General features: G+C 43.2%; 2 protein-coding genes, 1 long non-coding RNA gene and 1 other non-coding gene across 4 annotated transcripts; 2 read left to right on the top strand and 2 right to left on the bottom strand.

Annotated features, from left to right (window-relative positions):
- Positions 1–1,063: 1,063 nt before the first annotated feature.
- On the bottom strand, positions 1,064–39,896 carry Sacm1l (SAC1 like phosphatidylinositide phosphatase). Its single transcript, XM_038322372.1, has 18 exons — positions 39,843–39,896; positions 37,554–37,678; positions 32,857–33,009; positions 30,468–30,527; positions 28,892–28,925; positions 22,075–22,176; positions 19,802–19,887; positions 18,589–18,675; positions 17,751–17,819; positions 15,218–15,297; positions 12,453–12,551; positions 11,352–11,490; positions 7,843–7,912; positions 7,661–7,733; positions 6,637–6,730; positions 6,431–6,523; positions 5,764–5,821; positions 1,064–2,805 (listed from the first exon to the last, which is right to left on the bottom strand). Exons 2-18 carry the CDS (start codon positions 37,572–37,574, stop codon positions 2,669–2,671), a joined length of 1,455 nt encoding a protein of 484 aa, XP_038178300.1. The 5' UTR covers positions 37,575–37,678; positions 39,843–39,896; the 3' UTR covers positions 1,064–2,668.
- Positions 39,897–53,309: 13,413 nt separating this feature from the next.
- Positions 53,310–58,132, top strand: LOC119809119. The gene is made up of 3 exons (XR_005284625.1): positions 53,310–53,487; positions 56,475–56,607; positions 57,367–58,132. It is a non-coding gene; the product is annotated as an uncharacterized LOC119809119 (long non-coding RNA).
- On the top strand, positions 53,411–53,483 carry Trnar-acg. Its single transcript has one exon. It is a non-coding gene; the product is annotated as a tRNA-Arg (tRNA).
- Positions 56,988–109,475, bottom strand: Limd1 (LIM domain containing 1). Its single transcript, XM_038321895.1, has 8 exons — positions 107,580–109,475; positions 84,158–84,259; positions 69,675–69,742; positions 68,942–69,004; positions 62,023–62,153; positions 61,531–61,582; positions 60,821–60,889; positions 56,988–59,355 (listed from the first exon to the last, which is right to left on the bottom strand). Exons 1-8 carry the CDS (start codon positions 108,928–108,930, stop codon positions 59,218–59,220), a joined length of 1,974 nt encoding a protein of 657 aa, XP_038177823.1. The 5' UTR covers positions 108,931–109,475; the 3' UTR covers positions 56,988–59,217.
- Between the last annotated feature and the right edge of the window lie 12,421 nt (positions 109,476–121,896).

Raw genomic sequence — 121,896 nt, 5'->3', positions numbered from 1 at the left:
ATTTTAAATGCTTGGTCAATAACTCAGGCTTATTACTAACTAGCTCTTACATTTTAAGTTAACCCACATTCCTTATTTACACTCTGCCACGTGGCGGCACCTTTATGAGCATGGCATGTTCATCTCCCTGCTCCCTTTGCCTCTGGCTGACAACTCCTGACCCTGCCCTTCTCGTTCCCAGGATCCTTAGTTTGGTTGCCCCACCTATACTTCCTGCCTGGCTACTGGTCTATCAGTATTTTATTAAACCAATCTGAATGACATCTTTACAGTGTATTAGAAGATTATTCCACAGCATGAATGGCTTTCAGTCCAGAGTCAGTATGGATGTTCCATTCAACAAGCATGGGACAAATTCAATCTTGCCAACAGTGACAGTCATCTTGAAAGTGGATCCTGTCTGCTTTCAGTAGAATCTTAGTGGCTTTGTGGAATGCCCTGAAGCAGAGAAACTGAGACAATACAAGCGATCATGGCCTACTTCAAGCCAGAGTGTGAGAACAACTTGTTACAGTGACAGGTGAACTAACATGGTGAGGCCATCCAGAGCTGTCTATCTTCTCTCACAGTGAATACAGTCACTAACTAAATTACCTACCACATTTTGTTGAAGTGCTGGGATTACGGGTGTGGGTCGCCATGCCAGGTCTTTTAGAGTACTGGGATTGTGCCCAGAGTTCCATGCATACGTACTAGCTAGGTAAGTGCTCTACCAACAGAGCCACATACCCAGCCCTGAAAACACTTTTCCATATGTACTATTTTCCTGTGTATTGCTTATCCACCCGTACTTATCACCCTGCAACCTGTATCACCTTGAAACAAATTACAATTTGGAAGTAGAGATACTCTTATAGATATTAAACCCCAGTAAATGTTATATTACTAAATGTTTTCTTAAATAATGATAAAGATTAAAAATGTCTTAGGTGATCATCACTGGAAAACAGTTTAGAAGCTATTAGTTTCCTTGTTTACTTATAATGACCAGTATTTCTATAATGACCAAACATTGCTTTAAGATAAAAAAAAAAATACCACCTCTGATAAAACCCAACAGTAGTTAAGAAAGAATATGGCATTTTATTTTTGCATATGGATATACAGTACATGAATTAAACAAAATCATTGCAGGGCCCTAAAACATTGATCACTTGCAGCCTAACCCAATGACATCAGTCCTTGCAAAGTAGCCACATTAGTGGTTCAGATTTGGTGTTTGCTGTAGCTGTTGACATGAAGTGTTCACTGTGAAATGCCCAGTGACATTTGAATAATTATAGTAGACATGGGCTGGGCTTCAATATTCCATCTTTGGAACAAATATGCTTATTTACATGTCAGAACAGGTGGCTCTACTTACTTACCTTACTGTGAGTTTTAATGACTGATTTTAAGCTTACACAGGATTTTCCCAGAGTTTCTAAAAGCAAAATAACTCTTATTGTTTATAAAAGATAATGTTGAAAAAAGGTAATGTTAAAGGCGCTTTTAGAAATATTTAAGGACAACATAAGGTACTATTAGAAAAAAACTCTACATATTTTTAAGCAAAACACTGACATTCCACAGCAGTGTTTAACTGAATTGTTTTGAGATAGTGCAATGATACTACCTTATATACTGTTCTAATATCTAAACCTCATAATTACAATTTTAATATATAACCTGTCTTACAACTATGCACAGCTTCTGAAGCGCAGTTTTCAGTCTGTTTTATGCATAAATTAAAGTTGGTCCTTGATTTGGAGAACTATGGCTACCTGGAAGCACTAAATTTCAGACACTTATTGACAGCCAACAAAAACCTTGACAAAGTGAGAAAGCAAGAGTATCATGCATGGAAAAGCAGTTGCTACCCAGTATGAATCAAATCTAGCAGTAGACCCTCTCTGAGGCCTGCATGTCTCAAGGAGTAACCAAAAAAAAAGGTCCCCAGAGATATGGGAGGAAGCAGCCAGCCAGTCTAGTGTCCTTTCCGCAATAGAGCAGTTCCTAAAAAGAGGCAACTTTGGACCTTTAGCATAAGAGACAGACTTTACATTCTTTGATTTCATTTACACCTTCTAAAAAAGATAAAATACATCTGAACTTTTCATGCAGGGGCATGAGGGCAGCTCAAGCTGTTGAAGCCAAGAGGCTGCTACTAGAGACTTCAAATAGCTCTAGATCCCATTCTCCTCTTCCTTATCAAACTACTTGATACCTGTAAGAGACATTACATTCTATAAACATAGGATTAGCGTATTATTAAACGTTTAAGAAAAGTCCAAAGATATATGGAAAATATGCTTGCTAACAGTGGCTGCTTTACTTTACAACGACAATAATGAAACAGAGCTAGAAAAATAATTTTACTGTCTTAAATAATGAAAGAAGTTAAAATTTTAAAATATATTATCTGTGAACTTTTGATTAACTTGACAGTGAATAGATTTCTTCTGATCTGTGAGCTGAATTTAAGCTACATTTGAATTACAGTATAGCTTCAAATTATAAATATAACCATCCCAACAGTAAAGAGATCATCAAAGCAGTAATTACCCAGCCCAGACCACAAGAGGAGCTTTGAGAAGACCTTGGGACTGCTGTGGAAAGCAGGTCAGTAAAGACTCCAGTTCTGCGTCATGGAATCTTCCAAGCCAAGCCGCTTTCCACAAACACAAATTCAGTCTATCTTTTCTTTCTGGACCAATCTAGGAGCATCAACAAAATCTTTGCCATTGTAAAGAATAATAAAAAATGTTCCAATGCTTGCAACTCCCCAGAAGAGGACATACGCCAGAGTTTCTGTCCAAGTGTCACCTGTTGATATTAAAAAGAGATAATGCATCATTTGTTGATGCCAGATCTGTTAGTTGTATAGCACAATTTCACACTCAAGTTTACTAGCACATCCACAGGAAAAAATACAAGAACTTCTTAAGGTTTAAATCAGGGATTTCAACTCTTCAAGGCTTCATAAACCATCAGCTGTGAGACCCTAGGAACTTGTTGCCTCTGTGATAAGTTCTCAGCAATACTAAGGATACTGACTAGAGAAAAAAACAATTATCATTGAGATTAAATTCTTTACTAACACAAGAAACTAACAGCTTAATTAATCATAGTTCTATGACCAATGTGATATTATCAAAATACCTATAAAATACGTTACAGAATGAGTATTTTAAAGTTACATGTTTAACTGTATAAATCATAACATATTTTAACAGCATTTAACACAACTCTGCTGGGTGAGTTTATGAAGGTCAGCAGCATCCACGGAGCAAAGCCCTATTGTTTCCTCTTTAAGAGCGGACACTTCTCCTCTGCACCTGCTGGCCGAGTCAGATGGCCAGTAAGACTGTTCACTTCTGGACTTCTACCACATCAGAGGTTGTAGTGCATTGATGTCCCTTCTAGGAAACCACAGCATTCACTATCTTTGTATTCAAAAATACTTCTAAATTTGACATCAGTTTTCATAGCCAAGTCTGCAAAGTTGTGCAGAAGGCAAGTTAGTATTTGTTTGGGAATTTGTCCTGGTTTGATTTCTATTGCTGTGATAAATATCATAATCAAAAGAACCTGGAAAGGAAAGGCTTTACTTGGCCTACACTTTACAGTCCATCACTGAAGGAAGGTAGGAATTGAAACAGAGACCATGGAGGGATGCTTCTTATTAGACTACTCTCCATGGCTTGCTCAGTTTGCATTACTATATAACCCAGGACCACTCGCCCAGGGATGGCACGCCTACAGTGTACTAGGCCATCCCACGTCAATCATTAATCCAGAAACTGCCCCACAGACTTCCCTACAGGCCAATGTGGTGGTGAAGTTTTCTCAAGTGATGTTCCCTCTTCCCAGGTGACTCTAGCTTGTACCAAGTTGGAAAAAATAGAATGAAACAGAACAACAAAAACTAACCAGAACTTCAAGCGCTCTAAGAAGCGCTGTGCCCCTGTGCTTCTTCCCAGGCCAAGAACAGAGCTTCCTACAAGCACAAGCTGCTGGACACTTCCCAGAAGAACCCTCCACTTCACTTGGGCCAAGATCTTGGAGTTAACTTTTCTTAAAAGATAATATTTGAGATTTTATTCTTATCTGTGCATTCTTATGTGCCCACAGAAGCCAGAAGAGGGCATCAGATCCCCTGGGACTGGAATTTCAGAGGGTTTTAAGTGCCATGTGGTTGGGGACTTGAACCTGGTCCTCTGGAAGAGCCAGTGCTCTTAACCACTGAGCACCAAATTACTGAGTTTTGACATATGTGGGATTAACTTTTCTTATTCCTTCAGAAGTTCTTTAACTAGTGGTGAGCATAGAAAACAAAAAACTCATAAACGGGAGTGACTCCAGGAAACAGGCACCCACTGGGCAGTGTTTTCTAAGACAGAGGATCCAGTAAGTGGCTGAAACCAGTTGTTGGCCTGAGCAAGCAGCACATGCTGACTAGATTTGTCCCTGTTTACAGTGCTCAGCTCTGTTAGAAGTGCACACTAACGGTATTAGAGACCAAGGTGGTGAGAGTTTACTACAGCCCAGACAATGAACAGAATGGTCTCTCCCTCAGAAGTCTGATGATTGGGTGGTAAGACAGTGAGAAAATCATGCTGTGCAGAAAAACACACAGTGGCTCTACTAGGTGTACCACAAGGGTATTCCACCTCTAAAAAGCAAATTTCATATTCGTGACTTCAATGAGGAACAGGCCGGAAGACAAGTGCAGAGAATGCTGTGGAAGAGGCTGGGGAGCAGCATCTGCAGGGTGCCCTCAAGATAGTTGTCTACATAGAAGTTTCAGGATAGCCAGAGCTAAATAGAGAGAACCTGTCTCAAGAAACAAACATCAAAATATGACTAAGGGCCAGCAAAATCGCTCAGTGGGTAAAGGCTCTTGTCGTACAAACATGGATCTGAATCTGGTCCCCAGAGCCCACAGTGCAAGGATGACCTCTCTCATACATCACTGCACCACGGCCGTACATAAGCTGCATACTCTATTATCAAGAGTTAGCTTATCTCGAGAAGGCAGAATAACAACTTTAGCTTTCAGTTTTGCCTAATTATGTTCTCTATAATTATATGATGGTTTGGTAACAAGAAAAAATTATAAAAACCTTAAGTTAAACAGGGCCAGTCAAATAGCTTAGTAGGTAAAGGTACTTGTTTTGCAAACCTAGCAACCTGAGTTTGATCCCTGGATGTCAAAGTAGAAAGAGAATTCCACAAAGTTGTTCCCTGACTTCTACAAGTGCAACCCTCATGTGATAAGTGATTAAAGCAGAAGGGGATCAGGGGAGATAAGGGAGAAAGAGAATCGCTAAGATATTTTGTTTGAGAATGCCATAATGATATCAGGTAGCCTGTATACTAATTTAAAAGGAGATTTTAAACAAAATCACTACTACCACTAATAACAGAAAACTACTAGGAATTGAGATGTATCCTAGTGGCGGAGTGCTGCCCCGCACTACACATACAAAAATAAAACCCAATTATCAAACACTCATTAAACTTAATAAGTAAACATCAAGTACTGAGTGGACTCAACACCCAAGATAAACAACCAAGTTCAACATTCTAAAAGATAAACATAAGAAGGCAAATTTACGGCACACACCTTTAATCCCAACACTCAGGAGGCAGCGGTAGGCAAAATTTTTTTTTTTTTTTTTTAGTTTAAGGTCAGCATGGTTTATATAGGGCCATCAAGAGCTAAACAGTAAGACCCATCTCAAAAGTGATATAAAGAATATGAAACAAGAGTACACTTACCCGCCATAAGCAAACAGATAATACACATTGAAAAGGCAACAACCATGATGATGGGCAACTGAAAAATACAATTGAAAGACACAGATTTTTAGGAATAGAGGCTATAAAATCATCCATGTCCACCTAGACTGGAAAAGAGAAAAGCTTCTGCAAGCTTATACACACAAGATTTTTTTTTTTAATCAAACAGCACTATTTATGGGTTCAAGCACAGTTACCTAAATCTTTATACTGGTAAAGTTATGAGATCTAAGGAAGCATGGTTCTGCTCCAAATCCGGGAAACTATCTTTCAGGACAACAGACCTCCCTTCCGTCTAGGGAATTTTTTCATCTGGCATAAGACCCCAGAAAAGCTCTGAAGTCTTTTTTTCTCAAAAGAGAAAAGAAAAGCAAATATTCCAAACACACTTTGCCTTTCATTTACAAATTTATCTCTAGCAATTCCCTGATCATAAGAAGACCGAAGTCCTACTCCTCCACAGTTCCTTATGTGCTCTTACACAAAAGGATATACAGTAGAGTCACAAAAGAGAGCAAATACTCAGTTATTTTCTCTGTACTCTGGTCTCCTCCTTGGGGGAAACAGCATGCCATCTTTCAGCAGAGGTGTTTCCTACATCGTCAGATACAATTCTTCCAATCTTGAAAAATCATAAGTTACTTACTGCCAGGAATTTCCAATCCCTCGGAACACTTAAAGGACTATGAGATTCTAATTCATCCACTGAATAGTTTCCAAGAAATAAGTCTATGGAATCCTAGAAAAGAAATTGTCAACTTTCCAAATTTGATTTGACAACACTGAGCAATAATACAAAGATAAAACCATTCAGTACCTCCCACAAAAAACAACCATCAAATACAAACTTACTTGTCTAAATCCATCAGAAAAGTTGTTCTTGTAATATCGTAATAAAGAGTTGAAGCCATCCATTATAAGTCCCAACCGAGTTCTTTTTCCAGTTCTGGTTAAGAAAGGTCCAATTTTAAATTATATACATGCATACTAAATTCTAAGTTTTATGAACATTGACTGTTATAAAAAATACATGAGCAGTAAAGATATTAAAAATTATCCCTGAAAATAGACATTTCACAAAGAAGTCACTAGAAGGCTAAGAAACATATATAGTTGTCCCTTGTATCTATAAAGAACTCTACTAGATATTTTATACAGATGCTCAAGTCCCTCATATAAAAAAGGTACAGTATTTCCACATATCCTATTCATACCCCCTTATTCTTTCTAAGTTACTTATGATGTCTAATACAATGTAAGTGCAAGGCAAATAGCTATTAGCCTGTATTCAGTTAATAATGATATTGAAAAAACTCTGCATGTGCTCAGTACAGACACAAATACATCTTCTGAACACTTTGATTAGTGGCTGGCTCAATCCATAGATAAGAGGGTCACTTATATTTGTTCCCTAAAACATTACCAAGTAGACACAAGAAAGTGAAAGTTTTAGTTACAAAAACAAGAACTATGAAAAGAAGTACAGCCCATGTTAAGAGGTATTAAACAACACAACAACTAGGAACATTTACTCCCAGCAAATCTTTACAGTGTAACAGAGAAGACCCAAAGGCTCGAACAAATGAACACCTCGAGCAGGAACATGGTCTGGGAGCTTTGCCGAGGTGCAGCTCACAGGCTGTGCCTCAAACGGTGAGATCAGAATGGTGATTTGGATGCCCAGTGATGTTGGAGAGGCAACACAGAGCCTTCAAATCTCTCTGTGCATCAGGCTACCCCACGGAGGCTAAGAACCCACCAGTGAGGCCCAGAAGCTTGGTTTATAAAACTGTTTCCTGAAAGCTGACCACAGAACTCTGGAAACCATTAGTTACTCTAAGCCACTAGTGTGGAATACAAGTTAAAAGTGGCTTACCTTGTGAAGTCAGTCTTCAAGGCACCGGTTCCTGCATACTGTTTGGCACAAGCATTAGCATTATCAGCCCAAGCTTTGGGAAAAATAAAACAGCTGAAAGTGATTAAGGTGCCAACTAAAATTCTAACAAAATATTAATTTCAAAATTTGAACAACTTTGCTCCTATTAAGAAATTACCTACCATTTTTGTAAGTCTTCTCGAATTCATCTTGTTCTTCAAGCTTTTGTCCCACATGCAAAACTCCTAATCTCTAGAAAAAGAATCACACCCATATTTATGAGTGGTAAGACTTTAGCAGACTTGATTTAGGAAGAAAAGGGAACATTCCCCAAATCCTATCATGGGTTCTTCTCCTGCCGGTACAAAGCACAGGTGTGCTTCAGCTTTTAGAGCTCTGGCCCACCCACCACAGACTGTAGAAGGATCCTCTACACACTCCCTTAAGCCCCAGAACAACAGGAGGAGGAAAAGGTAACGTGAAACCTGCTAAGAGACTACGTTGTTACTCCTCCTTCCCTGCCATACCCTTTACCCTTCTGCCTTCCTCACCACTCAGCAGCCCAGGCTTCCACATCTAAGTCTCTGAAGTCTTACTCAACGCTACATATGCATCTTCACCAAAACTGCACTCACACATGAGTTTATATACATGTGTGTGTGCACACACAGCTCTTTTAATAAAATTTCCAGGGAAGCTGAGCCCCTGAATTCTTCCCTATGGACTACTCTTTGAAGTGTACCAGCCATATATTGAGAAGCCCTGCCATCTTTGGCAAGAGGCAGTGAGGTATTATCTGAAGTGGTTCAGAGAGTTGATGATTTAAAAACAAAATCTGAACACCCTCAACAGCTTTTAGCTGAGCAAAAGCTGCCCCTACTGGAGGGAAAAACACAATGCTCCCATTGTTACCATACCATTTGACAAGGCTACCTCAGAGACTCCTGCCCAAAGATACTCTGAAGTTCATTATGTTTCATCAAACTGTATTCAGCGTATAAAATAGATTAAATAACCTAATTCAATAGGCTCTGTTTAATCAGCATGAGTCCAAACCATTCCTAACCCTTTTCTACTGAACATGATAGCTGAAGTCTCTTCAATAGATTGACAGAGCACAAACTAGAGACTGCTCATCCCTCCTTTGACACAACTGCTTTACGACTCAAGAATAATTCTTTCTAAAGCAGACACCAAAATTTCCTTATTCAAAAAAAAATGTGAAAAAAAAGCTGAATACTTATAAATTATCTAGACATTTGGAACATACTTTTCCTTCACAACAAATGCCAATGTGATTTAGAAATCTAGGCTCTTTGTTCATATTTAAAATTGCATATACATACAGAAGTTGTTTGCACCTATTTTTCTCCTTACCACAATCTTAATGATAAAGAATTATACCAGAAAAGTTTAGCCAAGAAGCTAACGTCTCTTATCAGAACAATATATTCAAATAAAAACATTTTTTTTTTGAGACAGGGTTTCATAAAGCCCAGGGTGGCCTGGATCCTCCTGCTTCCACTTCCAAATGCTGTGATTATAGCTATGTGCTACCATATCCAGTTTCTGTGGGATCAAATAATGCTTCATTCACACTAAGAAAGCACTCTACCAACTGAGCTATACTCTTCAAAATAATCTTGATAAAAAATATAAACTTTGTAATTTACTACTAAATTTAAAAAAAAAAAAAGTTGGATGTAGTAGCACAGGTCTGTAGTCCCAGAATTCAGGAGGCTGAGGCAGGGGAATCAGGAGCTACAAGTCTACATGTGCCCGGCCTCAAACAAAAATCAAAACAAATGAAAAGGTATATCTTAAACAAAATATCTAATGCAGTTGGAGTTCAATGGAATGGATTCACTTGTTCATTGCTGACATCAACATAAATAAGGGCCCTCTTAAAAAGTAATATATTTATTCTCTTTAATTTTTAATTCCACTTCTACGAATTATCCCAACTATAGTTAGTTTAATTATCAACTCAACATAATCTAGAGTCTCCTGGGAAGAGTCTCAATGAGGGGTTGTCTAGATTAAGATGACCTGTGTGCTAACCTGTAGGGACTGTCCTGATTTCAGCTGGGAGGTGAGCAGCACCACCCCTTTGTGTCCAGTGGGAGTAGAAGTGTAACTGGCCCCATATGTTCACAGGGAATGGCATTATTGAGAGGTGTAGCTTTGTTGGACTAGACTAGGTATGGCCATGCTGGCAGAAATGTGTCACTGTGAAGGTGGGCTTTGAGGTCTCATATATGCTCAAGTCACACCCAGTATCTCAGTTCACTTCCTGTTGCCCTTGGATCAAGATGTAGACTCCTCGACGACTCCTTCAGCACCATGTCTGCCTTCATGCAGCCATACTGCACACTGCCACACTTAGCCTCCATGCTCTCTACCCTGACGATGGACTAAACCTCTAAAACCCTAAGCCTCCATCTCAACTAAATGTTTTCCTTCGTAAGAGTTGCTGTGGTCAGTGTCTCTTCACAGCATAGAACCACAAGCCATGTCCTGCTTTGTGAAAAGGGGAAAGTGAGCTGAGCACCAGCAAGAAGGGAGCTTGACTGTGGGTGTGACCGGCTGCTTCAGGGTCCTGACTCTGTGACATCTTCATGTTGTGTAACTATTTCCTCCGAGATAAAACATTCCATCTTACGGGGAAGCTCCTTATGACTATGGAAGTCAACAACTCAGAAGCTTAGCAAGTCCCCTGAAATGACCAGATAACACTAGGCCACACCCTCCCCAATTTATGAAAATGCTAAGGATTGCCAAGACTCTCTCAAAACCACCAAGATGCCTGCAAGTCATGCAGTACCTCCAGGTTTCCAGTTTCACGAGCCATCACCTGTTAGTGTAGGATTTAGGTAATAAGTTGTGTTTGAGTTATTTTTGCTCCTATGAGTAATCCCAATGAACTCACTGGTTCACTAGGTTGGACTTCAGTGGTCTTTTGTGGACTCCCCATCTGAAGTGAATACACATTTGTTCATGTCTCCCCAGTAATGCACTCACGTAACACTTCAGAGTGACGGACTGCACTGGAACGGTGAACTACAGTAAACCTTTGATCCCTAAATTGATTTTGTCAGTTTAATGAATCAAAGCAATTGGAAAGGAAACTAAAACCCAAAGGAAATAATTCAAGTTAATAATATTAAAAACAGATACAGTCTCTATAGTATTAAAGGCCCCAAAATATAGTAATGTACATGGCTTAAATTGTAGTTCAAAGTAAACTATTAAAATTATGATTACATAAATACTAAAGCCAAATGGCAAACTAGGGACCACATATGTGCTCTGATGGTAGTTAACTTGTCTATACCAATGATGGCAAGGTACAAAAGTAAAGAAGTCAGGTTAAGGTGTGGGCAATATGAGTACTTTTTGTTGCTGGTTTTCAAAGGTTCTTTTTTTTTTTTTTTTTAGTACATATATTTTTTTTTCAATAAAAGATTCAAGAAAGTTGCTGGCAGCGCGGGGGGGGGGGGGTTGTTAGGAGGGGATGGCGGCATATGCCTTTAATTCCAGCCCTCAGGAGGCAGAGGCAGGTGGATCTCTGGAAGTTCGAGGCCAGCCTGGTCTACAAGAGCTCGTTCCAGGACAGGCTCCAAAGCTACAGAGAAACTCTGCCTTGAAAAACCAAAAAATAAAAAAAAAATTTCAAGAAAGTAATATTCACCTGCAGCTGGGCCTGAAGGGAGCGTCGCGCTAATAAACTTTGGATCACGTTTGTTCTGTCTAGACAGTCCATGCAGTTGCTGCGGAAAGCTCCTTCTTGGTTCGTGACCACCTTGCCCGCAGAGTCTACTAAAAAATAACTGAAACACATTTGTGTGAGCACTCTCAGACCAAAGTACACTAAACATACCAGCAACACAGCTCTTAAAACACAGGTTTCATGGGGTGACCTTAGTAAAACCATAAATTACAAGGTCAGATGGAGTGCACAGTAGGCATATTTCATTTTTCTAGACCAACTGGGAATATGAATGGCTGAGGCAACACAGCTTTTTTTTTTTTTTTTTTTTTTTTTTTTTTTAATTTGTAACTCAGGAGATTCTGATAGGAATTTTGGAGAAACCATTAACCCCTGATATGTTGGGACATGGCTGAAGTAATCATGTTAAAGCATCTTAGGAAACATGGTTGGTTTCTATGGCAACAGTTTCCTTCACAGTTCTCCCTATGTGTTATGATTTCTGTGAGCACATCGAAACATGTAGCAAACACATTCAAAAAGCACCATAAAAATGTTCAAATCCTTTACTCCAATAATCCTACACTGAAGAATCTTTTTATAAGCAAAATTAGAACATATGTAAAAAGATACACTACTCATCTAAAGAGAACCACTTGTAGCACACTCTTTCCAAGGTAAGGAAAGGACCCAGACTCCACATGTGAGGAAGCATCTAGTTAAAGCTATGTTGTCATCTAAAACGCTGCAGAGAAGACACTGAAAGCTGTCATGACAAAGGCTCCCAACAGAAAGCTGCAATAAAATGACAGACCACTAAAACCAAAACAGTAACCAAGTGCAACTATGTAAAAGTCGGAAAACATTACGAGTATTCCTGACGTTGGCCCATACGTAAGAATTCAGTTATTCTTTAATCAACAACACTCACCAATACAAAAAATTAAAATATAAAACAGCATGCGTAAGCACTGATAGCCCAGTGAAACGGCTTCACAAATCTGCTAAATAACATATAATTAATAAGATCGGCATGCACAGCTCTCTTCCCCCTTACCTCTCTAAAGAAGTAATATGCCTTACCTTAATTCATCCTGTATTTCTGCTACTTGATCCAACAAAATACTCAGTCGATCCCATCTCATGTTTTTACATTCCTTATGGAAGTCAAAGGCAATGTATCTACAAAAAAATTTAAAAAAATTAAAAAAACCCACATACTCAGAAACTGATAAGACCATTCAATTTCCTTCTACTAATAAACCCTATTAAGGTGATTCTTTTTTATATGTGAACATGTATAATACTTATGAATACAGAGCCTCCTTCATTCTAGACTTATTAAAACTACTCCTGGGGCTGGAGAGATGGCTCAGGGGCTAGAGAGAAGTCTCAGAGGTTAAGAGCATTGCCTGCTCTTCCAAAGGTCCTGAGTTCAATTCCCAGCAACCACATGGTGGCTCACAACCATCTGTAATGGGTCTGGTGCCCTCTTCTGGCCTGCAGGCACACACACAGACAGAATGTTGTACACATAATAAATAAATAAATATTAAAAAAAAAAAACTACTCCTCCTCACACATGCACACCTCCCTACTACTACCACTATTCACACACGCAGACACGACTTCTACTCACACACACAACTACTACCATTATATACACACACAACAACTACTACTATTATAAACACACACAACTACTATTATATACACACAACTACTACTATTTTAAACACACACAACAACTACTCTATTCTATACACACACACTACTACTATTATATACACACACAACTACTACTATTATATACACACACAACTACTACTACTATTATATACACACACAACTACTACTATTATAAACACACACAACAACTACTCTATTATATACACACAACAACTACTACTATTATATACACACACAACTACTACTATTATATACACACACAACTACTACTATTATATACACACACAACTACATTATATACACACACAACTACTACTATTATATACACACACAACTACTCTATTATATACACACACAACTACTACTACTATTATATACACACACAACAACTACTACTATTATATACACACACAACAACTACTCTATTATATACACACACACTACTACTATTATATACACACACAACAACTACTACTACTATTAAACATACACACAACTACTACTATTTGAGGTGGGATGTCCTGTACACTATGAATATATATTGTTCCTATTGGTTGATAATTAAAGCTGCTTTGGCCTATAGCAAGACAGAATATAGCTAGGCAGGACACCCAAACAGATATACAGGAGAATAAGGGCAGAGTTGAGAGGAATGCGAGCCAGCCATCAAAGAAGAGAGACACCATGTAGCCACTAAAGGAGTAATATGCCAGAGCACAACCAGTAAGCCACAGCCATGCGGTGATACATAGATTCGTGGAAATGGATTAATTTAATTAAGAGAGCTAGTCAGCAATATGCCTAAGCCATTGGCCAAACAATTACAATTAATATTATGCCTCTTGAGAGGTTATAAGTAGCTGCGGGGACCAGCGGGCAGAGAGAAACCGATCCAGTAGGACTGGGTGAGACAGAGCAGTCTCTATTTACAACTACCACACACAACTCTCTACTACTCTACACACACACTTTCCATGCTCACATATAAATTAAAATTATTATAAGATAAATTTTATTTTCACGTTATTCTAGGGGCCTGCAGATAAAAGCAGAGGAGTGCAGCAAATGCTAATGAAGCAGATCAGACGTATGCACTTCAAGAGGTATAACTCAACTTATTACCTAGCATGTATCTATTTTCTATTCCTGTGTATAAAGAATGTGGTTTCTTCTTACCATTTTCCAGACCAATATGCTCAAAGCATTGAAACTCAGCTCAGTCTATAGTGGATTACTAGGGGTTGTAAGAAGTGCAGGGAGGCAGGACAGTCTCTATAGTGTTAGCTACTGTCCAGACTCCCCTCCACACCCCGGCCACTGTTGTCCTCCCCAATCGCTTTTCTTTACCAATATCTACATTATACAGATATATGCAGAGAAAATTCTGTCAATTTATAACGAACCCTTTATAATTACCTAATATTTAAGAAATACAACTCTACAGGGAGGGGAGCAGAGAAAAACGCAGAGCTCAGTAAAATCAATAAAATTAATAAAATAAAGGAAAAAAAATACAACTCTAAAGTTAGGTGGCATCTAAATGTGAAGATGTCCGACTAATCGTCGCCTTTCCCTTAGCCAAGCTCTGACATCACTGGAGAAGACTGGGGCGCAGACCCCACCTCCCTGCCTAGGAATCACAAGCAGGATGGCGGGAAGGGTGACAACGCAGACAGTGTGGGCTTCGAGCATGGAAGAGGCTCTACCACCTAATGGTTATCTCAAAAGAGAATGGTAACCCTAAAAAATTAGCACTAAAATACATGTGGCCAATAACAGGAAGCAAGTAAGGCATTTTAGAAGGCAACTGCTTTGCAAAACCTTGATGAGAAGATTTTAACCAGGAATTAAATTAAAAATCTGACCATAAAGTTACTCTGTAATATAAATTATATCAGAGAAAATTTAAACCCAGCCAAAAAGAAAATTATGCTTTGATCTGGTACTGAACACTTGCTGCTCTCCCAGAGAGTGAGACGTCTTCAGTAACCTGCATCCATATTGGGTTGCTTACATCTAGCCTCCATGGGCACTCCACATGCATACATACACATTTTTCAAAATTCAAGATGAAATATAAATAGCATATGACTTGTATTCATACACATTAAGTGCACATGAGACTTGAAAGGATCTACAACAGACATCTAGTAAGGTACCTGATCATCCCACTACCCAAGGATGATACCATTTTTGCAAACGCTTGCTCAAGTGGTTTCTCTGATCCCTTGTGGTTCACCTGTAAAAACATTAAAAGCCATGAATTTCTAATCATACAGTGAATGATACCAGGAGATTAACAAGGAAAGGTAAAGCTTTCATTCTGGCACAGAAACACTAAAAAGAAAAGGAGGTCATCTGAACCAACTTTGGAAAAGCAATCAAAGTTTACAGCAACCAACAAAATATCCATCAAGAAAAAGTCACCTTCTAAACTGTAGGAAGTCTCTGAAGCATTTTGTCCTTCCTCCTCCACCATACAGGGTGATGATTTGTGGTAAACAATAGGAATCTTATTTTTAGTTCCCTTCATCAAACCAGTATAATACCAGATCCTATGTTAAATGTAACTATACTCACCTGAAGAACTAAATTATCTCTCCGTTGTGTAACTGAATGAAGGTCCAACAACAATGGACTGATTGTAAAAGCTACACCTGAACTATTAGCCAATGGATACCTGGGGCAAGAGCTTCTTTCTGGATAGAAACATAAAATAGACCACCTAAAGTCTGAACAAACCAAGTGACGCTCTTTAGAAAATAGGGACATTCAAAAGCAGCAGTATATATGAAAGACTTGAGAAAACTATCTCCATACTCGGGTAAGAAACCTGTCTATAAAAATCCTAATACAACAAACATCACCTCCTGTCTTTGGCCTTCAAACATGTGAGTTGTGTCTTTAATCCCTCGCCTCCCCTCTGGTCTGGAGAAATAATTTAGGGTCCGGGCTGGCACCAGACACCGACAATGAAGTCTGCCAAAACATTAGCCAAACATTAAAAAAGAACCTTCAATGAGCATATACAGTGAGGAAAATCTTTGCAAGAGAGTCTGGAAAACTGCATTGCTATGATTTTTAACAATCAAAAAACCAAAACAACAAAACAGAGCACAACTGGCTCTGGCAGGAGAGTGACTGCAGTCACTACATTGTAACAAACCAAGACGCAAATCTTAAGGAAAGTCAGTCATACACAGAAACAGGAGAAAATGGCGTATCCAATATACCAGAATTTAAACAAACAGTGGTAAGAGGGAATTTCATTACCTCAAATGCATATATTAACAAAAAACGGCCGGGCAGTGGTGGCGCACGCCTTTAATCCCAGCACTCGGGAGGCAGAGGCAGGTGGATCTCTGTGAGTTTGAGGCCAGCCTGGTCTACAAGAGCTAGTTCAATGACAGGCTCCAAAACTACAGAGAAACCCTGTCTTGAAAAACAAACAAACAAAACTAGCTATTGGTGGTAGCAACATGTTTTTAATTCCAGCACTCAGTAGGCAGAGGCAGGCAGATCTTTAAGAGTTCAATTACCAGCACCCATACTGGCTTACAACCATCTCTAACTATAGACCCAGGGGGTATACACCTAAAAATAAATAAATATTAAAAATAAAGAAAGAAACAAAAAGCGTCAAATTAATAACCTAACTTTACACACTGAAGAGTTAGGAAAACAACATAAACCCAAACTTTTTAGGCAGAAGAAAAGGAACGATAGGGATTAAAGCAGAAATGAATCTAACAGAGGAGACAACCAAACACTGGTTCCTGAAAAACACTGACAAGCTTGGTTAGAACGAACAAGGAAAAAAGAGAAGATTCGAATTACTAAAACCAATTATGATAATGAGAACACTGCTAATAATTTTTAGAAAAATAATTATAAGAAAATATGACAGATATTCATACCAAAAAAGTGCAACTTAGAGTTGAACAAATTTCTAAAAAATGTAATCTACTAAAGCTCAACTGTGAAGAAACAGAGAACTGGAATAGACAACTGGATGTGGTGGTGGCTAAGACATGCAACACTAGCTACTCGGGAAGCGGGACAGAAGGAGTTCAAAGGTAGCCTAGGCTAAAAGTGAAACCTTGCCTCATCCTCACCATATTCTTCTTCCACAAAAGGAAAATCTAAACAGATCAGTAATTAGGAAGGGGACTGAATCAGTATTAAAGAAAGCCCTAGACCCAATAGCTTCACTAATCAATTTAACGAAAAGTTTAAGGATTTAATAAGACTTAATAAACTCCTTCAAAACCTAAGACAGTATATATGCTCTTTAATTCATTTGTAATAACCAAAGGTAAAAATAATCCAAATGTCTATTAACTTATAAATAAATGTCTTATATGCCTCCAATAAGTTATTATTTAGTCTTTAAATGTAATGCAATTCTAATAAACATAGATGAATCTTTAAAACATTATATTAAATGAAACAAGTAAAACAGAGGACAAATGCTGTGTGAGTCTACCTATATGAGGAACATAGTTCAGAAGAGTCAGAGAGTAAAACAGTCACTAGGAGCGAGGGGAAGGTGGTAAAAGAAAGACCATCTACTAGGATTAGAGCTTCTGTTTGTTTGGTCTGATGAAAAGTTGTAGAAACATTAATTTAAAAATTATTTTCCTGTTAATTATAATTATTTTTGTTATTCCCCCCAAAAACATTCAAACCTACCAGATTAATTATGACTTGCTTTCCATAAATAATTATTTGTGAATCAAAGTGCCTTTGGAAACCATCCATCTAGAAGAGAGATAAAGGTATATAGTTTATTAAACTACATTATATGATTATCATATTTCTTAAAGTACCTCTATAACTATCCCATTTTTTAAGACTTATTATTTATTTTATGTGAGTACTCTATCTGCATGTACAACTGCAAGCCAGAAGAGGGTATCTGATCCCCTAGAGATGGTTGTGAGCCACCATGTGGATGCTGGGAATTAAACTTAGGACCTGGAAGAACAAACAGTCAGTGCTCTTAACCGCTGTGCCATCTCTCCAGCCCCCAACTATCTATTTTTATACTTAAACAAAGCCAGGATGGGGACCATGCTTTCTGGATTATGGAAACACCATGAAGTAGGTGACTGTTATAGGCATTTTAGGCTGCACTACAGTATCGCTATTTGAATTCTGAATGCAACTTTTGACAGATACAGTACATTCCATAAACCTCACTGAGATCTCCTAAGTGGTCCTCTGACCTGTAACATGCTATTTGGGACAGATACACTACATTCCATAAGCCTCACTGAGATCTCCGCAGTGCTCCTCTGACCTGTAACATGTTATTTGAGGCAGTCTGTTCTACAGTCCAGGACACGGGCCTTGAAGATACTGAATTCTGACTTGTGGGGAACAAATATATATTCTATATGCAAATCAAAAAGCCACGTAGGCGCTGTGTGACCAGGGCCCCTCCCCAGGCAAGCTGGGCTCTCACATCACCTCTACCTATCACACAACTTAGGTTCTATTTTAACCAGAGAAAATTTCAGATACATACATGATTTGCTACTTTGTTGATCTGTGGTTTTGGTTTGTACTTTAGATTTGGTCTTTGGGACCAGAAAACAGGTATTGATCCTCGAGTCTAAAAGAAAAGAGAGAAATATGAAAAGAAAGATACACAAAGTAGTTTTCTCAACCTAATTATTGTATGCAGTACAGATATTAACAACTTTGCAAAGAAAACTAAAACAAAAACAATCTACCAGCTACAAAACTCTATATGTACCCTCTTAAATCACTTGTATTGCCAGGTGGGGTGGCATACACCTTTAATCCCCACACTGGGAGGCAGAAATAGGCAGGTCTGATTTCGAGGCCAGCATGGTCTACATAATGAACTCCAGGACAATCATGACTACAGAGACTCTGCCCGGGGGGGGGGGGGGGGGGGGGGGGGGGGAGGGAGAGAGGAGGGGGGGGAGGGGAAGAAGGGGAGGGGGGAGAGGAGACAGAGAGAGAGAGAAAGTTAATTCTTGTTTTATGGAAATATGCTTAAAAACCACTTTCCCTTCCCAGTGTTACACACATAGCACCTGAATAAAGGAAAGTTCTAAATATGTATATTATATAGCTTGGCAATATGAAAAAATAGGAAATTGCTTTACTCATTCTTAAAGGAAATGTATTTATGAACAGCAGAATTTGTTTAGCCACTGACACTCTAGGAAATACTGGGAGACAAGTGGTGAGCAGGACTGAGTAAGGCAGGTAAAGCCAAGTACACTCTATCAGCTCGTGCCTGCATCATCACCTGAGGTAGGATCTAAAGGCTTACACTGGTGAACTGCTGAACCTCCATAAACATCACGCTTCCATCTTCTTTTGGGGGGATTTCATTAAAAAGCAGGAAGTATCCATAGGCAGTGCCAGACTAACACCCCTTTTATTAGCTGCACTTTTTCCACATTGGACACAAAGATAGTATTTTAAAAAGAAGGAAATATTGACCTGGCAGTAAACACATGTAATCCTAGTATTGGGGATGTAAAGGTAGAAGGATCAGGAATTCAAACTCATGTAACCAATTATAAAGTAAGTCTAGGGTCAGCCAGTGCTACATGAGAACCTGTTTCAAAAAAGAGAAGGAAGAGGAAGAGAAAAACAAAGAAAAATAAAAAAGGAAGGGGAAGAAGGAAATTTCAACACGACAGAAAACGAAAATGAAGTAGAAAAGGCCAACTGGATGACCACCAGACACATGCACTTGCCTGCACAAATGAAGCCCTGTTCCCATTGTAGTGCACGATCTGTTCTGTTTCTACAAAGTTAGCTGCATGGCCTTCGGAATCAATTCCTAACATTTGGTATAAAAGACATGTATCAAAAAATCATTAACTCAAGATAACAAGAATTATCAACTTAGTTCACATTAGTGGATAAGTACTCACAAATTAAGTTCAAACAGGCTTAAAGAATAGTTAAAATTCATTTATATAAACATAAAGCTAGTTGATACTTTTCACACTATAATATCCTCAAAAAAACAGTTCCCTCTGGAGAAAAGAAAGTCAAGCATGCCTACAAATCCTATGTTGAAGTTAAAAGCTATCATTTTTTGTGATTACACTAGGTAATAATACTAAATAAAAACTCGGCTAACTGCATCAGTAGTGCTTAGTTGTAACGCAAAGAATCCCTAGAAGATATTTAGTTATCAAATAAAAAATTGTATATGATCCTAAACATCCATGATCGTGAACATGTCCTTGACACCTGGTTTGAGAGCACAGTTTAATGTACTTACCAGAGCCTCCACACTGGTTAGGTCTATCTAAAGTACTTCCTTACTAGCTTGTTTACATTATTTTGTTGTTACTAAGCAAAAAATAATTTCCAAGGTAGTCCTGACCCAGATTACCAGAGAGATTATCGGAAAGAAATCAATGGATTTTTAATTCACCAATATTTAAAACATTCTTTTTCTCTGACATATTTCTACAATAAAGTACTTTGAGTTATTGTGATCAGTATATCTGTAATTATGCATTAGTAGATCATCAGAAGGAAGCAAATTTACTGAGCTCACTAGCAATGGTATGACTTCTGAATGCCAAATGACTTTCAGAAGCACAGGCTACCTTTGTTTCTTTCTGTGGTGGTTTGAACATGAATGGCCCCCTAGACTCTTATTAGGGGGTGACACTACTTGAGAAGGAGTAGGTATGACCTTGTTGAAGTACCTATGGCCTTCTTGGAAGAATTGTGTCACTGGGAGGATGGGCTTTGGAGTTTCAAAAGCCCTAGCCAGTCCCAGTGTCTCTTCTCTTCCTTCTGCCTGCAAATCTGGATGTATACCTCTCAATTACTCTCCAGGACCATGTCTGCTTGAGTCCATGATGTAATGGACTAAACCTTTGAAACTGTAAGCCAGCCCCAACTAAATGTTTTCTTTTTATAAGAGTTGCTGTGGTCATAGTGTCTCTTCACAGCAAGAGAACACTGAGGAAGACATCTTACATAATCCCCAAAAGGAACAAGATACAGTATTTTAAAAAGAGGAAGATGTGACAGAAAGGAAAGCGGGAAGAAGGGAGATACATTATGAAAAGATTTCTAAAATGTATTAATTTCTTAAGAAACCAAGATGTAGGAGAACATGTATAAAATATAACCACTGTTTATAAAAGGAAGAAAACATACCTGAATTAATATAAAAAGTTACAGGGTAGAATAAATAAGAAACTGATATCTGGTTATCTGGCAGAGGAGTAAGAACCAAGCAGATTAGATGAGAAATTTCTATAATTTAAAAAATAAAATTCATAGTGAGGCAGTGGTGATGCATGCTGTTAGTCCCAGCACTCTGGAGGCAGAGGCAGGCAAACCTCTGTGAGTTCAAGGCCAGCCTGGTTTACAGAGTTAAGATCCAGGGCAGCCAGGCTACATAGAGAAACCCTGTCTTGAAAAACAAAACAAAACAAAAATATTTAAAATATGTATTCAATGCTTAATAATCCAAGGAGATGTTAACTATAATTTGGTTGAAGCCATTATTAGTAGCTTTTTCCCAATGCTATTATACCATCTGTAGTAAGGTTAGATATTCTCTATATAACTCTGAGCTCAAAATTACAATTTTTTTTAAACAGGATTTTATTCTGATATATTATGGTTGAAAGCAAAACAAATGCTGGGGAATCTTCATATTTACAATAACTATTTGGTTTGAGCAAATTAGCATATTTTTAGTGTAGTAGCCTACAGAATGTTAAAAATGTAAATAAACATTCTATAAACTGAAGTCATGAAATAAAATGGTTACATATATATATATATACATACACACACATATATATACACACACACACACACACACACACAAAGAGACCAAGAATACCTACTAATTATTATAATGAGGGCAAAAATCATTAGAAGAGGTATCAAATAACACAATATATAAAAGGTCACAGGTAAGTTAATTAAGGCAGACATTAAACAAAAGAAGATATGGCCCAGTCATGTGACAGGAAATGATTCTTACCTCTTACATAATATCGCACACCAGCTCTGAAACAACTCCTTCTGGAGATGAGAATCCAATCAAAATATTTTCCATTAATAGAACATGAGTGCATAGTAATAACTTAACTATATTAAGAAAAATGTAATGTAGGAATAGTTCTAGATTCAATACAACTCTATTTACTATAATAGGAATGAAAAGTCTTTAGGAGGAAAAAGACAGGATATACAAGTCTTTCTGGTTCTTCATGATTATTCCCAAATCATTAGTATCTTCATTTCCAACTGTGAAGTTTGTCAAGTCAGTTCTCCTACACTGACACACGTACAGAATATTTAAGAACTTTGCTAGTGTGTCTATTTAATTTTTTTCCTTTCCCTGATATCTTCAACTACTTTCTAAAAGTTTAGAACTAGGTAGGTGTCAATGATCACCAAAAACCCTATTCTGAATGAAAATCAGGAATCTGAAAGAAATTAACCTTCAAATTAAAAAATGGAAAACAGAGTAGGAATTAGGAACATAACTCAGCCCTGGGTTCAGTCCCTTGCACTGCAAAAAGTAATTACTTAAAAGTTAAATGAAGAAAAAAAGCTATTGCAGTTAAGGAAAAATATGAACTATAGCTGGGCAGTAGTGGTGCATGCCTTTCCCAGCACTTGGGAGACAGAAGCAGAGGCAGATCTCCCTCAGTTCAAGGGCAACCTGGTCTACAGAGTGAGTTCCAGGATAGTCAGGTCAGGGCTACACAGAAAACTGTGTCTCTAAAAACAAACAAAAATATAAAATATACCGTATGTATAATTATAGTTGGCATACGAAGATTTACAGATTGAAATAAACTTTTTAACTGCTTTGTCTCTGGAATGTAAAAAATAAGCATAAAATGGGAAAAAAATTAAAGCAAAAACATGTAAAGTGGTAGAGTGCTTTCTAGCAGGCATGCAGCCCTGGGAGTTGGTCCCCGGCATGATATAAAGTCAGATGTGCACGCGATTTCAGCACTCAGAGGTAGAAGTGCAGAGTCAAGGTCAGCCTGGGATTTCTCCAAACCTTTCCTTCAATACTAGTCACTGAACTGTACAATTAAAACTGACTAAAATGGTGGCTTAGCCAGGCGGTGGTGGTGGTGGTGTCCGCCTTTAATCCCAACACTCGGGAGGCAGAGACAAGCGAATCTCTGTGAGTTCGAGGCCAGCCTGGTCGACAGAGCAAGTTCCAGGACAAGCCCCAAAGCTACAGAGAAACCCTGTCTCAAAAAAACAAAACAAAACAAACAAAAAAACAAACAAACAAAAACAAAAAATAAATAAAATGGTGTCTTGGCTTTTAAGCCAAATCTATCTGATCAAAATAAAATCCACCTCTGAAGCATGCTGAGCTCACTCTGTCCGGCTCTATTACTGCCATTGAGAAAGGGACCTGCTGTGGAACAATCTTTGTACATTGTAAATATGTATTACTCTCACTGGTTAATAAAGAACTGACGGGGCTATAGCTGGGCATGAAGAGACTGAGCAGGAGAGCCAGACTAGGAGAACTCTGGGAAGATGAAGGGCAGGGTTAGAAAAGTCGCCAGGAGATGCTGGAGGACAGGTAAAGCCACAAGCCATGTGGCAGCATATAGACTAACAGAAAGAAATGGGTTAAGTTGTTTTAAGAGTTAGTTATTAGGGGGAAGGTGGAGGAAATAGAAGGAGGGGAGGGAGTAGGAACTGGGATTGGTATATAAAATGAAAACAGGTAGTTTTTTTAAAAAAAAAAAAAGAAAGAAAGAAAAGAGCTAGTTGTTACTAAGCCTGAACTATCACCTGAGCATTTATAATTAATATTATGCCTCCATGTCAGTTATCTGGGAGCTGGCAGATGGGAGAGGAAAGTGTGCCGACACAGACTACGCACTTCACTCCTTTGCTTGGTTTTCTAGTTTTGCCACTAAACAATATATTTATTCTGAACGGCTTTCTACTTTTTTGCATGAAAAGCATCACAGTGTTGCTGTGGGACAATGATCTGTTAGCCTGTCACTTGTATTATTTTTCATAAAATGCTGATTGGCCAGTAGCCAGGCAGGAAGTATAAGTGGGGTGACCAGGCAGGAAGTAAAGGCAGGGCAAGGAGAATTCTGGGAAGAAGATGCATTCTTCAGTCGTGACCTAGCCTCAGAGCTTCCTCTGATTGCCTCACCAAAAAAGGTACTAAGCCATGTGGCTAACTCAGACAAGAATTATAGGCTAATGTAAGATATCAGAATTAGTTAATAAGAAGCCCGAGCTCATGGGCCAACCAGTTTAAAACTAATGTAGACCTCTGTATGATTCTTTGGGAATTAAACCTCAGTCAACACAATGTAAGCATTCCTGTGGCCTTGCATTCTCTGTATGATTGAGGCTAATTCGCCTCTAGTTATTTAATTATCCTCTGTTAACCTTCCAGCCTCAGCTTACACAGGGCTGAGAGTACAGGCATGCACCACCAAAACAGAAAGGATAAACTAGTTCATTTGTCCATTCGACAGACATACAAGTTGTTTCTGGATTCTGCTCTCATAACCAGTTTCGACAAACATTTCTTTGTGTGAGCCTGTGGACATGGATCAAATCATACTCACCATCTGATACTATCAAGAAATGTCAATGGACTTGAGAATTATTTTAGCTATCCACTTTACCAACTCCTGATATTGTCAAGTTTATCCAACTCATGGAGGAATTACGAGGATAACAAGTTTTATTGTTACACTGGCCATATCATTTATTTTTGCTCATCTGTTTGGGTTTTCCCTGTTTGCTATATGTAACATCTTTTTCCTAATAAAATTTGATTCATTCATCATAAAGCATAATAAAATAATTCATGAGCCTATCTAACTTCAGAATATAACCAAGTCTCAATTTACCCATTTCTTCTCCTTTCTAGCCAGTTGAATTTATATCCAGAATTAACTTTTAACAAGTGTGTGGCAACCATTCTCGTCTTTCCAGTTTCTATACTTATAATCACCATTTACAAAATAAAAAAGCGGGGCTGGAGAGATGGCTCAGAGGTTAAGAGCATTGCCTGCTCTTCCAAAGGTCCTGAGTTTGATTCCCAGCAACCACATGGTGGCTCACAACCATCTGTAATGGGGTCTGGTGCCCTCTTCTGGCCTGCAGGCATACACACAGACAGAATATTGCATACATAATAAATAAATAAATAAATAAATAAATAAATAAATAAATAAATATTTTAAAAAATAAAAAAGCTTGCATTTGAGCTTTATGACACCACATCACAGCTTCTAAAGCTGTCATCCCCCCCCCGCCCCGAGCAATTTATTCTTTAGAGTTGTTTGTAATCTGTAAAGGACCAGACCATGAAAACCTAATTCCTCTACTCTGTGGGGCTCACTATTTTGTCATAAAGTGCTGTTATTAACATTCTCTTAAATAATTACTGGTATGAATACATTGGGAATTCCTACAGGAAGCACTGGCAAACGCGCAAAGATCAGCGGAAACCGCTGATCCATCGCTGCCACCTGTCACCACCACACTCATTGATGGTTCCCCAGCTCCCAAGTTACTTCCTTCAAAAATCACAGCAACAGAGAAGATTCCAAGGCAGTCTTATTTCACTTGCTTGCCCAAACTATTCTGAGGCAGGACACAAGGATAAAATACATAGCCTGCTGCTAGAGAGTTAAGTCTGGCAGAAAAGATGACTGACTTCATGACTCATTTCCCTCTGATTACAAAGAGTATGTATGTATGCATGCAAAAACACACCAACCATCAAAATGAGATAACTTTTGAAAAATGAATGATTTCACTACTCTTTATCCAGAGTTAGACCCAGATCCCAACCCCATACTCTGCAGGAGGCCCACTCCACACACTACTAGATTTCCACCACTCCATGGCAAACAACATTGTTTCATGTTTCACTGAAAAAGCAATACCTAGATGCTCCTATGACATTATTACCCACCCAACCCGCAGCCAGGCCAGAATTCCCTCTTTGCTCACACACTCAGATCCTCACTCCAGTAAACACCCTTGCCACCGCCAACTTCTCTAAAACCTTTCTTAGCAGAATTAGTTAATTTCCTCATTTGGAGAGGGAGGACAGGAGCAGGAAAATAACCTCCTTCCTGAAGTCATATTTAACCACTAGCATGTCTCAGTTGACACCTCTTAGAAACAGTCTTCACTTGGTCCCAGGGTATTACTTTCACTTGCTTTTCCTTCCCTAAAATCTGTCCTTCCAGTTCACTCACTGTGGTTCATTTTTAGAAGTTCTTTCTTCTAAGGCCTACAGTACATGGCTCTATCATTTTCTGATGATGCAGAAACTCTTTCCAATATTACATCTCTCCCTCTTTAGACTGAGTGTCTCCACTCCTCCCTTTAATAATCTCATCACATTTCATGCATTGAAATGCCATCTTGGCGCTGATGAGATGGCTCAGTGGACAAAGGCACATGTCGCCAAGTCTGAAGATTTAAATTCAATCAATACCTAGAAGCCACAAGGTGGAAGAAGAGAGCAGACTCCTGATAGTTGTCCTCTGCCCTCCACAAGTGTGCCCATGCACACACAAACTCAATAGATGCTGTAAGAAATAAAGAAATGCCATCTACCCTGAATCTGTAAGGCCAGAGAGATGACTCAAATGGGTTAAGGTACTTGCTATCAAGCCTACAAGGAGCTCAATCCTCAGGACCCAAAAGGCAAAAAAAAAAAAAGAACCTGGTCCCTGAAGTTGTCCTTTGAACTCTATACATGCATCGCAAGGAGTATGCCATCTCACATACATCTCTATTAATCTGGTTCCTCCCTCCTCCCTCACATCTTCAATGGCCTGTTAAGAAATGCTGAGCTTCTCAAATGAACGATACTTTTCTCCTTCCCTCCTAGCTTCAGGCTTTCCCATCTCAATGAATGGTTTTCTTCCACTTAACATGACAAGAACCTTACAGTTACACCAATCTTTCATATTCTGTATAGAATAAGAAAACCAAAGTTACCTACCTGACAATATAGAGAGCTTCCTGATTCTTGGAAAACTCACCTCTCACTGGCCATGACCTTGTCTCGCTCACACCTGGCCTACTGACAGAGTGGTACTATGTTATGCCAATCTTCTGCTCAACCTCTACTCTCCCAAAGCTTTTCATCACATGTGAAGTAAAAGTTGCAGCCATCTCCTGGATTAAGAGTCTCATGAACACATCTCCTCCGATCTATACTATACTCCACTCAGATGTACTTGATCTCTCTATAAATATAAGACCTAGAAATACATTCCTAGTTAACAAACTACATTAAACAAAAGTCCATTTTAAGCTTTAAATTCAACAGTAAATAGGTAAGTTAATTATAAAGCTGCCTAGAGAACAAGTCTATGATCTTAGTTGAATACTGCTGCATGATATTTTATCACACTGTGTGTACATGTGCCACTGTTTTATCTTGCCTGCCTAAGGCACCTGACTGGTTTAATAAAGAGCCGAATGGCCAACAGCTAGGCAGGAGAGGTTAGGCGGGACTTCCAGGCAGAGAATGGAAATCAGGATGAATCTAGGCATGTGGGAGACACCAGCAAGACACAGAGGCTGCTGGACATACAGAATGGAGGAAAGGTAAAAGGTCACAGGGCAGAACATAGATTAACAGAAGCAGGTTAATTAAGATATAAGAGCTGGTTGGGAACAAGCCTAAGTTAAAGGCCAGGCTTTCATCATTAATAGTAAGTCTCCATGTCATTTTTTGTGAGTTGGCGGCCCCAAAAAAAGTCTGTCTAAAGGAAAGGAAGACAGGAGAGGAAAGAGGAGCAAAGGAGGAGGGAAGGGAGAAGAGAGGGGAGTCAGACAGGGAATGAAGACAACAGACTAAACAAGAGCTTTATGCTGAGATTTTTCTGATTTATTTCCTCAATTACTTCTCTTAATAATATAAAAATTTTATAGTAGCTAATGAATCAAAAAATCCAAGTGCTAGGTCAATAAACTTCATTGCTGTGCTCGACACAAAGATGCCAGTTCATACACAGGGTCCTGACTGCACCTTCTTCAGGAGCCCCTTCACTGGGAGTTCCTGTTTTACAGTAGTATCTACAATTAGATAAACAACACTTGTTTTGTATTTATACTTTGACTCTCCCTAAGTGTTATTCTTTATATTTCTATTTTCATATTTCTATCATTCTTGAAATTATACTTAAAATTTATAATAATTTAAATAAGTAATTTAAAATAATTTACTTCTCTTCAAGTTGTTGATCACTGATGTTCTTAAATCTGATTTTTTTTAAACACTAAGGAAAAGCATCATTTAAATAGGCTCACTCTACTCTTCTGTAATTCACTGCTATAAGATACCTCTAAACTGGCAAGATGCAGTTACACACCTTCCTTTAAAAGCCACCAGCCCCAAATTCCTGAGCAAAAATAACTTACTCTGAGAGGAAATAACCTAAAAGGGGGAGGAGGTTTCAGACTATGCAAAGATTTTACATCTATACGTTAACAGCAATTTCTAATTCTGAAATACTCATCTCACATCACATTTGAGACTGCATCTGTCTTAAGATTTAAATGTTTTAGCTGGGCAGTGGTGGCGCACGCCTTTAATCCCATACTCAGGAGGCAGAGGCAAGCGGATCTCTGTGAGTTCGAGACCAGCCTGGCCTACAAGAGCTAGTTCCAGGACATGCTCCAAAGCTACAGAGAAACCCTGATTCGAAAAATAAAAAAAAAAATTAATGTTTTTAACATTTAAACATGTAAATAACTTGAAATTTAAACAAAAACTATAGAAAATAAGATGCAAAAATTTCAGATAAGGATACAGCCATGTAACACTGGAAGAGCAAACCGATGGACCTAAAAAGAAGATACGCAATGCACTTAGAATCACCACACCTTAAATAATAAGCCGTGTAAGACATATTTACACACAAGCAGTAACACACAAACATAACCATGCAGTGAGAGTACATGTAACTTCTAAGGTTAGGGAAATGTCTGTAATGTTGTAGGTAAGAAGGCACAGCAATCACTGGGTTTAAACGGTCACACATGAACACTAGTAAAACTATATGAAGTTGCAGACTCCTTCTTAGTCTTTGCCTATAACTCTTCTACTTCTAGAAAATAACCAACCAGGCTAATGATCTGCAATGCCAACTACTAAAAATAAATAAATAAAATATTCTGGAAATGGCAGAAAACAAATCACTTCTACAAATCTAAGTGCCTTGGCTCACACCTCATTTGTACAACACAGGATGAAGGTTGGTGGTGAGGTAGGGGAGTGTCCACCTGGCCTGGGGAGTGTGAGCAAGAACTCCTGGACAGAAGCCGTGCTTGCAGAGGTGACCAATGAGAACTGCAGTCCCATGGAGACTGGAAATGCTGCAGGTTCAGAAGTTGGTTACCTTGTCTTGGGCTAGTCCTAGTCTCTAGAACAGCCATCCTTGCCCACCTCTGTGTCAGAACTGACATTCTATGATTAATAGATTTAAAAAAAGAATCTTTTGGAATTCATTAACTTAGCAGATCATTAGATTCCACTAACTTAAAAGCTAAGAATGTCATCAGATAGCATCTTGGGCCTATAAAAAGCTTCCTTCCCATCTTGCTGTAACAGCCCCTTTGAGGTATACATCAATGTATTTTAAACTTGAGATTTGATTTATGACTTCCACTGTTCTGTAAAACTATAAAAACTTCAAACTTCTTCCACACTGAAACATGGAATTGGAGTTAACCTAAATCTGTGTTCCTACGCCATGGTCATTCAAAATGGCTCCAGAATAAATCTCGAACTTCCTTTAAGATGAGAGCTGTGGTTTTCGCAAGGACAGGACTATGGCCCTAGTCCTTCCTTCTACATTATTCAGTCAGTACAATTCATTCTAGCTGTCTCCGAGAAAGTAATTCATTCATAAATATTACAGTTTGTACCTTCAGTGCCCCTAATAGCTTGTGTTTTAAAAAGCTTGGCACCAGAGAAGTTCTTGAAATTTAGAAGGTACAGTCTAGTAGAAGGAATGAGGGTCATTAAAAACTGACCTTTATGAAGGTACTATACCTTAGCCTAGCTCTCTTTGTTGACTAGCTACCATAAAGTGAGCAGTTTGCTCCATCAATGTTCTCCTGACTAAAGACCAAAAGGCAAGGGAGTCGTCAGACAACGAACTGAAAATTCTGAAAGCCCTGAAGCCTAAACACGCTCGCTGTGTCAGGAAGCTAACACATAGATTAGACTTCTACATAGAGCAGTAAGAGAAGGCAAGAACAGCCAAGTGTGTGTGTTACAGTTGATTAGAATTATTTACCCACTCCCTAGAGAGTGGTTACTCATTTTAACACATGCAAATACGTATTACAATAAGAAAGCAAATTTGAATAGGAGTCCATTACCTCTGGCTGAGCAGACAATTCTCTGAGCAGATGCCCATTCCATACAAACCGCTGATCTGCCTGAAAGAAGTTTTGAAACTTATTGAAATACCTCCAGCCACAGTAAGTGTCCCCAGATGGAAAACTACACTCATCAATGTCTCCACCTGGTGACTAACACGACTTTCTCTGACATGTCCAAACAGGATACACCTCACTTCAAATCTGCTCCTCTTCTCCCCAGGAATCCTGTCTGCCTCATCACACAGGTATCTTCTTCCGCCTTTCTAGATAATCACTGGCCAAGAACTAAATCTCTTTCAGGTCTACACGAATTTCTCCATCTCCACTACCACCACCCAAGGACAATACCTGACCCAGCATAGCTTCTGCACGGCTACTTGCCCTCCATCTTGACCCCACTCATGCCTGACCTCCTCCAAGATAAAGGAGTTCTACACATGTCCTTTCTGCTGTCTTCTCAGTTAGTTCTTCAGTGACTGCCACCTCAGAGCCACCCCTTGCTTGGTCTCCCTGTAGATCTGGTAGCTGCTATTTAAAGGTCTGATCTCCCCTCTGACAAGCTGACAGTTCATCTCAAGTGCAGAGGAACCTAGGTTTACTCAGTTCAACACATGGACTAAGTAGATGGCACCTTGTTGAGCCATACTTCTCCCTCCTCACACCCAAGGCCATAGGAAATGAGCTATGGTGTCATGACCAGTGGAATATCACATCTTTTAGTTTGTTTCCAGTTGGTTTGTGCTACTCCTACTAAGTGGTTATCATTGCATAATGCACTCCAAAGCAACCTTCCTTGGAATAGCTGTCCCTGGCACTCCCAGGCAGAATTAGACTCTCCTTCTTAGAGGATCCCACTAAATTTTGATCCCTCTCTCCAGTGGAAGTCATCTCTGCTTGTGAATTCATGTACTATCTCTCTAAGTATATTGAAGGCTTTTCCCATAGTACAGGGGCTTCCAGTTTTCATTTTGGGCCCCCACTAAGTAGTACATGCCTGGCATACAACAGGCACAGGGAGAGAAGTTTGATAAACATGCAAGGAGTGTAGCAATCCATCTTAAAAGCAGTCTCTTTTGTTTAAATGCTAAATTCCTTGATTACTTACCTTATATCTAAATCAACATACAATTTTATTTGATTAGAATGTAAAATCTTAACCCCAAATAGCTAAAGAACTAAAATATTAAATTAGTGAAATTTATGACTTTCACTAGTCAAAATAGTCTATTAGTGGCAATGTCATACAGACAGCAACCTTTAAAATTCTGTATGCCCTTAAACATGCCCATGGCTTATTAATTAAAGAAAAATAATAAAGGCAGGAATAGGGATATGGCTCAGTGACAGAATATGTCCTAATATGCATGAAGTCCTTGGTTTAAGCTCTAGCACCACACACACAAAATAAAATAAAAACAGATCAATAAAATCAAGGCAGCAAAAAGCCATACCCCTTGCAACAGAAACACAGTTGAGGTCACTTAAAACCTAGTATTAAAAGTACACTCATATAAGTTAAACCTATGGCACAGGCCTAGCAATCCCACCAGAAGTCTGAAACAAAAGGATTCAAACATCAAGGCCTTCTTGGACTACATAATGAGTTCAAGGCCAACCTGGGCAACTCAGTAAGACCTGGTGCTAGAGTATGAAATGAGTGTAAGAGCACCCTTCTACCTTCATAACTGGCTCAAATACTTAAATTGCTGTCTCTTCTTTTTTTAAAAAAAAAATCACAATTGACTGGCCATTACCTATTAAAACACTGATCTTTTTTTATAAGCTTAATTATGTTGCTAATAGCACTGAACTAAGAGCAATGAAATCACAAATGAGTATGATACAAAACAAGCCTGAAGACTTGTCCCCCACATTTACACTGAATAGCCTGGTAATACTTACAAACTCTAGGTTAGGATGCAGTTCAGTGGTAGAGTGCGTGCCTGGCACATGCAAAGCCCTGGGTTCAAACTTAATCACTGTATTATGTGTACACACACATTCTGAAAGGTTCTCACCTGATCATCTATGTTTGTTTCTACTAGATTCTCGGGTATCTACCCCAATTTATCTCAATCTTGGCTGTGTATATATACAAAGCAGGGCCGTCAGCGAGCCCTATAACAGACATTTGGTATATGGTATGTTTTCAAAGCTTTACGTATGATTCTAATACAGTCAAGAGTAAGAGAAATCAAAACAGGATGGGAGATATGGTTTAATGGACGGGTGCTTGCCTAGTACATGAGGCCCTGAATTTATCACCAGAACTGGGAAGTGGGGGATAGGAAAAAAAAAATAAACCCATAAATTTTTATAGGTATAAGGGACATGCCTCTTTTAAAAACAACTAAAATAAATTAAGCTACCTGAAGATCCAGCTTACCCTTTCCAAGAGACTCATTTCTTGAAATTCTGGACTTGTGTTAGACAGCCGTTGCAAAGTATGGGTCAAGTCATATGTTGTTGAAAAGTAAAATCCATCCATACTCAACACATGGTTTAGCATTGCTAGGAAAGTTTTATTATCTTGTAACTGCAAAGATGAAAAGAAAGAGTTCAATACTGGTCACAGTTGAAAAGACAATCTGTCAGCATGAGAAGGCAGCAAAATTAAAAACATGTATTCCAGCTCCATTAAGTGTCACTGACATAAGCACCTGAACAGAGATGGGAATAGTCTATAAACACTATAGGTATTAAACTCACTTGGTATAGGTATAGCCTCCTCCCTTTGGTATCTCCACAACTATCACTCTAAAGCACAAGAGTTGGGGTTTTGTTTTTCAAGACAGGGTTTCTCTGTGTAGCCTGGGCTGTCCTGGAACGCATTCTGTATCCCAGACTGGCCTTGAATTCAGAGATCCTCCTATTGCTGCCTCTGGAGTGCTGGGGTTAAAAGTGTGTACACCGCCTGGCCAGAAGAGTTTTTTAAGAAAACACCACCACCAGATGTGAGGGCAATCTGGCTGTGTTATCTGTCACCCCACTGATCGCCAGAGTTGATTCAGCTAATCCTGCTGGCTAGGCAGGTGTCCCCTTCCTCCTTCACTATTCCATGTGCATCCCTCCTGAAGCTGCACACACACTCAGTTGAAGAGGTAGAATTTCCCCAATAGAGGAGGACCGGTGTTTGGTCAAGGGTATACGAGTAGCTGCGCTCCCCTGCTCTCAAGAAAACACTACCACCTTAGGATACAGCACTACTTCCCAGACTCTGTCCTTCACTGCCCACCCTGTTTGGGTCTACCATCATTATCCTCATTAGCAAATCAAACAAACAAATCAAGAGATGGGCATTATCCTCACTTTCAGAAAAACTCACTGATTTGGGCTGGATAGGAAATAGTCATTTTTCATTTAAACAAAGATTATAAAGCCTATTAAAAGGAGTATTTCCTTTATTTTAGAATAATAATTTTAGCTGGCTTTCCCAGTTAAAAACAATATTGACATTTTTAAAAAATAAATTTGTTCCAAAAACAAAAACATTGTCAAGGTTTGATAATGTTTAGTAGTTATTAAATGATTAACATGTAAACATATACATTACAAATGCATATATATTTTTTAATTTAAGCACAGACTAGCAAAAGCAAAATAAAAATGTAGTAAACAGCACAAAATTAGCTTTATGGCTTGATGAAAAATCCAAGAAAATATTCCTGAGTAGTTCTACTTTTATTTTATCTGTGTACATATATGTTGGTGTACGTGTGTGTGAGGGTGTACACATATGTTGGTGTACACGTGTGTGTGAGGGTGAGTATGGAAGCCAGTGAATGACCCTAGGTGTTATCACTCAGTACACTTTTTTATAACTTTTATTAATTTTAAGTGTATGAGTGTTTTGCCTATATATGTATGTGCACCACATGTGAGTCTAGTGCAGAAAAGGCATCAGATCCCCTGGAACTGAAGTTACATATGGTTGTAAGCCACCTCCCGCAAGAGCAACAAGTGCTCTTAACCACCGAGACGTCTCCAGATCCCATCATCTATCTTTGTTGAGCCCCAGAACTCAAAGACTGGCAGAGGCTGGCTGGTCAACAAGGGCTAAAATTCAGCTGTGTTTGTCTCCCCATCATCTGAGATTACAAGTGTGACCATGTCTGGATTTTTACTGAGGTTCTAGGGATCAAACTCAGGCCCTCATGTTGGTAAGGCAAGTGCATTAAAGACTGAGCTCTAAGCTTCATGCTTATTTATTTAAAATATGATTTCTCATGGAGAATGAACATACTAATATATTAGGAAAAAGGAAATTCTAAAGTATAAAAAAGCATATATTACAGTTTTAATCGGTAAAACAGGGTTATGATTTGGCATTTTTACAGATAATGCATATGTTTTGGAAAAACAAGTCTTGTAAAAACAAACAAGTCATACTCCTCCCTGAGGATAAGATGGCTGTTGGGGGTAGAAAAGACATTTTCTGGTAAACTGCCCATGTTCCTATATAAGTAACCATAATTAAACACATTGGTTCACACGCAAAAAGAAAACCAATACCCTTTTTAAAAAATGGAGCCAAGAACTTGGTACATGCCTTTAATCCTAGCACCCAGGAGGCAGAATAAGAGGGAGCTCTATGAGTTCCAGGACTGTTGGGGCTACATAGTAAGGCCCTTATCTCACCAGAAAAACAAACAAAACAAAAAACAAAATAAGCAAACACAAAAAAACAAAACAATAACTAAGGTATAAAATATTTTTAAAGGCATACGCCTTTAATCCCAGCACTAGGGGTGGCGGGCAGAGACAGGTAGATCTCTGTGAGGTTGAGGCCAGCCTGGTCTACAAAGTGAATTCCAGGACAGCCAGAGCTACACAGTAAAGGAGAGGGCACATTTTTAAAGAAAAACCCTTGTAAATTACTTTGGAAACAAGCATTCTGGAGAGGTCTAACTTTATAAACCCAATAATCAGTTCTAGAAAAGTAAGTTTCAAACCCTGAAAAGGGGATTGGTAGATATTCAGTGGGTACATGGCTTGTCATACAAGCATGGGGACCTGAGTTCAGACTCCCAAAACCAACCTAAGCCTGGGCAGGTGATGCCATCCATATCCCAGTACTCCTACAGTAAGATGGGAGTAGAAATGGAAGAATCCCTGGAAGCTCTGGGCCAGTATATGTGGAGACAAACAACTAGAAAACTGTCAGGATCAGTGCCTAAAATTGTCCTCTGACCACCACATGTGGACTATGCACAAGTCTACCAGTCTAAACACTCCGGGGGTGGGGGGAGAAAGCAAGAGAGATTACACATCAGAATCGCAATGCAATTTGTGAAAATGTTACCATATTTCAAGCAAAAAAAATACCTTTGGAAAATAAATATTGTCAATCTTCACTTTGTACAGTGTAAAAAACGACCATGTATATTAAACCTTAATAACATAACTACTTTATATAAGCCACTTGAAAAATTGATTGTTCTGAACCTTTAAGGATTTTGTGAAAATATTAAATAATGTGCTTGGGGATGAAGAGTTGGCTCAATGGTTAAGAGGACTCTGGCTGCTCTTCAAGAGGACGGGGATTCAGTTATCAGTACCTACGGTGGCTCACAATCATCCACGACTCTAGTTCCAAGGGATTCAATGCATTTTTTCTGACCTCTGCAGGCACCAGGAACACATGTGATACCATACATACATGCAGGCAAACATTCATACACATTATAAAAAAAAAGCCACCAAAAGATGTTCTTATTTTAAGTTATAAATGAATCAAAAGATGAACAATGAAACTAATATTAGCACTGTATTTAATGAATGACAGTATTCATGTCTCTGACAAGAGTCCCATACATAGCTCATTGATCCTCATGCTTCAGTCTCCGAGTGCTAGAATTACAAGCATGTGCCACTACACCAAGTAGTAGGTAAATTATAATCAAAACTATCAGAAATATAAAAACTGGAAATATTTTACTTTGTTAAAAATTTATCAAGAAACCTGAGCGGCACCTGCCCACTGCTCCTTATCATGTAATTTATGATCAGGAGTATCTATTCTGACACTGGTAAATGTTACAAACTGTTGAGTCTTACATGAGTTTTTATTATTTTATCCTTTGCACTTTGAATGCCACGTCATTCTCCTGGCAATTCCTTTAACAAAGTGTCTTCCTTTCAGTGACGGCCACTTCACTTTGCTGGTGACTTCATTAACCTGTCTTTGTACCCAGTCCCTGACTGGAGATCGCCTTAGGTTCCCACAGTCGTTACTACTCCATCCAATCTCAAATCACTCTCAGAGCTGCCATTTGTCTGTCTGCGCTTTCATCTCTGCGAAGTTAATCTAACATGGTCACTAACATTTACTCCGTGTTGTTTGGGTCTAAGTGTTAACTGACTAGGTAACTGAAATCTGTGGACAAAGAGCGGGGCAAGGGAGGACTATGAAAATATATGCACCACGTTCTGTATACACATTCGTGTGTGTGTATGTGTGTGTGTGTGTGTGTGTGTCCGTGTCCAAGTGATTAACAGTGAAGAAAACTTTCTTCTAGAAGAAAAAGGAATAAAAAAACAATTTCAAAAGTATCTATATTTTTCTTTAGAGAAGATAGTTAAGGCTAAGTACTAGAGTTCTGGTTATTTCTATTTGTGTCTTTTCTCCATAAAGAACTTCATAATTTAAATTTTTTCATTAAAAATAAAATCAACAGAATATATGAGCTTTAAAAAATATTTTTAAATGATTTTTTAACGTGTACTGTGTGTTTTGTCCTGCATATGTGTCTATGTAAAGTGTCAGAACTCCTGGACCTGGAATTATAGACAACTGTGAGCTGAGAATTGAGCTTAGGGTCCTCTGGTAAAACCAGCCAGTTGCTCTTAACCCTGAGGCCATCTCTCCAGCCCCCTTAGAAAAAGACAGTTTTCTTTAAAAAAAGAAAAGAAAAAGAACCAATGAAATAAAATTAGATAGTAGAAAGTTAGTAGAACAATTTCATATCTGTAAGTTTGTTTAATAACTAGGTTTATAAGAAATCCATCTACATTTTACAACCCCCTACCTCCATGGAACTTTTGAGTTTTGCAATTAATAACTGCTTCTGAATTCTTACACTGAATATCAGTCAAGTGCAACATTGTCTTCTTATAAGAAAGAACATCAAAATCTGTGGCTTTCCAGATTACATGATTAAAAAATTCACCTACTTTAATCTTTTTGGTAATGACAACAAGATAATTACCTGCAAAATAAATAAATAAATAAGTAAATAAATAAATAAATAAATAAGATGCTCAGTATGGGTGAGGTGGCCCTGGGTTAGAGTCTTAGCGGATCACAAAAACCGACAAACAGAAACCACAAAGGAATGGTCCTTATCTGTAAGCCTGGCAAAAATGAGACTGCATTTAGCTACTCAGATAAAAGGCCCATTTTTTAAAAGCATTCTTAAAATTTATGAATATAAAGAGTACTATATTATTTGAAATTTTCCTCTTAAAAGGCCATTTTTTTCTCAAAAAGAGAAAAGCAAACCTTTGAATTGAGCTTAAGCTATATAGAGTGTAGAGACAGAAAATATTTTTTTCCCAAGCTTGTGCTCCTAAAACACAGACGTCACAAGACCTAACGAGCGCAGGGCTCTCTGCACCGTTCCTTCGTTCTTCTGACCACTCTCAATGGTGGGACAGACGTGCTGGGGCAGTAGACACCTAACGCAGATACTGAACCCACAAATGACTGGACATCAACATCATGACAGCCTCTACGCACAATATGCCAGTCTTTAACCCTGGCAACCCCCGAGTTCCTTCCCTGATCCGTTAAGTCATAGTTCCCCTCCCTTGCCCTTTCTTTTTTAAAATGAGAACAGAAGCCTGTGATCTTAAACCGATAGTTACACACTACCACAACCTACATTCCCAGCTCTCATTATATGAATTCCTTTTTTTTTTGTCTTGGTTTTCGAGACAGGGTTTCCATGTAGTGTTCTAGAGCCTGTCCGGAAACTAGCTCTTGTAGGACCAGGCTGGCCTCGAAACTCAGAGATCCGCCTGTGCTCTGGGGGGGGGGCCTCCCGAGTGCTGGGATTAAAGGCGTGGTCAGCCACCACCGCCGACCGGCATTAATATGAATTCTTAAGATCTGTCAACGTTTTACCTCCAGCTGCCCTGCAGAAAGTTTTCCTGTATATAAATCTTTCCTAAGAGCTGGAACACTGCTACAATATCCTATTACGTGTATACCCTCTATCACTAGACTGTGAACTAATTGCAAGAAAATGGAACATTTGAAATCTTTATAACGTTCATCTAGCACAGTGACTAAGCAAAAACAAAGCGAAAATAAGAAGAGTTCAACAAATGGAATCCAGATGAAAACCTTCTCGCGCCCTATGACCCCAAAAGCTTGGGAGGCAGAGGGCAGGACAGTGAGTTGGAGGCCAGCCTTGAATACACAAAGAGTTCAAAGCCAGCTATATAGATTCAAACCACATGTCACATAAACAAATACTTTCTTAATAACTCAAACCAAGTATCACACTGTAACATTGCTGTCCTATCAGTATAAGGTTGAAGGCATAGAATATTCTGATTAATGCATTAAATTTTTTTAAATGGGCTGGGCATGGTGTGATACATGCTTTTAATCCCAGCCCCTGTAAGGCAGATTTCGGAGGATCTCTGTGAGTTCCAGATCAGCCTGATTTATATAGCAACTTCCAGGACAGTTAGCACTATACAGAGAAACCCTGTCTCAAACAAATGTTCTTAGAATTTATTAAAATTGTCAGGTGGTGTGGTACACACCTTTAATCCCAGTTCTTGGGAGGCAGAGGCAGGAAAATCACTGTGAGTTCAAGGCCAGCCTGGTCTATAAGAGCTAGGTTCCAGGACAGCTGGGACTGTTACACCAAGAAACCCTGTCTCAAAAAACCAAAATAAAATAAAAAAGGAATTTATGAAAATTTAGGAGATTTCAAATCCAGTTAATCAAACATGAAATTTTTCTTTTAAAAAGAGTGCTTCAGGCTGAGTAGTGGTGGTGCACGCCTTTAATCCCAGCGTTTGGGAGGTGGATCACTGTGAGTTTGAGACCAGCCTGTTTCTACAGAGTAATTCCAGGACAGCCAGGGCTACACAACAGAGAAACCCTGTCAGAAAAAACCAACCACCCCCCTACACCACACCACACACACAAAAAAAAAAAAAAAAAAAAAAAAAAAACAGAATATTTCAGGGTGATAAATAAAACTGTTTGGAGAATATTATTTTTAGAAACCGAGGACAAATACCTAACCTAGAGATTTAACCTAATGAATGATAGGAAGAACATTTTTTTTCTCATTATCTAATGTTATCAATTTAATTACCTTCTTTGCCCATCTTGGCTTAGCTTTCTCTTACCTGCTACCAGATGGATTGTGCCCAGTATCCCAAATATTGTCTTGAACAGCTGAAGGGGACATCTTTTTGACTTAAAAAGAAGAAAATAAGAAAAACTCATCACAAATAGAAATTTAGTTTGAAAACTAGCTTTTCATTAATATCATTAATATAGACCTCCAATTTTGCAAAGCATACGTGTGATATTAAGAAGATATGGCTTCAAAACAACATATTTCAGTTTCCTTCCTCGTTTGTAATGTCAGAGGACTAAGGTATCATCTACCCTTTAAGAGTAAGCAGAAATAAGGATTAGAGAAGAGTTATCTCAATACTACTAACAGAATATGAACTAGAACTGCCCATCCATGTCTGAATAGACCCAGACTTCCTGGTCACCCTAGGCTACATAATGAGCTCTAGAACAGCCTGAATTATACAGCAAACCCTTTCTCAAAAACAAACCTACCCCCTAATTAACTGAGGTAGCAAAAATTAAGTTTTCTATATAAGAAGGCACTCAAAGAGGCTCATAATGATGTGTCCCTGACAGTCTTAATTTACTGTAATCTCAATACTGAATCTTTCTGGGAATCTCTGAAAACTAAACATACCTGCAAGGGTGACCTCTGTGGACACTCGGTCAATGGTGAGCCACATCATCTGCTCCATCATCACAAGCTTCCCACATAAAACTTTTCAGGTGTGATATGCCTAAGAAGAAATTGACAAGCATAATAAGTTCAAATAAAGCCATGACGTAAAAAGTTATTACAGCCAGGGGGTGGTGGCGCATGCCTTTAATTCCAGCACTTGGAGGCAGAGGCAGATGGATCTTTGTGAGTCTGAGGCCAGCATGGTCTACAGAGCTAGTTCCCGGGACACCTATGACTGTTAAACAGAGAAACACTGTTTCTTGAAAAACAAAAACTAAAATTATTACAACCAGGTTCTCATGCAGTATAAATCACTACTTCTAAATAGATGGCACTGCTAAGTTCATTATCCTTATGAATTTACTGTAATTTTTTTCCATTTGTGTATTTAATGCTATAAGATTTTAATTTTCTATAAAGCCATCAATTTGAATCACTTGAGAAAAGAATAATCTTCTCTAATGTATTAATTCAGCACCATGGGAAAGGTAATATAGCATAATAACAGCACAATGTACAGAGCCAGACCATGTACTGTAGGACCATACACAAAAATTCATCTTTTTCTGTTCATAATTCCCTTACAATAAGGGAATCAACGCATGTACAGCATGAATTAAATGAGCCAGTTTTGGGGGACTTAGGGCTTGTTAAACACAAGTAAATTAAGATGTTGTGTTAAGGGCTGGGGATACAGTTCAGTGGACAAGTACTTGTATGTGCAAGGCCCCAAGTTTGATCACCAAGACTAAATTATTTAAATACGTAACTAAAACAGATTAGTGCTAGCTAAAAATGTTAAATTTTTTAAAATAAATTAACTTTTGCTTTATGTATACCTTCCTGAAAAAAAAAAACCCCTTCATTTTATAGACAACAATAAAATAATAGGGACAAAAATGAGAACCCATTATGATACACAATTTGTACTCAAAGTCTAACAAATGAATAAAACAAAACAAAACAAAAACAGTTGGTTCCTCAAAGAGATAAACTGATAGACCTGCCAACTCAGCATAGTTAAGGGCTAACTCAGTGGGCGAACTTTAACCTCACAAAGTCAGACTGGCGGCCACCATAGGCAGAGTCCCCGCCCCACCCAGTCTGTATTGTTGACTCACCAGACTTCAGGTTTGTTGTGATAGCAATCTCGGGCCTTTTCCTCCTCTTCCCTCCCACGACTCTGCCACACTTTGTGGATGAAAAATCTTACACAGCCATCTACTGACATTAATTTTCTATTTACCTAGTAAATTATCTAGTGTTACAGAGATGTGTCTCATAGCAGAATATACTGTATACTTACTATTTCTGACTGTCAGTTTTCTGAGAATAACCAATCCTTGATTATTCAAATACAACTAACATCTATTTTGTGGGTTATTAGTTACTAAACTGTTAATATTAGACTAGGTTCTTTCATTTTAGGGAATATTCTAAGAGAATGAATATCAAGCAAAATACTATACACGAAGAAAGCAAAATGTCAGTATTTAGTGCTTTGTTCCCTTGTACCACCAGATCTATTTCACTGAACGGGCACATCACCATTTCTTCATTCCCTTTTGATAGGTATCTGGCTGGTTTTTGGGCTTTGGGATATTAGTAATGAAGGTGCCATGAACAATCTTGAACATTCAGTCACTGTGTTTCTATCTACTGAGTAACTACCCAGAGTGGCATGGTCAGAGCCCAACCAGGACAGTACATGTCTGTTTAACTTGTGCTGAAGAAGGAGGAAAACGAAGACTGTGTGCACAAGAAAACTTCCTGGGATGGTGGGTGCGTTCTGTATCTTAACCCAAGCAGTGATGGTCTAAAAATCTCAACATTACCAACTGTGTATTTTAAATATGTGCCATTGGGTACATGAACTAGATGTCAATATTTAATGAATATTTTCAATAAAAAGAAATTTAAAAAAACAAAAAAGTACTAAAGCAAAAACAAGACTGTGGTAGTCTGAATGTAACAGGCCCCATAATCTCATAGGAGTGGTACATTAGGAGGTGTGGCCTAGTTTAAGTAAGTGTGGCCTTGTTGGAAGGGCTGTGCCATTTGTTGGGTAGGTTCTAAGGTCTCCTTTGCTCAACCTTCACTCTGTGTGACCCTCATGTCACCTTCCTGTTGCCTTCTCATCAAGATACAGCCAGCACCATGTCTGCCTGCAGGAATGCCATGTTCTTGCCATGATGATAATGGACTGCACCTCTGAAACTGTAGCCTCCACCTCAATTAAATGTTTTCCTTTGTAAGAGTTGCTGTGGTCATGTGTCCTCTTTCACAGCCATAGAAACCCTAAGACTGGACTGGCATGGTGTGAAGAAGATAGAATCACCTCTCAAAAGCTGTCCTTTGGCCTTCATAGGCTCACCATGGCATGCATGCACACTCATACAATCAATAAATGTTTTTTAAAAAATTAGCTGCTTAAAAATTCTTTTTATTTATAAAGCTATGAGTATATGAAAAGTAAAAGGCCCTAATCCTAATAACGCAGAATGGAGATGGCTTTAGAAGACAGGTGTATACAGACCGCACTTTAACTTCCCAGCCACCTAGACCAGTATAATTGCACAGAAACTATATTACTAACAACACTGTGTTTGGCCTATGACTCAGGTGTATTTCTAGCTAGCTCTTACATCTTAACCCATTCCTATTAGTCTATGTATTATCACATGGCCATGGCGTTACCTCATTTTCTACATGTCTTGTTTCCTCAGCAGCTGGCTGGCATATACTTGACTCCACCTACTCTCTCTCTCTCTCTCTCTCTCTCTCTATATATATATATATATATATATATATATATATATATATATGTGTGTGTGTGTGTGTGTGTGTGTGTTATATATATATCTGTAATATCTATATATATCTATATATATATAGATATAGATATATATCTATATCTATATATATATATCTGTTCGGATTTCCTGCCTGGCTTTACTCTGCTAAGTCACTAGCCAAACAGCTTTATTCATCAACCAATAAAGCAACACATATACAGAAGGAAATCAACATCATCTCCCTTTTCTGTCTAATTTAAAAGAATTTTTAACTTTAACATAATAAAATTACATATATAAAACAGTTATCAAGAATCATAGTTATAATATTTAGTCTATTTGCATTAGGCAAAAATTAAAGAAAATATTCTATCATCTATCTTATCTTTATGAGTTTAATGTTCCATATCTAATTTATCTTTTATCATAACTAAGTAACACTATAACTATCTAGACTTCAACTCTTCAACTCCATCAAAGACCCTAGAAGGATATAATAATACCTAAGTAAACAGGAAGTACACTGTAAGCAACTTCCAAAGTTTTAGAAATGACAGAGACATCTTGTTGCCTAGACAGTCACGAAAAGTTCTTTCGTAATGTTGGGACATCCATCTTCAGCCTACATGCCCATATGTGGCAGACTTTTCAGTGAAACAGGAAGTTTAAAGATCCATTCTGGGAAGTTGGGTGGTCAGTTGTGGCAGGAAGCCATGGGTGGCAGTAGCTCAAACATGTGGTAAGGCTGCACAGTAGGCAGGTAGTTAAACCAAGCCATGTGGGCACAGGCTGGCAGGAAGCTGCCAAGTCGTGGGGTTGCTGGAGCAGTAGCTCAGTTTCGTAGGACAGGAGGAGGGGGGCAGTGGTGTGGGTGCCAAATTGTAGTAGTATCAAAGAGGTCCACAATAGCCCAGAATGGAGTATGGCAAAGGTTTATTATTTGGGGATAAACTCACAGTAAGGGTAGCAATCCAGTCTTCTGTGTGCACTGGGCTGGAGTTGGGAACTAAATCCAGGAGGAAAAAGTGGCCATGCACGCTTTGCTTTTCCTCTGCACCTATAGTACATGAGACCACACCCAAAGTGGGCCGGTATCTTAATGGTTATTGGCTGAATGAGTTCTGCTACTTCTGGCAGCCATATTTACAACTAGAAGTTGGAACAGTTAATCCACAGACAACAATGTGATGAACAAATAATAGCTTTATGGGAAAATTATTTATAGAGGTAACTGTGCAGAATTCTAAAAAGTTACCCTAAGATTCTTATTTCCTGATTATGTAGGCACTGTCCTAAAGAAGGAATTAAGTGTACTTACAGACTGTTCTTAAAAGAAGATAAGCGGTGGTGGCTGACACACACCTTTAATCCCAGCAACTGGGGAGGCAGAGACAGGTGGATTTCTCACAGAAAAATACTATCTCAAAAAACCAAAAATAAAAAATGAAAATAAAAGGGGGATGCAAGTCTCCAATGGTAGGGTAGGACCCAATATGATCTTGTTAGTCAGAAAAGTGGCAGAGAGGAGTTTCATCCTCTTAGCCAGCTACTGATGGGTCCTAAGGTACAGGGGCTAGAGTACAAGGACAGGAGAGGGGCTTTGAGAAGCTAAGACGAATCTCAGGCTGACAGTCTGAAGAAAATGATGACACCGGCTCCTCTACCACAAGTAGTGAGACAAGAGCCACCAATATAAATGAATTTGGAAATGAATTCTTCCTTTTAGCCTTTAGTCCTGAACACAGCTCTGTTAAAACCTTAGTTATGAGATAATACGCTATGTTTGCTTTCTACTGCTGTGATAAAACAACATATCCAAAAGCAACTTAGAGAGGAAGTCAAGGCAGGAACCTTGAGGTAGGAACTAAAAGAGACACCATGGAGGAATGCTACTTACTGACTTGCTCAGCCTGCTTTCATATACTATTCAGGACCACCTGCCCGGGGGTAGCACGGACCAGTGGACTGGGTCTCCCACATCAATTATTAATCAAAAAATGCCCCACAGGCTTACCTACAAGAAATTCTTATGGAAACGTTTTCTGAATTGAATTTCTACCTTCCCAATGACTCTAGTTGTAGGGTTACTAAAGAGTTCCACAATAGCTCAGAATAGAGTATAACAAAGATTTATTTATTTGGGGACAAAATTCACAGTAAGAATAGCGTGATCCACAGTTCTCTGTGTGTGCTGGAAGCTGGGAACTGAGTTCAGCAGAAAAAAAGGGCCATGCACGCTTTTCATCTGCGATTATAGTACCTCCTCAGACCGTGCCCAAGATGGGCTGGTATCAAAGGCTATTGGCTGAAAGAATTCCCACAACACCAGCTTCTGTCAGTTTGACCAGAAAAACTAACCAAGATATTTGTAGCTTATAGTAATTTGACAACAACAGGACACCAATACCATTTCCAACAGAACCAAGTAACATTCACCTTAACTCTTGGCCAGAATGAGCCTACAAGTAGATAGATGAAGGTTAGGAAACCTCTCCTTGGGACACTACAAATATGTTAAGTACTGTTAAAGCAGTCTCTTACACTCACTGTTGATGGTAAGTTCTTTAAATTCTTATCTAAGTACACCTTCCTGTAAATAAGCAAAGGTGCTGGGGGAACAAGATAATCTGACTTTCTAATTGCCAGCTCAGAAACTCTCACTTGCTGCTCTGTCTTGAGCAAAGAAAAAGAAAAAAAAAAAGAGAAGAAGGAGGAGGAGGAGAAGGAGGAGAAGGAGAAGAAGAAGAAAGAAGAGGAGGAAGAAAAGGGGAGAGAGGGGGAGAGGGAAGGAAAGACAGAAAGACAGACAGAAAAAAGAAAAAACACTGACCATTTTGAACACTCCATGGACATTTTAGGGAAGCTACAGAAGGTCTAAAACTGCTTGCTCTGGCTACCGAGAGTGCAGCACCAGCCATGTTGGAGAGGGCAGCACTTCCTTAGTAACTAGCAGAGGGTTGCTGTTGTGATCCATTTAACGGGATAGTGGCAGAACAGGTGGAGCAGGGATAAAGGTCTGGCTGGCACAAATGCCCCTTTCGTGGCTCTACAAGTGGTTGGTTGTTGGAGTCACTTGGTGAGATGAATAAGAAACACCTCACCCTACTGTGCTGCCCTACTGTTGCCAACATTAGGCACCCCCAAATTGTCCCAAGTGGCATTTTTTATCATTAGTAATACAGCAATGATTATTCAATATAATGTCAGAGATCAAATGATAGATTAAGGCAGAGTTCTAGCACAAGAGCCCTTGGTCTTAACTCTCAGAGAGATACTGCTAGAACCTAAGTTGCAGATTCTGCCCAACCACTATTCTGATAATGCAATTAAAATGTTCTCTCTTATTTCTTCCACATTTATAAACAAACACATTTTTCAGGTTTTGAACACAAAATCTACCTGGTTTAAATCAAGTAAGGTTGGACCCAGTTTGATGGCACACGCCTTTAATCCCTGCACACAAAAGGCAGAAGCAGGAGGATCTCTGTGAGTTTGAGGCCAGCCTGATCTACACAATGAGATCCTGTCTCAAAAATAAAATTAGAATTCTGGCATTGAAAACTTATACTAATTTGTATGGCAGAAAGCGTAGATACAGCAAAAACTAGAGGAAGAACAGGGATGTGTTCTATAAGAGGAAGGTGCGCTTCAGTGCTATAATTTCTTTCGTTGGTGTTGGATTTTCATCAGGCGAAATTTATCAATAAAAGTTTGCTTAATTAAAAATGGTATTCTAGGCTTGGATTAAAAGCATGAACAATGCTGTCAGCTAACTGATATTTCTAAGGGCAGTAACTATGACTTAGGATCCTGCTAGACACAGAAGCACAGCACCATTTGCTCTTCCTGTGCCCTTCCCCTCTGCTCATTCCCCACCACTCCTTAACTCTGACCTGAAATACAGCTGCTTTATATAATGTTCCTTAGGCTTCATTACAAAAGCTGATGAGATTTTTTTAAAGCAAGTACTTATAGTCAAAAATAAACAAGTAAATATTCCGTGATGCAATTGTTGCTGGCGTGCATGGTTTTACTGCCGCTTGCTTCTACATCCTCACCAGTGGTCACACTCTGTAGACAAAGGCACTGCTTTAGCCCACAGAGTAAACAATTTTAAACATTTTCTTTTATCCTAGCCAAGAAAATGTTACTAGTAATATAACAATGGTCATTTAATACATATCCTCAGAAACTAAACTGTGGATTAAGGTAGACTTTAGGACACTTAGGGCAAAGCTAACAGTGGGCTTCAGGTCTGACACTCCTCAGGTCTACTCGGGTTTTTTCCCTTCCTTCTTTTCTCCTCTTCCCTCCCTCTACCGATTTCCCTACCTTTTGGTGCCCTAATTTCTGACAGGTCAAATTTGAAAACTGATTTAAGAAGAGAGAAAAATATGTTCTCTGATGAGAAATTTAATTTTAACATGTATCATGGAAGCCACGTTCTGCCAGGAAGTTTTCAAACTTAACCCATAAACAAGTTATACTGCACTCTCAACTAACAACTGCACAGCATAGACTTCATGGTAACTAAAATAAAGAACCTATCAGGTCTACGGCTCACATGTATCCCAAGATAGCTACAATTGTGACCCAACAAAACAAGACTATAAACCCACTAACAATCAGAATCCTCCAAACCAGATCTTAACTCCTCAAGCCCACTATGGTAGCCAGTACAGTAGTGCACCAGTAATGCTAGCACCTTTGAGATAGAAGCAGGAAGACAAGGAAGGAACTCAAGTAATCCTTGAGTTCAAAACCAACCTGGGCTCAAGAGAACCTGTCTCAAGCAGGGTTCTCTACTATGACCTCCTAAAGCCTCCTCTGGACACAAACCTTTATCATCCGCGCCTAATTTCATAAAGAAAACTACAACTGAGCCACACCCTGCCCTCCATGCAAAGCTGAGTGAATACTGAGTGTACACTGTACATATGTTCACTGCAGTGAGCTTGGATGGCATCTGCTCTCTGGGCTTCATCACATTTCTCTTAAAGCATAGCTGTGACAATGTTTAAGAAAGGTGAGTTCCTGAGGAAATAGTATTTCTTTCCCCTTCTTTTCAAAAGATTTGTTTTATTATTATTCAATTGTGTGTGTGTGTGTGTGTGTGTGTGTATGTGTGTGTGTGTGTGTGAGAGAGAGAGAGAGAGAGAGAGAGAGAGAGAGAATAAAGATGCCGGTGGAACCCAGAAGTCAGTTTTGAATTCCTTGGAACTGGAGACAAAGCAGTTGTAAACCACCCTATGGGGGTGATGGGAAAAAACTAGGGTCCTCTGGAAAAACAGCAAGTGCTCTTTACCATGAACCATCTCTCCAGCTCAGGATAGGGTATTTTTTTCAGAAGCAAACTACCACCTGCTTCAGTATCTAACAGATATGTCCACCATGTGAACTACATGTGGCTGAGAACAGCTATGAAAGCAACCTGATACACAATCCTAAACTTACCCGGCATATTTTTTGTTTAAAAGCAATTGGGTGGGGGGGGGGTAGGGGATGGAATGCTTTATTTATGTATTTTCAGCTTAACAGCATGGTTCTCATCAGTGTATGCTGTAGATGATAAAGTCATTTTACAATGTCAAAATGATGTCGGATTCCTTTTTGCATGCTGTGAATATGTTTTATTACCATTGGTTAATAAAGAAGCTGTTTGGGCCAATGGTTTAGCAGAATATAGCCAGGTTGGAAGAGATATCTATCTATCTATCTATCTATCTATCTATCTATCTATCTATCTATCTATCTATCGAGAGAGTAGGCGGAGTCAAAGAGACACAATGTAGCTGCCAAAGGAGAAAATCTCCAGCCAAAACCTCACCTGGTAAGCCACAGCCTCTTGGCGATACAAGGATTAATAGAAATGGGCCAGTTCAAGATGTAAGACCTAGCTAAAAATATGCCTGAATCATTGGCCAAACACCGTTGTAATTAATATAATTTCTGTGTGATTATTTGAGTCTGAGTGGCCAGGAAATGAATGAGAAGGCTCTGCCTACAAAAAGCTAGATATACCTAAAAGTATTCTCTGCCCACCCTAGGTTTTATGTTGGCTGACATTTGAAGAGAAGAAGGGTGGTGCAGGGTGGCTTTAATATTATCCAATAATGCATTTTTCTATTTTTGCAATTTCAGATTTACTGTGTCTGACATTATTCATGCTTATGTGAGAAGCCTACAAAGTTAAGCATGTTCACCAATGTCTATAAATTGTAGCACTGGGAATGGTGAGGCAGGACAATCATGAATCCAAGGCCAGCCTGGGATATATAGTAGGACTCTTTGTCTTTTAAAACAGCCAGGCAGTGGTGGTGCATGCTTTTAATCCCAACACTTGGGAGGCAGAGACAAGCAGATCTCAGGGAGTTCAAGGCCTACAGAGTGGGCTACAGGACAGTCAGGACTGTTACACAGAGAAACCCTGCCTCAGAAAACCAAAAAGAAAAAGAAACAGATTCTGTTTTCTATATGAAAAACACATATGCACATGTCAACTATTTTCTCTTACCAGGAACTCAGTTTTACATCTGGCTATCCATAGACTACAGAGAACAATCTGATAAGAAAGAGTCATTTGAATAATGCAATGTAATGGAAAGATCACTGGACTCTTGGCCAACTGTGCTTCAAGGTTGACTCTGCCACAGCTTAGTGCTTGACCTATGTGACCAGGACACCATGTGACAGTCTTCAATGAGAGCAAACTATATGTCAGCCTGTGACTTCGCAGAGGCACTGACAATGATATACAGGAAAGGACTTAAGCCTCTGCTGCTTCAAAAGAACACAAGCCAAATTATCCCAGACTCTGCTCTTCTTGAAGTGGTTTCTGGAGATTTGTGGAATAGACGATCCTCAAAGGTTCATGCTAAGCATTAAAAAGAATTAGAGAAGAAATAGACATTAAGGTAATGATCATGTTTCAGATACATTCAACCTTGTTGGATACACAAAATATACATAACTATTATATCTCACACGACAAACAAAGTGGCTCAAATAGTACTTTGGATTGGTCATTCTATCTTTCAGTCCTCCTGTCTATGAAAGAGTAAACAGATGTGTAAATCATATGGATATTTGGTACCCAGACCTTGTGACAATAAATCCTCACTTTTGGCTTGAAAAATAATAAAGGAGCTCAATGAAGGGAAACCTGAGTCTCAAAGAAGGTTATCTAGGAGATACTTTGAGTACTCTGTCTACAAACTTTTCAAAATTATGAAGTATAAACACTTCTATTTTCAGAAAAAAAGTTATTCACAGGGGCTGAATAATGTGTGCAGGATGCAAAACTAGTAGAACATTTAAGAAGTTAATAATCCATTGTCTGTTCCTGAGATCTCCCTTCTTCACTACAAATGTGGCTGACCAGCATGGAGACAGGAGGGATGAAGAAAGCACTCTGGCAGAAAGATCAAAATAAACCCAACATGAGCCAGGCAATGGTGGCACACGTCTTTAATCCCAGCACTGGGGAGGCAGAAGTACATGGATCTCTTTGAGTTTGGGGCTAGCCTGGTCTACAAGAGCTAGTTCCAGGACAGGCACCAAAGCTACAGAGAAACCCTGTCTCGAGAAAAACAAAACAAAACAAAACAACCCAACATGATGCTAGAAGAGTAGCAAACTTTAGCATGACTTACAGGAAATAAACTTAAAAGATCATAAAGAAATTAGAATTCAAGTGGGTTAAGAAATGTGGGCTTGATCTTGTAGGTCAATAAAATGGAAGTAAAAATTCTAAGCTGAGAATTAGATGAACAAAACATATCTGGAATGCAGATATGTTTAACAAGGTAGAGATGGACTGAAGAAAATGTATGACAATGTACTAAAGGTTATTATTTAATATTCAAACACTTCAACATTTAGTTAAGTTGTATATCTATAATAAAGTAAATTTTCATAGGGCTTTGTAAGCATTTTTAAAAGTGGCTACTATGGCCTACCAATTCTTAGTTAGGTAAGCAACTAATTCAACCTACAAATACCTCTAAAACAGAATATTCTTTATTCAAGGGCCATATCTAAAAGTTTAAATAGGAGGGTCAAAGAAGGGGTGAAAACAGATTCTAACTCCAAAATCTTCTGCCCAAGAAAAACTTGCAATGAAGTTCTATCTTCATATTTATAGAAACATCCAAAAACTAAAGAATGATAGTGACTTCCATATAGCCCCAGATTCAGTTTCCACTTCAATACAATACATAACTCAAAATGAGTTTCTACTTCAATGCAAAACCATTGTTCCCACCACTAAATGATAAATTTTCCTTCTCTTTCATGTATACAGAGGATGTCTGCCTGTACTAAGGTCTGAACTGGGGAGACTTAGTGCCTTGAGCAACTCAAAAATAATTCTAGTTCTCAAGTTATCCATCTCAGTCTTTAGCTGCAGGAAAACTCAACAACATCCTGTAACCTAAAGCAGATCTGCTTCAAGCTTAAACACACCTGAGCCCTCGTATGGGATCATATTCAGCCCTTCAACAACTATCAGGTGGACAATAACCTAATTTGCCAGTAACGTACATGAGACTCCAGCCCAACACAGACCAAACACACTTTGCTTCAACTGTCACCAGTGAGGTGATTGCTCACTGTGCAAAGGAGAATTAGTTAAAAGAAAAAATGTGAAGGGGGATGTGCAGCTGGGGTTTTCACAGAGAACTGTAGCAAGTGGAAGAGGAACAAAGGGTGAACTTAAAAAACCAATTATCACCTCTTTTCAAAACACACAAGGCGTTGAATAGATGGCCTCCCTCCTAATTCTGTACACCTAACTTTAAACTGAACTTTTCCCTTACTCATAAGGAACACCCAAACTACGTTTGTTTCTCTGCAAATGAATCCGAATGTCAATGTCTAAGTAACAGGATATTCTAATTTAGCTTTCCAAGAGTTGTATATGTATCTGCTACTAGAGGCATTCCCAGTCTATGGTCCGTGACTTTCAAACAATCTCGAGGTAAATAATTAAAGCGATTAGGGTGAAAATATTCGCCCAATAGAGTGCAGGTGCGGAGAGTAACAGCCTGAGGAATACCTCCTTTAAGACACACAGACACACAGACACACACACACAGGACGAGCCGAAGAGCTTATGTCTATTTTTGCAACTCTAAACAACCCTCCTTTAAAACACACAGACACACACACACACACACACACACACACACACACACACAGGACGAGCCGAAGAGCTTATGTCTATTTTTTGCAACTCTAAACAACCAGAGGCTGGATCTCAAAACCTCAAGCACCTAGCTTTGCTAAAAAGTCAGTTTTACTGTGCCAAAACTAGAGGCAAGCCTCTAGCTGTCAACGCAGACTGTGAGGCACAGTAAATTCGCCTGGCCCTTCGGACGACTCACTGAGTTTCTGCTGCACCCTAAGAAGGTCTCGTCCTAGAGGCTCCCAGGCCCGGAAAGTCAGACGCCAAAGCACTCCCGGAGGTCCAGTCAATAAGGCCTCTCCGAGCAGCCACACCGGCAAGTCGGCCGCAGCCTCCGCTAGAGCTGCGGGCTCCGGCTCGGCTCACCACACTAGGCCCAGAGGCGGGCGAGGCTGCGGAACACCGGGCCTACGCTGCGGCCGTGCCGGACGAAGAAAGCCGAGCCCGCTCGCCCGCTCGCCCCGCAGCCCTTTCCTGTCAGCGCCCGCAGCCCACCGGACTCACAGCTTCAGCTGCTCGTAGGCCGCCGCCGCCATGGTGCACCAGCGCCTCCTTCCTCTTCTCTCCACCCGCAGCGGGGCCCGGCACCACCTCGGCTACGGCTACCGCGCGACCGCTCTCTAGGTGCGGTAGCCCAAGGAGCCTCGGCCTGGTCCCACCCCCTCCCGGGACCGCCTCTCGGGAGAGCACGGAAGCCCGCGGCGGACAAACCAGTGCGCCAGCCGGGACCTCCGAGACACGCCTCCGACGCACGGATTGGAGCGAGCCAAAGAACGTCGTGACGTCGCCGCCGGAGATTGGTGCCACGCGCTGCGGTGAGAGGCGGAGTCCCGGTAGTGCGGCTCTGAGCAGAGCTGCTGGACGAACCGACCAGAAGGGAGAACTGGAGGCAGGAAGCCTGTTGAAACTGCGTAATCGGAGATCAGCCATCGCGGAAAGAGGCCCTTCAGCACTGGGCCAGTGGCGCAATGGATAACGCGTCTGACTACGGATCAGAAGATTCTAGGTTCGACTCCTGGCTGGCTCGGAAGGTGCCTTTTTTTTTTTTTTAACCCCCTCTAGATGAGTTGAATGTTGCAAAGCCGCCTCCAAAAGGATCGTAGTTAGAATATCAAGGTCAAGTATCTTAAACTTTAATGCTACACACAAAATAATACTATTTTTCTTCTTTTTATTTGCCATATTTGAAACCCAGGGTTGTCTAAAACGGTTTACAAATTTCCTAGCGCCCCCGTTCTTAAAGCTGCGCAGGAGTCTGTAAACCAGTACAGTTAAGAAAACACTCCTGAGAGTGGAGGTTCGCCATCAGGGACGTGCGTGGCCGGTGTCTTTCCACCCGGTGACGGAAGAGCTCACCGAAGGCTCCCTGCAGGTGGAACCCAGGCGGCACTGACGCGAGAAAAGCGCTGCTTCTGCTCTGCAGCGCAGTGGCCGGGCAGGAGACCCGGGAACGCTACAGGCGGCCTTGGCTAGTTCTGCCTGCAAAGACAGCCTGGCCTCCATTCCACAAGGAGACCTTAAAACTTCAGGGATTTCACAGTAAGAGACCCAGAAAAGCGAGCGCATGACGATTCATTTTACGCGAGACCAGAGATAGTTGTGACCGAAAGGGGCTCAGCCTATTCATTTAACTAGTCATTCGATGATTATGTCCTAGATAGCATAACCTAACACCCCAAGAGTTTATTTAAAATGTGCCAAATACAGGAAATTGTTGGGGACAGAAATAGAGCCGGGGTAAGGGGTGTGACTCACTCTTGCAGCGCTGACTGACCTGGATGTAGACTAGGCTGGTCCGGAACTCAAATGAGACCTGCCTGCCTCTGCTTCTAGAGCAAGACAGCAAACCAGGCTTCTACATTGTGGGGGTTTTGTTTGCTTATAATGAATTTATGGTGGTTTTTGCTTTGGTTTGTTCTTAATTTGTGTCTGTGTGTGAGATTTAAAGGTCATCATTAAATATTCCTTGAAGATGTTACATAAGAAAACTAGGTATTTTAAGCATAAATTTTATCGTGGAGATATGAATTGTTGCCAGTTTTGACACATAAAATGACACTGGCTGGGTGGTAGCGAACACCTTTAATCCCAATGCTGAGAAGGCAGAGGCAGGCGGATTTCTGTGAATTTGAGGCCAGCCTGGTGTTCAGAGCTAGTTCCCAGGGCAGCCAGGGGTGTTACACAGAACCCTATGTCCTCCACCACCTAACTCCCCCCACCAAAAAAAAAAAAAAAAAAAGAGGAGGAAAGAGGAAGGACGATAAGAAGACTATTTGGATGTCTTCCATTTGTGTGTTTGGGGGCATGTCTTATATAAGACAGCAGGCCTTTACCTGGCTATGGAAGATGGAATTGGAACTCTAGATTCTACACGCTCCCAAATGTTGAGATTACAAGCATGCACCCACACCTGACTCAAATGTTCTTGCTTTAAGATGTTCTATTTGGGTTAGCCAGGTAGACATTTTAAAGGTCCATTTCCTAAGCATTTAGATTTTTGGTAGATATTTTCAAATCACTTTGTGGAAGAACTAAAGCAATATGCCTCCTGTCACCAGCATGTTTCCACACATGCTAAAAACATTAGACATTTTTACATACATATAAATTAGATATTCAGGTCTTATGTGGCGGCATATACCTATAATACTACAATTGGAGAGACAAGGGTTTTAATTTTGGGGTCTTGTCTATAAATAAATAAATAAATAGGGCATCAACATACAAAAAAGTTATAAATTGTAGTTTCTTTGCAGTTATAAGTGAAAAACACTACTCCCTTTTTACTTCTATTTCTTGGCCTGATGATTATTTTTCTCTTGGTGTATTCATATTCAGTTTTTTCTCACAAACTTGACCTCTAAAGATATTATTTCCACTTTGTGTATGTGTGCACGTGTGTACGTGTGCACGTGCACTTGAGTGCAAGCACTCCAAGGCTAGAGATATGAGATCTGCCTGGAGCTGGGCGGGTGACATCCACCAAGGCAGGTGCTTGGGACAGAACTGGAGTTCCCTGCAAAAATACAGTAGCTCTTTTGTTGTTAAACATTACAGTCTTTCTGCCAGTTTATCCTTGTTTAACTTAATTTTCCCTCATATAGTATTCACTCATATATAGGTGCTTTTTAAATTTTGTTTTGTACTTGTATTACTTTTACCATAATCTGCTTATACTTTATCTTGTTGACCATTTTGATGTAACTAAGTCTTTAAGTCTTAAAACCTGTCAAACTGATCAATTACTCAGTGTTTCTTTAAGCATTTTATTTAGGAGGTGGTGGCACATCTCTTTAGCCCCAGAACTACAGAGACAGACACACAGGCCTCTGCCTCCCCAGTGCTGGGATTAAAGGCGTGCGCCACCGCTTCCCAGCCCTGGCAGTTTTCATGTATGTGCAGGTATGTATGTGTGTGTGCATGTAGAACCCAAAGGACAGCCTCATATCCACCTCCTTTCAAGCAAGGTCTTTCAGCCTGGAGCTCACTAACTGGGCTAGACTAGTGAGCCATCAAGCCCCAGATATCTGCTTGTCGTCGTCTCCCCAGAATTGGGACTATGAGAGAACACCACTGTCTCTGACATTCTTAAGCAGATTATGAGAACTGGCCTCAACTCTTCATGAAAACACTTTACTGAGTTACCTCTCCTCCTAAGACAGTTTTGTTGTTTTGGTTGAGACAGGGTTTCTCTGTGTAGCCTTGGCTGTCCTGGAACTCACTCTGTAGACCAGGCTGGCCTCAAACTGACAGAAATTCACCTTCCTCTGCCTCCCAAGTGCTGGGATTAAAGGTGCATACCGCCACCGCTCAGTCCTGAGAGTTTTTACAAGTGTATTGTACAACCAACCATAGTTTGCAGTCAAGTCTAACAGTGTTGTTTGCAAGGAATCTATGTGGTAGACAGCACTTTCACTGAGTGAAAAAAGGGTGCCTCAGAACAGTCTCTAATACAGGCAAAGGACTGTAGATTCTGAATCTTCCTAACAATCCTGTTTTGTATTTTGTGTGACTGAAGGCCACGCAGACCAAGCCATGGCAGTACTTTAAGGCGTTCAGAATGGTTCTTCTGCCCGCCACCTGGATTCAGCATTGTATCCTCACAGGACTCAGCTGAGAGGAAGCTCACTTAGGCACTAGCCAGGGGGATGGTAAGTCCTGTTGTGCTGTTAAAGGGAGCCAGTAAGTCTCAGTCAGGGCTAAAGGTTCTTCTGAAACCCAAGGGCAGAATGAGAAAAGGGAGGGCAGAGTCTACACTGGGTCTGGGTCAGTCTCCATCCCCTTAGTTTTATCCGAAGTGCAGGAGTCTTGAAAAAGCTATTTCTCTAACTTTCAAGCCAGAGTATCCCAAGTCCCTGTGTTTTCTTCCTACATGCTTATAAATATAATCTCCCTACAGCTCTATTTGGCCAAAATTTATAGTACATTTAAAATCCCTGATAAGTGGACGTCTCTTCATGTTTTCTGTGCATGGACTTGAGATGGAGAAAAACAGCGAATAAAAGACCCCTAGAGAAAACAATGCTAGGGCTCCTAGAAAGTCGGCAAATTCCTTTATTGTTCTTTTTCAGTAATATAAAATGTATTTGCAAATACATCCGAATCACCTCAATCAGGAATTTCATTTAAAAAAATTAATCAAAGAGTTTTAAACTGATTATTCAATTTGACAACAAATACCCTATACTTCTGACATTGATTCCAATGAAATTTTCTTCAATCATGTTGACTCAAAACCAGCACCTCAAGGATGGCAAAGATAAATTGGCTCATTTCCTTTCCCTGCCAGCTTTGCCAAAGACAAACTAGATAAGTTGAAGGGAAGAAAGGGGCCTGGCTTCAGGGTCTATCTCCTTAGCCCCATAGATTTCTAATATGTTGTTGTTGTCTGTTTGTTTGTTTGTTTTAAGGTGGGTATTTCTAGAACAGGAAACAAGGAAGTAACATCTGACTAAAAGATACCAATAGAATGAACCTTATAAAAAAATAAAGAAGATGGTCCTGCTCCCCCTGCGCCAGTTCTGAACTTCTCACAGACAACGGAAGCCAGCAGGATTGAAACAGCCTACGTGTAGAGCTGGGGCCCAGTCAAGAGTCCACGTTCACATGTGGCGGGCTCCACTGGTCATGATTCATCACCACACCAGCTGCTGGGTGCCCAGCTTGACTGGCAGACGTGAGATACTGCAGCCCTTCCTGCCACAGTTGTGGGGCACTCCTTGAAGCTACGAGGACAACTGGAAAACCATTTTGTTTTTGGTTTTCCAGTTTCTCTCATTAGAACTGCCAAGAAGACACTGACCTCTGGCCTCAGGAAGTGATAGGCAGGGCTAATTATGTTCTTTAGTGCTGGGTGGATTTTTATTTTTTCTCTTTAAAGTTTCTCGAGCGGGGCCAGGGCCTCCGATGTTGAGGTCAGTCTTGAACTCCTGCTTTACAAAGCAGTCTCCCAAACGGCGGAAGGACAGGCGCCCACACATCCAGCCCAGAAGTGGTCTTAACATTTCGTCAGTGTGTGGTTTCCCTCTTCGCGCGGCTACCCCAGGAGCCAGCATGTAGAGGTGCCTGGGGCCGGAGTGCTGATTTCAGTTACATCTAGTCTTGAATGACCTTGCTTTGCAACTGTACTGCTTAGCTGCAGTAAAGAGTGGAAATTAGCCACTGCTGATACACCAACAGTCTCCAATATGATGGGCGAATTCCACCTAGATCCATGATTTAGTGAAAACTATCTGTGAGGTATGTTTTGTGTGTGGAAAAAAAGGTGGAGAGAAATAATGAAAGGGGAAAAAAACAGTAAAAAGCAGTGTACCTTATATTGGTTTCTTCAAACCGAATGAAGGTGCTGAGAAGTGGGCAGGAGAAAGAACCCTGAAACAAGCTCAGGAACATCCTCAGGCACTCCCTCCCTCTGGTGCTAGCTTTGAGAACTCACACATGAAACCCTCCTTTCAAAAGGAGCTCTCTCCCAGGATGTGGAGCACATGAGAGGCTGAGGCTCACCTCAAGACAGCAACTCCAATGTCAGACTAGAGGAAGTAAAACAGCACCAAGCAGTGTACAAGGGGCTGATGCCTGCACCAGTTCTCTCAAAGCCGGCTGTGTGGGATAGGGCAGGCCTCTGCCACAGCTCAGCTGCCTAAGAAGTAGGAGGAAAGGCAGAGGCACACCAGGGAGACCCAGCCTCCTGGATGTCAAAGCTTGGCTCTGGTTTACCAAGCTAACTCCAAGGATACAAAGCTGCTTTCTTGTTGTAATACAGTGAGAGTCTGCAGCATTCTCAGAACTATGGCTCTGAGGTGGAAAGAACTGTAAATCACACCAAAGGGTATGTGAGGGTTATGTGGGCGCAGGTATCTCCCTGGAGGAGGGAAGTGCTGCTCCTCCCATCACCGCCTCTCTAGGAACGCTGTGAAATGTGCTCAATCCAAAAGCCTGTCCCCCGGAAACACGAACTATTTCCAGGGAGTAGGATGTGTCCAGTTAACACAGGCCCAGCCTTGTGTCACATGCCACGTGCAAGCTAGAGCATCTTCCTGAGTGGTTTAGTGAGGGTACAGCAACGGGGAACTGCACTGAGAAACACACAGACTTGATGGGGAGTGCACACTGCTGTGGTTGAAAGAAAGGTACCCTTCACACACACACAGGAACTTGACCCCTGTCCCTCCTCTTCCTGTGCCCCAGCTCTGGGGGGCCCCCAGAAATACCCCACAGACCCTCCCTGGGCAGCCCTGGCCCTGCATCCCCACTGTCTCTGGCTAGAAGTGGTGCTGGTGGACGGCTGCAGGGGAGGGTCCTTTCTCCAGCCTCTTGACATGGCAGGAGTGACAGAACAGGTGGTCCTCCAGCGGGTAGCAGCGGTGACCATCCTCATCATTGAGTTCTAGACCACAGTCCTGCAAGGAGGCAAGAATGTCCCATGAGAGGAAAACAGGCTGCAAGGGTAATACGAAACCACAGTCCACCAAATCAGCAAAGGATGCTTCACAGTTGTGGGCAGCTGCCATCCAGTGCTGCCATCTAGTGGTGACCATAAAGCTCTCCAAGTGGCACTGACAGGAACTAAGATGTGGCTTCACAACAGATACACCAGGCTTCCAAGACAGAAGACACAACGAAGATAGAAAGATATCTTATAGTTTTTATATGGACTACAGGTTGAAATAATAACATCGTGCATCTTATGGGTTGGTTAACTAATCCCACACTCCCCCTCTTTTGAGATAATAGTGTCTCATGTAGTCCAGGTGTGCTGTGTCATCTGTAGTCAAGGAAGACCTTGAACTTTAGATCCTCCTGTCCCAGCATCCTAAGTGATGGAGTTACAGGTGTGCACCACCACTCCTAGTTTTTGTGATGCTTCATTCTGAACCCATGGTAGGCAAGCACTCTACCAATAGAACCACATCACCAGCAACCCCAACCTGTTTCTTCCAACTATTCAACTATGGCTACTAGAAAAGGAAGAGAAACACATAATTTCAATTGTGGCACTCGTGTTTTTTGTTGTTGTTTTGCTCTTTTGAGACAAGGTTTCTCTGTGTGGCCCTGGCCATCCTAGAACTTGCTCTGCAGACCAGGCTGGCCTTGACGTCAAGAGATTTGCCTGCCTCTGTCATCACCACTGGGCAAGGCACTTGTATTTCTAATGGTCAACCAGGGTCATGAATGTGCAGAGAAGATTGTTAAGTCTTCACTCTCTTCTCCAGACTCATGATGTACCACCAGCATGAGCCCATCTGCTGCTTCAGTGATAGTAGTGAGACCCATCCACATGCTACCAATACTCGCTGCTCTCCCTACCTTGACCACAAGCAAATGGAGTCTAATTGTAAGGATGAGTCCACTCGGTGTGGCTGGACCTGGTGCAGTGACCTCTAGCTTTTCTTGTAGTCATGCAGCACTTATGTTTCCTTTAATGTAGGATATCACACAGGACACAGAGAGCAGCCCCCCCCCCCCCACACACACACCTTTATACCCACCTTGGGTATAATCTGGATTCCAGGGCTCAGTTCAGACAGAAGCTTCTGACAGACAGAGCATTCGGTACCCAGAAGGGAAGATCATCTCCCCTACCCTCACCATCCTCATTATAGCCCTAAGTGACTGTCTGACTATGAGCCCCACTCTACACAAAATCCCGAGTTCTGTAGCTTCAGGGATGACAACTGCAAGCTTCAGAACTTTCTAGTTTTGAGTTTGCAGAAAAATGACATAGACCTCCACCCAAAACATCTGTTATTACCCCCATAAATCAGCTCCTGGAGAACAGACCTCAGAGAGATTTGGTGACCACCCTAGCCCCATGACACAGGAGGCCTTTAAAGGTAGGCTCTGGGGATGGAGATGGGGGCCTACCTCACAGTGGTAGCACTCCACGTGGTAGTCTCTGTCCATGGACACCACACGGATGGTCTCATCTGAGCCCTGGGGCAAAAGAAAAGCAAGACATACAAAAAGGCCAGTTAGAATTCTATGGAATACCACCAGCAATGGGGAAGGGTAGGAGAGATTGTGGGGTAATAGAAAAAGCCTTTGGGGAGGGATATAAATCAAGAGTGAATACCAACCCCTTAGAGGAAAAAGACCAGATTCGGTCGATGTGAGAGTAGGGCCCCGGGGCAGCGTCAGAGACACCGCCAAAAGAAACACCAATGGTGACTTTCTTCTTTTCTTTTCTGCATGTGTATATATACATGACTGCATGTGCACAGGTACACACAGGTGTGCACATGCATGTAAAAGTCAGAGGCTTATGTTTGGTGTCTTCCTCCTCCACTCTCTATTTTATTCACTGAGGCACAGTTTCAGGGATATTTATTTTTAAAAGGTGAATAAAAGACAAGTGTTCTCTTGCTCTAATCTAAGACAGTTTGGCCTAATTCTTGGGACAAACAGGCACAAGAAGCACACAGAGCTAGGAAGCCAGTGCAGGACAAAGGGATAGTACTGGGCACTGGAGGGCTACGCTGAAAGGAGTAAGAACGGGTTACAGATCTTCTGAGTGAGTCAAGAGAGACAGTCCAGTCTTCAGAAGACCTAGGCGCAGATCTAGAAAAGCATCTCACCTCTGGTGGAAGGATGGGAAGCCCGCAGGCTGCGCACTTTGGGGCCAGCACCCTGCAGGAGAAACAAAGGGAACACGGTGCACACCTGTTATCAGAATATGAATGCCAACAAGGGCCTGCCAGGGCCCTCCATGGCTAGCACTCAGGGTTATGTGGCTCTGGGCTCACATTTGGAATATGAACATTATTCCTGGCTGCTACAAGGCCATATGGCTGCTTCCTGCTCCCCTAAGAATAAAGATGAAGCTGGCTGTTTGCTCCCATCACAGCTGGGATGGTCCAGTAAGCAGAGTGGTAGGAGCTAAGCCTAACTTGGTGCCTGGGGAAATTGGGCAAAGCTGGAGTCACAGGCTTGCTGGATTCCTCTGATTACAGTTTTGTGTTCTGCTTTATCACCAAACAAACTTTTAAAGAGTTTGTACAACTTTCCATTCTGCTGAGCTCAGTGGGGCCTGTGTAAGGTTGCCACCTACTCCCTTCCTCTCTCCTTACTTGTGGTAATCCCGGACACAGTAGATCTTGTTCTCGGAGTCCACGGTGAAAGGCACCCCATCCAGACACTCGTTACAGATGACACAGCGGAAACAGCCAGGGTGGTAGGACTTCCCTAGGGCCTGCAGGATCTGAGGACACAAAGGAAAAAAACTCACGGAGATGAAGGGAAGGAAGGAGCATGAAGAAAGAGGAACACGTAAGTTGAGGGGCCACATGCACAGCTACACCATGGCACAGGCTCCCCCTAGCCCAGAGTTTCACCTGAACAGAGGTCAAGAGAGGGCTGGTCTGCTCAGACGTGTGGACAGCAGAGGATCAAACGGACCTATGCAAATTCTCAGCTGCCGATGGGGAGGAGATGAAAAGCTCCTGTCTGATCCTCTCTCATAGCAGAAACTTGTTCCTTCCTAAAAAAGCCATGCTAGGCAGGGCTAACCTTGTCCTGGGACCAAAACCTCTGGGTAAACCAGCTAAAAAGAAATCTACCCCTGATATGGAAAGCAACAAGCATTCCAGATGGAACTTGGAGAACGTGGACAAAACCTCCTAACACTGACTCCTGAGACCCCTTCCATTCAGCTTTGATTCTACAGTGTGACAATCTAGACGCCTGGCTGGAGCCCTGGTCATCGCAGATCCAAGTGTAGCGGACCAAGTCCTTTACTGGGTTGTTTTTGTTTGTTTGTGGGTTTTTGTTGTTTGGTTGATTTTCGAGACAGGGTTTCTCTGAAGCTTTGGAGCCTGTTCTGGAACTAACTCTTGTAGACCAGTTTGGCCTCAAACTCACAGAGATCCACCTGCCTCTGCCTCCTGAGTACTGGGATTAAAGGAGTACACCACCACCTGGCTCGTGTGCTACCACCGCCCAGTACTGTCCTTGTTTTTAAAACAAAATGAAGGAAAAGGCCAAAGGGCTTTCCCTTCCTCTCTGTATCATTTGATTTGGGTGTGATGCTACCAGAGCCTTTCCAAAACAAAATTCTAAGACACAGAGGAAAGGAGGGCAAACAGAGAAAAGAGAAGTCCAGGGGAGGGGAAGTGAGGAGAGGGGAGGAGGGGTGAGAAGGGGAGGAGGAGAGGAGGGCAAATAGAAAAAGGAGATGCCCAGGGGAGGGGAAGGGAGGAGAGGGGAGGAGGGATGGGAAGGGAAGGAGGAAAGGAAGGCAAACAGAGAAAAGAGAAGTCCAGGGGAGGGGAAGTGAGGAGAGGGGAGGAGGGGTGAGAAGGGGAGGAGGAGAGGAGGGCAAATAGAAAAAGGACAAGTCCAGGGGAGGGGAAGGGAGGAGAGGAAATGAAGCAGTAGGGTGGAGGGGAAAGAACAGGAGATGGGTAGGAGAAGGGAGGAGAGGGGAGGGGAGGGAAAAGGAAAGGAAAGAGGGAGTTGAGGGGAAGAGACAAAGGAAGAAAGAGGGTAAGAGGGTGTTGAGGAGAAAGGAGAGGGGAAAGAGAAAGGGAGCAGAGGAGAAAAGAGGGGGGAGAGATGAGAGAAAAGAGGGGAGAGGAGCAGGAAGGGGGACAGGGTGGAGGAGAGAGGGGAAGAGAGCAGGGGAGGGAAGAAGGAGGAGGAGGAGGAGGAGGAGGAGGAGGAGGAGGAGGAGGAGGAGGAGAAGAAGAAGAAGAAGAAGAAGAAGAAGAAGAAGAAGAAGAAGAAGAAGAAGAAGAAGAAGAAGAAGAAGAAGAAGAAGAAGAAGAAGAAGAAGAAGAAGAAGAAGAAGAAAGAGGGAGAAGAGGCATTGAGAGGAGAGAGGAAATAGAAGAAAGGAAAGGGGAAAGGGAAAGGAGAACCAGGAAAGAAGGCACATCTTTGGCAAGGTCAGTGGGTCAGTAACAGAACTCAGGGGATGTCTGACTTATCGCCTAGTCCTGAAACGTCCTGTTCACAAAGTGTGGTTCCTGCAGCTGCAACTTCAGCACTACCTGGGAGCTTGGTTTAAAAAAATAAAAGCACATTCTCAGACCCCACCCCAGATCTCCTCATTCAGAATCACCAGGTGTAATGTCTAGCAGGTGTCTTAAGATGGTGAGATGCCCCTGGTGGTGGTGGTGCACGCCTTTAATCCCAGCACTCAAGAGGCAGAGGCAGGCGGATCTCTATGAGTTCCAGGCCAGTCTAGGACAGCCAGGGCTAGACAGAGAAACCCTGTCTAAAAAAGAAGAAAGAAATAAAAAAGGAAAGGAAGAAAGAAGGAAGGAAAGAAGGAAGGAAGGAAGGAAGGAAGGAAGGAAGGAAGGAAGGAAGGAAGACTAGATGCATGCTATAGGAGTCAGAGGTTTCTGTAATCTGCAGTGGAAACCATCTTTGCTGATTCAGTGAGAGATTTACAATTGTCTGGGCCATAAAACAGCAAAAATAAGAAAACTACGACATTACCATGAACAGGAGCACCCAATCCCAGTCTGCAGGGAACACGAGGAGCAGTAACCAACAGCAGGTATTAAGCCATGCAGAGAGCCGTCAAACAGGCTTAAGGAAGGGAACCTGGACCTGGAAACACTCTGAGAGATGTGCTAGGATCCAGGCCCTTCCGCTGGAAGTCTGAGTAGATAACTTCATAACACACTCCCCGGCCAGGAAGCACAAGAGGACTACTCTGCTGTCTCAGCTTGGATCTCACACGTCCTCCTTCCCTACTGGGTTTTACTGCCTCTAAAACCCTTCACCTGCAGCAAACTGCCAAAGAGGAACAACTGCCAGGCTTCCAAAGTCCACTTGGCAATCGGAATGCATTTCCTCTCAAAGTCGAAAAGAGATTCTTAGATTGACATAGTCCATTGCTTCTAAAGTCAGATTGAAAGAAGATACAATTTTGCTACATTCTGGCGAGCTTTTCAAATTCTGGCATTGACAAATGGGGCCTATTTCAGAATATAACACTTTTTTTTAAAACACAGTATTTTCAAACAGATATTTTATAGAGTTGGATAGCTGGGGCTCTGCTTTAGAGCTAAGTAGGTATCTGCAAGAGTCTTTATGGGGAAGAGATGTCTCACTAGTTAAGACAGAGGACCTGAGTTCAGTTACTAGCACCCACATCTGGTGACTCACAACCACCTATAACTCCAGCTCCAGGGATCCTGATACCCTCCTCTGACCTCTATGAACACTCATATACATGTGCACATACTAACACAGACATATATACATACAAGGACAATGGAATTTACACATATCACCTCACAGACACACATGAATACACATAATTTTAAAAAAAATATTTTTCAAAAAAATGTTTTAAAGTACTCTACATTATTAGAATTCTTGGCAGCAGATAAGAATTATTTTTATTTTTTATTTATTCTTTTCAGATGAGAATTCTTAAAGCTGGGAGTCACTCTTATACAGACAGGTATATGGGTATGGCACGTTTGCACACATACACACACACACACACACACACACACAGAGAGAGAGAGAGAGAGAGAGAGAGAGAGAGAGAGAGAGAGAGAGAGAGAGAGAGAGAGAGAATGGGCAAAAAGTCACATTTCTCAGTGTGGTGATTTCAATGAGAATGACTCCCATAGACTCATGTATTTGGATGCTTGATCTCTAGTTGATGAAACAGTTTTGGAGGGATTTGGGAGGTGTGTCACTGGGGGTGTCTTTGAGGCTTCTAAAGCCAGGGTCAGTCCCAGTTAGCTCTCTCTCCCTTCTACTTTTGGACAAGGATGTTCATAAATAAACTTTCAGTTACTGCTTCAGTACCATGCTGCCTGCCTACTGTCATGGTCCTTGCAAAGATTCACTATGTATTCTTGGCCTAATGTATAGACCAGGCTGAACTGGTCTATATTCATGAACTCATCCTCTGAAATTGTAAGGCTCCAGTAAATTGTTTCTTCTATAAGTTTGCTTGGTCATGGTGTTTTTCATAACAATAAAAAAGTAATTAAGATGCCCAGGGAGGCTTTGGCTAGTAGTGACGCCACATCTGTCACAGGGCTGAGCCGTGCTATGTTCAAGGCCTAGATGACAGCAGGTTCTCCTCATCAGCAGGAGGGTTCTGTTCACTGTTGCTTTATAAATGTTAGTATAGAACCAGAAAGAACATGTACAAGGACTGAGAATGTAGCTCAGTTGGGAGAGTGCTTGCCTAGCATGCATGAGGTCCAGGGTTCAATACCCAGACCAGACTTTGTAGGACATTCCTTTAATCCCAACACTCAGGAGGCAGATGCAGGTGTATCTCTTTGAGTTTGATACTAGCCTGGTCTATATAGAGAGGCCAAGACTACAAAGTATTTCAGCGGTGATACATGCCTGTAATCCTACCATTCAGAAGCAGAGGCAGGAAAATCAGAAGTTTAAAGTAATCTCAGCCACTTAGCAAGTTTGAGATCAGCCTGGGCTACATGAGACCATCTCAAAACAAAACAAACAAAACAAAGGGAAAAACAAAAAACATATGCACAAGAGTGCTCTGAAGTGGTAGAAGCTTTGTGTACAAGTAACTCACCCAATTTCATACCATACAATAAAATCTACTTAGAAATAAAAACAAGGGCTGGTTAAGAGCATTAGCTGCTCTTCCAGAATCCTGAGTTCAATTCCTAGCAACAACAAGGTAGCTCACAACCATCTATAATGAGATCTTGTGCCCTCTTCTGGCCTGCAGGCATACATGCAGGCAGAACACTATACACAATAAATATTTTTTTAAAGGAAAGAAAGAAAAACAAAGGAACTATATAGAGAGAGACCAATGTGTGTGAATCTCATTATGACTTTTTTTTTTTTTTGAGACAGCTTTCTCTGTGTAGCCTTGACCATCCTGGAACTCACTATGTAGACCAGGCTGGCCTCAAATTCAGAGATTTGCCTGCTTCTGCCTACTGAGTGCTGGAATTAAAGGAGTACATCATCACTGTCCAGCTCATGACATATAGGGATATTTTATTTATGTTTTAATAAATAAAGCTTGCCTGAAATTCAGAGGGCAAAACTAAGCCACTAGAGGTCAAGCAGTGGTGGCACACACCTTTAATCTCAGTACTAGGGAGTCACACGCCATTAATGCCAGCACTGGAGGGAAATATAAAATGGGGGGGGGGGCGGCAGAAGCTCAGGGTCTGCAGTCCCCAGCCTTGGTAGAGGTTAAGACTTCTCTAATGGCTTGAATGTTTTCCTTGCTGATCTTCAGCTTAAACCCCAGTATCTGTCTCTGGGTTTTTATTATTCGTGGTACAGAGACACATTTCTAAGTGAGGAATGACATACCCTAGAATGGCTCTCCAGTTCAACTTGTGTGATGTTCTGAAACCAGCAATGGATCCAGGAACAGTATTGGCCTCTGTGAATAAGGATTTCAAGTGGAAAGAAGCAACGGCGTATCTTATAAGGTTCAGACAATGTCTTGCATCTTAATTTGGGATATGGTTACATGGGTAGGTACACATGTAAAACTTCATTAAGATTTGTGCCTTTTATTCTGAGTTATTTCTTTTTTTTCTTTTTCTTTTTTTCTTTTTTCTTTTTTTCCAAGACAGGGCTTCTCTGTGTAGCTTTGGAGCCTGTCCTGGAACTTGCTCTGTAGACCAGGCTGGCCTCGAACTCACAGAGATCCACTTGCCTCTGCCTCCCGAGTCCTGGGATTAAAGGCGTGCACCACCACCGCCTGTCTCTGAGTTATTTCTTAATAAAAAAAAAAAGTAAAAGAAAAAAATAACAATGATTGGCAGCTCCCTTCTCCAGAGTGGAATTAAGTGCATAAGCACAAAATGGAGCGAACGTTTCCAGCTGAAATTATGTCAGACCACCATTTGCTATGACCAGAATTTTTTCCTACCACTAGGATTGAACTCAGAGCCTTGGGCTTGCTCTGCAAGCACAGTGCCACTTCCCAGTCCAGAAAAGAGCTGCCATAAACTGAACACTCCCCAGAGAAATCCTCCACTCAGGCCAAACTGTTTGCACTAACTCTTCCTGCCCCTTCAGAAGAGAAGTAAAGGTGCACACAGCAAATGAAACAAAATTCATCTAACAGAGGACCTGTTCCTGGGAAACGATACCCACCAGACAGTGTTTTTAAGACATAAGCCAAGGGCCAGGCAGTGGTGGCGCACACCTTTAGTCCCAGCACTCGGCAGGCAGAGACAGGTGGATCTCTGAGTTTGAGGCCAGCTTGGTCTACAAGAGCGAGTTCCAGGACAGGCTCCAAAGCTGCAGAGAAACCCTGTCTTCAAAAACAAAAACAATACAAACAAACAAAAGACATAAGTCAAGAACCCAGGGAGTGACTTAAACCAGTTGTTGGCCTCTGAGCAACCAATATAGCTGATCATTTTTTGTTTTTGTTTTTCTTCCAGTATTAAGGATGGAGCCCAGAGGCATATGCATAGTAGATAAGCATTCTGACAATGAATTATACCCCCAGCTCTTAAATTCTTAAAGGCCAGTTTCCAATGGTAAACAATTTGTTGACCTCGCTACCTGATTCCACAGGGAGCATTATTCTTACTTATGAAACAAAGACTGAGACCCAGACAATCTAAAAGAGCCAGTGGCTAAGCACAGAATGGGGTATTGAAAACCTGGATCCTGTCTATCTAATGCCAAAAGTTTTCTTAGGAATGGCTTGTGCTGGAAGGGAAAAACACATTCATCTGACTGTATCCAGTTCCAATGTGGCTGAGATTTCTGCAAGTACAGCCAGATGCTCCCAGAACCTCACTGGGAAAGGCGAGGATCACAGAGAAATCAAAGGAAGGCCAGTGTGGGCAGAGTCACTCCAGTGAGCATGGTTAAAATTGCATTGTCCAAGCCAACAATAGCTTCTATTGGAGAAGAAGTGGCTACACCATGCAAGGACTTCTTTAAATAAAACCAGCAGTGACCACAAACCAGAAAGAAAACATTGTGTTCAATTATTAACTTGTTTTTAGCCTCCTTCCAAGGTGGATCTTGCTGAACAACACTCACCATGTCCATGATCAGATGGCCACAAAGGAAGCACCTGTCGGCAGACTGCTGAAAGCCAGAGTACTACAGAGAAGAGAAAAGAAGAAGAGTCAGCCGCCTCCCCTCCAGCAGCGAAGCGTGAGGGATTTCTGAGAAAACTGTGGTTCCCCTGAGGGTGTGCAGCTGAGTCACGGGCAGTTCTGGGCCACCCACCCCAGCGACTGCATCTGGGCCCCACACTGTGTCAAGCTCTGTATGACAGATGACCTCAGAGAGGCTGAAATCCGTCATCTCAAAGAGTCACAAAACAAGATCCTTAGAATCACTTGAAAATGTGGAATAAATTAAGTTTACAGACTCCACCTCAGATTTACTAAGCTGGGTACAGGGCTAGGGCCTGGCCTCTGTGTCCTAACATGCTTTTTCAGGGCTCTGAAGACAGCACATGGTCTCATGCACTCTCTCTCTCTCTCTCTCTCTCTCTCTCTCTCTCTCTCTCTCTCTCTCTCACACACACACACACACACACACACACACACACACACAGGGGGGAAGGGCACATTTGTACAAGCATAAAGCTTTGGGGCTTGTCTTCTACTTCAGGACTCAGGTTACTCAGGCATTCACCAGGAGGACATGGTCCTCTCCCAGTACTAGCAGGAGTGCAGAGGAACAGACTCCTGCCATCTGGGCCTCTCAGGCTCCTCCTGTCCTAACCCACCCTCACCCTATGCAGTCTGGGCTATATACTCACCAAAAAGTCTTCCTCGCAGAATACTTTGCCGTTGACAAAATAGAAGGCTTTTCCTCTTAACTTCCGGCCTGAAGTAAAAACAGGAAGATGGAGTAAAAGAAAAAAGGTTAATACATAAAAAAGATAGTTTTAAAGAAAGGGCCCCTAGCTCTAACCACGCAAGAGATGCCAACTGTTGATAGTTTTGCTATTAAAGGATAATATTAGTTGGATGTGGTGCTGGACACCTATATCCTAGCATTTGAGAGGCAAAGACAGGAGGATCACCACAAGTTTGTCAGCCTACGTACATAATACGTGACAGTGTGGCCTTCAGCAAAGAACAGACCAAGTCCAGGAAGAAGGGTACCCTGACTGGTGCTGTTTAACATAAAGACTTGAAGCCAACTTGGGGTTCACCGTACATCCCCTTCTAGGACTTTCTTTCTGCTTAGAAAAATGTCAGTGAACCCTGGTGACAGGACAGAGGAGACACACGCAAGCACAGGGCACTGGCAGCAGCCTCTTCTGAGGCACTAAGGACTATAGTGGTTATATTATTTGTGTTTTAATAAATAAAGCTTGCCTGAAGATCAGAGGGCAAAGCAGTCACACCAGTCAGTCATACAGGCCAGGCAGTGGTGGTGCACGCCTTTAATCTCAGCACTAGAGAGGAATTAAAATGGGAAAAGACAGCTCTCAGCTCAATCTCAGTCTGAGGATTCGTGGAGGCAGGATCACCATTTCAGTCTAAGGTAGAAGTAAGAGCCAGTGGCTGGCTGCTTTGCTTTTCTGATCTTCAGCTTGAACCCCAAAATCTGTCTCTGGGTTTTTATTATTCATGCTACAAAGGACAGCCTACCAGAGTACAATAAAATGGTTAACTATAAAAAGCCATAAGGGCTGGGCGGTGAGGGCACACGCCTTTAATCCCAGCCCTAGAGAGACAGAGGCAAGTGGATCTCTGTGAGTTCGAGGCCAGCGTGGTCTACAAGAACTAGTTCCAGGATAGGCTCCAAAGCTACAGAGAAACCCTGTCTTAAAAAAGCCACAAGGGACGGATGTGCTGTGTTTTCTCTTGATATGAGCAGTGTGGTCTGGCGTGTGGGACTTCAAAGCATCGACTCTTAGATTAGACTTCTGGTTGTACAAAAACTGAAACACTGATTAGAAAAACATTCTCAGTTGGGCACAGTGGTGCCCTCCTTTAATCCCAGCACTCGGGAGGCAGAGGCAGGCGGATCTCTGTGAGTTCGAGGCCAGCCTGGTCTACAAAGCAAGTTCCAGGACAGTCAGGGATGTTACACAGAGAAACCTTGTCTCTGAAAACAAATAAACATACAAAAGGAAAACATCCTCCTCGATCAACGCTTCTTGGTATGATATGCCTCTAGTGTCCAACTGTAGACAGCCCGCAGGCTCCTGAAGTACCAAAAGCCCAATGATTTCTGGGCACTGGATAGAATCAAGATCCTGGGGTCAAGGACCTAACCTGACAGCAAAATCACCAATGTCACAAAGCATGCTGCACAGGCCTGTCTTCCCAGCATTGAGGAGGCTAAGGAGGGAGAAGTATTGAGTTCGAAGGAGGATGAGAAGCAGCAGCAGTAGAAATTGTTATACTATCTTCACAATAATCTTGGTTATTAATAGCAACCTAATATTATCACATAATATAAAGAGGTCAATTCCATCTTACTTAAGAGAACGTAAATTAGAACCAGAATAAAATTCTATCTTTATCTTAAAAATTGGCAAAGTAATAAATCTGGCTGGGTGAAGCATACCTGTAATCCCAGCACCCAGTAGGAAGGCAGAGGCAGGAGGATCCGAAGTTCAAATTCAGTCCAAGCTACCCAGCAAAATCTTTTTTAAAATTGTAACAAATGAAGAAAGGAAAATTGAGACAAGGTCTTACCATGTAGCCCCAGCTAGCCTGGAGCTAAGTTTGTAGACTAGGTTGGTCTCCAACTCACATTCTCCAGACTGCGTCCCGGGTGCTGGGATTAAAGTAGTGGGCCAACATACCCATCATCATCAACAACAACAACAACAACAACAACAACACTTTACCAAATCTGGTAACCACTGCAAGAGTATCCAGGAAGTAGCCACCCCGAGAGTCACCTACCAGGAGCCAAAAGCCCTGAGATCCATGTGCACAAGGACACAACATGCTCTACAGATAAAACAAAAGCACTTTCAATGCCCTGCAGATGGAAAAGCTATAAACCCAAGAAGGACCTACAATTATATTGAATGGATGTGACACTAAACATTGATCAAAGCTAAAAAACTGGATCTATACGCATCATTAACTAATCATGCAGTATCCAGAGGCTGACACTTGTCCTCCATCAAGCCACACACTGTTCACTAAGTTCTGGTCCAAGCTGATCTATGGAGTACTCCTCTTTCCCTGATTTGTACTTGACTTCCCAGAGAATGAACCAGTTAGAGATGGAACCAAAGGTCACAGGAGCTGTGGTTGCAGGTGGAACACTAGAGGGAGCAAGGGTGCCACCAGAAAATAAGGCTTCATCTCAAACACCAGCTCTGCCTTCAGGAGTCCAGGCTAGAAGTGCTAAGGAACCTGAGCTAGAGATCAATACTGGGTTTGAATGGATGTAGAGGAGCTTGGGGCAATGGCTCAGCAGTTAAGAGAACCTAATGCTCTTGGAGAGGACTCAGGTTCCATTCCCAGGCTCACAGCAACTAGTAACTCCAGTTCCAGGGAATCTAACACCCTCTTCCGACCTCCATTCACACCAGGCATGAAGGTAGTACACATACTTACATACATGTAGGCAAAACACCCATATACATTAAAAAAAAATAGAGGAAAGAGTAGCTCTTTCCTAAAACCCATAAAAGACCATTAATATGCAAGAGTATTAAATCTCCTAGTGTGCAAACAAACAGAAATGGGGCGGGGGCTGTAACATCATCAAGGATTATGAAGTGTTCATGATCCCCGTCACTGTATATTTTCCTAAGCTACTGAAAAAGTGTAAAGTGACAAACTCTTCCTGGAAAGGAAACTTTAAGATGTTTATCTTGACTCTATGAGGCTGAGACTTGGCTCTGGGACAGAATAAGAAAATGTCGATAAATATTTACTCAAAGGAAGGATTACATAAAACAGAGTGTATCTAACTGATGAGCTGTTATGTGGCCTTTTAAAATACCAGATGAATAATGCTCTAATGGCACCAGAAGATGTTTGTGCTATAAAAAGATAGAATACATCAGTAAGTGAAGACAGCAAGCTGGATGTGTGTATTCATAGCACGATTCCATACTGTAAGCACTCCACTGATACACAGCAGGAAGAAAGGGAATGGTGGCCAGCGGTGGTGGAAATTAACATGGAAATGCTACTTGATGCACTTCTAAAGTACTTGACAATTGGTATTAGAAAGTTCATTTTTGGCCGAGGGGTGGTGGCGCACGCCTTCAATCCGAACGGTGAGTTTGAGGCCAGCCTGGTTTACAAAGCAAGTTCCAAGACAGCCAACCAGGGCTACACAGAGAAACCCTGTCTCAAAAGAACCAAAAAAAAATTGTTTTATTTTTAGAATTATGTATAAAAATACTTATTTAATTTTTAAAAGATCATGTTATTTTTAAAAACATACTGTGATGTGAAGAGAAAAAAAAAAGTAAGATTTAAATGTCCCAACCATGCAAAGAATCAATCCTTGAGCACCTACAGAATGGATGGGTTTCTACTTTCTTCTTTCCCACATTTCATCAAATGATTAACAATAGGCAGGCATTACTTTTGTTTCTTTTTAAAAAAAAAAAACCAAGGTCTTGCCATGTAGCCCAGGTTGGTCCTGAACTCACTAGGTAGTAGCCCTAGATAGCCTTGAATGTTAAGTACTGATCATCTTAAAAATCACCAGCTGGCAGCCAGGTGGTGGTGGTGCACGCCTTTAATCCCAGCTCTTGGAAGGCAGAGGCAGGTGGAGTTCTGTGAGTTCAGGGCCAGCCTGGTCTACAAGAGTTAGTTCCAGGACAGGTTCCAATACAATAAAACCCCATCTCGAAAAACAAACAACAACAACAAAAAGAAACCAAACAACCAAAAAACAAACAAAACACCAGCTGACTAGACAATTGCTCTTCCTGCCAGCCCTGGGCTGAAAAGTCTTGTGCCTAGACAGGAAGGGTCAGGGAAAAGCTCAGAGCTAGTTTTCTCCGTGTCTGGTTTTTCTCTATTCTCAATTTAAACGTTAAGCACCCCAGAGACCTAAGAGGGTAGAAATGGGTCCTCGCCTCAGTTTAGAAACCAGATAGAGGCTTCAAATTTATTTGCTTGTTTTTTGTCAGAGTGAGGGAAAAAAATACCACTTGCCTATTGTCTTTTCTGTGTCAAGGTTTTTCTGGAGCTGTTGTATAGTTTTTTTTTAATTTTCATAGATTTGTTTTTTATTTTTAAAAATTTTTGTGTACGTGTGTGTGCCTGTGTGTATGTATATGTATATATGTGTGTGTATACGCCATGCATTAAGGGCCCAGGGAGGTCGATGGATATTAGATCCACTGGAGTCAGAGGTGCAGGCAGTTGTGAGCTGCCTAAAATGTGTGCATCTTAAGGCACAGCTGTGAGCCTCGCTGCACATGTCCACTGCTGACTCTGTCTTGTCACCTGCCTTCCAGGGAACTAACAGTCCCTTTCTGCTCACACTCATCTTCCACTCCAGGTTCCGCGTTGGGGGAAGGATTCACTAGAGTGGAAGCAGAAATAAAATGCATGCCTATTACTATCCATGAACACAGCGGCAGTACCAGAATGGATCCCTTCTGGGAGTAGCATGAAACCATACTTCAAGATTACTCTCAACGCTGGGGGTTTCCTTTTCTTCTTAAAAATACACTTTCCCTCCAGTAACGGTACGGAATACAGCACCTCGTATATGACTGCTGAGCTATACTCCAACCCAAAAGTATGGTGATTTAGTTAAATGCTACGGTCTTTATGTCATAAATGAGGGATTCTAGGTTCATCCAAGTAGCAAGTGGGCAGCTTTAACCGATTCTGAAGGTGCCTGATCAGCTGCTTCTTTAGGCTACCCCACACTCCTAATTCTTGTAGAACACAAATCCACATTCTCCCGTCCTCAGTGAAAGCAAATGAAACTTTCACTATTTACAGTATTCTTTACTCAATTCTGTCACAGGTAAGTGTAATCAGAATTTTTCAATAATACGTACTTGCAAGACTGCCTCTAACTCACCTATGAAGGCAAGCTAAAACTGCTACCTGTTTAGAGAAAAGAAGGATAAAGGAGACAGGCAAGGCAGGAAACAGCAATCAGCCAGTCTTGAGAGCAAGGAGAAGAGAAAGCTTGATCCAGCTCAGATATACTCACAGTTAGAGCACAGAGCTACCACTAGGTGGTGCTAAACCCAGGCAGGAGCAGGACAGACTGGGGCAATCCACCAAGGAGAGCCCCAACTGGCAGGAGTAACAGAAGGTAACATGGATTATTTCATCAATCTTGCAATAATGCAACCCCTTTAGGCATTTGAGTCTAACTTACTACATGCTTACTGTGTCTTCCTTTGATGGGTAAATAAATACTAGAGAAGTCCAACTTAAAGCCTCGAGCTCAAAATATTAGAGCTGATATTCAAATACAGATCTTCCTAGGGCAAAGGTCTCTTCACACGACACAATCTCTCATTTCTGTTCTGTAGGGATTATCTCTCAGAGTGTGGGACATGGGGAGAGCAGGTACCTACAGCCATGCGTGGCTATCTACGCATGAATTCAATTAAAGTAACTTTAACAGTTAAAAGTATAACAAGTACTTGATGGGCACTGAGACCACACGGTTGTAGGACATCTGTATTGTCACAAAAATGTTCCCTGAGCTACTTCTTTAAGCAGTCTTTGCCGGAAACATTTTCCCCAGCTCTACATCAGCAGGGTTGGGCTCTCAGCTGTCTTCTTGTTTGGTCCTCGCGTGGTTCCAAGAAAACTACCTATCTCTCTATTCTCATCTAAGGGCACAACCTCCCCAATATACTACCTCAAAACACCATCACACTGGGATTTTTATTTTGTTGTTGATACTGTCGGAGACAGCACGTTACTCTAGCTAGCCTGGAACTCTCAATCTTCCTGCCTAAGCCTTCTGATCGCTGGGATAACAGGTGTGAGCCATGATGCCTGGCCAATCAACCATATTGATTAAGCTCAAATAAGCAGGTCTCACTTGCACTTCACAGTCTGGCCCTGGTAAGCCAAGGTCCAGGGCAGAAAGGTGGAAACCCCTTGCCTGGAGTTGTCTTGCCTTTGTCCTTGTCTTTTTCCAAGAAAGAGACGCTAGCTCGTTCTCCAGCCACTGGGCTCCTTAGAGGCTATCTAGAAAATGACAAAACAGGAAAGCTGGCAGAGAGGCAGCCCAGCGTAAGGCAGGCTCCTGTTAGGCCACTGCCATAAGTTACCAAGGTCAGGTCCCTTAGTGACTTTCCGCTTCTGTGAATGAAACCTACCGAAGGAAAACAATCATACGGCCACTATGTTCCCCATTGTCCATAGGCTCCATGTCTCTAATCCCTTCTCAGGGTCCAGGGGTACGGGGCTGGCAGTGGCCACTGCAGGGAGTGTTGTGGTGTGGAGTGCCCTTGCTCTGGCCACTCCTATGGGCTCTGTCCAAGAACTGTATTTGTCAGGCTCCCAGGCTGCTCAGTGCCCTGAAAGCATAGCCAGTTCCCGGATGCTGAGCCCCAGCCCTCCTGATGTCTGAACTACACACAGGAAGATCTCTTCCCCTCTAGTTTCTAACTGGCCAGAAGGCTGGGTTGGTTTTGAGTCATCAAGTTGACAGGATCTAATGCAGCAGGTGGGCTCTGAGGATGGTGAAGTATGAGAGAATGGATGTGGGACATTCTTCTTCTATGAGGAAAAAATGGGTATAAAAGCGAGCATACACCAGGATTTTTACAAGGGAAAAACAATGTCCCCACAAGTATAGGTGTTTTCTGTTTATTCCTGGTACTGAGCTACATGGGAGTCTGCTTTCATGTGCATTTTTCTTTTTTACAATGTAACTATACTAAATTTGTGATGTAGAAAACATAAAATGTAATAATAAACTTTACTGATAATTTCTCATTAACAAATAAACTGATTTTAAAAGATGCAAAAACGGAGGTTTTAACATGCACTCTTCAATATAGTAGCCACTAACTACATGTTACAATTTGAGTTAGACGAAAGATTCAGTGCCTCAGTCGCCTTAGCCTCATTTCAGGGGCTCGGAAGCCACATGTGACTAATGGCTGCAGCTGTGAACAGTGTGGGTCTGCAGTGGAGGAGAAGCCAGAGGGCTGGAAATCCACAAGATAGACCGATAAGTAAGGCCAACTCCTTGGACACAGACCAAGTTACCAGGAGCCTGCAGTGAGCCCTCGGGATGCTGACCATGGATGTGAGCCCTTGGGCATGTGTCAAGAAGCATCTCTGTAGGGGAGCCAGGGAGCCTGTGTTATAACAGGCTCCTTGAGGCTGGAAGCCACTCACAGAGAAGGTCAGGAGCACAAATGCAGTGAGTAGTAGCAACGTGATCTGTGGGCTACCTAAACTTGAACATTTCCCAACTCCTCACTCACGCCGAGGCCCCACATCCTCCTGTATGAAGTGAGTGTGGCTGGGAGACAGCAGACAGGCACGATGGGGTGAGGACCTCACGGTGACACACGTTACAACAGTGGTAATGAGACAGACATCCCCACAGCAGGTGCAGAGATGTCAATGACGGTGCCAGGAAAGGGGGAAGGAAAAGAGCCACAGGGAGAACAAATGCTTAAGAGGCCATCTCAGACACGGAGAGGGGAAGGACACTTGGGCAACTGAGAGAGCCAAGGACACCCAAGAGTGGAACTCCAGGACCTAACGTGATAACTGAGGCATGAGAGACTCCCCTTAAAGTCAAAGAGGCAGGTGACACACGGGGGCACACAAGGTGCCACCTCTGGTCTGAGCCGACAGGGAAAAGATGACAATTTCCATACAACTGTTTAATACGAGGTTCTTAAAATGGAGACGCAGCAGCAAGTGGAGGTTTCACCAAAGCAACTTCTGGATGTATTTCCGAAGCCCCCAGACTAAATTACACGTAACAAGCATGAAGAACAGGATGATCTCTCACGGTTGAGGACTTCATGGTCTCTGGGTCATCCAAGTCTAGCCTGGAGAACCATGCCTGGTCCTAGCCTCATCTGTGCCCTTGCGATGAACAAGGGAACCCTGAAAACACACCAGGTCCTGGTCGCCCACCCGTCTGGTGTCTCCTGCCCAGCTCCAGCATGTTTGGGTTCTTTCCCTCACTTACCGCTTCCTCACCCTGCCTGCCTACTCTCCCTTTCTCAGATTCTTGACCTTCAGTGTTCTCAAATCTGTCTGACTCACTCAGCTCACACGTAAGTGCTGAACACAGTGACGAATGCTGGGACAAGCGGGGACTCAAAGGCCACAAAGACCAGACCTGCATCCTTCCGTCTCCTACAGGAAGAGCTTCTCATCCCTGAGTACCACTGCCTTAGCTCCTTCCTCACCCCTTTGAGAGGGGCTGCACACCAAGCCTGGTTACCCAGTGCCAGCCTCCTCCTTTGGTTGGTATATTCTCTCAGCAAAGGGAACTGAGCTCAGGAGGGAGGAAGAAGGGTTAAGAATCCACAGGGTTCTGGATGAAGAGACAATCAAGCTGTTTGGAATGACATAATTAACAAGCCAGGCTGCGCTGTAAAATGGGGGCAAGAACAGAACTCCCTGGCTTATGACAAGGACTTGGTGAGGCCCTTGGGGCATCTGACCCAAGGTAAGCTAGAAGTGACACCTTGGAATTACCTAGGAATGTTACAGTGCTCCTGTGAGGCTTACGGGCTTGCCACAAATTTGTTGGTTCAACCTCCACAAAGTCAGAATATGTGTTCCCAAAGCTGTGTTGGTAAGCACTTAAAAAGTCAAGGAAAAGGGTCCTGGATCCCAGAGGCCGTTTGAGAATTTGTAAGGAAAAGAAAATGGATAACAAGAACTTTTTTGGACGTGGGAGATGATTTGTTTGGGAAGGTTCTTGCTGTGTCAACATTAAGACCTGAGTCTGATCTCCAAATTCACATTAAAAAACAAAAAAACAAAAAACATAAAAAAAACCACCCAGGCACTGCAGAGTGTGCTATAACCCCAATGCCAGGGATTTGGGGACAGACAATCCAGGGGACTCATTGGCCAGCAGCCTGGCCTAATTGAAGGCTAATGAGAAATCTTGTCTCAAAAGACAAGATGGGCCACTGAAAAAGCTCAGTTTAGTGGTTGAATTATGCTGACCACTAAGCTTGATGACTCAAGTCTGATCTCCAGAAGTCACATGGTGAAAAAGGAGAACCAACTCCTACATGTTATTCTACAAGTGTGCTGTGGTATGTGCAACCCCACCCACTCACCCACACAAAATAAATGTAGTAAAAGGAGAAAAAAAAAATCAAGGTGGACATCTACCACACAAACGTGCACATACACTCCAACCCCGGCAACAACAACAACAAAAGCCCTTACATCTTCTGACCTTAACTTTCTCCCTTTGCAGCCTATTCCAGAAAGTGCCAAAGGGGATCCCCATGATCCCCACAAGTCAGCACACTCCTGTCTTCTCACCCAAGCCCACCACCACCACAGATCAGTGCTTGCATCTCACTAGCCAAGTTTCTAGATAGTGTGAGCCAGCACTGCCTAGACCACTCTGGCTTTCTCCTCCAGCGTGAACCAGCAGCCTCCTAAGAGCCTCCTGTGAGGGCCACAGCCACCATGGGTGGGCAGGGCATGAGGAAGGAGAAGTAAAACTGCGGTCCATATCTCCATGGCAACCAAACCCTCAAGGGCTAAGGAGCTCATCAAGAAACAACAGAACTTGAACAACCCACGCAGATGCTCACATATCCACTCCCTGAATGCCTACTTCTGGGAAGGAACTCCAAGGAAACAGCTCAGTGAGGGGAAAAAAGCAATAACTCATACGCCAAAAGGAGCTAAATGCCGTAAGACTGTGGTGTGACTAAGTGGATTACCACGTGAGTATAATTGCAGCTGCTAAATTAAAAGAGGATGCACTATGGGTATATTTTGGTCACAACTCTGAAAAGTGTGCAAATGTGGATAAAAATTGGAGGGGAAACACCCAAGGGAAGACAGATGCACTGCAGGACTAATGCAGCAGGCGTCTTCTGTCTTTAAATTGTTCTCTGTGGTTACCATGTGGTTCTCAGATCTAAAAACGAACTAAACACAGTAACTCATCAAGAGGTGGGTGAACGTGCAAGCCTGTGCATGAGGACCGGCCATGGCGCTCAGTCCTAGAAAGGCAAAGGTCTGCCTGAGTCTTGGTGGAATGCCTTGTGTGTAGCTTCCTAAACACAGAGTGGGCAAGAGAGAGCCTGCTGCCAGCCTCTCATTTCTATGAAGATACGCGACCTTCTAACCAATGCTCAGAATAGAGCATGTGCGCTGTGGCTCCCTGACCACAAGAATGCTGTGCAGGGTCTTCCAACTAGCACTGTGGTCACCTGACTCTTCCTTTAATGTTGGAACAAGGACCCGGCAAGGAGGCAACGTGGTCATACTCTTTTCAGTTGTCATTTTGTCTTAGTCTGTTTTCTATGCTATAACTAAATTCCCCAGAGCAGATAATTTATAAAGAAAAAGTTTATTCAGTTCATAGTTCACAGCCAACTGGAAAGGCTACACTTAAAGAAGTTCTTCTTGATAAAAGGAACTTTAGAGATTAAAGGTAGTACAAGGCATTTCGGAATGACAGAGATCTGTCCTCTTGTTACAAAGCATTTGGGGAGCTCCATCCTCATAAGCCTAACTAAGCCTAATCACTACCCAAAAGCCCCCACCTCTGAATGCTGTCAACAATAACTCTGGACATTGCATGTCAACTTGAATTTTGGAGAAGAAAGACACCCAAGCCAGAATACAATGTAAGTTATATTCAAAACTTAAAAAGAGCCCGGGTCCACCTATGTCCACAAGTGTCTACATGCCACCATTTGAGGCAGTCTAAAAAGTCCACTAAGGAACAGATGCTATTCAAATGGCCACAGGTAAAAATGGCTGGATGTCTGTGTTCCCCTATTATATGCGAATCTCCAAGGTGCTCATTCTAGGAGACAGGCATTGGGAGATGAAACCTTGTGAAGGAGGCCAGAGCTCTGGGATGACTCAGAGAAGCCCCTTCTGAGAGCTTTCATCCCTCTTCTGTGAGGACTCCAGGAAGGCCATCTGTGAACCAGGAAGCAGGTCCCACCAAACACTAAATATGCCGGTGCCTGACCTTGGCTTCCCAGCTCCCACTGTGAGCAGTCAATGCAGCCACTTGGACCATGTGCTTTGTTACAGCAGACCCCCATAGTCCTTTCCTAGTTCAAACAATAACTGCCTGAGATTTAAAAAAAAAAAAAGGAAGAAAGCGGAGGGAAAATCTCTACTTGGTATGTTTCTTTTCTCTGGAAAACAGAGCAAATATTAAGAAATGGTTATTAGTTTTCTCAGGGAAGAGCACACCAATTGGTCACTCAACAGCAAATGGTCAGTCCTAAAAACAAAAATACAAAATAGAAGTAACATTATAAAAACTGAATAATGTAGGAATACATACACACACTTGTAGAAGCATGTAACAGCATTTAATAAAAAACAGAAGCCATGAATTTGAAAGATTGCAAGGAGGGGGTATATGGAAGAGTTTGGAGAGAGGAAAGGGAAAAGAGAAATAATGTAAATACATATAAAATGTGAAAGTATATAAAATGATTATATTATAATTTCAAGAATAAAAGAAAACACTTGGAAAAGCCAAAGACCAAAGATAATTATTTTTCTTTTGAACATGTTGCCCAGGTTATCCCTGAACTCACTACGTAGCTAAGGATGACCTTGAATTCTTGATCTACCTGATAGGACTGATTATAGGTGTTCACATCACACCTGATTTTTGTGGTACTGGGACTTGAACCCAGGAATTCAATGCATGCTAGGCAAGAACTCTACCAACTGAACTATATCCTCAGCCTCTCAAAAATAAATTTTAAAGAGACCCGGTTACAATGTCCATATAGACAAACAAACCACAGTCACAGGTCAAATAATTTAATTCAACTAATGAGAGCACTGGTATATGCTACTGGGAGAATGCCAAAGCCATGCATATCATGGACATCAGGTGTGCTGAAGGAAAAGAAGTTGCTTAGTAGATACAAAACCGGTCAGTCTCCACAGCAGTAAGAAATATCTGCATCTCTAGCAGACACAGATCACATTGTTGTGTGTAAGTCACATGCTCAACCTTAGAATGCAACAGAGCTCAGACACAAGAAAGCCTGGAGACCGAGAGATCCCATAGACTCTAGAAACACAGGAGATTGCCTGACCCATCTCAGAGTGCAACAAAGCTCAGAGACAAGGAAGGAAGGAAGGGAGACTCAGAGACCAGGAAAGCAGGAAGACTCAGAGACAAGGAAAGCAGGAAGGCTCAGAGACCTGGCAACTCAGGACATGCAGGAGAATTCCTAACCCATCTCAGGTTTTCCAAATTTTCCCCTAAAAACTGAACAACGATAAATGCACAGACCTTGAGGCTTGCAAGCATGTTTTAGGAGAAACTGCAGTGGAATGGAAGAGCGAGGGTTAGAACTCTTGGGACTGTCAGTATAGAGACAGGCTAGTGTGTCTTAACCAGCATTAGCCCGGGAACCTGAGGGAAGTCTGCCAGGCCAAGCAGTGGTAACCAGGTCCACCTGGCCTTCGCCCTGACCCACCTCATCCCAGAAGCTTCTGAAATGAAACACACAGTATTTATAATGATTAGTTTTGGTTATCAACTTGACAAGATGTAGAATCACCTGGGATGCAAACCTCTTAGCGCATCAGTGATGGAGTTCCTCGATTAGGTTAACTGAGGTGGGGAGACACAGTGTGAACAGCAGCATTCTGTGTGTCGGGGACTGAACGAAGCAGAGCTTCTTACCTGTGTCATTTCTCTCTGCTTCTTGGGTATGGAAGCAATGTGACCAGCTGACCCATTATGGGCAACACTCTCCAACTTCACGCCCAAATAAGCCTTTCCTTCCGAGAAGCTGCCCAATCAAGTATTTTGTTACAACAATGAGAAAAGCAAATAATGAGGCACTGAATCGGTGCTTTAGGTTTAAACTGAGTCTTTAAGCCTTATAAATTATATTCTTTGAGCAAAGTAACTTAACTATAAGTTCATTATACACACGTACACACACACACACACACACACACACGAGGTGGGTGAAGGAGAGAAAGAGGGCAGTCAATGTTCTAGGAGTGACTCTTCTCTTAGGAAGCCCACATGTCTTAATGTCTTAAGTATATTATTCTCTCTCTCTCTCTCTCTCTCTCTCTCTCTCTCTCTACCATGCTTAAACTAATCTCACTCTATTTAATAAATTTACAACTTTACTTTACTTTGATCCATCTTTAATTTTTTTTTTCGAGACAGGGTTTCTTTGTGTAGCTTTGGAGCCTGTCCTGAAACTCACTCTGTAGATCAGGTTGGCCTTGAACTGACAGAGATCTGCCTGCCTCTGCCTGCCTTTCTTTTCTCTCTTTCCCTCTCCTTCCTTTCCCTCTCCCTCTCTGAGACAGGGTTTCTCTGTGTAGCCCTGGCTATCCTGGAACTCTGTAGACCAGGTTGGCTGAACTGAGATCCCCCACCCCTATGTCCCCAATCCAAGTGCTGAGGGCTGGGATTAAAGGCATCCTGTGCACCACCAGGGCCCAGGCTAAGAAATGACTTTCAGAGCAGAGAAAGATGGAAAAAGGGGAAAGAGAAAGAGGGAGGAACTGCTTTTACAAAAATCTCCTCTAATCCTCAGCAGACGCCAGAATCAAATATGATCCACCACTCAGTCAGATGTGCCGACACCCTGCTTGACAGACTCCACAGTGACCAGCTGCCGCCAGCTCAACGCAGTCAGTGCCTGCTCTTACAAAGCACTGGACACAGTGACGGCCTTGGTGTGTCTGTGTGATGTAGGCACGGTCACAGCTCATGCTCAAGCAACATTATTCAAATCAAAGGGGAGGGTCGCAGTAGGTGCAGTGACCTGGGTAGGTGTCCGTGAGCGGGGTGACCCCTAGGGGTGATAACTGACCTGGCACTGAGCATCTCTTCCTGCGGTCTCCACTGTACATGACAAACCTAATGTGTTAAGGACTAGTCTGAAACCACCCAGCTTACCATCACCGTCTTAAATACTTAGACGTAAGTCACTTGCTTCATTAGCCTTGTGTTAGGGGTTGAGAATCCTTGCTCTAAGGATTCTGTCCAGGTGGAGTGTGACTCCATGATGGAGCAACTGCCTGGGACGCAGAGAGCTCTGGGTTCCATCCCTACACTCTGCCCTCTCCCCACGCTCTCGGTCCTGTGCTCCCCTTCCCACCCCCACGGCTGCACACTTACTGCAGGCTGCACAGGTGAAACACGCGTCGTGGTAGAGGTCCCCCATGGCCTGACAGGCCTGGCCCGCTCCAAACACGCCTTTACCACATTTCACGCAGGCTCCTACGAGGTAAGAAGGAAACACCAAGTCAGGAGAAAACTGGGATTTAAAAGTCATGAAAAAGCCAAGGAACAAAGCAGAATACCTTCTCCTTCCACAATACCACATCCATGGGTTTCAGTGCTTAGCCCTTACATTACAGGAAACAGCCACATCAACACCCTCCACAAACACCTGTCCAGAACTTTCAAAGGCTCCTACGATTCAGAAAACCAAATTCTAACCAAACCATGACTATAACATAGCTCAGTAAAAATAAATAAATAAATAAATAAATAAATAAATAAATCTAATCTCAAAAGTGTTTGGAATATGTTTAAGTATACTGAGACAGGGTCTTACTCTGTAGCTCAACCTGGCCTGGAATTCACTATATAACCTACAGTTACCTCAAACTCATAGCAATCCTCCTACCTCAGCCTCCAGAGTACTAGGATTATAGGTATGTGTCAGCATAATTGACTGAAGTTTTAATTTTATGTGAATTATATGTATGTATTTCAGAGATCTGCCAGCACTCGGCAGATAACCAACTTATTGTATTGTTTCAGAGTTCCTATTTTGATTGATTGATTGATTGACTGACTGACTGACTGATTGACTGACTGAGATAAAGTCTCTCTATGTAGCCCTGGTTGTCCTGGAACTCACTATGTAGATGAGGCTGGCCTTGAACTCACAGAAATCTACCTGCCTCTGTTGTACATATGCTGGGATAAAAGATATGTGCTACTATGCCCAGCCAGAGTTCCTATTTTAAATTAACAAACGAATTACTACCAAGAAAGTCTAAGCTACTACATTCTTTATAAAATGTCCCCATACCAACCACTCAGGCAAAGAGGAAACATTACATATACACAGGCATCACACATTACCTACATCTGCCAGCCCAGACCCAAGAAGTGAACCTGTCTCATTAAAGCTCTGGGGGAGAGAAGGCCAGGGCCGTCAAATCTTGCTCATAAGATTTAGCACAAAATGGATGGCATCTCCAAGGAGACCCTCATGCCCACCAACCTCCCAGGACGAGCTGGACAGCAGGACTTCCCCACTCTCTGTACCCTGCCCAGAAATGTTCTCCTCTAGTTCTTCTTCATCGGAGGCCTGCTACCTACTGTCTCCAGACGCCTCTACCTCTCAGGTCCTGACCTCATTTCTTTGGGCTGCAAGCATCGTTCCTCACCATGTGGACTGCCAAGCACAGACACAGAGGAAAGTACATGTTCAAACTATTGTTCACGGAGTAGGGAATACGCCATACACAGACACACAGGTAGGACAGACATGTGGTGTGGCTAATGAGAGATAAATGGAGAGAAAAGTTCCTCCTGGAGAGGAAAGATAGGAGAAAAAAACCATGTGAATTGTGATTCACACCCTGGGAATCATGTGCCTATCATACAGACAAGGCCCTACTATCTCCTCCCCACAAGCCAGTTTCTAGAAAGGTCACCCTGCTGGTAGGTTTGAAATATGGAATCTGAGCCCATCTTATCCCTGTGTAGCTACTCACGATATGCATGTGGGCATCTCATGAAGATATGCATGTGGGCATCTCATGAAGAGATGCGGCTCCTTCCTCACCTTGATCATCTGTCCTGCTCAGGATTCAGACCCAAGAACCATGACCCTGCCCTCCCACTGCCAACCTGGCCCACTTCTCATTTTGTCTTGTTGCCCCCACGCCCACCCCAAAAGTCATCTCTGCCCAAAACCTCAACCACAAGGCCCTTTCCATAAAAACACACCCTTCTGTAGGTGACAGTGCAACAATGTGCCCCGTCCTTTTGCTCAGTAATCTGGACAGCATTTGTTCAGCTATGAACACGTCTCTACCGCTTGGAGACAGACTTTCCAGAGCTGCAATGGGATGAAGACAAGAGGGACTGGATTCAGCCTACCCTGAGGGAAACTATTCTCCCACAGTGGGCAAAGGGGCCTCACCTTACCTGAGGTCCTGTATGGGGCTTACTAAGTGGCCCATGCTGGAGCTCAAGAGAAGAGAAAAAGAGCAAGCTGTTGACGTTCCTCTGACTTTACTCAATCTGAGGCCACCGGAGATGCACAAACCCCCAAAATGAAGGGAAGTGAGAACAGCTATCACTGAGTCAACAGGAAGGTGAGTGAGACACAGGCTTGTAGGAGACAAGAGGGGAAGGTGGATGCTTTCCCTGCAAACTAGCCTCCCTTAGTCCAGTCTCCAAACTGAGAGACTGACTAATTTACTAATGTATTTCTGTTCTTTGAGAAAAATCTCACTCTATAGCCTGGCTGGCCTCAAACTCTAATCAACAATTCTGTCTCAGCCTCCTGAGTGTTAGGTTCACAGGTCTGAACCATAATTGCCCTGCATAAGAATAGTTTTTGTGAGGTGTGCCATTCAGTAAACTGTCCACATTTTTGTATCACATGTGTGTGCGCATGCATGTGTGTGTGTGTGTGTGTGTGCGCGCACGCAAGTGTGTGCACGTACATAGCATGCTACCCATAGAGAGGTCAGAGAAGAACTTTGGGAGTCTGTGCCCTGCTTTCATTAGGGTTAGATCTTCAGGTCACAGGACTTTAGTGGTAAATGCTGTCAGTCTGACTGTCTGCATTTAAAGTGTGATTGACACTGATAAGCGCCTACAGCATCAGCACAATGAAGAAAGCAAGCAGGCCTGCCATCCCAATGAGTCCCATGTCCTCCCCTTATGGAATCCACTCTCGCGCTCCCTTCCACAGGCAACCATGGGTCTGTTTACTATCATCACAGATTAGTTTGTGTCAAGAGTTTATATAAATGACACCTGGAGGGTACCTCTTTATCTGGTTTCTGTCACCGCATAAGTATTTTGGGATTTACTCTTGTCCTGGTGGATGTCGATAGCTCCTATTTGCTATCTGTTGCCATCCAGGCATGGGGCAGACTACAGGACACTTGTCCACTCGTCCAGTCATGGAGATATGTCCCCCCTTGGGGGCTTTCCCATGCTGCTGCTGTCCACATTTAGGCATGAGTTTCTTCTGTGCAGCCCTAGACCTAGACTTCTTTTTCTCTGGAGCGAAGCCCTAGAAGTAGACCAGCCAGGCCGCACAGCTGATGTAAAAAACAAAAAGCAAAATGGAAAACGGGGTCTCACATAGCCTAGGCAAGCCTCAGACTATATATACACATACCCAAGAACGACTTTGAATGCCTGCACTTCCTGCTTCCACTGTTCCACATACTGCGATTACATATTTATGTGTGCTAAGGATGGAACACAGGGCCTCTCGGGAATTCCAGCATGCTAGGCAAGCACTCTATCAACTGAACCACATCCTCAATCCCTGGCCAACTGTCTCCTGAAGAAGGGAGATCATCCCACCAGCAGTTCAGGAGACTTAGTTTCTCCACACACTCGGCAATACTTGGTGTAGATAACTTCCGATGTATTCATTCTAACAGGTGCAGGGTGGAACCTCATTGTGGCTTCCAGCTGCATTTCTCTAGCAACTACTGTTGTACTCAAGTCTCATGAAAACCTTTGGTTCCTTGCTTTATTGATTTCTTTTCTTTTCTAAATTTTGGGTTGTTTTAAGCCAAAGATCAATCCAGTCTCTGGTGCTCCAGCCTCTGAATGAGAATCCATTAAACATGTGCCAACCTCTGCACTATTTTTAATATTATTATTAAATACACTATTTAAACATAGTATTAAGTATATATTTAATAATAACCTGACATCCCAATACAATCACCATTTGACAAACGAAGATCTGAAGTTCAAAGATGAAGCAAAAAGCTCCAAAACCAGGCTCACTCAACATCTATGACTTTTCTGGTTCACTGTACAGCCCTCATAAGGGCTGAGGAAGCAAGAGATAAGAAAAGATTGCTGTGTGGGTTTTCTCCAAGATTGAAACATACCATCCTGTAAGGAAGCTCCTTAATTAGGAAGATAAACAACTCAAAATAGCTTTAGGAAGTGCCTGAAACTGACCAGATTTACCAGGTCCCTCCCTGCCAGAGTAAAGATGTAAATACTCTCAGACAAGCCAAGTTAGCTGTAAAGAGGGCTCTTAGACCAGACCCTGAATAAAATCTGCCTCTGTTTCATGGGACCATCTAGGAGTTTGAGTACTGAATAAGTTATTGAAAGAGCATTAGTTCAGTCAGTGGACATTAATATGCCTTTCATCATTTTGGTTTATTTTCTTCTAGGATCTTGGTATTAGAATGTGTCATTTAGCTAAGACTCCAGAGGATGAGGTTTCCCTAGGAGACTACACAACTGTCACAGACTGGGGAGGCCTAGGCCTGCTGGAGTAATCCACTCACTGAACTCTGCAAAACAGGGACCCTATCCTGCGTCACCCTGCATGCACCTCTTTATGTGAGAGGCCACAGTTGGTGGCCAGGGCCTCGGGAAGTTAGTGGTCAGAAGTTTCTATGTGATGGAGAAAAAAACTGAGTACCAAGCAAGAGAGCCTAGCACTTTGATTTGTTATACCACAATGTCTTTTGAGGGGCTAAAGCAATGTCACAGGCCTCCCAGAGAGCCTCTTGACTCATGGGAAGTAAACAGAAAGTTCTCCTATTAAGGAAACCTGATATTTGGTGATCACTGTTGTTATAATTGCTGATGGCATGTTTGGGTTCCATGTTAGTGGTTGTGATGATTAATACTGTCAATGTGACAAGACTTAGAATCCCCCAGGGGACAGACATCTGGACATGGCCGTAGGGGAAGAATAGGTAGATCGAGCTGAGAAGATTCATGCTAACCGTAGACAGCATCATCCTATATGCTGGAGTCCCAGATGAATGAAAAGGAGAAAGGGAGCTAAGCACCCTCACCTCTGCTTCCTGAGTGTGGACGCCATGTGAACAGCTGCCTCAAGTTCCTACGGCTGTGTCACCTCCACCATGAGCCCAAATAAGCCCCTCCTTCCTTAAACTGCTTCTGTCAGGCATGTTGTCGTGGCAACAGGAAAAGGAACTAATACAACAACTTTAAGATTCACAGGTCCCAGGGGCCTAATGCTCTTCATACATGACAATGCTTCCCAGATTGCTTACATGTGTAGAAATTTTTCTGGAAATAAGAAAGTATTAGTGGATCCCCCCAAATACTTAACAGGCTGGAAAGATAGCTCAGCAGTGAAGAGCATTTACTGCTCTCGCAGAGGACCTGGGTTTGATTCCCAGCACCCACATGGCAGCTCAACCATCTGTAACTCCAGTTCCAAGAGATCTAACCCCTCTTCTGACCTCCTCGGACTTCTACATACATGCGGTACACATACAAATACTCAAGCACATACACATAGAGTAAAATAAACAAATATTTCTTAAAGCCATAACTGACAAAAGTTATAGATATGGTTTTTAGTAGGATAGTGTCTCGGCCCCTGCAGCAGCTCCAGGAAGAGTAACTGAAAGTCAGTAACACAGAAAAATGGAACAATTACAGATTCAACCAGGCCCAGTCTTCAACATTGTTTATGGAAACAGTTGCTTCAAAGTGATATTAAGTTATCTCCCCTACTCTCAATGCCAAAAACCAGACTTGGTTTCTGGCCCTGGTATCTCCCTACTCTCTGTAAAGGCGGGAACCAGTAAGGCTGCAAAGCAGCTTTGGCAAGCTCAGCTAGAACAGAATCCCCACCTCCTTGCTGTCCATCACTGTCTTAAGTGGATCCTAAAAGTTCCCATGGCCCAGACCAGGGCCAAGTTGGATGGCAACTTGTGATGGAAAGGCTTTAAATATGATGATGTCATCAGGAGAAGCGAAGGCAGAAAGTCTTGAACTCGTGGCCAGGCTGGGCGGGCTATATAGTGAGACCATCCCCAAAACAAGCAAGCTTAAGCAAAAGCAAAAACCAAACCAAAACAAAACAAAACAAAAACCCCGCAGGTGCCCTCAGTCTGGCTCAAGAGTTTGTCACACCCTGGCTTCTTGGTCAATGAGGAAGGGCAACTCTCTGCTCCTACCACTGCATGTCACACAGACATGAAGCTATCGTGTGCTCAAAGGGGGTGATGTGAGGTCAGGGCACCCAGTCAAGGGTGGTGTGGTGGTTTGAACAGGAATGGCCCCTAGATTACTCCATTTGAATGTCTGGTCATTAGGGAATGGTTCTCCCTGACAGGTACAAGGAGGTATTGCCTGTTGGAGTAGGTGTGACCCCGCTGGAGGAAGTGTGTCACTTGGGGTGGGCTTTGGGGTTTCAAATGCCCAAGCCAGGGCCGGTGGCTCTTTGTCTGTTCCTGCTGCCTGCTGATCTGGACACTGAACTCTCAACGACTCTCGGGCACCATGTCTGCTTGTGTGCCGCCATGCATCCCGCCATGATAGAAAATGAACTAAACCTCTGAACTGTTAAGCCAGCCCCGATTAAACGCTTCCTTCTGTAAGAGCTGCTGCGGTCGTGGTGTCTCGAATACCGACTAATGTAGATGAGACAAAGGATGCTAGAAGAGGGTACAAAGCCGAGAATGGATTTTCACAAAGCTCTTTCTCAGCTAAAAGCTGTCACCTGCGGTCCTGGGCAGCTCTGCGAAGTTCTGGATGTCAACAGGTTCCAGAAATGGGCCACACCATTGGATCAAGGCTGGACCTCCTTCCCCGCTGTACTAATGGTTATGAAACACCCTCAGAGGCAGCTGGCACTGGGTGTCTACCTAACACGATGAGCACATCACCTCCTCTCAACGTCAGCGGTTCAGTCAAAGTGCCGACTGATGTCTAATATCACCCCAGAGAGTCCAAAATCAAAGTCTATCAGCTGATCCTCCGAATACCCAGACAACGCAACATTGCATGGCCTGATTCTATGGGTGTCCCTGCTTCTGCCCTCTCCCAAGCACTCTGCAGTCCCTGAGTCAATTGGTGAGGCCATCATTAACCCACAAAGGAAGTACTTAAGGCCACTCGGGGCTACAGCCATTGCACAGCCTGCTTTCTTCAGCTGCCACAAACACATGGCCTCAAGCCCAGCAGAGGCCCCACTTCACAGTGGGAAAGGAAGTGCGGAGGGCAACTTCTCAATCACTGTGAAATGGTCCTTGCTCTCCAGGTACCGGTCTCAATGCTTCCCCCACTCAAAGGTAGACGGCTTTAAGACATTCCACCTCGCTTCTTCTACTAAGCCCCCTCACAGCCCACTGCCAGGCAAGCCCTCCAACTTCTGCACACACGCTTCTAAGGGAACAAAAAAGGTAAATAACCTTTCTAGAGGGCAATTTGATACATTGTTTTCTTTTAAACTTACACTATAATTTCACTGATTTCTTCCTGAGGAGGAAAGACACACATGATGCTCATAGAATCAATAACAAGGCTGGAGAGCGAGCTCAGAGGTTAAGAGCATGCACTGCTCTTGCAGAGGACCAGGGTTCCATTCCCAGCTCCCACATCTGGCAGTTCACAACTGCCTGTAGCTCCTGTGCCAAGGGAATCCATGATCCTCTTTGAACTCCTCAGGCACCTGCACTCACATGCATGAAGAAGACCCCACCCCCACCTTGCACAGCAGAGGCTCCCTCCTGGACCCCTAGATTATACACAAACCATACCAAAACACCTGTTTCCACAGAGAGATCCTTTATTAAGCAGGGAAGAAAAGTTAAAGTGGCTACTTCCTGACTCAGGCAAAAAAAACACCAGCAAATGACTTTTTAGGTGTAATTTTTAAGAGGAAAAGGGGCAGTCTGTGTTAGAATGGGCTAGGATGCCAGGATGCCATGGTATACTTTGATTGGACATGTTAATTAGGTGAACCAAAGGGTGGTTTTGATTGCTGGGTTAATACTTGAATAGCTAGACCACTTGGATAGTCAGCCTCAGGAGGAGGAAGTGGTCAAATAAGGGAATAGACCTTGGTGGCTAGTTTTAGGAATGTAATCTAACAGTTTTAGGCAAGGCAGAGGGAATGGGGGAAAAGGGCAAGGACTGCCAGAGCCACGCTTGCCACATTAAAGCTAGTTAGGAGTCCCTTCAATGTGCATGTGTACACATGCATACATGCACGCACGCACGCACGCACGCACGCACGCACACACACACACACACACACACAAAATAAAATAAACCTTTAAAAAATTACAAAGACTGCTGGATGGTGGTGGCGCACCCCTTTAGTCCCAGCATTTTGGAGGCAGAGGCAGGCGGATCTCTGAATTGGAAGCCAGCCTGGTCCACAGAGTGAGTTCCGGGGCAGCTGCACCATGGCTACACAGGAAAACCCGTCTCAAAAACAATAACAACAACAATTTAAAAAAAAACTACAGGGACAGAAGAAGATGTATAGATGCAAATCTGAGGACACATTAACGTTGTTAATAAATATAATAACAAATAATGTTCTTAATAAAATCAAATAACATGGGTCTCTTCCTAAGTTTCTTCTTAGAGCAAAGAGTCCTGCTGCTTAGACCCCAGCTGGACCAGTTTCTGTGCACAAGCATAGGAGGTCCAAGGCTGATACTGGAATCATCCTCCATCTCTCTGCCCCCTTACTCATTGAGATAAAGTCTCTCATCAAATCCAGAGGTTACCATTATGGCTAGTCTTGCTCTGGGGATCCACTCTACACCTTCCAAAGCTAGAATTAAAGGCAGACCACCACTCCTGTTCAGGATTTATGTGAATTCTGGAGAACCAAACTCCAATCCTTACACTTGCCTGTGGGACAAGCACTTTAATCACCGAGCCATTTACCCAGCCCCCATGATTATGAGATCGGTTTTTATGCAACCTAGTGTAGAATAGAGGGCAAATCATTCAAGCATTTTTCCTTAGGGAAATACTGCTTACTAAGACCACCTGGCTTAAAGACGGTAGAGCAAATGAGCCGTATACCGTGCACAGACATGTCATGCCATCTTTCAGGAAGAGCCAGCCAGGAGCAGCAACCCTGTCCAGGAGGGAAACTGGAACTGAGAAGGGTTCCCAGGCACAAACGTCCCAGGAGGAAGGGGACAAGGGTCTGAAGGTAGTAGAGGACCTGGTTTCAGATTTTAACAGGATGTATACAACTACTTATTGGTCAGAGCTTTTAGAAAGAATGCTGGCTGGACTGGAGACTCTTCCTAACAAAGAAAGCTGGTCCTGGCCACCCCTTGAGAACATCACTGTTGTGAGTGGGAGGGTCAGACACTCTAAGTCTGAATCCATGGTTACTTGCATAAAATTAGGATCTGGCAATCCCTGGAAAAAAATAATAACCCAAGTGAGTCTCCCAGGAAATCAGAAACCAGATGGAAATGGCTTTTCTAACATGTAACTGGGAAGGAAACAAACAAACAAACAAAAAATCTCTTTATTCCTTTATCCGTAGGTTCCTTCAAACAAGTCCCTCTGATATAGGATTACTGTGTGCTAAAGGCATTTGAAAACACACAAGTAGGAGCTGAGGATGTAGCTTGTTGGGGTACAGAGTGATTGTCTAGCTTGGCATCCCAGCACTGAAACACGCACACTCACACACACACACACACACACACACACACACACACACAGGTACACACATGCACGAGTATCTGTGTGCACATTTGAAAAAAGATAACAAAACAAAAACGAAACCTGTCAAAGGGCTGGCAACATGGCACAGCATGTAAAGACACTTGAAATCTAATAACGGAAGCAGGACGACCTGAGCTCCATCCCCAGAATCCACAAAAAGGTGGAAGAAGAGAACCAACACCACAAGTTGTCTTCTGACCCCCACACATACCTGCCATCAGTGCCCCCACACACAGGGGAAAGAGGAATGGGGGAAGGGAGAGGGAAAGAGAGAATTACTACCTGAAGTGTGTGATCTTTTAATTTAATTTTAAAAAGGAATGAAAAGAGCTGGTGCCACAAGCCTTTAATCCCAGCACTCACACACTGGAGGCCGAGGTAGGTAGATCTTTGTGAGTTCTAGGCCAGCATGGTCTTCTGAGTGAGTACCAGGACTTCCAGCACTGCACAGAGAAACTCTGTTGCGAAAAACCAAGAACCAAAACAAACAAAAAAGGCATGAAAGACTCTGTGTTTGCCAGTGCCAGTTATGGAGGGTTAGAAGGACATTTGACACATTGTAACAAACAAAACTGGCAGAATTTATGGGTTCATTATTACTTATTTGCACTTTGTGGAAAGACAGATGCATCTGCCTATGTGTCTGGCATGGTGTGTTCAAAATCCATACAGAGATGGGGCACGCTTTCCTAAAGACATCTCAAACAAGGACGTTAAAAACAACTATTCTCACCAGGTCAGAATGTTAGTGGCTCAATTTGGCTGTGTTAGTTCTTTATAAAGCCACCTTTCAATTTCGTCTACAAAGGAAATTATCTTTTCACATTTATTTATGCAGATTATGTGGGGTCCAGAGGACAACTTGCAGAAGACGGTTTTCTCCTTCTATCATGTGGGTCTCAGGGATCAAACTCAGGTCTTTAGACTTGATAGCAAACATTTATACCCACTGAGCTATCTTGTTGGCCCTATAAAGGAAACTCTTTAAGAGAAATAAGTAAGTCAGCTCATATACTTTTATTTTTTTAAACTTTACTCAAATGCTTTGCTTAATCTCTAAACTGGATTGTAATTAGATACTTTGAACAATCTGAGCCTCAAGGCCATACACACAGCCATTGTAAAGACACCTGGGTGTGGTTCTCTCTCCAGAAACTGGCAGCCATGCTTTGGGAGTGTGTACTCTCCTTTGTCTACCTGTCTCTTTGTCTAAAGCAGTGATTCTTAAACCTTCCTAATGCTGTGAACCTTTAATACAGTTCCTCATGTCGTGGTGACCCCCCCCAACCACAAAATTATCTTGGTTGCCACTTCATAACTGTACTTTTGCTACTGCTATGAATCATAATGTGAATATCTTATATTCAGGATATCTGATCTGTGACCCCTGTACAAGGGTCATTCAACCCTAAAGAGGTTGCAACCCACAGGTTGAGAACCACTGATTTAAAAATTTATTTAAAAATTTATTAATTTAAGTTTATTAATTTAAAAATTTATTAATTATTAAGAATGTGTATGTGTAGGTGCCCTTGAGTCAGAAAAGAATGTTGTAGGATCTCCTGGAGCTGGAGCTACAGGAAGTTGTAAGTCACTTAATGTGGATGCTAGGAACCAAACCTGGGTCCTTTATAAGGGCAAGAAACACTAAAAACTGCTAAGCCTTCTCTCTAGTTTAATGTCTCTCTGTCTAGAAATTTAATAAGCTGCTAGATTTGCTTCACCCTGACTTGTGCTTTCCGTTCCAAGATACATTATCTAATATATAGTATTGATTTGTTAGCATTGAATCGCATGTAAACACTATATGAATTCATTTATGTTATGGTTTAGAACAAGCAAAACCACTAAATGGGAGCCAATAAAATGGCTTATAGAGGTGAAGTGCTGGCCGCCTAAGCCTGATGTGATGGCTATTCTTGATTGTCATCTTGACAATATCTGGAATTAACTAAAACCCAAAAGGTTGGGCACACCTGTGAGGGTTTTTTTTTTTTTTTTTTTTGAGGGATTTCTTTCTTAGTTAAATCATTTGAAGTGGAAAAAACAAACTTCTAATCCAGATCTTTGAGGTGGGAAGATACACCTTTAATCTGGCCCACAGCTGGCCTATAGATGAGATATGAGAAAAGGAAGCAAGCTGACTTTGCCTGCTGGATCTCACTAGCAAGAGCATTCCTTCGCTGACATTGGAACCTACTGATCTGGGAGTTCCAGCATGTCCTGAAGACCAGCTGAGACATCAGCCTCATGGACTGAACAACTAGTAGATTCTTAGACCCTCCATTGGTAGACAGACATTGTTGGACTAGCTGTAGCACAGCCTCTACACCATTCTAATAAATCTCCTTTATAGACAGACAAGCAGGCAGGCAGGCAGGCAGACAGACAGACAGACAGAAGATAGATGATGGATAGATAGAGAGATAGAGAGATAGAGAGATAGATAGATAGATAGAGAGATAGATAGATAGAGAGAGAGAGACAGACAGACAGAGAGATAGATACAGATAGATAGTAGATAGACAGATACAGCTGACAACCTGAATTTGATCCCCATAACCCGTATGATTGAAGGAGAGAAATGAATTCTAAAGGTTGTTCTTTGACCTGCAAGTGCATGCTGCAGTATGTGTGCTTCCATATACATAAAAATAATAATAAAAGTATTAAACGGGGGCTGGAGAGATGACTCAATGGTTAAGAGCATGTACTGTTCTCCCAGAGGACTCAAGGTTGATTCCCAGCACCCAGATCAAGTGCCCACGACTTCCTGTAACACCAGGCCCAAGGGATCCAATACATCTGACCTCTGACCTCCTTGAGCACCGGAACTCATGTGCACATACCCACATGCAGACACATACGTACATACAACTAAAAATTTTTTTAATCTTAACTTTTTTGTTTATTTTGTTTTTGTTTGTTTGTTTTGTTTTTCGAGACAGGGTTTCTCTGTGTGGCTTTGGAGCCTGTCCTGGAACTCACTCTGTAGACCAGGCTGGCCTCAGACTCAGAGATCTGCCTGCCTCTTCCTCCCGAGTGCTGGGATTAAGCTTAACTCTTAAAATGATGTTAAAATAAAAAATCAGAAGAGTGATTGATTACCTGTGAATGGGTAGTAACTTGGAAGAGGCAAGCGGTAACTTCTGAGGAACAGAATTACTTACTCTCTGTCTTGTTGGGAGTGTGCAAGTATCCAAACATACCAACCTACACATTGTGCATCATGGAAACAAGGCACTTAAAAACCAAAGTCACAAATTCCTAGACTCTCCTCCCATGGAGGGTGGGTATGTGGGAGGCTGTGACTGCTAAGAGTGGACAGAGCATATCAGAAGTGAGCTGACACCAAGTACCTTCACAACGGTGCCAGAAATGTGCGGGAACAGAAGTATCTGCTTGCACATCTCCTACCCCACCTTTATTAACTTGGACAGAGCTGTCTTTTACACAAGCGCACACCCACCTCCAGGCATGGGTCAGACAGAGAACTGTAGTCATGGACCATAAGCAGCAGAAGGGTTGCAGCCAGCTCCAGCCTATCCAACGACTCACACTGACCTCTAGCTGGCCAACAAGGGGCCTCTGTCAAACCCTTGCCACCTGAGAGCACAGCCCCAGCTCTGTCAGCACAAGTCCTAGACAACAGGCCTGTGGAAGCTGCCTGGAACACCACCTCCCAGCCTGTGCCCCAACCTGGCTACCTTCCCTCCCCACAGGCCTCTTGGGAGGCTTAAGCCTAGGCAAAGCTGCAGAGCCCCACAGCAGGTCAGAGCACACACAAGCAGGACTGTTAGCCTGCAGACTCTAGTCAGCCAGTTCCCAAATCCTCCTCTTTTCTGTGCAGGAAGTGCTAGCTCTGGCATACCTGACAAGTGGGGTGAGCGGTCTTGGGTGTTCTGTCACCACTTACTGAACAGAAGGGCACATTGAAAGAACTGGCACGTGGTCTCGGCCGTAATCGCCACCTGAGAAGGCAGGGCTGCAGCCCCCTAGACCTCTTCCCACGGAACACACTGAACTCCTCCCGTCGTTGCCTCAGGTGGGTGGCAACCCCGAAATCTTTAAGAATCTGTGTCTTCTGAACACATCAGCTCGCATCACCTTTCAGATGGGATAAGGTAACTAATGATGGCCTGGTACTTTTGAGAATACCAGTAATGCATCTTAAAACAGCCAGTCAGCCAGGAACCCATCCCCCCAACTGCTGTATTCCATCCTGAACGCTTCCAAAAAAGTGAGAAAAGCCAGGTATGACCTCGCATTTTCAAACAGCCATACCTTAAAGAGTAAAACCAAGTGAAACTATTTTGAATAACATCTTGCTTAGCCTGTCATGTCCAAAGTCTCATTTTAACAGAGTATATATGCACACATATAGATGTAGATATGATTTGACAGCAGATTATGTAGCCTAAATTGACCTTGAACTCTGGTATCTTCCTGCTTATCTCTCCAAAGTACTAGGATCACCGGTATGAGCCACAACATCCAGCTCATACAGAAATACTAATAACCTTTTTTTCTTCCCACCAAATCTTCAAAGTCCACCAAGTCTTTAACATTCCATGCTTAGAGCACATCTTGGCTCAGACAAGACACCTGTGATGTGTTTAACAGCTAGACATCCTCGCTCTCCCATGCTAGACAGCTCAGACTTTTCACTACAACCAGATGCTCATTTTACTTATGGGAAAACAGAGGCACAGAGCAGATAGATGTAAGGCCCACATGCTTGTGAGACTCTGTGTTCCCACAAACAGCTCCAAGCCTGACTTGGTGCGGCAGGAATGTCTCCTCAGAGAGAACCACATGTGCCGACCAGCACGTAGCTCTGCTTCATTCCAATCTGAGGAGGGTTTGGTGAGCTTGTCTCTGGGGCTCTTCAGGGCTCTCTAAGTGACCAGGCGAAAGCTACCCTACCCGCAACCTGCGTGAGCGCCTAAGCTGCCTGCAGCTTCCTTGACTTCTTTCTCCTCTGTCCAGTTACCCCACATCTTGAGCCATTCTTTCCCCTACTCAGAGCACTCTTCAGAAATTAATTCCGTCACACATCTCTTTCTGGAGAGCCAACCCAGACACATGGTCTCAGGAACCTGGCCTGGTGAGAGACAGGAAGAGAACCTTGGAATAGCATGGGGTGGGGGGTTGGCCTTCAGCCGCTCTCCATTTTACCCATCTCTGCCTCCTAGTTTACTGTAGGATTCTTGGCTAGTCCCCTTAGTCTCTTAGGAACACAATATCTCACTCTGAGATGTCAACCACCCAAAGGATACTCCAAGGAACTAGAGAAGTTAGAGAGATGGCTCCTGGTACTTCAGGGCAGTCTCACACAGCCAGTGACCTACGCCTGGTTCAGAGCTGGCCAAAATAACACAGCACAAACCTCACAGGGATCCCCACACCCTGTGTGATTTCATAGATATAAGCAAATTTATCAGGGTACTGTGCACACACATATCTCCCACCTTCCCTACCGGCCTGCTCTACTGTCACCAGCTTCTCTGCAAGCAGAAGGGGAAAAACTCTGAAGCACCCAACCCATAAACTTCTCCTCTTTTCTATGGGATGTATACACACACACACACACACACACACACAGTGTCTAAAGAAGATTCTGTCCAAGTTAACCTACACATACACGCGCACACACACACACACACACACACACACACACACACGAGTCTGCCTGGACCACTGTCATTCTCAGAGATGGAAACGTCCTCCTAGTCAACAGCAGGAATGTGAAGCTCACAGCCTAGGAAAAGAAACCAGATTAAAAAGCCATGTCATCCGGTCCCCAAAGACGAACAGCCTAAGAGCAAAAACTGAAGCCAAATGCTCAAGTTCTCACAGTCCAAAAGCAGCACACATAGGTCCTGCTCCCCACTGATTAACAGCAGGGACAGCTCTGCCAGCAAACTTCCTGGAGCCAGCCACAGCTGCCCCTGAGGTCCAGCTCTTTGTAAATCGCCACTGAAGTGAGTCATAAGGAAGCATTGCTAACTGTGGTGGACGGAGTGCGGGCACGCTTCAGTAGAGTCAAAAACCTCAGGGTGTGGCTTGACCATCTTGTGAGCCAGCATACTCCCACCCTGCAGAAAGGCAAGCCTGGAGGCTCAAGAAAATGTGGAAGCTGGTCAGAAGGCCACAGAAGCAAACCCACTACTGACATTGTTTAAAATGGCTACCACCTGTTGTCCAGCACAGGGCTGCTGTAATATAATCGCCCCTGACTCCGGATCTGCATGATGGAGATGAGGAACTTGTCTACTAGGTCCTCCAAGGACCTTAGTCATTATACCTCCCAAAATTTAAAAGGCAAGCAGCATCATGGCAGGCTTCCAGAACTTTCTATGCACAACAGCCTCCTGGTAAGTTTTCTACAAACCTTCAATAACCAAGAGTAGCCTGTTCTCTCTCTCCCGAGACACAGAGATATAGAGCAGGAAGGATGAGGAAGGAACTTGACCAAGTCTACACTCACAGCTTATAAATCTTAAAATCATCTCCTTGAAACAACGGTCAAGCAGAAAGTCTCCCACAGCATGATTCTCAGATCCCATGTCCAGCTGGTTTCCCCATGAGGGATAAAAATGAAAAAAACAAACTCTGGAGTGGATATAAATATTCTCTGGCCAATACTCCCTGCTTTGGAAATTTTGGTGACCTGTTTAATTTAAGGGTAAAGCTTCTGTTCAGCGGGCCAGATATACTCAGCATAGTTTTATCTAAGTTTGGATCCTGTCTCTCTGGACACTGCCTGGGGACAAGTATACAGAATGCCTCCAGGAAAAGTGTGGGCTAGAACGCTCCAGTTATGCCTGCCACACACTGGGAAGTCACATAAGCACTCCCAATGGTGTGGCTCGCTCATGGGGACCCCTTGGACTTTCAGAACACTGGAAGGAAGCCCAGCACACCTGCTTGGCTAGCGGGTCAGGTAGATCGCTGAACTCCTGTGTACCTCACTTTCCCCATCTGTAAAAGGAGAGGTAAGAAGACTCTAGAGAGCATTAAACATTAATACAGATAGGATGCTATGAAAAGTAACTTCCTGACAAATTCTACCGGGTTATTAAGTGTGCTAACTCTGGTAAAAAGCCCATTTCCTTCCCCTTCCTATCTCCATTTCTTCAGCTCAAATCCACTGAGTCTACTTGACGTGAGGCATGGGGACACGTCAGAAAAGACCACTGCAGACAGTGTGAGGCCTCAGGCCATTACCTTGTGTCAGATCATCAGGCCGAGGCCCAGCATTGGCTAGAGAGCCACTGATGTCCAGGGACAAGAACGCAAAAAACAAGGACACCAAGCACCACAAACCTATGGCCCCAGCTGTTCCTGAACCAAGGATTGCTCTTAAGGTAAACCCTGAATCCTTTCTAACACAGTTAAATATTTTTTGTTTTTTTATAATTAATTAATGTATATACACATATACAAACACATTCACAAAGATACATGTATGCACATGTCACAGCATGCATATGGAGGTACAAGCAATTCATGGATTTTCTCCATTTCCATTTTGTAGGTTCCAGGGATTGAACTCTGGTCATTAGGCAGCAAGCATCTATAACCATTAAGACATCTCCCTGCCCTCTAATGCACTTTTAATTGTGTTTTATCTATTTACTTATTTTTTTAGACAAGGTCGCTTGATGTACTTAGGCTGCCCTTAAATTTAGAGTAATCCTCCTGCAGAGTACGGGAATTATAGATGTGTAACACCCTACTTCCTCTTTTCAATTATGTTTTCCAGCCAGGTGTAGTGACTCATTCCTTCAATCCAGTGGTTCTCAACCTGTGGGCTGCAACCCCCACAGGGGTCACATATTATATATTTACATTACAATTCATAACAGTAGCGAAATTACAGTTATGAAGTAGCAACAAAATAATTTTATGGCTGGGGGTCACCACAACACAAGGAACTGTATTGAAGGGTTGCAGCATCAGGAAGGTTGAGAATCCCTGCTTTAAACCAGCATTCCAGAGGCAGAAGCGGGTGAATCTCTGTGAATTAGAAGCTAGCCTGGTCTCTATAGTTAGCTCCAGAAGAGAAACCCTGTTGCAAAAAAAAAAAAAAAAAAAAAAAAAAAAAACCCTAAAAATAATTATGCTTTTCAGAATATACACACTAAAAATGGCAACTACTTGTCTTTGAAAATGGAAATAAAAACAAAGCTTTCACTAATTCTGCAGCAATCTGGACAGGAGATGGGTCTAGGCAGCCAGATCCAGATCTCTCCTGGTAGCTGCCGCTGTCCACAGTGACCAATGTTGCTGTTCAGACCCTGTTGACTAACAAGCTAAAATCCAGATGTTGACCACACCCAACGCCACACTTAAGGCCTCTCTGGGTCTGACCAGACACTCAGCGGCTATGTTGGCTTAGCAGAGACAGGGACTTGTCCAGCATCAACCCGTGGGCTACTGGGAGCATTAGCCCAGAACACCCGGCTTCCTGACTTCCAAGTGAGTCCTTTCTTCCACAGTCCTGCCTCCTAGGAAGGCAGCAAGAATGGTTATGTCAAAAGATCAGCTTCTTGCTCTGAAAGGTGGGGTGGGAGGGTCTTTCCTGGTTACAAAGGAAAAGAGTAGGAACGCACCCTCCCGAGGAGGGGAGGACCTCAGAGAGAAGGCATGACAGGACAGACAACTGCTGGTAGGGACCCAGGTCAGTTAGAGCTCTGCCTCCAGAAAGTGAGGACACCTGGAGGGAGATCAGCGGAACAGCCGGGGCAGCTCAGGAACACCAGTGAGGGTGGGATTCAAGGGCCTTAGGGGAAGCACAAATCCTACCACAGACCTGACTCTGGCCCCTGTGTCCTTTCCTATCAACTCAGCCAAAGGCCGACGGCCCAGCTTTCTTTGGTCAATGTCGCCAACCAAGCCACGCCCATCACTCAGATGACCCATGGGACTTCCACTCATCCCCAAACACACCATGATCTGTTCTCCCATATTCCCATGTCATGACACTTCACCTCAAACCATGTTTTCTGCTGCACATTCCAGAGGGCAACAAAGACTGTAAGGGCCGCAGAGGCTTCTGGGAGATGCCCTGCTCTAAGGATAGGCTGTGCTTACTGTGAAAAGCCGCCCTGGTCCAGAAATCTGGAGGTGCTCCTCCATTGCAGATCCAGCCCGTGTCATGTTCTTGCCTATTATTTCCACCCACGCTGGAATTCAACCCCTGACTTCATACCTGCCACAAAATCAGATAAGATGTGCTAAAAGGTCACAAGACGGAGTGGCTGGACTGGGTGCCTGTAATTCTAGCACTTGGGAAGTGGAGAGAGGAGGGTCAGCAGTCCAGGGTCATCCTCAGCTACGTAAAGAGATCAAAGTTAGCCTGGGCTACGAAAGATCCTGTCCCCAGAAATTAAAAGAAAGGCAAAACAAAATGTCACACAGAGGCACTGACAGACAGTTTGCGCTGTCTTCTTGTTTAGGCTGCTCAATCCACCTCCTACACAACCACTAATATGAAACCAGTGGGGCTCGCTGGGCTCAGGCAGAGACAGAGCCATCCCAGGGGAAATCACATCCTGTGTCCTGGTGCCTGCACTACTAAGCTGAAGACAGAGCCAGTCTCTCTAGGTCTCTGTAGGTGGGGAGGGGTCCATTTTCTACTAATGAGCAAGGAGACTCTGCAACCTGTGTTTTCTTTCCTTCAGGCCCTCAGTCAAAGGCCCTAGCAAAGGGGGGAGGGGGCGGGGGCAGAGCTTGTGTTCTACTGGGTCATGAATAGAGGATACCTAAGCCAGAACTGGTAGACCAACTAGTCCCCCCGAGAAGGAAAAGCGGTGGCTAGGGTGGTCTGTGGGTGACTTCACTGAACCTTTTCACCTCTGTTATAACAGAGGACCATGGTGCCTACGCCATTGTCTGTGAAGGTTAGGGAGCAATCGTGTATCCCAAGCACTTCACCCAAAGCCTGGCCTTCCGTGGACGGCAGCTGTCATCAGAGCCAGAGTACCCAAGGTCACGTTCTTTCCAGCACCAGCAGTGGGGCTGTGGTAGTTGCTTCACTGATGGAGCAGTGACCAGACGCCAGTGTGAGACTGGCAGACAGCTGACACCTGTCATCAGCCCATAGGAGGACACTCCACCCAAGGTCACCTCTTCCCAGAGTGATCCCCACACAGTGGCTGATGTCTGGGGAAAGTGTTTGAAAGACAGGGCAGGATAACACTGGACTTTGTAACCTCCCTATGGGGTCAGGTATGTACCCCAAGAGTACCACTTAGTGAGCACCCTCCAAAATAAAGTTTCAAAGTTGGCTTCCAAGAAAGTCAGAGTGACATGAGTCTTTGTGTCCTTTTCCCTTAGTAAGGGAGGAAAGGGCCACAGTGAGGACGGAAAGTTGGGGCCCACTAAACAAGTTCACAGCACCCTCTTCACCTCCTCTCCGCGGCATGAGCAGCTTCATGAAGACAGAAGCTGTGTTCTCTTCCAAGAGCAATGAGCATCAGGGAAGCTGGGAGCCCAAAAGCATCTCTGACAACATCAACAGCTTCTTTCAACATGAGAAATGCAGTAAATCAGGCAGAGAAGAACGAATTCCACATGCTGTCATTCAGACAAAGTTTAAGGGTTGATCTCAGAGAAGCAGAGACTAGACCAGTAGCTACCAGAGCAGAACAGGGACTGGATGGGGAGGAGAGAGGATGGGGCCAGGGCTGCACTGGAGGGACAGCTTCTCACGTCTGACAGACAGGGGGATGGTGGCAACAGCTGACGACAAATGATTGTATGTTTCCAGAGAACAAAGAGAGGCTTGTGAAACAGAAAGAAATGATGAGGGTCCAAGGTATGGCAATGCCAAGTGCCCTCACCTGCTCCCTGAACTTTGTGCTGAAATGGTGTTCATGGCCTCATAAATATGCACAATCATTTGGGTATCAAATCAAAATGAAAAATAGGAAGAGTGGAGAGAAACTGAGCTTGTCTAGACACATAAAGGAGCCAGGTGTGGTAGCTGATATCTATAATCCCAGCACTCGGGAATCTGAAACAGGAAGGTTATTGAGAGCTACAATCTAAGCTATAGAGCGAGACCTTTGTTGACGACAGAGGTTTCTGTCCCACCAGGTTGTCCTTGAACTCACAGTGGTCCATCTGCCTCTGCCCCCCAAGTGTTGAGATTAAATGTACGTGCCACCACATCCAACTACTGACCTTGACTCAAAAAAAAATTAAAAACAAAAAATTACACACACACAAACACACACACACACACACACACGGACATCCACGCAAAGTTCCAGAAGTACCCTTAGTGCTGAGCTAATAAATAACTAAGAATTAAGGCCAGCAAGATGGCTCAAAGGGTATAGGCACTTGATGCCAAGCCTGCCGCCAAGGCCCACATGGTAGATTGAGAGAATTGACTCCTGCAAGTTTTCGTCTGACCTCCACACATACCATGGCACTCAGGTACCCACGTACCTCCTCCCCATTAATATAATTCTAAAAACCATTAAATAACCAGAAATCAGGCATCTTCAGAACCCATTAGCATTCACAAGCATTTTAGGGGAGAGTCATAAGCTCTGACCCAGAGTCAGATACCCAAGACACACTTTCCGTCTGGCTCAGGAAGGTATCTCTGATAGCACACCAAACATTAGTCTCTTTTGCTTCTAACTAGAGTTCTACTGACTGATAGAGAATACTTCAGCTCCCTCTGACAAAAGTGCTGCACCATTAAATAATATTCTACCCAGAAGTATTTCATATATACCAAACCTTGCAAGTGCTATGAGACCTGGGGAAGGGGAAAGGCCTAGCCAACTGGTTTTATAGGCAAGGGAGGTGCTGTCTAGGGAAGTCCGTGGTCTGTTAAGACTTGCCTGCCGAGTCCTTAAAGGGAGGAATTTTTCTACCACATGATCAGTCAAGATAAATTATTACAAAGACACTCCAGCACCCAAAGCTGCGCAGGGCAGACGCTGTTTGGAATGAGCGCCACAAACTCAGAGCCTCAGCCCTTTCCCTACAAAGGCCCGCAGTGGTCCTGCCATCCCTGCAGTCTCAAACGCCAGCTGATAATTCACTTTATGGCTCAATTCAAAACAAGTAACGTCACCCTCAGGACAAGGCTTCACCCTGCCCTCTCCCTAGTACTTGGTCATTTCTTTCCACTTGTCCTGTATTCACTGTTGACCTACTGTGTGCTCCCAAGGCCTAGCTCAGAGCACAACCCAAGACAGGAGACCAGTGGTTGGAGGCTGAATGAATAAACAGAGGGGTCAATATCATTGCTTTGATGATGAGCATAAACTAGCACTCCTGAATCAATAAAATGTTTTTTGTTCCACATGCTTTAAAAACTAATTAAGTTTAAATTAAAAGACCCACAGCATCTCCAGCTAAATATTATTTTTCAAGGCCATGCTTTGCAAACACGATGGAGCAGTTCACAGCAGAATAGTACTGTGTGCTTTAAAAAAAAAAAATAAAGCAGGAGCTCAGAAGCTAAGAGCACTTGTTACTCTTGTGGAAGGACCACAGTTCAATTCTCAGCACCCACATGGGGGCTCAACACCATTTATAACTCCAGTCCCAGGCAATCTGATGACCTCTTCTGGCTCTGTCTGCACCAGACACTCTTTTGGTGCACAGGCATATAAACAGACAAAACACCTCAATACATAAAATAATAAAATAAATAAATCTAGGAAGTAGCAGTTACCAGCAACCACACTAGTTCCCAGAGCTGCTTATAATGAGCAAACCCCTGGGCTGCATATATGTCCTTGGCCCAGCTCCTTGGACCCTCCTGGGACCTCAGGACAAACCTGTTCATTCAGAGAGCGGGAAAAAGCCAGCATCTTTCCCTCAAAGGGCCTTGCCTACCCCAGTACTCCTCTACTTGGTAGGACTTGGACTATGGAGAAATCTTGAGCCCATTACTTAGAAGCCAAAAATGGAGAGAGAGAAAATTAAAAAGATGAAAAAAGCTGCAGACTCCTAAGCACAGGCTGTCTTTCCAAGTCACTCTCCCATGAGACAGACATTGTTTTCGACAGAGGAATACAGATACTTTCTTGTTGAAGCCAGCAGTCTCAAAAGAGTCTGCTTTTTCAGAAGAGAGAATGAAATCTGCCAAGTTTGAGTAAAAGCCTCAAGAAGCATCTTCATCCTGTGTCACACCTGTGGGTACCACCTGGCTGCTCGCTGGCACCTTGGGCAAGGACTTAGTCAGCAGGCACCTGATAAAGCAGGCTCTGGTGTCTCTGCCCAGCAGGGTCACTTGCTGATGTTGGCTGGTGCCTTGGGATGGGATGAGTCGAGAGGCACCTGGCACAGGGGATCCAGTGACCCTGAGTTCCTGCTGCAGCAGGTCCAAGGTCTAACCAGCATCTAGGCAAAGGTACGATGCTGGCCCAGGTCTACCTGCAGAACCAGCACACTGAACAGCAGACACGTACTAAAAGCCACACATTCCACACACTCACACATGTGGTGACTGTGAGGAGAACCACATATCTGGCCCTGGGAAAAACACTCCCATTCACGCCCAGCCCAAGCCTTTCAAAGGCCCAAAGTGTCACCTCAAGCCCCTGAAACCCAAACTCACAGCATTTCCCCTTTTTTGCGGGCAGCTGTAAACAATCCCACCCTGCTTCACCCTGCACACATGAATCATAACGCCCACATACAATGGCCGCCTTCTGCCCACACCCACCTTCAAGTCTCTGAACAGCAGAAGCACTTGAAAATAATAGCAGAACACCTCAAGACCAGCCATAGCATTCTGGTGGGGACCCCATCACCCCACCGGGGGCCATGCCACAAGCATCTCACTTACCAAAGTAATCAGCTTTGGGATGAGCGTCCATCTCTTGCTCCAGACGCTGGGTAAGGGCTTCTAGTTTCAATTCAGCAGTGGAGGGTCCAAGCTCTGGGCTTGGTGTGAGGGTCTGGCAGGGCAACCTCACCTTGGTGGGGGTGGAACTCTCTGAGAGCAGAGGTCTCAGGCTACTGTCGGGGGACCAGCTGGGAGGACCCTCTTTACAAGATAACTCAGATGGAGTGGACATCACCGGATGGACAAGGCTGGTAGGGCTGGGCTTGGGACCAGTGCCAGAGTCTATGCTTGCAGGCTTAGGACCCAGCCCCGGAGTCACACCTGGCTGGGTACTGTCCTTGGCAGTTGTTGAGGATAATGGAGCAGAAACAGAGAGGTAAGACCTGGGCCCATCCTGGAGCCAAGGCTGAGGGTCCACAGTAGGTTTGAGGACCCTGCCTGAAGCCTCACATCCCAGACCTGAATCTCTTCTCAGACGAGCTCCCTGGCTAGTGCTGTTAGGGACCAGAGGTGCCCTCGGTTGAGCTGGGGCCCCATTCTCTAAGCCCAGAGAGGAAAAGCCGAGGTTCACTCGCTGAGAGGAGGCAGTAGACCAAAGGCCTGTTGGCTTCACATTGCCGCGGCCAGTAACGCTACCATCCTGGCCACCGATGCCACTTGAGCACATGGGGAACTGCGGCTGGTAAGGGTGGTGGTCCCCGCAGGATCTGGGCAATGGGGAATCATTCCCGGGGCCACCCGGCCACCCACTCTTTACACTCAGATTCATACTGGAGGCTGCTTCTGGCTTATCACCCCACTGTGGGCTTGCCAAGGAGAAATTGTCATAATAGTCTCCGTGAGTGAGGCAGGAAGGGTCTTCACAGGGACCCAGGCCGTGCAAAGCAGGCCTCTGGGAACTCACAGGCGCCTCCCTGGAACCACAGTTCTGACTGCCAGGCCTTGCCCCATGGGCGGATGGCCTGGCCCTCTGCTCATGCGATGGGTCTGAAGGTGGCACAGCCACAGGGGCGGTGGTTAATCCAGGTGCCACTGCTGGCGCAGCCAGAGGGGGCTTGGCAGCACCATCTGCGGTCAGCTTGCTGCTCACACCCTGCCGGCTCCCACCGTTGACAGGGCTTCTGCCAGCCCTAGACAGGGCCTCCTCCTGTAAGAGCTGCTGTTGCTGCTGCTGTTGCTGGAGGTGGATTTTGGCCATCTTGGTCGCAAACACCCTTCGAGTTTCCTCAAACTCAGGGTTGTTGCTCGCACCTTTGTCCACCCGGAAGAGTCCATCCTTGGAGGCCTCGTACATGTTCAGGTCTTCGATGAACTTACTGGCCTCCAGGCCCAGGTCGTCATATTTATCCATACTGCTTGCAGATCAGTGTCCGGGGGGCCTAGCCCCGGTACAAGGTGTGAATGGGGTGGGGAGATCTGGGTGCTGGCGGAGGTTCAGGTCCAGCCCAAGGCAGATAAAGACTCCCACCTGCCCAGCCTGAAGGTCATGACTCCAAACTTACGGACCAAGCAGAGTTGAGGCCTTCAGGCCAGCGGGCTAAGTTTACTTCCAGACTTCTTTTCCCCTGGGGAGCGTCCACGTGGAGGCAGAGTAGCCTTCAGCTGTGCCCGGCCTGTTAGGAAAAGTTCTCTTTTCTAAGACAGAAAACCGAAAACAGACGAAAGAAGATGGGAGAAAAGTAAGGAGATAAAACAAACCCACACCCAGGTCGGGCAGCCGAACTTGCAAACCCACTGGGCAGCGGCTGGCCTGGGCCGGCGGCGGGGACCGGCAGAGCTCACGGCAGCCGCGGCGCGCGGCCCATTGTCCGATGGCGGCGGCCGGCGGCGGGACGCGGAAGTGAGCGCGCGGGGAGTCAATCCCCGGAGTTTGCTGGCCCGCTGCGCCCGCCCCGGGCCGTGCAGGGGACCGGCGGAGGCGCGGAGGGCGGGACGGCTCGGGCGCGGGGCGCGGGGCGCGGGCGCCCCCTGCAGGCCTGTGCTGGGCACGCAGAGCCTTGGCGCCCCGCGCCGAGCAGCGAGAGCGACCCACAGTTTGCTCCGCGCTCTCGTGCGGGCTGCCTGAGAATCAGGGAAGAGCCGAGCCTCCCTCCGGTCCTCCCGCGTGTGCCCCACGGGCTCCACCTCTGGCAGCGCTGGGGGAGTGTCCAAGGAGGAGACAAACGTGCAGGAGTTCGGTGTCCAGGCCCCTGGCTGCTCAAGGCCGCCGCTTCTCCAGAGAGCCCGACTCCAGGCTTGGGGAACAAGACTGGAAACCTAGGATGTTCCCAAGTTGGTCCAGGGTGCCAGTCCTGGCTTTTCTGCCCCCCACCCCCACCCCGTCCAGCCCCCATGGTCCAGGATACCTTACCCTACCTACACAGCTTCCAGGTGACCCGGGATATTTTGCATTTTTTGCATTACAGCAGCCACAGTGATCTAAAGCAAATCTCGGTCTGTCACTGGTGAACTTCAACCCTCAAGACTTACTTGGGACTTATTTAGAAAACGTGGCTTCACTTTTCCAGGCCACTGTGCCTATGCTCCCGATTTGGGACGGAACTCCTAGTGCTGCCTAGTGCCTGCTGGTAACCTTCTTTCCTTTCCTTCCCGGCTCTTCTTTCCTTCCCGGCTGAAATCACCTCCCCATAAAGTTAACCCCCACCTCACCTTTATTTCCTGCTTGGTTTTGAGGGCTATTTAAATCCGGGGTATACCGAAGACGCTAATCTGCAGACTTCCTCCCATCCACTCTACTGTCTCCAGACTGCTTATACTGCCGAATGAGATGTAAATGCATGTAAATAGTTGTTGGCTGTATGTTTTTATCAGGAGTCACGACAAGGAAATGACATCTGTATGTCTTTAGCACAACACACTTTTCTGTTCTGAATATTTTCCACCCTTGTTGGTCAGATGCAGAATTCTAGATATGGAAGGTCAACTCTAGCTGTTTATCTGTATGTCCTTTTTGTTTACCAGCTGGTCAGTTATCCACTTTATTACATCATATTGTATATGCTCGGAGTTTGGCTAAACATTTATTCTCTATGAATCTCTATAGGACTGGGACAAGGAACAAGTAAGATAATACATATGAAAGTGCTTTATATTCTGTAAACACAAAGAATAGCTCACTGACCTTTAGACTCCGAAAGCCCAGGATGTTTGTTGAAAATTAAAAGTCCCAGGTTCCAGCCCTAACCTACTAATCCCAAATCTGCATTTTAACAGCATTTCTGGGGTGTGAAGAGTATTCATGTGTGTGTGTGTGTGTGTGTGTGTGTGTGTGAGAGAGAGAGAGAGAGAGAGAGAGAGAGAGAGAGAGAGAGAGAGAGAGAGAGAGAGGTGCATACAGAGATCCTTGGAGTCCAGAGAGGGAACAGATATTTCAGAGCTGGAGTAATATGTGGTTGTATAAGTACTGTGTAAGGACTGGGTATTGAACTCCACTCCTGTACAAGAACAATATGTGCTTTAACTGCTGAGCCATTTCTCTTGCCCAGAATTAAATAAGAATCTCCTGTACCTGGAGTTACAGCCCAGTGGTCGAACATCTGCCAGGCATACATGAAGACCTGGGATCCATCCCCAAAACAGCAGCAAAAATAACAGCAGCTTATGAAGATGGCGTCTCTATACACGATCATGTATGTGATCCTTGGAAGTGCTGGATATGGGCTGGAGAGGTGGGTCAGCGTTAAGAGCACTAGCTGCTCTCCCAGAGGACCTGGGTTTTACTCCCAGCACCCACATGGCTCACAACTCTGCAACACACTCTTCTGGCCTCTCTAAACACTGCACACATGTGATGCACAGATATACTGTAATCAAAAAACCCACACACAATGCCCAAAACAGTCAGGAAGCTATAAATGTTTTACTGTTGTGGTTTAATGCTGAAGAGACCAAGATTATTCCAGTTCTGCTCACAACATTTAGAATCCCAGTCACAATTATTTAATGTAGGCCAGTTTTGTCTGTTTTGTGTTCTTGAGAACATTTGTGGACTGTTATCTCAAAAGATGTGTTCAGGGCTAGTGAGCCGGCTCAGTGGTAATTGGCACTTGCTGCCAAAACCTGATGACTTGGGTTTGATCTCCAGAAGCTATATGGTAGATCCAGCTCCTACAACACACATGTTGAATGGAAGGATTGATTAATGGACGACTGATGGATGGATAGTCTTAAAAGATCTGTTCGTTCTTGCCTATCGGTTGTTTAAAAAAGCAAAATACTGCTAGATCTGGACGTGTCATCCCAGCTACTCAAGAGAGCAAGTCAGGAAATCCTAAGTTCAACACCTGCCTGGACGACAAAGTAAGTCCAAGGCTAGCACAAACCATTTAGTGAGACCCTGTCTCAAGATTAAAAATAAAAAGAGGGCTGGAGATATATGTCACTGGGAGATCGTTTGCCTAGCATAAGTGATGTGAGCTGTCCTTCTGTATATGTGTTGCTTTTATTGGGTGATGAATAAGGCTATTTTGGACGATGGCTTAGCAGAGTAAAGCCAGGTAGGAAGTCTAAACAAAGATACAGAGAGAGAGTAGGTGGAGTTGGAGAGGTGCTAAGTAGCCACCCAAGAAGCAAAATGTGAGGTAACAAACCACAGCCTCACAGTAAATAAAACTAATAGAAATGGATTATTTATGGAGAGAGCTAGTAAGAAAAAACCTAAGCCATTGTCCAATGATAACTGACATTAAGCCTCTGAGTGATTATTTCGTTAGTGACTTTAGGGACCCTGTGCATGGAGAGAAATCAGTCCAGTGGGATCCGGCTAGAGGCAGGAGAGCCTTTAGTCTACCCTAAGCAGACCCTGAGTTTGATACTCAGTACCACAAAATTAGAAACTGAAAACGTATTGGAGGTAGCAGGGCCTGCTTCATCGCTGACAGGAATTGACCTGATGAGTAGAGAAAGCATTGTTGATGTGGAAGGAAGAGGGGTGTGAGGAGTGACATCCTGCTGAGACAGGGGCCAGAACTGCAGTGCACTCCCATCCATGGTAACAGAGAGGGAAGACTTTGAGCAAGTGATGAGTCGGTAAGGATAATGATACTGAGATCTTATTAGCTGAATGTAAGCCATTCTAATGGCCTGTTCACCCCTCCCCCAGTGAAATAGGAAGTGAGTGGGTAGCTGAAATCAGCAAAGTGCCTGCTGGAAACTGGCCATTTTGTGGAGTAAAAGTGTGAGTGACCCAGGAAACAGAAAACTCCTCTGAGCTGCCCAGGCCCACGTGGAGTATCTAGGCATAAAGTTCACAAAAGTAAGTGTGGTAGTTTTGTAGGCAGAAGTTTCTGTCCCACCTGGTCCCTTGGCCATCCAGTCCCAAAGAAACACACAGAGGCTTATATTAATTCTAAACTGTTTGGTCAGTTAGCTCAGGCTTACTATTAACTAGCTCTTACAACTTAAACTAACCCATAATTCTTGTGTATGGATTGGTACCTTTTTATCAGTAAGGCATTCTCATCTTGCTTCCTCTGCATCTTGTTGGTGACTGAACCTCTGCCTTACTTCTTTCCAGAATTCTCCTAGTCTGGTTGTCCTGCCTATACATCCTGCCTTGCTACTGGCCATTCAGCGTTTCATTAAACCAATATGAGTGACAAATCTTTACAGTATACAAGAGCATTGTCCCACAGCAAGTTTGAGTGGAATTGGCCCCCATAATCTCATAGGGAATGGCACTATTAGGAGGTGTGTCTTTGTTGAAGTGGGTATGGCCTTATTGGAGGAAGTCTGTCACTGTGGCAGTGGGCTTTGAGAATTCCCATGCTCAGGATATCACCCAGTGTCTCAGTTGACTTCCTCTTGCTTGCAAGATGTAGGACTCTCAGCTACTACTCCAGCAACATGTCTGCCTGCATGCCATCATGCTCCCATCATGATGACAATGGACTGGACCTCTGAAACTGTGAGCAAGACACCCCAATTAAATGTTTTCTTTGTAAGGGTTGCTATGCTCATGGTATTTCTTCACAGCAATATAAAAACCCTAACCAAAACAGTGAGCTCACCATGGTAGCTTGTACTTGAGCAGATGTAGGTATTGATAGGGAGAACTGGGTCTAATCAGTGCCAGCTTTGGCCAGCTAGGAGCAGTATACCAAGAGTAGGCATTTGCTCTGCCTAGAAATTCCTCCCCCAAGATATGCAACTCCCAGGTTCCACCCAAGCCCATTTCCTGCGGAAGCCCTTCCCAACACCCATCTCCATCAATATTTCTCCCAGACACACAGGGTACTTCTTCCTCCCCTCCTCACTGAAGCGCAAACCTTGGCAAACCATGGACCTTTGACTGTTTGCTTCATTGTTCTAATCCAGGAACTCAGAATAGTACGCAACACATGACAGAGTTACTCCCCCCACAAGAAAGGTGAAAAATAGATCCTCATAGTGGAAAAGCGATCACAGGTGTTGCCACTTACAGGTAGAAAAACTTAATTGCGTGACTCAAACTTGTAGAAAGAAACGAATGGAAGCCATAATGTTATCCTTATAACCACATGTGTCTCTCCAATCCTCTGTAAGTCTTAACTGGTTATCTTACAACGATCCAAATATTTGATTCGTGAATGTCAATGGTGTTTAGTCAGGAGTATGACTTCAGTCATATGTGATGGGCTATGCCTGTAATCCTAGAATTTGGAGGTAGAACAGCAAGGTCAGGATTTAAAGGTCATCCCCTACTACATAAGAGCATTTGAGTACTACATGAGCTATCTGAGACTTTGTCTTACAAAACAAAAGCAACAACAAAGAAGAAAGGATAAGAAATAGTGTGATTTCATACACTTTGCAAGTGTGTGCACACTTAGATGTATGAAATATAGTTAGGAATATCTGTTTACAAACTGAGCACAATGGCTATATATGTAATTTCAGCACTCATAAGGCTGGGCAGAACACTCTGAAAGAGTTTGAGGCCATCCTGAGCTGCATTGTGGGTTCCAGGTCAGTCTGGACTACAGAGACACTGTCTCAAAAATCCAGAGAGGCATCCAGGTGGTGGTAGCCCACCTTTAATCCCAGCACCCTGGAAGCAGAGGCAAGCGGATCTCTGTGAGTTCGAGGCCCACCTGATCACAAAGCAAGTTCCAGGACAGCCAAGGCTGTTATACAAAGAATCCCTATCTTGGAAATTCAAAACAAACATAAATAACAAATCAAAAACCTAATATAAATATATATATGGGGGGCTTAGGATGTAGTTCAGTGGCATGTATGACTCTTGGTTTGAGCCCTAAAAAATAAACTGTTTATGTGCAGATATATATGTTTTTAATATAAAGAATTAAGGACTCATGGGCATCGGAAAACTTATGCCTTGTAACCTCTAAGCAGGTCACTGTGTCCATGGAGCGAACAAACCCACGAGGCAAAGATCCTCTGGCTTGAACAGACTGCTGCTTACTTTGCAGTGAACTGAAAGGCCTTTCTATGGCTTTTGCTTGGCTGTAGGAAATATCCCTGTACACAATGCTGTGTGTGTCCCAAAGTAGGCTCCACTGGAGGGACAGCTCTGAATAGAATCTTTATATTTCAGCTGAGGAGATGGATGAAGAATTAGCCATTAAAGTTTTTCCTTTGAGCTCTTTCCATCCTACTGATGCCCAGAGCGGGCCAGGAAGTGCTAGCTGCTCCAAATCCGCTTCCTGAACCTTGGGCCTCTCTGACCCCGAGCCTCCCTGAGGAACAGCCCATGAATGGAGAGAAGCAGCTGCCTTGAAGGCCCTTTCCTGCTGCCTGAAATGTGCCTTGTTTCCTCATTCCCTACCCTGGAATGCTGCCAGGTCAGACCCAGAATTTAGGATTGTGACCTTGTTCTCTCTCTCTCTCTCTCTCTCTCTCTCTCCTCTCTCTCCTCTCTCCTCTCCTCTCTCTCTTCTCTCTCTCTATCCTTCCTATCTCTCTCTCTCTCTCTCTCTCTCTCTGTGTGTGTGTGGGGGGTCCAGGCCAGCAAAACTCAAAACTCAAAACTCTACTCCTATCTAGTCCTGCTTGCCCCAAGTACTGCAACACACACAGCCTGGCTAAAGCCGCGTGCGTGACCACATATTCACAGGGGTGTGAATGCCTAGCATCCACCAACCCTTCCAAAGAGCAACAGCAGGTATTGAACAAGACACAGTGAGCTGGCTCTGAGTTTGGCCCTAGTTTTCAGACTCTCTCTCCCTCTCTCTCTCTCTCATCTCTCTCCTCCTCGCTCTCCTCCTCTCCTCTCTCTCATCTCCTCTCTCTCTCTCTCTCGCACCCACCATGACTGGGGAGTTGACCCAGTTGGCATGAGGACCTGAGTTTTCACCCCCAAACCCATGTTAAAAAGCCAGGCATGGTAGTGCACACTTGTGGTCCCAACCTGAGGTTATGGCCAGCCAGGCTAGCCTACTTGGTGAGCTCCAGGTCAACTCTGTCTCAAAAAGCTAGGTAGATGGCTCACAATGCTGAACTCTGGCCTTCATACCCACATGCACATATGAACACACAGAACAGTAAACCAGTATGACTTCAAATTCAAAAGGCATAAATGAGCACACAGTAGCAAAGGAGATGTCCTTTCTACTATAAGTCAAGTCAACAGTGCCCTCTGCAGAACCAGTCACAAACACCTTCCCAAAGTATCTGGAGATGTGTTCAACCATTTTTTAAAAGGTTTATAAATTCCCTGTTTCTGGCATTTTTCACTGAACAATAATTTTAGAAATCTCACATTGCCCCATGTGCAGCTGACATTTCTCTCCTTGGTTGACTCGGGAATCTATCGGCAGTCTCTTCCTCATAGATACAGGTGGATGATGTACAATGAGTCTCCCTGTGTTCTGCCAAGTCTTATGTCAACTTGACACATGCTAGAGTCATCTGAAAAGAGGGAACCTCAATGGAGAAAGTGTCTCCATAAGACCCAGATGTAGGACATTTCTCTCCCTTTCTTCCTCTCTTCTTTCCTCCCTCCCTCCCTCCCTCCCTTCCTTCCTTCCTTTGTTTTGGTTTTTCAAGACAGGGTTGGCATTTTCCTAATTAGTGATTGATAGGGAAGGGCCCAGACTATTGTGGATAGTGCTATTCTTGGACTGGTGGTCCTAGATTCTATAATAAAGCGTGGGCAGCCACGCTGGGTAAACCAGTAGACAGCACCCCTCCATAGTTTCTGCATCAGCTCTTCCCTCCAAGTTCCTGCCCTGTTTGAGTTCCTGTTCTGACTTCCTTCAATGACAGACTATGATGGGGACATGAAAGCTAAATAAATTCTTTTCCCCCCAGCTTGCTTTTGGTCATGGCGTATCATCACAGTGATAGTAACCCTAATTAAGAGACCCTGTACAAGCCAAGCCAAGCCAAGCCAAGCCATCTATGGGATAGACACTGACCAATTAGGCAAACGGACATCATTTAATAGCTTTATGATTTTTGACTTGATTGTGGGTTTATTGGGGGTAGTAAATACATTTTCAACTTCTGATACTTTCCATATAGGGTGGCTTTGTTGGGACTATAATCCCATCATTGGCAGAGGAGTGCTATGTTCTCAGCAATTCTATGATACATCAAAAGGACTTATAATCTTTCTGAACATGTAGGTCTTCTTTCTTTTCCCTCAGAACACCCTAGTCATGGCCAGTGTAAGAATCATGGATCTTAACAGCTAGCAGTTCCCTGGCACCTACTGCACTCCAACCAGCCCAGCCCAGAAGCCTCATGACTTGCTTCTTTGATAAGGATCTGAGTGGTTGTGTGGCTATGGAAGCCCATCCCCACCACACACACACACACACACACACACACAATTACCTCCAGGTTGTGTTAAGAAAGGTTTAATTTTAAATAAAAAAAGAACAACAAAAAGAAGTTTAATTTTTCAGAGGCCATCCAACCCCCCTTGATCTAAGTACCTCATGGGTCCTCTCTGAGCTGTGGGGTCAGCTGTCCTGACTGACCTTCACTCTAGTTGACTGGCTGCTCCTTCCTGTGGCCTGCCCCTGAGAACTGATACAGCTGAAGAACCCTTGGCCCACTGCAGGTCCTGATTGCACTGTGGGATAAACCCTTGATGCCTGGCTGCTGTGTCTGGACCTGTAACAAGAATAGGGTCTGCTAGCTGCTTTACCAGAAACCTGGGGGACAGGAATTAGTAAGAGGAATGGACCTACTTATTTTAGACCAAAACAGGGAGGGAAAAATACTCAGCTTCTCTCTGCTTTGCCCTTAGAAATGTTACAATTTATGAAAAAGCCAATAGATCAGCTCTGAGATAAGATCTCATAATCTCCTGGGAGATAGGATTCTCTTCAGTTCCTCTACTTGAATCAGGAAGGACTAAAGGCTTTCTCACTGCCAGCATAGGAGTTCTTGGAGAAATTTTAATTCTTTCGGGTCCTTGCTACACTGTTAGACCTGTCCCTCGAGCTGTGCTGAGTCAGTGCCTTTGGGTGCTTCCTACCAGGGGATGATGCTACAGCTGACCCCTGTAGAGAGCTACTAAGTGCCTGCCACCAACAGCAACTTCGACCTAGAATTTCTGAAACAGCAGTCTAGGCTCGTTGACTGGCCTAGAACTCATAGAGATCCTCCTGAGTGCTGGAACAAAAGCTATGAACCACCACACCTGACTCCGAATCTAACTTTTCTTATAGAAAACTCCAGGTAAATTATGAACGAAAGCTGGAGAGATGGCTCAGTGGTTAAGAACACAGATTACTCTTACAAAGGATCCCAGTTGAATTCCCAACATCCCCACAATGACTCACAACCAATTGTAAATTCAGTTTCAGGGGAATCAATGCCCCCTCCAGACTTCCATGGGCACAGGCAAAACACACATAAAGAAAGAATTACAGAAGGTCTACACAGTGAGTTCCAGGAGAGCCAAAGCTACATAGAGATCGTCTCTAAAATTAATAGTAATTATTATCAAAGGTAAACCAGACACGGTAGACTTGACTTAATCCCAGCACTTAGGGGGCAAAACAGAAGGGCAGGGGGCAGAGATCAGGGTGAGATGCAAGTGAGGCCTTGTCTTGGAGAGAGAGGGGAAAGACAAGTCCTGTCTCAGAGAGAGGAAAGAGAGGAGGGACAGAAAGAGAGGTTTTTGTTACAGCTGAGAAAGAATTAAGAATTGAGACAAACCATGGGGGAGTTAGTTTCATTAAAGGACAAACGTGCCCACTCAAGAGTGAGTGCACACTTTTCAAGAGAAGGTCACAGCCCCCCAGGATAGCTTGCCTGGGAGAGAATTGTTTAGGAATTCAAGCAATAAAGTATGACAGGGAATTCCAGGAGTGGATTGGGGCTACTTTCTTTTTCTGTTTTATACAGTTTTCTGGATGTGTTATGGCATCAGGGACGGTACTGAGGAGAGCAGGCAGGTCTTCAGGGCAGATGTGGAAAGCCGCTGTGATGAAGCAGGTGGCAGTGGATGGTCTTGGTTGACCATGTTGACCCTAGCTGCTCTTGGATGGCCTTGTTTTTCTACTATCTGCCAGCTGTATGGATACTGAAGACTCAAGATGCCGAGCAGTGTGACGATTCCCCCATGGGCTGAGGTCTAGCTTAACCTCAGAAAGAAAGTGCCACAAGCCAGTGTCTCACCGTACACTGGCTTGGACTCACGGCCTCAAGCCGTGTGAGAGGATGGCTGTTTATTGTTTAAATTACCCAGTTTATGCTACTCTTTCAAGGCAGCCTTAGAAAAAAAAAGAATACAAAATCCCAGTACGGGAATCAGTTGGTTCAAGGCAGTGTTTTAGCTCTGCTTTAACCGATCTCAGTGTGAGTATTCAGACCCCAGAAGGCAGAACTGGGAATGGGACAGGATTTCACTTTCAAGAATTTATCCAGCATCTCCTCAGGGTTGCATCTGCAAACACAGCAAGGCAGATCACTGCTGCCCTGTAGCAACCCAGATAACAGAAGCAGATACACCTCGAACTGCTGGGTGGGTGAAGTGTCATTCTCTGACTGTGTCAAGGAGGAACAGGAGAGACAAGGCATGGCCAAGGAGCATACAGTTGAGGAAGAACTCTGTGGGCGTGATATTTAAACCTGGGGCACGCTAGAGACAAACAAGGAAGAGTCAAGGCAGGTGGTATCAGCAAAGATGTGGTTCAATTGTTATGGGGGTTCTTGTGTAACCAGATAAAATATCATACAGCAATGTAACTGTAACAGAAACAGAGACACTTCCAGGGAGGAAAAGGCTGGAGAAGAGAGTTAGTAGTTCAAACAGCCCCATGGAACAGTTGGGTTCTCATGTAATAGAACATGTGCCTTTTGGCTCACATGTATCATGTGGGCATCTCCTTGGATGCTGTATCTTTGCATGTCACTGTATAAACAACTTCATGCATTACAGGTCTCATTAGCATTTTAATTCTTTATCCAAAGGAGAAAGTTTTAGTAGTATCCAGGTCACCTTCACTCAGGCCTGAGCCAGCAGACAGAATTAACTAGTCTTAGAGGTAAGGGTCAGGTTCAGCCGCTCTCAGAGGATGGGAGCACCTGCACACAAACACCGCAGGAACACTGTTCTATCTGAACACATGGGAAGACGGGGAGCAATCTGTTCCATCATCCCTCGGGCCCTGGACTGGGCACTCACCTCACAGCTGGGACTGTCTTAGTTCTCAAGAGTTAACTGCCCTCCACACCAGGAACATGGAGTGAAGCACATTTGAGAACAAGATCTGTTGCTATGTGTCATATATGCGATGTGTGTGTGGTGTGCTATATGGGGGTAGGGAGTGTATGTGGTATAGTGTGTATGTGTGTGTGCACGTGTGTGCGCGCATGTCTGGTGTGGAGGGCTGTGTTTACATGTGAGACATTTATGTATGATTAGATATATATGGTGTGTTCATATGTGGTTTGGAATATACAGTGTGTAGGTGGTATTGTGCATGTATGAGTGTGGTACGGCACATGTATATGTTGGGGTGCAATGAGGATCGGAACACATTGAGGCATTCAAAAGAGTGACCCACTTCTACCTTGCAGAAACAGTCATGCCTCTTCAGATGTAGAAATCTGAAAGATTCCCCAGTTTTCCTGCTGTCTCCATGCCTTTCAAAAGTCCTAGCATTCCAAATTATTATCTCCACAAACCAATATGTGTGTCTTATGAAAGTCAAAGTGGGAGGACTGGGGACCAAAAAGCAAACACTTGGTGCCAAGACCAGCACAAAGAAGGTCTCTGTCACACGTCTCTGTGGGATATAGAACGGGGTCTGAGCCAGAGGGGAGGACGGGTAGTCTGGTTTGGCGGACAGCAAAGGAGTTTTGGTTACACGGCTATTTCAGACCACACTCAGCTGCTCTTGCAGACTTAGAAGGTGCATGGCTGGCACTCGGGTGTTGCTGGTTAAGCAGCGTAAGCAGATCCTTTAGATATTTACAGGATAGCTAAAGACATTGACGGACAAGACTTAGAAAATTAAGAATGGTGGTGTGCACTGTTCCTCTCCTGTGCAGCACTATTGCTGGGAGCAGCTGCCCAGGCCCATGTAACTGGCTGACCTCTTTACGAATGGATTCTTGCCAAAAGGAAATAGGCAAAAGGGCCGTGTGCAATTTGAGAACTAGTTCTCAACCTCCTTCCGGCTCTCCACCTCCCCACTGCTCTGTAGGCCACTGGAATTACCTTCGGCTACCTCAAAAGCCAGGGTTTACGGATGGTAGCTGCTGGGACTCCACACCCTCTAGCATGCTGGAATTTGTAGAACTCCCTTCATCCCATTCTCTTTTCCAGAGAGTTATACTGACAGGGGTGATGCTTGCTGTGTGAGACACTGGAGTTCAGGGTTGGCTGATGATGCCAATATTTTATTTATCTGTGTGTATGTGTGTGTGTGCACGCGTGCACGCACACACATGTGCACAGGTAAGTACAGGTGTCCTCAGAGGCCACTAGACAGCACTGGATCCCCTGAGCTAAAGTTACAGGTAGTCGAGTCATTTGTCACGAGTGCTAGAAATCTAACACAGGTTGACTGCAAGAGCAGCAAGCTCTCTTAGCCACAGAACCATTTCTCTAGCCCACAGACAGCCAACACTTTACACCTGAGGATGACTGACAATGGAGGCATGGACAGACTGTTGGGCGTTAGTGCAGCTAAGGAGTCATGGGTACTAATGCAGTAACTAGACAGAGCCCATGCTACTTCCTGGAAACAGTATTTACTGACAAGCTGATCACTAACGACGGGGACACTGGGTGATACTTAGGCTTCCAGTGCTCGGTTCAGCCTGTTTATGATCTTTACTACGGTAAGTTCTGTCCTGTGCCACTTGACAGAACCATCTGGCCTTTTCTAGTAGAAAGGACTTGGTCCTA

This window comes from Arvicola amphibius, chromosome 3, assembly GCF_903992535.2.
Source record: "Arvicola amphibius chromosome 3, mArvAmp1.2, whole genome shotgun sequence".
Classification (NCBI taxonomy): domain Eukaryota; kingdom Metazoa; phylum Chordata; class Mammalia; order Rodentia; family Cricetidae; genus Arvicola; species Arvicola amphibius.
Note: the sequence above shows the minus strand (reverse complement) of the source record. Positions and strands in the feature narration are given on the sequence as shown.

Excerpts from the sequence above, each read along its gene's own strand:
- Limd1 (XM_038321895.1), bottom strand. The coding sequence starts at position 108,930 with ATGGATAAATATGACGACCTGGGCCTGGAGGCCAGTAAGTTCATCGAA. Across the intron at positions 84,260-107,579 it reads TCCCAAAGCTGATTACTTTG|GAGCCTGCGTGAAATGTGGT; the intron begins GTAAGTGAGATG and ends CTTACCTCGTAG. Across the intron at positions 69,005-69,674 it reads TCTGCGAGGAAGACTTTTTG|TACTCTGGCTTTCAGCAGTC; the intron begins GTGAGTATATAG and ends TCTTCTCTGTAG.
- Sacm1l (XM_038322372.1), bottom strand. The coding sequence starts at position 37,574 with ATGTTGCACTTGACTGATATT. Across the intron at positions 33,010-37,553 it reads TGTTGCACTTGACTGATATT|CAGTTACAAGATAATAAAAC; the intron begins CAGTGTAAGAAT and ends TTTTCATCTTTG. Across the intron at positions 15,298-17,750 it reads AGCAAGTCATAATTAATCTG|GTGAACCACAAGGGATCAGA; the intron begins GTAGGTTTGAAT and ends ATGTTTTTACAG.